This window comes from Plectropomus leopardus, chromosome 3 (assembly GCF_008729295.1).
Source record: "Plectropomus leopardus isolate mb chromosome 3, YSFRI_Pleo_2.0, whole genome shotgun sequence".
In the NCBI taxonomy this organism is placed as follows: Eukaryota; Metazoa; Chordata; class Actinopteri; order Perciformes; family Serranidae; genus Plectropomus; species Plectropomus leopardus.
The window spans coordinates 21,877,050-22,009,798 of record NC_056465.1 but is presented as its reverse complement, the minus strand read 5'-3'; the positions used below and the strand labels follow the sequence as shown (position 1 = coordinate 22,009,798).

Genomic DNA, 132,749 nt, shown 5'->3' with positions numbered 1-132,749 from the left:
TTGTCATCACCAGCTCATTTAATTGTACTCTTGTGTACTCTTGTGCCCTTAGGATACATTGGTATACAAAAAAACGTTACCGTTTTTTATGAGGAAGCATCATGTTTTCACTGTGCTGGGTGGATTTAGGAAGTCTCCCCATGGGGACATTTCCTGACTCTGATATCAGTTGTCAATCAACAGTCACGTTAACAAATCTGATAAGATTTAGAGCCGTGCCCACATGACGCTGCTTTTCATACCAATCATGCTCTAACAGTACATACAGGGAAGAGAAAATCCCAACCACCAGTTGTTTATGTAGAAACACTCATGTGATGGACATCAGGATCCAAATGTGTCGCATTTTAATCTGAAAATGGCCAATTCTGCTTTTTCTCAAACAGAGATTAAAGTTGTAGTTCATAACTTTTTATAAAAAATATATGTTTTTGTCATATTTGCTGCAACTGTCACTTCAGTCACACAGTATGGAATTTGACAGATAAGCTGTGCAAAAAAAATCATGTTCCTGTGCCTCCGCGTAGTGACTCTAATGGCGGTTTGAAGAATCCGGCACACTTACGGAAACAACCAATCAGAACCGAGGAGTCTCTAATACTGCCGATCATGTCAATCACAGCTTGTGTGCAGATAAACTGTCAAACTAATCAAACATGAATCAATATTTTATTACTGTGTTGCCTATTTCTCAACTTAAATGTTTTAGTGTACTCTTTAGCTGTATAATGAGAATGCTTGTGACCCTGACTTTGAAAAACGTCAGGCCAAAACAAAGCACCACTCACCGACCAACAGAAACTCAACTTAACAACTAATGAACTAAACAGGTTGACTGTTTCCAACATGGTGGCTGGATCACAAACGTTCTCATTTTACAGCTATACAGTACACTTAAATATGTTCCTAAAAACATTTGAGATGGGAAATGGGTAATGCAGTCACAGATTCCTGATTCATATTTGATCAGCACTGCCTAGTTTGACTGTTTGACCGCAGTGTATGAGCAGTGGTTGACATGATTGCGTCAAAGACTCCTCGGCTCTGATTGGTTGTTGTTCGTCAGCTGTGGTAGATTCTAGCAAATGCCATCAGAAGGTGTACCAGAAGGAAAGAGGAACATGACTTTTTTTTTCACCGACTCTATGTTTCATGTACTACTGTGTGGATATAGGGACAATTTCAGATAACATGACAAAACGTATTTGATATTATTATTATTATTATTATTATTATTATTATTATTATTATTATTATTATTATTATTATTTAAAGATTTCTAATGTGGGGGGAGGGGCAAAGGGCTGCACGTTGGCGTCAAACCTGTAGCTGCTGCAGCAAGGCCATAGCCTTTGTACATGGGGCACCTGCTCTACCAGGTGAGCTGCTGGGCAACCCACAAAAGTTATCTTAATAAATGTTACACACTTTAGCTTTAAGAAACCACCATTTACAGGTTAAGTCCTGGATTGATGTTGTCATAATGGTAACCATTTACCAGAGGGTGTGTATAGGTGTACATGCAGTTATAAAGAAGTTATTGCTCTTTGTCACATAATCTTTAACCTCTTTCAGTAACAAAGCCAGGAAGTAGAAGGTGTTATTTCAGGTATTTCCCCTCTTCAATGACTGACAGTTTCATCCCTGCCCAATTTGCCACTCTATCGAAAGCCTTGAGGGCAAAGCCTAAAGGTACATTGAATGCAGGATATTCACTTAAATCCCAGATCTGTGAGTACCGGCAAATTCCTAACACCACGACTTCCCGAGTTGTTCACTTTGTAGATGCCAGGTGGTAAATTTAATGTTCCGTGTAGGGCAATCTTACAAAGCAGACATCTCCAACTGTGCTCACAGGGTTACAATGTGCTATTTCATTTATAGCAAAAGAATTAAGAAGACTCTCTCTCTCTATCTCTCTCTGTGCATGCTCTAAACCAACACGTTTCTTGTTTCATGTTGTATGTTGCATGTGGACCTGAGCGACCTGAGAGTTGAGTGTGACTCAGACAAAACATGTGACGGATGAGGAAGCTCTGATGGAGAGATGAAGAGATTTTTCAACGGCTGTGGAATTCTTGAGATACATGTGACAGGTCCTGCAAAAGGTCACACACATATTACAACTTTTCAGGGACTGGTGAAAGTAAACTGAATACATACAAATACACACTATCTTCAGAGTCTTGATCATAAGTGTTACAATTAACTTGCATTGTGAGGCCTTCGCGTAGCAGAGTTGCACTGCAGATACCCTGTTAACACTTGACGTGTGTGTTGATAACATCTCTTCAGTGACAGCCGGGACACGACCCACAAACTGGGTGTGTTCTGTTATCGCTGCATGCTTGTTGTGTTGACCAGCTGTCGTATTTTTTACATGCCAGAGCTAATGTTTTTAATGCTTTCATACCTGTAAGATAACCCGTGTCGTTGATGCACACGAGCACACCTTACAGCACTAAGGTGAACTGGTTACATTAATGTGTATGTACATTTCACATACGGTTGTGCACACCTATAAAAATGCACACTCCCAGTTTTATTTTTTGTCATGAATCCAGCATTAAATTAATTTAATCAGCAAATCTATGATATGTAATTATGTTGTTTAAAATAGAGGTGGAATTTAGGCTGTCTGCACTAACAGCAGGTTACCTCCCTGAGTGAAACGGGCTGGTACACACACACAAATGTCAACATCACACTGGCAAAGGAGACAGACAAAGGCACCGATTGAATCAAATAATAATTCTGCAACATTTTAAAAGTGCAATTATGCATAAAAGTGACCTCATTGTTGGTTTTGAAATGACACCATGTGGTTTTATAGAGTGGTTTTTCCCATGGACGCTGGTGTTTGTGCCCGGACAAAGCCTGTGTGTGACTAGGTGTGTGTGCTGGATAGTAATTGGTATAATGAGCGGAACATTTGTGTCCAAACAAGTGTGACAACCACTGAGTTCATTTCCTGTTTCACAGCCAATCACAACAACAGATGCACAACACGCCACAGCGGGTAAGGTGGTAAATATTAATTAAATGCTGAACCTACAGAACGACACTTGAATTTCAAACCAAGTGTAAAAGTGGCCTAGTGTGTATAAATAATGTATTCATGTGCATGTTCAGAAATATTGAATGCCTGCTGCTTTTTCTTGTGTCCTTGTGACATTCACAGCTTTATTTGGTTACCTTTTCATCTATTTCTCTGCACTCTGCTGGATGAATGCAGTTATTATTGGCATGACCTGTAGCCACAAGGGGGCTACACCATGCCAAGCAATCTGGGTAAAAATACACCAAGTAGAAATATACACAATGTGATCTAAAAAGCACAGTGAAACAGGACAAAGTTACCACAGTGGTGGCTCAGCCAAATGTGAACATCAGTAAGCTAACTTGCTCACAATGACAAAATGCTAATGTTCAGAGGGTATAATGTTCACAGTATGCACTACTTTAACTCAGCATGTTAGCATGCTAAAATTTGCAAACTGCAAACATATTTTTTGCATATCTGTGCCCAAGGGCCAATAGTCTCAAATCCACCCCTGGTCATAAGCCAGAGTATTGGATTTATTGATGGCGCTTGATCACAACTAAGAGATCACCAAAGTTATTATAATTCCTGCTGATGGGAAGATAAATGTGTGTACCAAATGACTGAGGTTTTACTTAACCCTTTGAAATCTGAGCAAATTAGCTTGATTTCTTTCGAAAACATGGGAATAAGCTTAACCAGAAACTTAACAGAAATGACCCAAAAAAGAATTTACAAGAAAATGACCTGAAAATAAGCCATAAAAAGAAAAAAAAAGAAAAAAGAAACAAGAAAATTACACTCATAGATTACTAAAAAAATAAAATAATTTCTAATTATAAATTTAGCAATAAGAGGTATGAATATAGTTTCCTGGAAATTTCTTGTCACCTTTTACAATTTTTTTGCAATTTAGCCAATATTTCGTTCCAAGTTGCTCGTTGAATTTTTCCCATGTTTTAAAAAAGCAATCAAACCAATTTTCGCAGCATCCAGTGGTTTAAATGCTTGTAAAAGGTGTCTCAATGCAGCATAACAAAACTGATGCCAATCCAGGTTGTAAAGGTTTAAAAACACAAATGTGTATCTAGCAGTGCTAATGAAAAGTCAGGGGATCCCCAGAAGTCATTAGGATTCAGCATCTGGGACTCAAGAACATCTGCACAGAAAAAGCATAGCAATTCATCCAATAGTCACTGAGATATTTCAGTCTGGCCCAAAGCGCTGGACCAACCAACTGACCGACTAACATCGCCATACATAGAGCCGTGCTGCTACCATGGCTAAAAAGCACAACAGTCCTGAGGTCCACCATCCACATCAAGCCATGTTTGTCTAGACTCTGCAGACCTTGAGGAATAGGGACCCTGGAGGCCTCTGCAAGACCCCTGGTTTTTAGCTGTGCACCCCTCTCTCTGGGCCAAGAATAACACAGCCGAGGAGGTGGAGAATGTGCACAGGAAACCGGTGCAGAAACAGCAGCAGCAGTGGCGACTCTGAGCCTGGCTGAGCCGGGCTGCTGAGGGCCTGGCTGGATTCAAGCACAGTCACGTTTCTGCAAGGTCCAGAGAGGCTCCTCCAGGAAAAAGAAAAAAAACACACACACACGCACACACACACACACACACACACACACAAACACGCACACATGCACACACACACGCACACACACTGCTTTCCCAGGGGACCCTGTCTGGGGATTACAGTGTGCACAACAGCACACGTGCACATTGACTCATTAGCTGTTTGTCTAGACACAAAACAACATACATGAGCACATTTTATAGGTTACAGACACGATGATGTTTCTGTATTTCATCTGATTTTCTATTCATTTTGCTTTCATTAGCACACACAGAGTCTCCTCAGCACAAGCCCCCCTGATATTCATGTCCAATATCCCCCTGGTCTCTCTGAGCTCTGAAACTCCCTGTCATCTCCTTTTCTCTGCCAGGTGTTTTGTCGGCATCCTCTGGCCGCCAACACAACAGGGCCTCTGTTCTCAGCTCCCTGTGGGAAAGGCTCTCACGTGCCTGCCCTCTTTCTGTGTTTCCCCCTCTTTCTCCATTTCTCTCAGTTCCTTCCTCTATTAATTTCTCTCCCGGAGCATTCCTTGAGCACTCTTCTGTTGTTTCTCACTCCTTTGTCTGTTGATTTTGGCGTCAGTTCTCCTTCGGACCCCCAGAGTGAAGCCAGTTAACTCTGCAGCTCTAAGCTCTAAAGACAACAGTGCAGGGCCTCCTCTTCGCAACACACACTCCATCTGAGAGAAGGCTAACACAACAACTGGAGGCACACAGTAAACATGGTGGTGGTCCTAGGATAACTGGAAGTCTCCCACATAGACCAGTTGTGACCTCATTCCTGGAACAAGATGTAATACCACTTTATTCCTGACGAGGGCGCCAGATATTACAGGATCTGCAGATGTCTAACAGTCAGTTTACAGTGTATGGATGGTAACCACTGGTCTACACTAACTGTATATAAAGTAGCGGCTCTAAACACTGGCTCCATCCGAATTTTTAGGACAGGAAAAAAACGTTTAAACTTTTCTCAGTCCGACACTATTTTTTCTCCAGATGCACATTACACATAAAAGCAAGCATCTGTTCTCTCACAATGTAAAGATGTATGACACGGGAGTCACAATTTTAGATCTCTAACATGTGATTGAGGAAGACATCACCGTCAGACTGTCATACATTGCCATCGAACCTGCAGGCTTTATATATAATGACATGCTCTGCAGCTCACAGTGAAATGAAGCATCAGCTTTCACCAAAAGTGAACACACTCATATTTTCTTAAGAAGTTTAAATTTCTCTATTCTCTCATTGGGGGTTTACAGTAAAAACCCAGATAGGAATGGCTGTTAATTTTTTCCTCCAAATGAGAAATGCTATAATTATGTGTGATCACGGACAGATTACGAGACAACGGGCCCCTGGACACAGATATGTAAATGACCCCAACTCTCTGGAAACACACACAAAGACTGTGTGATGATTTTACATCTTTTTTGTTGTAGTCATAGTTATTTTGTGTCTTTTTTAGTAGTTTTGTGTCTCCTTGTAGTCATTTTGTGTCTCTTCTTGGTTGTTTTGTGGTAGGTTTTGGTTGTTGTCTGTCTTTTTTGGTTGTTTTGTGACTCCTTATAGTTAGTGTGAGGTTTTCTTTTAATTTGTGCCTTTTTGGTCATTTTATTTCTTTTTTGGTCATTTTGTGTCTCCTTGTATTCGTTTCCCCATTTGTAAATATGATGTGTCTGTTTGAATCTCATTGTGGTCTCTTTGAGTTTATTCCTGCTGGGTATGTTTTAATTTGAGTGAAATCTCTTTTGCAGGTGAAGACCTGACTCTTTGGGCCCCTAGGTCTGTGCCCGGTAGACCCGTTCAGTAATCCATCCGTGTGTGATCTTCAGTGTCATCACGAAATGCTATGGCTTTTGCTGCTAACAGAATACACCACATCCTCAAATTCATTTCCACATAATGAACGGGTGAAAAAAACACTAAAGTGGTCACTTAGTAACTCCACAATATGCAATATTATTTTCAGGTGCATTATGCGTGCCAAGAGAGTCATGAGGGTATTTTTGTTAATGAATTTCTGCTGTGGAGGCAATAAAGGAGCAAGAACACTTAACCTAAAACAACCAGCAGCTGTATGGGTATTCCTAACATTGTGTGTATTTGTGTGTCTGTGTACAGACGTGTGTTTGTGTGCTTGTACATTCTTCAAGGGAACCTGAAGAGGTAAACACCATTAAACTTCAAGTGAGGAAGTTTGATAGTCAAGTATAAAGCCGGCTACAAAGCCTCTCTCACCCACCTGTTTACAGCCTTAATTAACAGGCAAACTTCAAGTCAGATGGAGGCTATGTCATCAGTTGTGTCGGGCTGGGGGTCAGTCTCACTCTGGAAGTATTTAAGAGACCCTGAGGTCATAAGACATAACCTCCAGAAGAACAAACCAACGCTGAGAACTTGCGTCATCGTTTCTGTGGTTATTATTCTTATAAACAGAAAAATAGCAGCAGTATAAAATCAAAGAAACACAGCATACAAGTTTAATTTAGTTTAATTAAATCAGAAATCTATATAAAGGTCAAATTGCTCATTTTAATTGTGTGGGCAGGTGTGCTTTCATGCCAGAATAACAAGAAACAATGTCTACCACTGAAACAATGAACAATAGGAAAGTTAGTGGTTGAGAAAAACAAGCCTAAATCTGCAAAACAAAACCCCGACACAACAAAAGACTATTTCAGTTCATGAAACATTCAACCTGATCCAGAATGTTCTGTGTAATTTGGACCATATTTAAAAGATGGAAAACATGAAGTGAAATGGAAATGTCTTGTAAACATAACTATATTAAAATAATGGCAAAAGAAATGAACAAACCTGAGTCATGTATTGCATTTTCAAATCCTTAGTATTGTTTATATCCTGAACATAAAACACAGATGGGTGAGGTTTTAAAGGACAAGTTGAACAAATCCAGAGGACTGTAGATTTATGATGATTTCAGATGTTTTTCTTGTGATTCTATTATTTTTTTGTTTTTTTTACGTGATTTTCTTTGTGACAAATATGACCTCAAACAAATATTTCTTGACCCAGGCTTGTATTTATGATATTTGGATATTGGCTAACGACTCTGAGGAGACAACAGTTAACCTTCATGCTTAACGTTTACCTTCGCCTTTAACACAACGCCTTCAAAACGTCTGGAAAGAGAAACCAGGTGAAGCTCAGCAGTAAATATCATTGCTATCGGCCATCACCTCTTTTTCCAGCTAACGGAACACCTCTCAAATGACCTGCTATTATGTCCAGCTGGTGTTCAGCTACTTTTGTTCAGGGTAAAGGTCACAGGTATGGGACTGTTTCGTGGCATTCCTCAGCAATAAATTTTGTCCTACTTCCTCAGTTGCTCAGTTCTAACCTGGTTTTCTTGTAAAATTCTTAAATTCTGTGTATTTCAAGGACATATTATTCACACAAATATCATCTTCCCATCTTTCAGTGGAAGACTGATGTAGAAAAACCCAAACTCATAATGGGGAAAAGCCATGATTGACAGATTGAGAACATAACATTTGTAGTTTCCATAACAGAGTGAGTCAGACGCTGTCATTTTGACGTCCTCAAAGACTTTATTAGACAGTAGGGATGATAAATGGGGTCAAAAGCAGAGACCTCTATGAAAGGCAATAAGGGTGTACAGCTGTATGAAGTGAAGGAATGTCCCTGACTGGAGATAATTCAACTAGATTGTCCACTTATTCAAATCGTTTTAATTCAACGGTCTCTGCTCTGGTGTTTTTATGTAATTTTCTTGTTGTCTACAAACCCATGAAATCTAACAATGCATTTGTCATTCTATTATTTCTTTTGGACTACCCAAAAAGGCAATCCACAAGACTGAAAAATGAAGCCAATGCAGAAATGCCAAAAATTGCTATTCATCCAGTGGTCATTTGAGGCTGAGTATACCCCAAAATGCCAATTGTTACAGCAGAAATGTTTACAGCCTTGTACAAAAAAACAGTTTTCAAGACTAATGCAAATTCAAAAAACGCACAGCAGGAATCATATGCTATCAGCAGCAACATTGTAATTTCTAATTATTTCTATTCAAGACTAATCAATGTACCTTCTACCTTCTTCTACCTTCTACCTTATTAAGGCCCAAAGTTACACATATTTAAAGGCAGGGCTACTTGAGTGACAGGCTGCAACCATTTGGTAATGTTATGGTTACTACGTCCATTGTTTATGCAGTCTATGGGACTACCCTACCATGTCAACATATTCTCACTCCCAACGCGTCAAACACTGATTCAACGCTGATTTTTGTTCCCCACTGAACACAAACAGCAGTTACTGGGTGAAAGTCCCGTGTTTAACCCACCCATCCTCACCGACAACCTCCCTGTGTTGACTATATACAACGTCAGTAACTGGACGTTTCAAAATGACACAGCTGTTGTATCTCATTAGGATGCTAAAAGGTGCCTCAGTGCATTGGTATCAAAGCAAAGGGCCATTAACCAAACATCAGTGACGGATGAATTGAACTTAAGAATGGGTCGACTGCGTCTGGGACATTCAGGCACAAACCAATTTGTTTCTACTGAAGATGTAAATCTTTAAAAATTGATCACAGATATGTAATTTCACTGCCAAAGAAGTCTCAATGATTTTCTTAACAGCCAGGCACTGTAGCTTTTAGCAAGCATAGCTCAACATAAGTAAATTGTGAATTTGTTGGGGACTATTTTCAGGTGTGGATTAATACAAACTATTGAGCATTTTTGTCAGCAAAGTGGTGCATGTGCCATTTAGTCAAAATATTCCACGGTGCCTGTCATCGTGATGAACAAACATGTCACTCAGAGCCAAGATGTGGCTCATTGATGCGTTTTGAATTGTTTCTGGTTAACAGTTTGAGACAATGGTATAAGCCGTATGAGGCTTTGGCTACACAGGAAATACTTGTTAGTAGGATGAGTTCACTTTTGGCGTTGGTCTTCTCATGGGATTTGTTGTTAGTAAGTAAATATAGAATATATTGCCAGCCTTATCCTTTAACAATTGTTGTGCGCTCATGTGTTGTTCATATTGGTGAGGGCAATCAAGCTAATATTTGGAAACAAGAAAAACTCTCTGGAATCTGGAATCGAGAGAACTAAGGCTCCCAATCTAAATGGAAACCATCACTGCTTGCCATGGTACATTCGCACACATTGTTCCCTTTAGCTGTATTTCCCAGATGAGCCTGGGTTTGTTGTAGTTGAAAATAAAAATTGTGCCCTCATCCAAAGAAAACTTCCCCTGCTCTCCCAACAACCTTTACCTTTTTTACCCAGCCATTCTGTAACATGTCCTTCAACAGTAGACAAGACCTCATACTAATTACATTAGTGTCTGGATAAATATCTAAAGGACTGTCCCAGATCCTCCCTTTAATAAACTCTGTGGTTCCTGCCGCTCTGTCTCGTGAGTCCACTATCATCCCAGCTGCCCTAAACGTTGCATCCCTTCACTTTACAGGTCGGGACGCGCACAGCTGCCTCTCTCCACCTCAGCTTCTCATTGTCTTCCAGTGACATCATCGAATTACTCACAGCAACACATCTTTCATCATCATTTCAGTAATCATTATCATTATCATACCACCATTAAGGTCTGTCCAACTGCATCATATTTGGCTGACTTCCTTCCCGATCAAGAAAGAAAAAACTTCTATGAGGTTGACAGGCGGATAGACTGGCTTTGGGTGGTGATGAGGCATGAGGAGGATGATTGAAGAGTGGTGGATATTTTGGAGGCCAGTGGAAAAACATTGTAGCCCACCACTGCTGTTCCTCAACTCTAATCATGTTAGGAAAAGTTGTGACAGAATCTACCACCTGCAGACTGCGAACACTTACTATACCCTACCCTTATCATTATCACGTAAATAATAAGCAACTTTATCATCACCTTATTAGCATTATGTGTTTTCATCATCCTCACATCTTTGCCTCTCACCACCAACTGCCGCTTTGATTCCTCTCTCCACCACCCCACTTATTTGCCCTTTTGGTTTTGAAGTGGTTTGAGGCCATTACATACCAAGTCTTTTACATTATCTCACGTGTTACAAGCCCAGCCTTTGTTCAAGCAGATAATGACTGTTGTTTTCACAACATGCTGCGCTGACCACTTACAATGATAAGAATGGCCACTCCGCTACACCACTCTTATCTAGCATCAGCATGGCAGCCAGGAATGTGTTGTAGCAATTACAGACCTATTACATTGTTTCCATAGCCCCGCTCTACGTTAGCAGCAGGGCAGGGCCACTTTCTGTACATGCTAAAGAATGGTGTTAATCTATTTGTATGATTAACCATCTGTTTGGTATAAAACTAGCTACATGTGTTAATCTGTAAATGTGTACCTTGAATGGGGTTTGAAATTGCTTCCTATGGTGAAAATGTAGTCAACTGAAAGACATCTAGGATAACAGCCAACTGCATACATGAATGGCATATGTTACATTTCAATCTGATCACCGCCAACACACAGCGGAGGTGCTCGACTGGCTGTTTTTTCATGGGCTGGCCTGCGATCTCGTCTGAGGTCTTGTGTCAACAAGACTTAGGAGAGTTTAAACACTGTAAAACCTCACACCTCTTAGAGAAAACCCCTGGCCTTGGAAATGACTCTTGCTCTGGGTGGTTTTCCCCTGTTCTGTCTCATTCTGTTAATCTCAGTCTTTGCTCTTTCTTCCTCAATAGCATCTTTGATTTGTCCAAAAAAACTGTTCAAAAACTCCCTACATAAACCAGTTCCAGCTGTAGTGGGTAACTTCTATATTTATTTATTTTTTATTTTTTTGCTGAAACTATCTCTACATTCACATAGCACTAAATGAGATAGATAATCTGTAATATCTATCTGTCTGTCTGTCTATATTATCTCTATCCGGCAAATAGATCTATTGATCTCTCTCTCTCTATGTATGTATATGTATATGTATATATATATATATATATATATATATATATATATATATGCCTAGTCTATTTCATGTAGTGCATCTTATAGTCAAATTTCAGAATTTCTCTTCTCAGTAAGTCATTCGCCACTACGCAACCTTAACAACAATGAATGGGTCCCCACTACAAATGCTATATCCAGGTCTCTTAGTAAATCCATGGCTTGACACAGTTCACAAGCAATGATTGACATGGTTGACAGTTGCATTAGAGACTACTCAGCTCTTATTAGTTGTTTTCAGTACACTGTGGTTGGCTACTAGCAAAAGCCAAGGAGTATGAAGAGAATGAGGGACATGATTTTTTTCATAAACTGTCTGTCTCATGTACTTCTTTGAGAATATAGTGATAGTTACAACAAAAAGGTCAAATGAATGTTTTCATCAAAGTTACCAAATGTAGCTTTAAGATAAATCCTACTACATGTAATTCCAAATCCAAATCTAAGCTACGTCTTCCTTTCCTTTGTGTGCACCAATTCCAGCTTCTTATCTCCTTATCTACTTTCCCCTTCCCTTTCTCCATCCCTCCTCTCTTGTTGGCTCCTGACCCCCGCTGTGTGTATGAAACTTGACTGATCCCGGTCAGGAATTTGCCCTATATCACCAGAGTTGGGGCCCGTAGCTGTAAATAACATGACCAGTATGTGGGAACGGCCATAATGAAGATGGACGGGCTGGAGAGAGAGCTGACAGAGCTGACTACATTCCTCAGGCTAGTCCTACGATTATGGTGTTCACACACACACACACACACACACGCACACGCACACGCACACGCACACGCACACACACACAATCTACACATGGCTGTACCAGGTCATTTCAAACCGTAACCTTAACATAATTTAATAAAGCCCCATTTCTATGCCAATATGGGCCCTAAATTGAAGTCACACACCTCCTCCAATCTTGCCTATAAGCTTTCCTCCTCCACACATACACCTCGGTGTGTGTGCTTACCATGAATACATGCAGGCTTAGGAAGTGGAGAAAGAGGCTCAGGGTAGTGATACTCTTTTTTGCACTTAGTTGTTTCTGTCTGGAGTGACTAATCTTGTTTGAAAATCTAAAGGTGACTGCTGTTGACGTTCACTGCCTGCTACAGTGCTCTACAGTATCTCTGCACACATGTGGAGTCTTTATTTTATTTGGAGAGGCAAAACAGAGTGAAGTATGCTAATCAAGTCAAACTGTACACTGACGCAGCGCAGCGGCGAAGACTTTTAAACTACGCAGAGCACATTCAAACCACCAGCTTTCAACTAGTACCAGATGCGAGAGACCATGTTATAGAAAGGCTTAGACACACTTCCTGCGTGAGACCACACACCTCCACAGTCACATCTCGGCTCTTTTCACTTCCAAGTAACATTACAGGAAGTCTTGGAAAATTGATGGCCAAGTTTACTCTGTGTTAAGGATCATTTTAGAAGTATTTTTCACAGCTCTGGAACAGGAAGAATTCAAAGAACCACAAATATGATGAACTGGCAGCTCAGCGGCCTCACAAGCTCTCTCAAGAGTTCACTGAGTCTATCACCGACTCAACCAGACACTCAAAGCAACAAATATTGACTCTTCCAGATCCTGTGTCTTTTTCCTCGGTGTTGGGCTGGCAGAGCAAACAGCTGGACTGCTACAGCACCGCCTTTCATCCAGACAAACCTCCCTTCCACCCCCAGGCCTCTGTCTGCTGCTCGTACACCTACAATGCTGCTTTCTCCATGTGGGGGGCCTTCGACACTTCAAAGGGCCCCGTGTGGGAGCTCCAGTGGGGTGACAAGCAGCCAGAGCCCAGCTGAGCAGGATCGCACTTGTCAGTGCCAGGCAAACACATGTTGACTGAGTGTGAGAGACTTCTGGTGGAGTGTGAGTGAGTGAGTACATTTACATGCACAGTTATGTGGAGCTACAGGTAAAGCTCAATTAGGGCATTAATTGGACTCCTGTCCTTGTCCCAGTATACAAGCATGCATGTTTTTATGGATACGCTGTTCAACTTTCAAAAGCCCAGCGCAAAGACCTTGGAGCATGCACAGAACACCTGGGCCGATTCAGGTCCGGTTGAGACATATACATGAAAAAAAGTAAACTGACCTTCAACTACATTATCTAGGTATATTAGTGAGACCTTGAGTCCAGTATTAGTTGGACCAGTATTAGTTGGACTAACACAATAATGCGACTTTTTCTAACATCATGTATACAACTGAGTGAGTGAGTTGTGCTGTGTTGTGTTTATAGGGTTCCGACTAATTTTCATTAAAACTTTTCCATAACTTCTAAAGGAAGTTTCTAATATTTTTTTCTTGCCCCACTTGCCCAGCAGTTTTCAAACATATCAGATTCAAACTTTATTCAAACATAATTTCAGCTAGCTGGTATACATGAAGGGATAGAAGGAATGCAGGGGGAAAATTAAAAAAAACATGCGTGACGGTAAACAAAATGTCACAAATCGGCGTATATAACATCACGTTGACAGCTACAGAAAATAAATTTGCCATTGTTACACATGGAAGGTCAATCTCTGCTGATTACTGCAACAGTTTCATTATACACAACAAAATTCCATAACTTTTCCAAAACTTTCAATGATTTTTTTCAAATTTGATGACTTTCCCAGGCTTGGAAAACATGCTTGTGAAATTCCATGACCTCTCCAGGTTTTCCAAGACTGTGGGAACTCTGTGTTTATCGACTTCTCCAAGAAAATCATCTGTCATCATCTGCTTTTATGGGCGTTCTCTCCTCTCTTATAATCTCACATCTCCCAACTTAAGCATTACCTGTAGCCAAGAAAACCACATTACTCAGCTGGACAGACAGAACAAAATTATCTATCAACGATTGGCTAAATCTGCTAACAGACCACTCAAACCTTGAAAAGCACACAGAAACCCCAAAGGACAATCTGATCCCATTTCATAACACCTTGTCTCCTTTCTGGCAGTTTATCCAGTGCTGAATCCTCTCCACACCACCTCACTCACTCAGATCCTCTCAAACCAAAATGACAACTCATAAAAAACCACAATCTTCTTGCCCACCATGACTGGAACGCCCCTTTTTTCTTGTAATGTGTAAATGTTGTTTATGTATAATTTATTATTGCCAATGAAAATGCTGTAATGCATTCCTGTAGTGTCACGCTACTTCCCCAATCTGAGGTTTCTCTTTGACCAAGTGCACACTTAAAAATTCTCACTTGGCTCATTAGTCAGGCTTTGGCAGCAGAAATCCAGTCAGACTTTGGCATTGTAAGTTTTATTTTAATATCTGAAGAAAATAGAAAGAAATGTCCAAATGATATGGTTCCTTGTTGACAAAACTACAGAAAACAGTCTTAAAGGAATAGTTTTGGGAAATTTTGGGAAAAATACGCTTTCTTGCTGAGAAAAGATCCACGCTAGTTTTATTTCTGTCTATTACACATGGATCTACAGCCAGGAGACCGTTAACCTTGCATAAAGACTGCAAGCAGGCCAAGAAATATTCCCAGCTGGCAGATATGCCAATATGATGTCAGACAGACGCTGGACAAACATTAAATTCTAGTGTAAATGAAAACTGTGTTGGGGATATTTCAAAAGTTTATCGAGGTTAGAGTTTCATGTTGCGTGGACATTAGCATTATGATGTTTTGCAGACGATGGGTTTTGTTCCCTTTACCTTATGACTAAATCTTGTTAAGATGAAGTTTGGAAGACGTTGGATTTTGTCATCAGTCAGTGTTTCCCAATAACGTCCCGCCATGGAGCTGGACTGTTTATCAAGAGCAGTATTAAAACACCGCTGGGTTATTTACAGCACAGTAGCAGCAGAAATGCGCAGCAGAACGTCAAGCGCATAAACATGAGACTAAACCGTTCATTCTGCTGGGCCTAAAACTCTCTTTCACTTACAAAAATCTGCAAATACCTCCTCTCATGGAGCGATCTGATCAGCTGTGAATGTATCAACAGATCAATTATCCATCTCACAACTGACAGTCAGCTGTGCCACATTCACAGACCCGCAAAAATGTCGGATATTAGAGTTAGACCACAGATTAGCAGTCTAAGGGAGTATTGGAGACTTCCACTTGAGTAATACCAAGTGTCTGGCTAGGCCGAGTTTGTTAACCTTTGAACAGAGCCAGCCATTTTTCCTGCTAACCTAAGCTAATTGTCTCCTGGCTGTCATACTGAGACAGGTCTTGATCCTCTTGCCAAACTCTTGTTAAAAAAAGTGAATACATGTCGTTCCCAAATAATCAAATTGTTTCTTTAAAACATCACATGTAATCACAGTAATTAGCAAAACCTACTCTGTATTTTTCCAGGGGAAGCAAAACTAAAATAGGACTGTTAACAATCAGAATGAAGAAAGAAGCATGAAAACTGACAAGGCATTTTAGTAAACGTGGCTGTCGATGAGTGCATTTGTCTTTTGGTGCAACAAAATTACTGTGACTTAGACTGACTAAATTAGACAAATGAGCTTAAAAATAATGAGTGAGGGAGGGAAAGAGAAACAGAAACGGGTGGCAGTATCGTGATGTAGCAAACACAGCTGGCCACCTGATACTTTCAACCCAAACTGACCCTCAGAAAAACCACAAGGGTAAGTGACCATGCAGCCTTGTGTAAATGTGTGTGTGCATGCAAGTGTTGACCATTTGTATATATTAGCAGCTCAGTGCGTGAAAATTGACTCATCATCTCTTTAGATCTTTCCTCTTGTCACACCGTATGCTCTGCTCTGTGTTTCTAGACTAAAACCCCTCCTGCCCCCTCCTCTTTTTTGGTTTGTGTAAAACTCTTGGGTGGTCCATTGATACACAGCTTTAATAGGCCTCAGAGCATATGCGTGTCAAACAGCAATAGAGGTTTGACCCTAAACAAATGTGTCACAGACAGTCGCAGGGAACAACAGGATCTGTTTGTGTTGATAGAGGGACATGACTTCAGTTTCCCATGAGGTGGATAAGAAAGGCATTTTCGTGATTTGTTGTATTGGAGCACGCACAGATTATGATTTTGTTTTATAGAGAGTGACGATCTCTTCAAAGAATCCATCTTTTGACATATTTTTTCATCACTTCCTCTTTCCCTCTTGTTTTTGTTGTCTCTTCTTTCACATTACAGATCGGCCCCTCCTCTGCTTTCGTCGTCGCCTCTGTGAATCCCCGGGAAAAAACAGCTGCAGACGTACAAGAAGCGAGCGTGAGACATAGGACTGGAGGGAAGGATGAAAGGTGGAAAGAATGCTGATAGGCAGGTACCTTAAGAGGATGTTCCAAGTATCTTCGCATCTGTTGCCCAAACCTCTAATGATCACGGTGTTGGGCAGCAGAGCGGAGCAAGCAGCGGGCTGGCTGCTAGCTGGACGTCCTGTTCTCCCATTTGTCCCAAGTACACCTGCTTTACTAGAGTTTCACACTCATAAAAGTCTTTTTGTGGCTTTTTTCCTACCCCACACACTGACAACACAAGGACACACTTGTACCTCATGCATGTGCATAAACACATGCACAAGCTGATATACAAACACCCAAAAGTGGATGTGCAGATGCCTGGCGGTGTTTTTTTGTGCTCTGGCAACATGAGGCGAAGCAGGACTTTAAATGTTATTGGGCCTGATTATAAATTATTGGCTTAGTGGGGTTTTATTGATACTAAAAATGAGAACATGGTTCAGACTGCTTGAAGGAAATCATATTATGTTAAATCCTTTGGCTTTGATGATCAGATTCCCCGCCGCTATCTTCACCTGTTCTGCAGACGGCGAGCAAACATTTATGGGTAAACATTTATTCTTAGCTGACAGAGATGGAGAAGTGTTCGCAATGGGAGACGTCCAGTATCCAGATGGAGGAAATTGGACAATATTTCCTGAACTTATCGTACGGGTGATGTGTTTAGACTCAAATTTTACTTTGATGGAGTGTTTTCATTTTGGGTTGCAGACCTTTTGCGGACTTCCAAGAGCTGGCAGTTCCAGCTTTGATAGTGCTGAAGGTCTAATGTCACTGCAACATCTGTTTTATCTGTAAATCTATCAAAATGAAGAGATTCTGTTTGTAGATTGCATTACTACATGCTCCATTGTCTGTAAATCCACAAGGTTGGAAAATTACTAACTACATCCAATGAAGTACTACATTTGAGTAAAATTTTGAGATACTTGTACAAAATGAGTATTTTCAGTTCATGCAACTTCGTACTTCTACTCCATGACATGTCAGAGGGAAACATTGTACTTTTATTTCACTACACTTATTTAACAGCTGAAGGTACCAGTCACATAGGTTTCCATACAAAATGTTCTCATCAACTATATAATATGTGATCAATGATACAAAATATAACGCATTTTTATAGATCAAAAGCTAACAAACAAGAGACCCTTACGAATTTGTACTGCTGTGTTTTTAATCTACTTGCAAACGAAAATAACTAACTCATCTTTTGGGACCTCCATGTCTTAACAAGTTTTGGATAGTGGGCGCTATGCCTCTGTGCAGATGCCATCACAATATCAGCACTGTTTCTATGTATATCTATGAAAAGTTATGCACCAAAATTTTTATATATCCCATGTAATCTCAAGACAGTTATTTGTGTATAACCCACTTATATGGGAGGGTTGTGATCACATGATCAATGCACTGACAGCTGTAGAGAAGGCAATAATCTTTGCCATGAGGTAGGTGGTGGATGGGTCACAAAGCACAGGACTTTCTCCCAGGAGGCAGGTGTTCTGAACTGTGTGAAACGTTGTCATTATGTTTCTTTTCCTAAACATAATCTTTGTCACTTTACGTATGTAACTTCAATTTGAGAATGTAGTGTCATTTGTGGGATGCTGATCTGCAAGATATCATAGGAATCATTGTCTGAGCATACAGAGAACCTGGGATCACTATATCTTTACGTAGAAATATACTATGCTGTGCTGATGCTCTGAATATCATGTACAGAACCTTTACGTCAAGTATCTGAATACTTCTTCCTCAGCTAGTTTGGTGAGAAAAATGTAGTTACAATAAGTTAAACTTATGATCAAATGTAAGTTCAGGGGGTGCAGGTCAGGTGTGTCTATAAAAGTAAATAAGAAACACCTGAGAACATGTCCAGAAAACATCTGTTTGTGTTAACAATTTGGACACTACTACAATCCACCAAGAAGTTGCACTTCTGTTCCATTATGGTAACACATCTCAACAACTAAACATCCACTTTACGGTTCTAACAGCAGGGCATGACTCATTTTTTCACAACTGTAAATTTTAATCTTACTACTAATAATAATAATAATAATAATAATAATAATAATAATAATAATAATAACTATTAGTATTATTATTATTATTATTATCATTGATGTTATCACTATGTGTTCTTACACATAGTGATAACTGGGTCATGTTCTGGGTTATGGGTATCGTCAAAAGGCATTCTGGAAAATATAGGAAATCAGCACTTAGGGAGTACATGAGTTACATGGAGGTAAAATTCACAGCACTAAAAAGTTGAATTACAATATTTCATCACAAAATAACGTCATGGTTTGAGGATATTTAATGGTAATTGTGTTTAAGGTTTATCTCCAGTTCTTGTGGATACAGAATCCTTCAGTAAGTAATCCTTAAGTAAATCTTGCCTTTTGAAATGTCAACATAAATTCAAGTCTTTTAAAATCTGAGACTTCAGTAAATTTTAGTCCATACAGGTATATATGTAGTTTTGCACTGGGCAAATTACAGCTCCACTGGAATGGAGATGACAAGTTTATGGCAGGCTAAAGTGCAAACATTTTAAGAGGAGGGGGGTATATCAAAGTTGTTATATTCAGGTTCTGCTTGACAGATTGTTTCAAAATCCAGACGCCATTTCCTTCAGCGCTACAGCCCATCCCCCCATCTTCCACGAGTCAATGAGAGGGGGAGAAGGAGCATTAGGCTTCATTTTTCACCCTTTTCCTTTTAAACTCTGTGGCATAAGTCATTTTAAGAGGACCACACCTCAGTATGGACTGCATCAGACTCGCTAGAGGCTACAACTTGGGGAAATTCTTTTAGGTTTTTTTTTAAGAGCACATATACAGAGCTTAGTGGAATTTACAGGAAAGTAGGTTATACACTGTCCTGGTGTGATGCCAGTACAGTCACAGGTATCATATCAGGTCTAATACAGGGCTAATATGGGACTGTTTGTCCTCACTACAACAGTTATCTAGAGTATCGATGCCTAACTGGATTCCTAATAAAACCGACATGTCTGTCAGTGACTCTCCATCTATCTGGTCTTCTGTCAGTTTCTATCTGGTAAAGGGAACAGCTCAACATTTTAGAAATGTCCTTGTTCACTTTCCAGTGGAGGGTGAGATAAGATAGATATCACTTTCATCTCTGTCACTTTAATAAAGCTATGGATGTGTTCTCTATTTTCTATTTGAACCTTGGAGGAGACAACCCCACTAACGCCCATAAAAAAAGCATATTAATGTAGCTTTTACTGATATATTACCCATATATTATTATTAACCACACATGCATTTGCTAAACCAACCAGATAGTGATGTGTGAAAACACAAGGCAAATATCTCACCTTTGTGTCACTTGTCTAGGAAAGTTTTCTAGTGCTGCCTCTTTTTTTGCTCTATAGTTGTGTGCCAACTATTGGGGTCAGTAGTGTCACCTGAGGCCACAAGAGGGGAAAAAACATGGGTAGGCCTACCATTTGGTAAGAACTGCAGTTGTAGTGGGTGGTTTTTTTCCCCCCAGTGGCCACAAGTGGCAACAATGAGCCAACTCTACAATCAAAAACATACTTCAACAAGCGATGCAAAAGTAAGATTCATGCTTTATTAAAAGTATTTTGGTTTGCAGGAAACAGACTAAAAACATGACTATTGACTGGTTAGTTTGTTATGTGCACACTGGGTTTGGAGTGATTTACTCCGTCCATCCATCCATTGTCGTCAGCTTGTCTGAGACCAGGTCGTGGGGGCAGCAGGCTGAGCAAAGCACTCCAGACCTCTTTTTCCCCAGAAACGCTTTCCAGCTCCTCCTGGTGTACCCCAAGGTGTTGCCATGCCAGACAAGATATGTAATCCCTCCAGTATGTTCTGGGTCTGGCCTGAGGCCTCCTACCAGTTCAATGTGCCTGAGATGCTCCAGGAGGCATCCTGATCAGACGCCCGAACCGACTCAACTGGCCCCTTTCGATGCAAAAGAGCAGCTGCTCTAATACAAGCTCTCACTGGATGTCTGAGCTGAGTGATTTACTGTCCCATGCAAATAAGCTCACGTGTCTCAGGGTCTTGTAGCACCAGCCGTGATGCGGGTGTTGCACTGGGCAGTCATGGTAAAGAGAGAGCTGAGGTGACAGGCAAAGCTCTCAAGTAGCCGTCAATCAAAGTCCAAACCCTCACGTAAGGTCATGAGCTTTTGGCCGAGACTGACAGAATGAGATCGCAGATGAAAGCAGGGTGGGGTTGCTCGGCTCAGCCTTGGAGATAGGGTGATGAGCTCAGACATCTGGAGGGAGCTTGGAGTAGAGCTGCTGCTTCTTGATGTCGAAAGGGGCCAATCCAGGTCGTTTGGGCATCTGATCAGGATGCCTCCTGGGCGCCTTCTGTTGTAGGTTTTTCAGGCACATACAAATGATAGGAGGCCCTGGGGTAGACCAAGAACACACTGCAGAGATTATATACCTCATCTAGTCTGGCAACGCCTCAGGATACCCCAGGAGGAGCTTGAGAGCATTGCTGTGGAGAGGGACGTCTGGAGCACTTTGCTAAGCCCTGGTTGAAAATGGATGGATGGTTAACCACCTCAACAGCATAAAAGAGCAAGGCATCCCCGATATGCAGCATTTTTCTATGAGAGCTTCTAAGACTCAAGTCTCCCAAACAGTGTAATAGACAGTCCCAAATGGGGCCAGGGGGGAGCTCTGACTTGGACGACGTGAGGTTATTTTTCAGTTGTCAGTTGCTAGTTGTCTGGAAACCAGCAGAAATACCAGGAAGTCTGCTGGTAACGCCAAGAATATTCTAGCACATGAAGCGGCAAATTGTCAGTTTTCATATTTAGGTTTTTGTATGGTTTAAACAAATGACATGTAACCTGTTGGTTTGTGCTGGTAGGTGGATTTTGTTACTTTTGGATGGAGCAACAAGGTTTTTCCTGTTTCCAGTCTTGTTGAGCTAAGCTAAGCCATATGCATATTGGACAGATACAAGAGTGGTATCGACCCTCTCATTTTTTACTGTACATGTTACTGGCTGAAATGACAATATAATAGTGTTATAGACAGTCTGATAAATGGAGTCCTTGTCCATCACAGAGCAGCCATAACATACATGTGACTGAGAGTGCCCCCCAACCCCCCACGCTCTGCAGTCGACTTTACAGTTGGAGCGAAAAATTACCTCACCTCGTCCAAGTCTCAGCTCCCCCAAAGTTTGAACGGGAAGTAGGGAAAACACCACCCCCGCCCAGCCATTCGCACACATTACAGCACTCCCAGAGAAACATCAACATTATAGAAAAGTGGAAAACCCAAAAATGAAATCTGATTTTAGAATAAGAGCCCTGTCTGTGGATGTAAAACACATAATACTTGTAACACGAGGGAACATGAGATAAACATTCGGTCCTAACCACTGTTGTGAGTTTTCAGTCTGTGAATTCCAGCCGTTGTTTGGATTCCTCTGAGAGGGAATGTTTTATGCTCCTTTGAAAATACAAAAGACGTCGCGCACATCTGAAAGCCATTAGCCCCTCAAACTGTTAGCAAGCAGTCTGAGGATTCTTTCCGCTCTCTTGGAATCTCGCTACATTTCTCTCTTTGCCTCTTTTCATTTCTCTCTTTTCTCAGCGGCTCCGACCTCTGTCTTTTGCAGTTACAAGGGTTATGGAATTTCAAAACTCTTCTCCAGAAAGCCTCTCTCCATGGCCTACTAAAAACCAAAGTCCTCAGCCATATCATACACATCGACCTCTCTGCATCGCTCTCCCCACTGTATGTTTTAACAGTCATTTAAGCGTGGCCAAACGAGATGTGCAGAGTTACAGTGTGCTCTCCCTCTGGGGAACAACATCACGTGTATAACCGCCTTTTCCTCTTCTGATTCTCACAAAGCAGGCAGGGGACATGTGAGGCAAGTCCTCCTCGTCATCCTCTGCAGCCTAACCTTGCATAAATGGACCAATGTGTTTGTGTGCTGTTTTATGAGATCACATATTCTCATCCTTCCTTGAACACTGCCATTCTTTGTCTCCACTCGTGTTATACTTTGAAGTTCTGCATTCCTCTCTCACTGCATCACCGCGGCAGCACAGCTGCACAAGGCCAGGTCTTAACAGAGCCGAGCACAGCAGTGCTCCGGGTAAGGTGAGGCAAGAAATGCCTGCCTGGTAAGTAAATGATGGAAAGAAAGATGGAAGAAGGGGGGGGGGGGGGGGCAAGCATGAGAGACGGTGAAGAGTAGAGGTTAAAAAGAGGAAAATTGGAAAAGGAGGCCAAGAAAAAGAAGGAGGTTATGGGTTGTTTCTGCGACTGGCATGTCTGCCTGCCTGCCTACCTACCTACCTCTCTAACTATCTATCTTAAGCCCGTAATATACTGTGTGAATTTTGGTTGTCCCAGACAAAAGACCATTGTGAAAGAAATGTGGTGATATGTTTGGTCGTGGCTCTAAAACGGTGGTACTACATCTCACACTGAGAGATGTTCAAAGACGGCCGTTGTCACAGTCTTGCCATCAAAGACATCCTGAGATTAAATCCTGACGGTGTCAGAAATTTGGGATTAACATATCACTGCGTCACTGCTGTTACGACCTACGCATACTAACCAACCAATAGAAACGCAGCATAAAATTCTGCCCTGATCAGTGCAACACTGGCTAGTGAATGCTAAATGATCGTAGATGCCAATAAATAAATCGTTTGAGCTCTTGTTGCAAAATTGGCATGCCAAATTGGCCTCTTTCCCCAGCCATGACCGCGTCCACGTTCTCCTCCTCCTCTTCCTCAGGCTTTATTTGACACAAATAAATGTCATTATAGTGAGGGCTTGATTCATGTTTGTTTTCATTTTTGTTTTACTACTAAAGCAGCGTAGATGGATGATGCACACTGATGATGTTTTATTCTTGTGTTCTGGCGTCGCCAGATGTACGTCAGTGACAACGCCTGCTAGTCAGTGGGCGATGACAGCGCCTACTGAATAGGGAATTTAACAGTTAAAACAGTAGGCGTTGTCATCGTACAGCCAGCTACATCAAACCTGATGTAGCTGCGTTAACTTTTACAATCTGTCTATCAATGTGTTTGTCCACCCATTCATCCGTCCATCTTTATGTGGTCTTGCGTGCATTTGTTTGTGTCTGTGTGTGTCTTTGTGTGTCTTTATGTGTGCGGTGTAGTGACCATATTTTTATCCACCCTGGGGGAAAACCACCAGCAGACCACAGAATTCCCAGCTAGGATCATCTCTAGACACAGTCACACTCCACCCTGACCCTTCAGGCTCCGACCACAAACCCCAAGACCATGATGACACGATGAAACCAACCTCTAATCCCTAAACTCCACCTTACCACACACACACACACTGTGTATGCACGCACACACACCTCCATGCTCCCATGACCTTAAGGTTACCCTCTGCCAAAACATACTACGAGCGAGAGAGACGAAGATTGAGTAAATGCAGTGTGGAAAATTGGAACTGCGACAGGCAGTGATGTACACAAACAAGAGGATTTGGGTTTTTTTCCACTATTGGAGGGCTTTGAAGCTCCAGTGAGCCTCATCATCGTTGCCTCATTTGACTTGCTTAGCATACAAAGAATGTAAAGAAATCCTCAAAGCAATCCCCATTTTTCCTTCTTCTTTCCTTCTTTTTTTAACCCTGCAGATTCAAACAACCTTTTGCATAACTTTGGAGTTTTTCTTCGTTCCATACCTTACAGTAACATGTATGTATGCCTCACTTCTCTTTAAAGTTCTAGTGTGTAGGATTTAGAGGTTATACTGGCAGAAATGGAACATAATATACTAAGTATGTTTTCTTTAATGTATAAGTATCCGACAGTGACAATTGTGGTGTGTACCTTAAACTTACCATGAGCTGTTTATATCTACTTAGGCAGCAGGTCCTCATCTGAGTAGATCACCATGTTACCTCGCCATGTTTCTACAGTGGCCCAGAATAGACAAACCAAACATCGGCTCTACATAGGGCCATAGGGCCACTAGCATTTTTGCAGTGGCTACCATAGTTAGAGGCCTCTCTAAAACACTGAATTTAAGTCACTGCATTCATTTTGTTTTTGTGACTGAGGAAGAGACCTCTGTGGATAATATGGCTCCGGGTAAAACCCCCCGAGACGTCTGGATATTCAGTCATCAGAGAAAAAAGGTGAGCACACATTAGCAGATGCTGGACTCATGGCCAGACATGCCAAAGAGAGTCGCAGAAATTTGAGGATTTGTAATGTGAAACGGCATACTCAAGTGTTTTTACTGTTAAATTCACAGGGTCTGTTTGTTTAAGAGAGGAGGAGACCTCTGCAGATAATTTGGCTTCTGGTAAAAACCTCCTGAATGTCTGGATCAGAAAAAATAGGTGAGCACACCTTAACGGGTGCAGGGCTAGCAGCCCATCTGGGATGTACCAAACAGCGCAGCAGAAACACTGATTATTTTAACCTGAAACTGCTTTACTCAGTGTTTTACTGGTTTTAATCACCTGGTCTATTTGTTTTGTAGAGGAAAAGAACTCTGCAGATAACTCGGCTCACGTTTAAATCCTCCTGAACAATGAACACTGATGTAATTTTAACAGGGAGACGTTTCAGCTTGTTGAAATCTACAGTCCTCACCGCTAAACGCCACTAAATCCCCCTGAACACATCATTATATCTCCTCTTGGTGCAAATCTAGGAGATACAGAAGGTACATTGACAGACGATTTCCCACCGTCAAGTAAAACCACCAGCTAGCACTTGCCAAACTGAAGCATCATTTCCTTGGTGTGCATCCAGCTTCATCACTTGTGAAAAGACGTGTGATTTCCAAAAGAGTCAATATGGAATATCTTGCATCAGACCTGAGTAGAGCTATTTTAGTTAAAGCACATTTGAACACCTCATTAAAGTATTCTGAGCATTTGTATCACTTTACATCTTTTTAGAGTGGTCACTCTTGTGGTCAAATTGACCTTTTATATGTTAGTCAAAATCCTTTTTTTTTTTTTCAAGACAAGTACTTTGTGTTTATGTGCCAGTGGAAACCTATATATAGAATGAATAATGACCTTTAGCTGTGTTATATTTAACACTATGAGGAGAATATAGCATTGTGCATGGATTTCATATTTGTTGCCCTCTTAGGGATAACGTGGATATATAGGAAAAACAACTTATGGAGACAAATTAAATCCTTAAACATAAACTCCTCAGACTCAATTCTGCCTGCGATGACCCACGTATGCACCGGTTCACCCCTGAGGACGGCAGTACAGTATGACTAATTCTGGCCATGAATTTCTCCCCGCTGAGAGGCTGTCATGGAAGTGATTTGGCTCAGCAAAGGTTCTCCTGGCTGAGCTAAAGACAATCTGAAAGCCCCCATCAGGCTCTGGTGGTCTCTCCTGGTTCTCTTTCTTTCAGCGCTGGGAGAGATCCGGCACGGCTTCAAGAATTCAACGAATACACAAGTATAAGTGCAGAAAAAAGTACACATCTTAGTTTGCACACGCTTACACGCAAAGTCGAACAGACGCAGTTGCATCACGACATATCCTGAATGGTACTGCTAATCAACGTGACATATGGCATCTGAGTTAGGGGCGGGATTTAAAGGAGTAGGTGGGTTTTATGTGTGTTTTAAGAGTATAACTATGTGTTCATGTGAGGACAATGCTCATCTGGTTTCTGTACTGGCTTGTCATGTGAGCTACAAGAGGGACCCCAAGCTCGACCAAGCCCCCGCATTCCTGCCTCTGCTGGGCTGGGCACATGTAATAATGATGCAGTCTGGTCCGTGTAAAACAAATGACTTGCTTTCAGCAACGTGAGCTTGTGTAGCCACCACAGAGCTCACCACAAGTCTCACTAGGATCATTTTTCTTTCATGGAATAACAAGAATAAAACCTGACGTTATAGCTAGTTATCTTGAAAGCATGTGTTCTTGTTAGTGTAAACATGAATCCAGTGCACAAACAAAAACGTCCTCTCTTCTACTTTAATGACTACGATCGAATAAGTGACATTACAGGCACATATCGCTCTTGGGTCATTTAGGCAGCCTGCTCCTCAGGCCACATGTATTTACCTTGGGTTGACATATGGCGTGTCTGTGAGTGTGTGAGAGTTTACATACATGTATACAAATGTATGCACTGGAAAGAAAGAGACAAGTGAGTGAGGAGAAAGCGGAGAGGGGAGGGCAAGTAAAAGTATTTCCCTGGGCTCTGAAAGTACAATACACACCGACAGCAGTGTGTTTTCACTGTAGCCAGATCACTGCCTGGCGAAATGTGGTTCTATTTAGAGGGGAGAGGGAGGGACTGCTGCGAGAGAGAAGGAGGAAAGACAGAAAAAGGGGGGGACCCGTACACACACATAAGTGTGTTCGAAACTCCTTAAGGGTCTAATTCTTTGTTCCCATCTATCCCAGTCTTTCATGGTGTCAGTGTGAGACTGTGAGACTCCCTAAGAGCTTCGGCAGCACACCACAAATCATGCTGCAGGGCTCTGCTGCATGTTGAAGGCTGGTCCTATACAGCGCACTGCATGTTCCCTATTAGAACGAATCGCCATGTTCAATAGGATGAAGTGAGGAGGGGCTGCGAACTTGCAGTCTGTTGTGTTTTGACGTCTGATTGTGGAAGCGTGCAGGCCTGTGTCTATGCTCAAGAGTAGAATGCAGCAATGCTAAAATGTGATTTAATGAGAATTTCTCTGGGTAGTTTACTGTTGTGTAACCCTGGAAAACCTCAGCAAATTTGCTGGATCGCTTAAAAAAAAAAAAAAAAGCATGGGAAGAAGACAATGAGCAACATTAGGAGAAATTACAAAAAAATAGCAAGAAATTTGTATAAAAAAAAAAAAAAAGAAGAAGAATTATAATAACAAAATAACAATAATAATAATACCTGAAAATAAAATAAAAAAGGAAGGAAGGAGAAATACAAATAAGGAAATGACCTGAAGAAAGTTCTTAAAATTAAAATAATTTCCTGACATAATTTTAAACATGTAATTATGACAATTGTAACTATAGTATTCTAGACACTTTTCCCTTTCCTTTAAAAAAGAAAATTCGAAATGTACTAACTTTTTTTTCAATTTTTGGGATCTTCCTTGCCATGTTGCTCAATATCTTTTTCCCCATGTTTTCAAAAGAAATCAAACCAATTTGCTCAGACTTTAAAGGTTTTAATATTTGTAAAAGGCGTCTAGCACAAGAAAACTGGTGTTTTAGGTTTAGAAGGGTTAAATCATGTGGTTGCAACAAAACTGAACACTCATTTATCAGTGAACACAATGTGGAAATGTTCAGGTTTTCAAGTAAAATTTAAATGCATCCCCTGATGATTAAAAGTGGTTTAACATCACCTCATCTCCGGATATCTTCATCCTCCATGTTCTTTTTGATAGATTTAGATCACTCCAGGTCCTGCAGAGACAGAAAACATCATACACATGGTTGTCATTACCCACGTTTGTTAATTCTTGTCTTTAAAACTGAACAAAAACATTAAAACAAATCACAATAGCCTTTAGAGGATAATCAGAGGGCATTGGAGAAAAGTATTTCCAGGTAGCCTTCAGGTCTAAATAATGCCCTATTGTGTGAAAAAGTATTTATGACCCTTACGAAATCTGTGTGTGTGTCAACAAAGAGGAGACAATTCAAGTGTTGCTGGCTCTGACAAACAGCGACTCTGCTTGTTGTCCTCCAAAAAGGTTTCCAGTGACAAACAAGGTCTTTCCACTCTGATAACCAGAGGTTCTTCAGAGGTCCTTTAAGGGTTTAACAGTAGTCAATATTGTCTAAAGAAATACTTTAAGTGCTTCTTTAATTACACTGGAGGGATCATTACTTTTGATATCAATTTGTAATGTTTGTATTAACTTGCACAGTCTTTGAAAGCAACAAAAATGAATAAAAACTCACTCATCTTGTGGTGAGCACAACTGGGTGTAAAGCATTTTCATCGAGGATATAAAAAAGCGTGCGATTTTTTTAGGGACATTTCTTAGGGTTTCAAAAAGTAGCATCAAAACAGCCTCGTTAATACAGCGGTTCTTTATAGATCTCATTTTCAAAGGCTCAGTTGCAAAATGAAGTGGACAGATGTTGGACACTTCAGCAGGACAGATGTTGCAAGTCACGTTCTTGAACCTTTATCTTTTGTTTGTCAGATGTTTCTCTTCACGGTCTCTCATCAAATCCCACAGAAGGAAAAAACATGAATGTCCTGAAAATAAGTTCTTAACTTCTTTCTGGAAAGTAACACATTTGTTGATAGGTTTCACAATGAATATGCTTTTATAACAACTTAGTCATGGTCAGATTGAAGTTATTTTGATGTGAAATTTCAATCTATTTAAGTACCCATGACCTTCAATTGATTCATTAACCTACATTACCTTTTGTTACTGTAATATTGACTTTGCAACAACCTTCGCTGTTTGTTATCCAAGTCTAAAGAGTCTCCTTTGTAGAGCTACACTGAGCCGTTTTTGTTGAGAGTGGTGAAATCAGCGCAGTGGGAAGAAACATCTGAGATGTGCTCAGCTGTCCTCACCAATATACCACCCAGATGGCCTCTCTGTATGTTAACTTCCTATCAGCACTTGTGGCAACAAAGCACAAGGATGTGTCAATCACAAGCACCAGTGGGCCGAGGCAGTAAATAGCAGGGCTATTTGAATAGCAAGCGTAAATCTGACACACTGTGACAGAGAAACATGATTTACATATTTAACTTAACTTCATTTATAAATAGACTGTGATCTATTACTGTAGTGTATGACATAAATGCTTAGACTTTGCATTTAATTTCTAATAAATGACAACAAATATGGCAACTAATCAGGTGGGAGCCGACTAGAAACGCAGAAGAAAAGCAGTTTCATGCTAAAAAAAACAGTGTTTCTCCAATGCTGTTCGATGTGTCGAGCAGGCTGTTAGCCTAGCGCCTCCTAATGTGCGCTCACCTTTGTGCTCGAGATGTTCACAGAGTTTTTTCCTGCAGCTTAATTATCAGCAGCAGCCTCCTCCTCCGCTTCTAACCAAACAGACCAAGTGAGTTAAACCTGTAAAAACACAAAATAATGCAGTTTCACGTTAAAAATAAAGGTTTTTCCAATGCTGTTTGGCTTGTCACAGAATGGCTGCTATCTGTGGTGGCTGACCCGAGAACGCAAATGACCATATCTAGAGCTAGTGCTTGTTTTGTCCATTCTGGGCTACTGTAGCAACATGATGCTGCAAAATAGCAATATCTGTGGATTAGGACCTGCAGCTTTAAATGGCTCATTCTAGGGTAACAAAAACACAACAATTTCTTTTTTTCAGGTGATTTTTTCACTTAAAATAAACACATACAATATCTTAAAATCTGCTGATATATCCCCCTAAATCCTACTCACTGGACTATAATGACCTTTTCACCTCTCAGTGGATAATGTGAGTAATCCTATTGATCTGTCATTATTGGCTAATTTTCCACAGCTTTGATGTTAATGCAAATGCAGCCCAGCCACCAGCAAAGATCACCTATTCTGCTGAGATTTTTATCACAGCCTGAAGCAGTGTTTTTTTGCAAAGTGATGATAGTGCAGCCATGTTAGCCACAGTGTGAAGGTTTAGCTGCTTGGCCCCTGTTATAACAACTCTAGGAGTCTTGAGGAATGTGGGTTTGTCCTGCAGTCCGTTACTACCCCCTCTCTCTCTCTCTGTCTCTGCCTCACTCTTGTGTCCCCTCCCCTCTCCCAAACAGGGCATTTCCCTAACTTTTCTCTTTTTCTCACAAGGCTATAGTTCAATATTCCATTCAGGGGCACATATCCTGTCTCAAATTCCGACTCTGGGCTCCTCGACGCCAAGGCACTCCAATTGTTGCAAGGTATTGTGCGCATTAGTGATCTGTTGAGTGCAGTTCAATGAAGTTATCAATGGCTTTGATTGTGACTATTGTTTGAGAAGCCCGTTGTTTCACGGGGGATTATCTGTTTATGCATGTATGTTAGATAAATGGGGGACAAATGTCAGGATTAAGATGCAGGAGGGTGGATTAAAAGTTTAAGATTAGCATCAAAACGCGCTGAGCTTAACGTTTTACCGGCTTTTTGAGAAATTGCATGGAGAAAAAGAAAAGAAAAGAAAAAAAAAGTCCGACAGGAAAAGTCACGTTTTGGAGTTAAGTTGCTCATATTTTCTGTGTTTTTACACTTTCTGGATAAGTTGTCCTGGCAAGTTAAGTGGAATAAAAAAATATTTTCCCATCTGAGTTTAAACGAGGCGCTGATGTTGCGTTTTTCTCCATTCATAAAGTTGCGGTGACCTGCAGAGCTCGTTCACTGCTGCAATATTGTGGAAAAAGTATATTTGTCTTTCTGTCAACTTGCATCTGTGTCAATGGCAGTTTTATATTTTATTACAAATGTGACAAATAGAGCCTGCAGTTCTGTGTACTTTATGGACTTTAAGATTATTTCTCACTCGCGAATTCGCAGTAACTGTATGATTTTGGATTTCTTAATATTTGTACTGGAATGTGAAGTTATGCAGTGAAGTTTTATTTCTCAATTTACTGTGCGATTACAATACAGTTTTTCATACTTAATCAGATTGAAGGACACATTTCGCACCAACGATGAGTTCATTATTTGATCATGCATGATGGATGCTTTACCTGCGTTATTTTGACAGCACGCTTTGAGAAGTGCTCAGCCGAGCTCCCACTCGGTAATTGATCGGGCATTTCTTTTGTTCGGCATTGATCCCGCCTCCATTCACTTCTCTCTCTGCAAGCAGCTAAAGCCAACTTTTTTTGTCGTGTTTGAGCGGAAAATCTATTGTTTTTGTAATAACTAGGGCCATAATGCGCCTGCGTATGGAGTGTCCGACTGAAAGTTTACAATTAGTTATAATAGGCCACCACAAAGTAGCATGTATGCACACATTTTAATACTTTTGTATTTGTCTTAGAGGAAAAGAAAAAAGTGAAATATAGGATAATAATATGCAATTATGTTAACATTTGTACCTCTCAATTTCCATGCTTTCCTGTCTAGTTCCTGTCCTGCCATCACTTTTCCTTTTTGCATGCTTGACTGAGTTCACTGCCCATCCATCTCTCATCTTCCATTAAAATTAATCTGAGTCAGTGGGGCCATATTAATTTTCTTTTCTTTGTCTAGCCCAGATATATAATGTGGTTGGACCCATGGCTGGGTCTGCTGAGGTTATATATCATCAGGGGGGCCCACAGTTCACTCTTAAACCTGTGGTCTATAATGAGGTGGAGAAGAGAAAATAAACCCCATGGCTGTCCAGTTCAGTTGAACTCTGGATGTTTTTAAACTTAATATACGCTAATGCAGTTAGGACATAATTGTAAGACTACATTAGTGATGCATGGGATGAGCAAATAATTAGATTTAGAGAGGTAGACTGCATAAATCACATAATGAACAATAATGGGGATAATTTAATTTTGTGGCTTCATATGGATGATTTATTGGTCTTTGTTATCAACGAAATATCTGTACTCTTCTCTGCGATTGTGGTATGTGTGATGGAGAGAGATTTTGAGTTGATTGATCATCTTTTCCTCAGCATAAGCTCACTCTCTGGCTCCCTCTAGGCACAAGGCTTTGATTATCGGGCAGTGAATTGCAACCCTTTCTGATCCTTAAAACTGAAGCAATGTCTTTTTATGACCCTGTCACTGTTTGCATAAAAAGATGAGAGTGATGTCCACCTTTTTTTCCACGCAAAACATATTTCAGAGGCCTAGAAAGGACCAAATATAATCTCATCACTTAGACATGCTTGAATTTTTTAACAGCTTCTTTGATTTTCTATGATTAGAATCCTTATTAACATCTCTTTTAATGACAATAAACATTTAATATTCAACAGCACTGGATCTTACACTATGAGCATGTCTCTTTAATCAGTTTATTACTTCTCCGTCTGTAGTGTGCAGTCACTACATACAGTATTTGGTGTCTGTGGAGTGATAAACCACTCACGAGCCTGCTTTGAAGCGCAGTATAGTGAAAACAGATTGCTGGAAGTCAGGATTTAAGTGTCTCTTCTATTTCCTTGCATGCTCTTCTTTTTTTCACCCTCCCAACTCATATGTTTTCTCTTTTCTCAATGTAACCACCAAGCATGTCACAAACAAAAAAATGCCATGAGTGGATAATTTTGTTGCAGATCATTTCACAAGAGAATTTAACTGTGTCTTGTTCACAAATTTTAAAGGCTGGAAAATGTATGAGAATGATTTTAGCTGTATTGATTTGGTTTCTTAGATCAGTGTCCTAACCTGGGGTACATCCACAGTTGTAAGGAGGTATTTGGTAAACTCAACTAATTAACTAGGCCTAATTTCATTAAAATGACCAATAATAAGTCTATCAAAGTTCAACACATAAAAACCTTGTCCTGTAAATTGAGAATGCTTGAAAACTAACATTAGTTACCAAGCAAACGGATAAGTTGAGATGGTTAGCTTAAAGCAATGAACACATGGTTGAAGTAACTAGCTAGCCTTAGCTAAAAGTAATGGATAAATGGTTGACAGAGCTTGCTAGCTAAAACTAATAAACAGTTGAAATAGGAAGCTTGGTAAAAGGTAATGAATACATGGTTGAATAGCTAGCTAGCCTTGGCTAAAAGTAATGGATAAATGGCTGTAATAGCTAACTACCCTTGTCAAAAAGAAATGAATACATTTTTTAAGTAGTTAGCTAGCTCATAATTAAATATTCATTTCGAAACAGGTTTAATTTCCAGATTATAACTCACCACAGTCATGATGTTACACACTCCGGTACAGTAGGTGGCGTCAATCATGCACTTGTAACGTTGGTTTGTAGTTCTTCGATAAACTAAGAGAAGAAGAATAGCGTGTTGTACGGATGACGTATTTTTGTAGGCCAACCAGGAAGTAAACATCGCACTGGTTCCGTCGTCAAAAACCGTACGGGATTTTCGGTTATCGCCAAAAATAAACTCTGTGGCGTAAACAAGTTTATTATGATTACATGTTTGGTACAGCATGATAATCTTCACAGACGAACACTTTTTTTGTGTGTTTTGAAGTGTAAATTAAATCGCCAGAAGCAAAAAGCTACTGACAGGCTATGCACAAACTACACCGTGGTCGCACGAGTTAAACGTCACAAGTAAAAACGCTGTAAAAACACGATTGAAAAGTATCATAAACAGATAAATATACAAGTTCGAGTGAGAGTCTGTAAATGTGTAAAAGTGAACAAGTGGGTTTAATAAGTTTCTGGGTCAGGTCTGATGACGTCTAACGTCCCCGACAAACACTGTAGTCCCATTTAGCCACATGTTAGCAACCGCCTTTTTTAAGACGAGTAAAACCTTAAATGTTCAAAGATCGGGTTTAAGCGGACGTATTTCATGTTGCAGAACAAAACGTCTAAATATCTTTAGCTTGTGTTTGCCACAGACCTTATTTAAGGCATTTTACCTAAAACCCATTCAGAAAGCCATAAGATAAGACGGACGTGCTTTCGGTTCTGAACCGGAAGTCGATGTTTCGAAATCGTCGCAGTATCAAACAGCTTTTTAATCTTTCCCAGAGCGATTTTAAAATAAAAAATGAGAAAAAGTACAACTGTTCCGCCTCAGACGGCATAATGTGATCATACATTTACTGTTTAAATTTTTAAATGACCTTGTACTGATTCTATTTTATAAAAAGTTAATAAAGGTTATGTTGTTACAGCTAATGCTCCTCATCTGTCTTTATGACAGTCTACACAGTTTTACAACCTGTGATTTATTAAATTTGAGTTTTACTGAGTGCAACATAATGCAGATGACCTCAGTGATATCAGCAATTTAATGCAATAAATAACTTCAGTCCAGTTGAGAAAAAGTAACAGCAATTGGTAAATAGTGGCCAAAAATAATGAATAAGCGAATTAAATAATGAGCTTGCCTTGGCTTAAAATAATGGATATGTTGTGGAAATAGATAACTAACTAAAAATATTGGAGAAACAGTTCAAGTAGATGGCCAGCCTTGATTAAAGTAATAGATAATGGCTGAAATAGACAGCTAGCTAAATGAATGGATAAACAATTAAAGTAGTGAGCTAGCCTTTGCTAAAAGTAATGGATGACTGAAACATCCAGCCTCTGTCACCAAGCAGTAATTTGAGACCGAAAGAACCTACACACTAATGATTAAATTATATGAAAAATTGTAAAAAGACCTAATTTTATGTCATCAACAGTGATCAACAACATCAAGTTTATAGTGAATTCAAACTGACACATTTGTAACAATGAGTGATGGTGCTGATGATGCACATGATGAGCTCATCTGATGGGGTTTTGGGGGTATGGCAGCCAAAAACGGTTGGGTCTCGTTGTGTCAGGTGAGCTGAACTTTTCACCCTCAGCGTGAGTTTGATAAGTCACTGTGTTTTTAAGTTGTTTATAGCTTTCATCTTCTTTCTTCCCCGTCTAGCCCCGACTCTGGAGTGCACACCAGGACTTGGTTTGGATCCAGGTCTCTCCGCTCAGCCTGGGTCCATAGGGTGAACAGAGAGTCAGAGAGAGTGAGAGGTAACACGGAGGTACTACGATTGGAGGGATAGCCAGGCCAACCAATGGGATCAGGCAAACTGGCCCAGGTGCTGCTGGGATGGGCGGCCATGTGTCTTGCGGTGGTTCATGTGGCCTTGGGTGAAACTGGAAATGGACCGTACCAAGCAAGCCGCTTCACTGGTACCGTGGACCAGAGAGAGGTGCAGCGGGTTCGACGCCGTGGCCAGGAGACACTGAGAGGGTAAGGATGAGACTCTGTGTGCATCACTAAGTTTGGTAAATCCTAAATGAGCCGCATAATACAATTTGCTATTGATTTTATTCATATTAGAAGCACTCAAACGAGTGCTGAAAAAAGAAAAGTGCATTAAGTTTAGTTTTGCATGCAGAACTCAGAGCATATCTAGTTGTATCTGGAGAAAGTTTAAAATATAAATGGCTTTCCCCCTCTCTGCTTTCCTGGCAGCTTTCTTTCAACTGCTGTGCTTTCTGGGCTTAGGCCAAGCTCGCCTTATACCAAATTATGCTGCTGAATACTACCACATTGTTTTCTCAAAAACAGCACATGTTCGACCCTAACAGGCTGCCTGCCACACTGAAATCTCCCAGTGTATTTACAGCAAATCAACATTTTCATGGGAAAGGGAGGAAAAAGCAGCTTTCTATACATCTCATGAGGGGATGATGAGTGAAAAGCTTGACCCAAATTCCATCCAGTGTATTAGTAAAGCCGGAGAAAGTAGTTCAGGACTGCTGTGGGGAGATTGCTGGCTCTGGTGTGTTAAGTTGAGGCAGGAAAATGGTGTGTGTGGATACATATGAACATACATGAGTATGTTTTTAAAGGTGTTGTTCATTTGTATGTGGGGAGTATCCAGTGAAATGAACTTCAAGGATCACCTCTAACCAGCTGCAACCCTCCTCCCCCTCCTCCCCCTCCTCCATCTATACTTTCTCTCTCTTGCAGTCCAACTCCTTCATTTTGTTACCTTAACACCATGAATCTGGGTGTGGGATGTATGTCAGTGCGGCAAAGAGTTTTCACTGTATATTTCGCCACTTCTTGAAAAACAAAGATTGTTTTGTCGGGGCCCGTTTTCAGTGTCTGCATCAGTTATTCCAATCAGACTCCCATCTGTCCCAGCTTATGGTTCCCCCAGTGCCAAGCCACAGGAAATGAGGTATTCGTATCACCCGAGGGGGGTATGAAAAGGGGCATTTGTTTCACCGCTGTAGGTGACAAAGCGGCAGAGAGAATAACCGAGGGCAGGAAAAGTATAAAAGAAAGAGAGCACATGAGTAAATGAGAGATGAGAAGAAATAGAGAGATAGAGAGAAAGACCTAAACTCCGTGAATAATATTCAGTTATGGCTTATTAGTAGTGCAGGGTAAAGCCCACATAGAGTCCTAAAACTGATGTTTTCTCTAAAAACATATCCAGTGGCGACCCCCACTGCATAATAGAAAAAAAAATGTCTGCCTTGTCAGTCATTTTTGGTTAATATGGAAGGCATTTGTCCATGTTAAATAAAGAAAAATTGTCCCTCTGTATTTAGACACATTTCAAAGGACATGTTTTATACCAAAGTTTGAGCGAGCATGGCAGTCCTTTTACATTTCATTATACTGTCTGCAGCCACTGTAAGCACAAGTTTAAAATTAAAATAAAAATTCAAATTTAGAACATGTGCATTTGTACACATCAAAGTAGCAGAGGACTTATACTCTGACAAAATAAAAGACATTTACTACATCAAATGCTGCAGAAAAGGCACACATTTGAGCGTTAAAAAGATCACTAGAATGCTGGAAATTATGTGTTTTAGTCTCAAAAATTTTTGTGCATTTTCATCCAGTTCATAATATAACTGACCATCCACAGAAAGATAAGCATCAATGGCCTGCACCATTTCCAAAAAAAAGTCAGCAAACGCGTCACATCTCAGAGCTACAAGAACATTTCTACTTACGAGAAATAAGACATGAGAGGGGTGTTCATATGGACACAGTAAACACAACCCCGAACAAATGCACCAATCAAATCATACCTATCAAGTGTGCATTGAACCACAGCTGAGGTTATTGGCATTGAACCTAGAACATAAATTATGTGATCTGACTATGTAGTAATTCACATTCACAGCTTGTCTTTGAGCCCGCAGAGGAGAGAGAGTACAGGGGACCTTGCACAATAGCATATTATTCCCATCAAGTTGTGTGTGATTTCATGAGAACATGTTAGAAAAGCCTGCAGACTTTTTCCATTACATTGTTAAGTTCTGGAAACACTGCTGTGTTGGGAATGAAATGCTCATGTAGCGATAGTTTTGTGTATCGAAGTAAATAGGTGATGAGATTACCCAGCATCTCTGAAACTCAGGGTATGTTAAGGCTAAAGAGATCTGTTTGCATGCTGGGCTCCAGGCCAGCATGAGTACCACAAACCAGAGTTATTTGACAAAGCGTTTGAGATCTTTTGGATTATTTTCATTGGATTTCTAGGTGTTGCCTGGTAACTGTCACTTGAGTTATTCCAAAATTTGAAAGCAACTGCCATGTGCCGCGGCGGGCTAGCCAAAGCAAATAGGTCTAATATGTTGAATTTGTTTGTAGTTACTGTTCGAGTGTTGTTGGCTGAAAAAGATCACAGTTAATATTGAATTGGGTAAAATTAGTCATCTACTTGTGTGCATGTTTTGTCTAAAATCTGGACAGAAGCTGTAGGGTGAAGAAATAACATGATGAGTATTTTGGCTTGGTATACTGAATTTTACTACAACTGATTCACACCGACAAACTTGTGTCCTACTACAATGTTTTCATCCAGAAGTTGCAACAATCACAGTGGACTGTCAGTAACTCAGTATGGGTTTCCCAGATTCCCTGTGTGGGAGATGGAGGGAGGTTAGGTTAATGATGGTCATTATGCTGGCCTTGGGCTGGGGTGCTGTGTTTATTTGCTGGCTAGAGCTCCATATCCCCTGGTCTGTCTCTGGTAGCGCTGTGTCTGACGCTGACTGACTCTGATTTATTGGCTCCCACCACACACTACAGCCTGGCATCAGTCCACTCAAGGGCGGTGGTATCTGATCAGACTTTAGGCTGGCTGGCTGGTCCGCGTTGCTTTGGTGATTGACTGCCTGGTTGGTAGAATGAGAGAAGGAAAGTGCGAAGCAGAAACAGGGAGTTTTGGCTCTTCATTTCTATCTTGCTTTCAATGCCCAACCAAAAGAGTTGAGTATTTATAGTTTAATAAGATTTCTTGTATGCTGGAGTTGGAGAATCCAGCCAAGTTTTTTTTGCAGCCACCCTCCTTATTAACTTAGCCCCAGCTTGGCCCAGCTTTACCCAGCTCTGCTGAGGAGAGACGCCTTGGATGCTGGCTAACTTGGCAGACAATCAGCCCCAAAGCAGAGACTTACTTTCAGCTACTCAAGTCCCTTCCAGGATAATGTCAATACCACCCTGATGGCCTGGATGGTGCCCTCTGTTTACAGTCTGCCTTGGCATATCCCTGATTTGAAAGAGAATGGATGTTACAGGACGAACCGCTTTACCTCAGACCTTCAGTATGTACAGTTTTGAGTACAGAGAAAGGAAAAAGACCTACAAAAAAGCTTGAGAAGAATTTATATTTGGGATGAGTGAACAATTGCCAGTTTCTGTTTTATGTGCATTCGGTTCCATTTTAGGATTTTATGTGTCTGCATTTTATGCTTCGTGTATTGTACGTGCAGACTAAGACTGAGCTGTAAAGACTGGATTATCTGGGACAGCTGATTGGCATGTGGTCTGTTAATAAAGCGCTTTATACTTAATGTCGGACTGTATGAAAAGATTTAGCCATTAGTTTACTTCCCACATTTGACGTCTCTACCCACACTGACACGCACACAATAAAAACAGCATTTTAAATTTGTGATTTATAATTACTCCTGCTTAACAACCCATTATAACACAGAACAATAAGCAGATATCATCTCTGGGGTTTGCGAGGTTGACCACAGTCTAAATTATTGTGCTGTTTGACTGTATCTCGTTTTGTCTGTCAACCAGGAGGCTCATCACTACACACACACCACCATAGTGATTTACTGCAAGTTTATAAAGTGTCCGCTTCTTCTACGCTGCCAGCAATCTCTCACTCATTCCTTCTTTATCTCTGTTTCCCAGTTCAATTCAATTTAAATTCTTTAACGGCATACATTTAGCAAGATTACTTCCAAAGTTATCAAGCTATCTGTTCCTCTTGTCGCTCACCCTTTTTCCACTGGAGCACACTGACAGCACCGTTTTTGCTCACAATTGCCTTTTTTCACTTTAACTTAACTATATTTCAAACTGAAATATTTCACTCAACTGAATTCATTTATCTGACGGGTGCAGTTACCCTGCAGATCAGGACTTTACAATAAGTACTCTTACATTTTTTCATTTTACAGTTTACAGTTGTTTCGAGTAAATCTCCCACCACTGATTGATATCTATTCGCCTTATCACCATCTGTAGGTCATTTTCTGTACACTACATTCCTTAACATCCCCACTCCTAGATCTGATAGGAGAGCACCAGGTCCAGGTGTCGCTAGCGGCAGCAATATGTAGAGATTCCTCAAGGAGGGTCAGATACCAGGCAGATGACCTTTGACCTTTGACCAAAACACAGACACACACAGACACCTGACCTGGGGCCTGAGCAACTGTGAACTTCTTGTCTGGAAACAGACTGTCTGTACTCATTTTCCATGCCTGCCTAGTGCTGCCCTTCCTTGCCGGTCAGCAGAGGCCGGCTGCTCTGAACTGCCTTAACCTTTTGACCCCGTGGATTCCTGCATGCGAGAGGACCCTCAGGCTACAGCTGCGTAACTTGTTGATTTGACTGTTGCTAATTTTATAACTCTGCAGAAAATCCCAACAAAACCACAAACATTTCAATACTTTACAAGAGAATAAGAGCTCAAATGGCCTATTATTTTTAATAATTGATTCATATGCAGTTTATTTTCAAGATTAGTTGATTAATCTAGCAAATGACGAAATTGCGAAAACATGCCCTAGCAGAATTTCCCAGTGGCCAACATGACTTCTCGTATTGCTTGTTTTTTCTCACAAACAGTCCAGAAGCCAAAGATATTCAGTTTATGTGACAAAGGAGAACAACGAATTCTCACATTTGGAAAGCTGAAGTCAGAATATTTAACACATTTACCTACAAAAATGACTCACGAGATTAATTCAAAATAGTTTCTCTCAGCTTCATTTTCTATAGATGGTTTAATCAACTCATATTCTATAAATTAAAAAGAACTCTTATTTGCAAAGACTGATTCATGTGTAATGCATTTCACTTTGCGATTTCTACATTTTTATCAACTTTGCATTTCTGCTTAGTCTTGAAATTTTGAACAGTTATGTTCTATTTGTTTTTTTTTCTTTTTATGTATGATTATTGTTATTTAATACTGGAGGTATCTCCATCAGCAATTTTTGGCTTCTAACCTCTCCTACAAAACTAAACTTTTCAATTATTATTATTAATGTTAATTTGTCTTTTGTATACATATGTATTTGGATATAAAACGAACTCCATAACTCCCAAATAATTGTTTAAACTCTAAAAACTAATGAAATTAATTGAGTGTCTTTAACTTCCAGTAAATGCTTATTCTGATACTGTGTGTACTTATTTGACCCGTCTGAAAATCTGCCTCCCCCTTTTACTTTGAAGTCAGACTGAAGTATCCTTTTCGCTTTCATTCTTCATATTTCCTCTTGGATGAGGTGGCAGCCATGTTCCTTTTATTACTATTAATGGCAGTTAACGAGCGATCCACGGGCCAGGAGGCGACTTCAAAGGCGGCAACATGGCCACAGAAGAGTTAATCTCCTTTAGATTGAGCCCTGAGAACAGTGGGACATTTCAATATTGAGGAAAACCCCTGGGGCTTAAAGTCCGTTTTTTATGGCTGTCTTTCATTCTGTTTTACTTCAGTTCATCCTCTAAAGCCTCCTCTTTGCGATAGGAGAGCAGGCATTGACCTGAAGGAAAGAGAGAGCGAGAGAGAGAGGGAGGGAGAGAGAAAGAGAGAGGGAGAGTGGGGAAGAATAACAAACCAGAGCACCTCAGGGTCAAACCCGTATAATCCTTCATATATTGACATCCCCTCGGTCTGCAACAGTGGAAAATCTTCGACGCTTTGTGGGGAAATAGATCAGGGAAGACATTTGGTTCACTGCTCATTAAGTGTTGGAATGCTGATGTCTCGCTCCATGCATTTCTGAAGGGTTTTTTTCAGAGCTCAGTTTGGTTTTTGTGTTTGCCCCAGAAATTCAACCCCCGCCAAGAGTTGGGCCTCTTCTTGCTTATGCTGCTCTCTCCTTCGTTTCCATATCTCTGTTTTCCGCTGCCCGCTCCTCCTCCTGCTTCCTGCTCTTCTCAACATAAACTTGTTTTGCTTTCCCTCCTACTGATCCCCTGTTCCTTTCCCACCGTCCTGTCTTCCCTTCTCCGAACCACCACTCGTCTCAATCCCCTCACACTTTCTCTCTAAAACCGAAGAATCCCCTTCTCCTGTTTTCTTCCTGTTTTGTTTTTATGCTCTGTCTTTGCCTGACTGCAATTTCTACCTAAATACCTCTTGTCTGCCTGCCCACCTGTTTTCTCTGTCCCTCTGTCTCTTTGTGCCATCTGGTAATGTGGTTGGAGGTGTGCTCTGCTCTCCATCCATCAGAGAGTCAAACGGCAGCTGTCATCTCCCTGGTGACAGCTCGGGGTTACCACGGATACCGTCTGGTGAGGAGGAGAGGAAGGTCATTGGTTTCACGCAGGAGGAACTTGAGACACTCATCAAACATAACACTTAATTTCACACTTTTGCTCCGGTCTTCTATCTCCTGCATATCCAACTAAAAGCATCTTTGTGGGATATTTATTCACTTACACATAAGGGTCAGTTTACTTGTCACAAGGCGCAGATTCATCCAGGTCATCTTGAGTTGACTTGAGGCAATATCTGAACCATTCAGCTATCGGTCTGATGAAGACGTAGCCTCTCGGGGCAACAGCCAATATTTCAGGGGTTGTAGCTAGCTCGATATTTGGGCCAAGACTTCCTCTTCCCAGCTTCAGTTAGTGTTTACAGTTCGATTAGTTGAGATACTTTACATAGAATCATGATGCTTCAAAAACAAATATGTGCATATAAATAAAAAACCCACATAAAGCTAACTTGTTGTCAGACAATAGCCAGTGGGTTCTGAAATTGCATTTTGGCCATTTTGTTCCATCGCTTTTGCCCTCCACATGGACTGTTTACGTGAAGGCAACCATTCCCCTCTTAAATGTCAATACTACTCGGACTACAAACAGAAACCAGAACATTGCTAATAACAAAATCTTGTCCCATTTCTTACAGTTTCTACATACATATGAAGATATCTGTTCATAGAGAGATTCAAATGTTTAGTAGACAACCGGCGTTATAAAACATGAACATGGAGTTTGAACGATGAGGGCATTTAACAGGCAGGGAAGTTCTAATGAAAGATGCTGCTGAGTTGCATCATGGGAAATGTCATTCTTAAATTAAGGGCCCTGACACATCAAGCCGACAGGCGGCCGTTGGTCGGTGTCATGCTGTCGCTGAGGCTAATACAGCATACTGAAAGAGCGTCGTAGATGGTGCAGACCGTCAGTGAATTAAATCACTGATTAGCAGTTCAGCCTTGGCACACGAGGAGAAATGCAAGCAAACAAAAGTCTTGGAGGTATAAGATAAAAAAAAAACTTGTCATATTAGGTAAGATTATTTCTTTTTAGCCACTGAGCTCTTCAGCAGAAATAGTTCATTGTTGTTTGTGTTATTGTTTGCAAATGCATGATCAACATAATTTGCTTTTTCATAGTCGATTTGTGTGGTTAATATGCTAACTGGCTAATCTTGAATCAGTCCTGTCAGTCTTCTGGTTTCCCTTTTTAATGATGAATACAGACCACAGCTGCCCGCTGCTATGAAGAGCTATTTCCGCTCATGCAGGCGCAGAACGTAGATGCTAGATGGCTGTTTACTGTTGTCCCTGTGGTGTGTTCATGTGCAACTTTTTGGCCGAGACACAGTCGACTGGAGGCAACCCAATAGTCGTCCTTCGTTGCCACCAGCTCTTTCTGTTTGGTGTGTCAAAGCCTTAAAAGTCAGAATATTTCTTTTGCTCAGCTCAAAGGCAGTGCAACACAAAATCCCTGGTGTGTCCTTTTAAAAGCTTAATAAGTTGTTGTACTTTACTAGTCCTTGGTCATCTTAAATAAACACTGGGTAATCTAGCGTTACTTTAAACAGCCATAAATTATGTCCTGGGGGCAGAAATGGCCCAGACTAAAGAGATGCGATCCCTGTGGCAAATGACTTTACCATGAGCATCTGGATCAGACTTTATCCCGATTTACCAAGCTGTGGTCCGTCAATTCTTAGTCATGCCATCAGCAAATGCAAACAACTAACCACAGACACAGATGACCACAGATATACCCGTCATTATACGCTTTGAGAGGTCACTAAGGATATCATTAGTACCACCGCACAGTTGGAATCCCTTCAGCTTGTTAAACAGCTTTACGCAGCTTCTCGGGGTATTTCACTGGGGTGCACACACTGACTCACGCACATTTCCTTAGAATATATAGATTTTGGTTTTGACATTGATGCAGCTTGGGACTTTCACTCCGTTTCTAAATAAACTGAGTTAAAAGAAGGTTTGTAATTATTCACGGAAGATAAAAACTGAAGCGTTATTCGCATTAGTTTGTGAGGGAGCTGCGGACCTCAGTCCCCGCTGCATGTTTATGTGTGTTTTGTGCGTGTGTGAGCAGAGGCCAGTCATCTCTAGATGTGGTTAAGCCATCTCCTCAGAGGAAATCTTTGTGGTTAACCTGTCAGGCCAATCAACTGCTCCATAAGCTGTGATGGCTCCTACATCTGTCAGACAGGGTCAGAGTTCACCGCGGGCTCTCCACCAGTAAGAATCCAAGCTGAATGAAAGGGGTGGGCAGCGCTGGGGAGCAGCGCTGGATATTTGCCAGAGAACAGGACAGCCAGGCATGGAATTTGGGAGAAAGGAGGACTTTATACATCCTGTCCTTCTAAGTATAAATTCAGCCTTGAATGAAAACAAAATGCTGCTCCTCTAGTAGTAGGCCCCTCGCATTTCCTTCCCCTCCTACCCTCTCTGAAAATACCTCCATCCATCACCGGAGGAGGCTTTGTATCAAAGTTTGTTTTATTTACTCTAAAAGCCTAAGCCATGCAGGTCTCGGGCAGCTCAGAAAATAACTCTCAACTGTGTGTATTTGTTTGGGAGTTATACTAAAATGTATTTGGGAGGTCTGGGTAAATAGTAAGTTTGTTTGTTCTTTCTTTTTGTCTCTATCAGGCCCAATGTGTGTGGCTCTCGCTTCCATTCATACTGCTGTCCAGGCTGGAAGACTCTGCCGGGAGGGAACCAGTGTATTGTTCGTAAGTTCTTCTATCCCTAAATCCTCTTAAATATAATACCACAAAGCCAAGTGGAGAAGATAACAAATAGGCGAATAGGATAATTCAGTTTATTAGTGTCTATTAATGTAATCCACTCTCTTTTTCCTCTGTCTCTCTCCAGCTATTTGCAGGAATTCATGTGGCGATGGCTTCTGTTCCAGACCCAACATGTGTACCTGTTCAAATGGCCAGCTCTCTCCCAGCTGTGGAGCAGGAGGAGGAGGTCAGTACTGCTCATCACACACACTTACAGTAACTAAAGTTTCATCAGCCGTCAAACCCCATCATATGGGTGTAAGACAAATGGAATTAAAGCAGGAGAAAAGTTGTTATGCCACATCCAATCCAATATGTTACATTCATCTGACAGCTTTATCCACAGTGACTTACATCTCTCCCCCAACATGCACAATTTAGAAGCATTTTGGGTTCAGTGTCACACTAGAGGACACATTTTTGGGCTCAAACCACCAACTCTGTGAGCGCTAAAACAATTAGTTGATTATTTGGTCAGTCGATTGAAAACAGCTATCTAGATCATAGATTTATAATTGAAGCAACCAGTTCCCAGTTCCACCTTTGTATGTCATTACCAGTGTAATATTCTCAAGTTTTTGAGTGTGCGTTAAACAAAACGAGACACTTGATGGTATCAGCGATGTTCTCTGGTGGAGTGTTAGATCAGAAGATCGTTAATACTGTCCATTAAATGTTAGGTTGCAGCTAGCTGCCTGTTAGCTTGGGTTAGTGTAAAGACAGACAGCAGGGGAAAACAGCTGTCCTGGCTTAATCCATAGTGAGTAAAATTACGTACTAGTACATCAAAATTGCCGGCAACAGTAACTGTCTGGAGTCTCCACTTGTTGCCTGGCAACTGCTCCAAGCTAAGACATAGTCCAGCACGAAACCCCCTTGTAAAATGCAGAATTATGGTTTTTACACAGTTTTTCGTACAGATTAAAACAAATGGCATGAAAAGGGTTAATTGGTGTGTATCAAAGGTCCAGTTTGTAGGATTTAGGAGAATCTGTTGGTAGAAGTAGGCATTGGTAATTACGTTTTCTTTAGAGTATAATCACCTGGTACGAAGGAGCATTGTGTTTTTGTTTGCTTGGAAAGAGCCGTTTATATCTACATAGCAAGCAGGTCCTCATCCACGGGGCCTGACATCTTACACAACCGTGTTTCTACAACAGCCCTGAGCAGACAAAAATAAAACACTTGTTCTAGAGAGAGCCATTCGCATTGTTATATTGATGTGAAGGCCACCATAAACTCACGCTTGGAAAGGAAGGGGTGGGGGCGCTCAGTTGGTTGCAGTTTGTAGCCTCACAGCTAGATACTACTATAGCTTACACACTGGTCCTTTTAAGGTGCCGATTGGCAGACTTTGTTACTCATCATAAGGAGTCAGTCTAGTTGTTTCCCTGCATCCAGTCATTATGCTAAGCTAACTGGCTTCTGGCTTTAGTTTAATTTTTACTGGACAGATATGAGAGTGGTATTTATCTTCTCTTAACTCTCCACCAGAAAGCAAATAAGTATACCCCCCCCCCCAAAAAAAAGATACTTTAAAAGCCAACCCTTCTCTAACATCTGAGCTGCAGCACATATTCATCAATCTTGTGTAGGTCAGACAAAAAATACAAAACATAGGACTCCTTTTTCCATCAATACAAGTCCATTTTTTGATACTTGTAGACAATTCAAGCAGCAGGATTGCACAGCGGTTAGAGAGGCTTTTCCTTTAACTGTGTTCCCAGATTGAAGTATTTTGCTGAAGAGCATGTGGCCTATTACTCATCTTATCCCATTATTGATATATAATGGATATAAGAATAATCTAGTAGATCATTGTTACAATGGTAAGTATAGAAATTGTATATTCCTATTATTCTTCTAAATGGCCTCACGCCTGACTTCACTTTACTGTGCAATAAGTGGCCCCAACTACTGATGAAATGATACAGCCTGTTGCTGAGCAGTTTCAGTTCCTACTCCTCGAATTGCTCGGCTTTTTTCCAAGTGTAATGGTTCCACCCTTCTCTCATGGGGGCTACAATCATACTGTAGCCAGTGTAATATTAGTGTATGGAGTCCTAGGCCTGCAGGTCATAGGGTTTGTCAGGATTAAAGTAGAGAGTCTGGCTGCCCCAACTCAGTCTGCTGGGCTTAGTTACAGACCACTCAGGATGTGTGTGTGCGTGTGTGTTTGGAGCAGAGCGAGGTGTTTCACTGCACATGCAGAGTGTGTGAAATCAGGTTTGTCCTAGTGAGATTAGTGCAGTGTGTGCAGGGTTTAACTATGAAGTTAATATGTGCTGGACATGCAGAAAACATTGTTGTTAAGCACCACTTTGGGAGCATGCAAAGTATGTGTCGATGTGTGTATTAAGTAGCGTGCAATGTGTTCAGCTTCACTGCTTTAGTCGGCCAAAGTCAGCTCGTCAGTCACGCCTGGGCCCTGCCAGACCCTTTACACATGCTCACATTCCACGAAGCCCGCTAACACACGCATTTTCACTCACACAACTGCACACACAGATATACAGACACTCTTATAGTAACAGACAGACAAAAAAATGAACTGGCACACATAAGCTTACACAGTGAGCATCAGCTGGCTGTGACCCAGAGGTGTAAAACAGGATCTGTTCCAGCCATAAGTAAGGACGGCCCTCACAGGAAGGGCATGGAGGGTGGGGTGGAGGAAAAACAGCCTCTGACCTGTATGGCAGGATACGCACAGATCTCCTGCAGAGTCAGTGCTTTGGCAAGACCTATGAAGTCATGTTCCTCAGGGGCAGCAATGGCGCTCAAAAGTGAAGTGATAAATTAGAGTGAGAGCTTAGCAGAGCTGGACCGAACTGATCGTCACACTCTGTGATTCTCAGCTTTCCTCAGCAGGGATTTATGGGGGCTTTTTTTACAGGTTTACGGGCAGAGGGGAGGCAAAGAAGGAAGCCACTGACATACTGCATGATCTGAATAATCAGAGACAGCTTTATTGGTCTATGATTAGTATACTGGAAATGTGCTTAAATGCACCCTAAGGAGTGTATCAATGCATTATTTTTCATCTGGCCTTTCTGGCAGCTTCCATGAAGGTCAGAGGTCAAACAGCTTTATGGCCTGAGACAAACATACATCCATCAGTGAACACCAAATGCTGTGGAATGACCCCGAGAAACCGAGAAACATGCCTTAAGTGATAAAAGTTGGCCTTCTCTTCTGTAAGTGATTGGTAGAAGCTGTTATAATATATCTAATAAAAGTAATGGTTAATTTCCTCACTGCCCTGCATATAACTACTCTGTTTAAATCTTTGTTATATCTGGGTAAGATGTTTTCACTTGTCTTTGCTCCGTTGATATTTAATATATAAGCTTGAAGGCTGTTTTCACAACATCATTTGTCTCTGAGGCTTTAGACCAAGAGAAGGCGAATACTCCCCATCATAGATCTTGTCTTCCTGAACGTGCCGACTCCCAAATTCAGCTTTTGGAGAGAGTCCACCGTTCAACAGGATAATTCAGTGCAGTTGGAAACAAATTGCAGTTCTATGAAGATCCGTTTGGAAACGCCAATTTCCCCTCCCTTAATTATACAGCCTGATTCTAGCACCCTGGTTCGCTGGGTTATAGATAGCCTCTTTATGTCTCATTTCTTGCCTGTGGCATGCAGAGGTTTGAATAAATCAGCAACACATTACATGTAATCCACGTGTCTGTGATTATTGTTGTGTCCACACAGATGGTTGTCTATGATTTCTTTTATGGCTCTTCCTGGAATTTTTGTTGTTTGCCAAAGAACAATACAAGCGCCTGTTTCTGTGGATAGCCTGGCAGACCTTTCAAAATGTTGCACATTTCCAGAAATAGAAAAGTAAATCTTTGTGAACCCTAGGCGGCTTTGCAGGAGTGGGTCCAGGTTACCGTTTAGAAAGATACAAGTATGTCTCAAGTCTATGCACTCAAGTCCCAAGTCTAGTTCCATTTATAAAATTTGAGTTATTCGTCTTAAACAAGTCTTAACGCGCTTTTTACCAATGTAATGCCTTTTAAACAGACAATGATAAAAATCATTTTTGAAATCCCTAATTTTTGACTTGCATGTTTTGCATATGGCATTTTGTTTTTGTTAAACTCTGCACAGTTTTTGAGCACAAACAAAATTACATGATGTGACGTTACGTTCGTTGCAATCATACTTAAGATGTTGTATTCTAAACCTAGCCACCTACTATTGTTGCCTAAACCTAACCAGGGACCTTTGTTCCCAAAACTCAAAGAAGTAATCTTAAAAACGGAGTGTTTTATCTACGTTTTAAGTTTATTTCAAAAGAGACTGTATGCATGTGACAACAAAAATTGTCCTAATAAAATGGATGTGTAATTTGAAAAGTTACAAAGCATCTAACAAGCATAAATTGACACGCTGTCCCTGAACATCCAAAACTGACGCAGAAGGATAGTCTACCTAGCGTGTCATATATAACATGTATGTCGACGGACAAGGTGGTGTTGTTTGATAAGTTGGGATGAGAACATGTTGCACATATTTTTGGTATCATCTTTTTCAATGGACGCTCAGTAACATAATGTTCATTCATCACGGTTCTCTCCTGCAACTTGACTGGATGCTGTCAGTTTGATTTAAAAGAGTAATGATCTGATTTAATGCACACTTTTTAAATAACACACTTTTTAATTTTTGTCCTTGGGGGGGAAAATATCAAGTGGTCACAAGTCTCTGGTGTTTAAGTCCAAGTCGAGTCTAAAGTCAGCTTCTAAGTGCATGAGTCACATTTACTGATAACCTGGAGTTACATGTCAGTTCCCAGACAACAGGGATTCACACCGTCAGCCTTGTAATAAACACACTGACAGTTTCGGGCAGAGCAGCTGTGCTGAGGATTGTATAGGGTCATCTTTATAACCTTGTCCTCCCTGTAACCATAATTACAAAATCATTACCACGGGCGTTCTTGCCCTAATGCTGAGAAACAGCTGTCTTTAGACTGACAGGCATCCATTCACAAGGAGCACCAGTGAATCCTGGGAATGCGGAGAAACGCCTTTTTTTAATTAGAAGCCACTTCATTTTAGTCCATCTTGGCCACAAAGTAATGCTGTTTAGTATGAGGTCTGCCAGCAAATAAATTGGTCTAATTTACCCAGAAAATTGATTATGTGTGAGGTACTAAGTTGGAGGACTGTGAGTTTCCCAGAATGGAAAGAAATCTTTTTATTTGTCTCTCAACCTGCTCTGACAGCAACTCATGCAGCTTTCTGTTTCACTACGTCGCCCATCCATGCCTGAAACTGAGGCTGACTTGTCACCGGTCCCTGGGGTGTGTGTAAATCAGGACAAAACACAGCTATAAAGCTCCTCAGTTTTCCATCAGACACACACACATGTGCCCGCACAGCCACACTCGCACTCACTCAACACACAAGCCTGGACTTCCTGTGTTTCGCAGGCTCTCGTAAAAAACACCCAGATGTGAGCGGCTCACCGACGACACTACCAGAGTACAGAGGTGCATTGTGGTGCCGCAAACTACTTTTGCTCAACATCTAGAACACACACACACACACACACACACACACACACACACAAACACACACACATATGCACATCCCCCTACTGTGTTGCACTGCACGTGCAGCTCTCCAGGCACGGGTCATTGGAGCAAACCATCTCTCTCCACCTGTGGGGGATGAAATGCCACGAAGAGGGGGAGTGAGAGGCGAAGTTAACCAGTGAGATCATCTCCTCCTGTCTCCAAATGTGCTTGTTTGCTTCCCTCTCCTCCTCCTCCTCCTCCGTCTGCAGAAAAAACATATGACACACGGTACACATGGCACCTCCAATATCTCTCCGTCTCTCCAGCACCTGTCCCGTCATCCTCTGTTCCTGAGGGCACAGAGTTCAGTGTCTATAAGACTCTTGCAATGTCTTCTATCCCACTAGCCCCAGCCAAAACCCTCCCCCATATGTTCTTGACCTATTTAGAAATGCTATTTGCGGGGGATTTGTTAGAAAATCAAAGAGTTTACCCAAGTTGCAGCTTTGGGGGAGTTTGTATTGCAGCATGCTGGAATGGTTTTCTCCATGGTTTGTTCCGTGGTAGGGAAAACTGAAATCACTCACTGCAATCATTATTCAGGTTTCACATCACTGCTCCTATTGTTGGCCTTGAGTGAAGACAGAGAATCAGTAGGGTGTATAGCATTAACTTTATGTCTTGAGATGAAGTTGAAACCTGAGAGCAAGACCTGACCCATGTCCCCTGAGACAGACTGGGGAGAGTAGGAGAGAGACAGCACACTAGTACGCTGACCGATAAACCCAGCCTGCCCCAGAGTCCCAAACTATTTGCTTTAATTTATCACCATATGTTGCCATGAGACACAATCCAGACAAAAAGCGGTTTCTGCCAAATCTGTACATAGAGTCTGCCAAGTGCTGCACATGAGAAAGTTAACTGGAATTCCTTCTAGACTTAAGTTGCATTAAATATTCCGAGCGAATGAAAGCCCTGTTGAAAATTTCAGTGAATTACACCTCTGCCCTGCATTTACTGAAACTATACAGCGTCCAAGATTCGTGCTATTGTGCTTTGACTCATGTAACTGAAGTCTGCTGTGTAATCTGCCAGTAAAACAGGCGTGGGTGATCACAATGAAAAGCTACCTAAACATGTATTCACTCATCATGACTCACACAAGTCATATTTAGTGTGTTTGGGTACAGTCAGAATAAGTGGGTGGATTACAGTGGCTGAAAAAGCCTCCTGTTGGCAAGTGTGCAAACTCAAAGTCTCATTAGACAAAGTCAGCTACGAGGAAGCTCAGTCATTTCCCCTCTGCTGCGCAGCTCCGCATGCCAGAAATGTTGGGGAGAGAAAGAGACATAAACAGACAGATGGAGAGGGAGAGAGAGTGAGAGGAAATTAATGTTGAACTTGCGATTAAGATATAGACAGAGGAGCATGAAAGCCGCTGAGGGAATAGTGGAGGAAGGAAGAAAAGTGAAGACACAGGGAGACTAAAGGACAAGAAAAATCCCCTTGAGCCAGGATGAAAGAAAAAAGAGGATGCAAGGAAACATTAAGGGAATACCGTTCTCTAGCATCTAGCACTGTAAGTGTCTTCTCTCATCCTGTGATCGGTAAACGGCTGGCTCAGCAGAAAGCTGCCTGTCTGCCAGGAAGACCAATTAGTTTCCCTTAAAGAAAGCTGCTACATGTTTGAGACTGTCAGATTGGCTCTCTCACAGTCTGGTGTAGCAGTCTGCTTCACATCATTATACCTGTACCACCACATCACTGCTGGTTTGTTTATAAGTGACTCTCCTTTCTTTCTCCTGCAGTCTCTCCTCTGTGCATCCTGTTTGGATCTTTCTGCACCATTGTAACTTACTTCTGTTACCCCCTCACCCAGTTTCCATCTCCTCTCAGCAAATTCCTGACTGACAGACTGACTGTAGCATACAGCTGGCTCGACTTATTGCCTACCCCCAGTCTGCTTGATTAGCTTTGGTTTTGTGGCCTGGGGGCTTTTGAGCCTTGTCTGTTCATCTAAAGCTGCTAAAGAAACACCAGCATTGTGCAAACCCAACTGACGTGGAAAAAAGCCTCTTAATGTGTTAAAGTGACCGTGGGTATTTAACTCACTGGTGTTTGGAAACGGATCTTAATGTGTTTCTTTATTGGGTAATAATATAATGAAGCAATCTCACCACTCGATCGTGTAATTCTTTTAATTTCCTAAAAGTTGGGGCTTGGTTGATAACACCAGTAAAACTTCAAAGAAACATTTGTAATAAAGTTTTTACTGACTCAGAGCGAAAGTTTAAAGTCCTTGCTTTAAACTTGAGACTTGAGACTTATTGCTATGCAATTTGCGTTCTTTTGTAAAAACAGTGGATGTGAAGGCCTGATCCTTTTGGAAGTTTGCCTGTTTACACTTGTGTTTCTTTGTGCCATTCCCACGCATCATCCCATCCTCTTCTCTTTTTTCTTTATCGCTCTCCTACAGTTCATTCCTGCAACGTCAGGTGTATGAATGGAGGCAGCTGCTCAGAGGACTCTTGCTCCTGCACCAAGGGCTACACAGGCAGCCACTGTGGACAGCGTGAGTAAAATCTGTTGCACAGTCAGCACACTGAGAGAATGTGTGTGTGGGGGTAGTTGCATTGTCACCTGCTGAAGTATAGTTATAAAGACCAAATGTCCTCAGAGAGATAAAGATGATGAAAATCTTGCAAATCATTCTCACTTTGAAAATCCATTCGTAAGCTCAGTACTCCCAAAACAGACAGCCGTTTTTGACGGGGAACTTAAATGTAACTTAAACTTAATACTCCAAAGTAAACTTGCTATGCTCTCTATGAAGCCAGACTCAGCTGGTCTACCACTGTTGGGATCTGTAGTTTATGTTTTTGTGTTACTTTGGTTAATACAAACTAACCCTTTAAAACACAAAGTCATGCAATAATGCAAACAAGCTGATTGAGGCAGCAGCTGATTGAGGCAGCAGCTGACCAGCAGCGTGTTCAGCGAGGTAAAATTGTATAGTTTTGTGCGTTCCCCATCAGAAAGGGCTGTCTATTTGGAAAAGTATTAAGCATATATGTGCATGGGTTGCGTGAGAGTAAAATGGATGTTTTGATATACAGTTGTTGTGCTGACTTCAATTCCTCAAGAATTTTCTATGTTTTTGGATTCTGTGTTCACTAGAGGCATGTGAGAAAAACAAGATTTTCTTCGTAGATTCTGGCACAAGGGTTGATTTGGGGGTTAGAGTGCAGAGAGTTGGTGTTATTGGTCAAAGAATTGATGTCATCACTGAAAATGCTCACGTGTTTGTAATACAAATATACAATTCAGTATGTGTTTATGTGTTGGTGATGCAAGTGATTAAAAGGTGAAGTCATCTAAACCTTCATGAAAAAAATGTGTTTGTGTGTCTGTGAGCAAGAGTGTGTGACTCTCTGTGATTCACTCTCTTTTCCTCTGTCTCCTGTAGCTGTGTGTGAGAATGGCTGCCAGAACGGTGGGCGCTGCATCGGGCCCAACAGATGTGCATGTGTCTACGGTTTCACTGGCCCGCAGTGCGAGAGAGGTGAGTGCTCATCCTCATTTCTGTGTTGATACAGTGTGTTGTGATTTTCCACTGTCTTCCTTCAGCTCAGTTTTTGTGATGTCAACTTTTGCGATATGAAAGACTGCGGTAATACACTTTAAATACAGTAACAAGAGCATAAATTAAATTCTATCTGTAGGTTAAATTTTGTCAGATACATGTCATGCTGTTAATTCTCTGGCTAATAACCGAGAAACCTTGCCTTTAGGCATCATCTGATTGGTCACCCCCCCCCCCCCCCCCCCCCCCACGCCCACACCCACACTCAGAAGAGGTGATGTGGCACAAACACAAGTATTGTGCAGTCTGTGTCAACAACTGAGTATACATATACATATCTGTTAATATATCACATGTAATATGTTTGCAATGTAATTACAAACATATTACATGTAATTGCACATATTCCAAAAAAGTTATTGCATATTTCTCATATTGTGCAGCCCTAACTTTGACCTACTACTCTTAACATAGTTGGCACACACACAGTTTTCATCTGCAGCGACAGACTATTACTGCAATTTTCTGTGAGCTCACTGTTTTTACCTCTGAGCATGAGATTTATACTGATGTCACTATCAGCATTAACTTGGTATGTAAAGCATTCATCATAACTGATTAATAATAAAAAATAAGGTTGTAAAAAGTTGTTTTTTCTTTAAATTAAACCGCGTCTGAATGAATGAACCTTTATCAAGGTTGGGAGTCAACTACTCAAAGATACCAAACAGGAAGGCTTTGAAGTGGCTGTGCAGTCGTGAGTGTTGCTCCTATCAGTCCAGACATACTCTGTTAGTTCATTACTTCAGTGCTCAGGCTCCTCTAACGTGGATGACTTCATAAGGTTAGCTCAGACAGACAGTGGGTGTTCGTCTCCTGAGCTTTGAACAGGAGACTGAGGTATGTGTGTGGTGGGAAGTGATGGCAGGGTGTTGGGAGGAGGTGGTACGGTCCCACGGCAAATGGAAAAAATACCTGAACTGACGGCTGTGCTTAATTTCCGTTTACCTCAGTTCACCTTTTCAGTAAAGGAGGGGAACCTTTGCACCTTCAGACAATCTCTGTCATCAAACTCACCTTTCTGTGACCCTCACCTTCCACCTCCTCCCTCTCCCCCTTCTTTTGAGGAGGAGGAAGGTTCTTGGCCTGTAATTTCACTCACCTCATTTATCTCAACCCTTCTAATGCATTCCTTTTCCCCACCTAGCTATATATAAATCCTGTGCATGTATGCTTGTGGGAAAACAGCCATAAACACTCATCTTTTACTCATCTAGTCATCAAATGCTATCCTCCCCACTCTCCTAATTCAACATTTTTGTGTTTTTAAATTTTTTTTTTTATCATGTTTGCTTGTTTTCTTTCCTACATTTTTAACTGAAGCTACTACTTTGTCAAATTTTATAACATTTCTAACCTTCATCTTACCCTCTATCCCTCAACAAATGTCTCCATGGAAATCTGGGGTCTTGTTTTCTGGTAAAATACAACAATTTGGGGGATGAGTTTGTCAGAGAGATCCTGAAAAGACATCTGGCAATAAATACCCCCTCTGACATCCCCGCAGGACCGACAGAATAGACTTTCTTTGTAGAGTGATCGTGGACATTTCCTGATGAGGAGTGGAGCAAGGTAGAGAAGCAGAGAGGAGGGGGTGGAGGGAAGAAGAAGGGAGGGACAGATTGAAAATGAAAATGGACTCCCCAGCTGTGTACACAAAGCCTGGTGGAGGGGAGTGCAAACACTCTCCATGTTGCAGGAAAGGGGAGACTGCTGGACCTGCAGGTAGTCGCAGGGGAAACACTTATAAATCTTTGTTTGTGTGTGTGTTTTTGGTGCCAGACATCCTTCAGCGGGAAAAGAGCTGGGCTAAATTTGTCTGCATAAGTCATAAGAAGTCATATTTATGACAGCAGACGTAAAAATGATCCCAGTTACCGCGCGCTGGATATGAAAATCGAAAGTTGGACCGCAACAATTTGAATTTAATAAGATGCAATATTTTTTTTTTTTTTACTTAGCTTGTCAATGCATCTTTAGCAAACAGGTCACTAAGGAAACGTTGTCCTTCAGCATGCCAGAAAAGAATTGTTACCACACTGATGAAAAAAGTTGTTCTCAAATTTGGAGACTAATTACTGTCTGAGATATTTGATAATTTTGATAAATGACTAGTGTATTTTTCAATATTGGGTTTGGCCTGAAATGTATGGAGTGTCCCTGGTGTGGCCTTCGGTGTTGTTACGGCTCTCTTGAGTATTGTGGTTTGAGAGTTTGTGCAACTGCGTCCATGAGTCAGTGGATTTACTGTGTGATTCAGTGTGAAGACTGACGATGAACTGCGATTATGAGGCAGTGAAAGTCAACCAGTATGGGTGAACGGGGTGAGAGGGATGGAGTCATGGGAACTCATCCGTGTTCGTGTGTTTGTGGTGTTTGTGCACATGCAGCTTGTGTGTGCCTGAGGCTCGCTGAGTATACTGAGTTTGAATTGGAGTTAGTAATTTCTCCTTAAATGAAAATAAAAAATCTCCACAGTCTCCACCATGAGTACCCTATCATTATTCAGCAGCTTCATGTGTGTCACTGCGTTGCTCTGCATGTGTGGATGCTATGTCCATACCTTTAACTGAGTTTCATTCTCTCAGAGCTGCTAGCATGGCAGCACTCTTATAGAGCCCGGTTCTGCCAAAAGTACAGATGAAATATCATCTGTACTTTTGTGCCAAAAGTACAGATGAAATATCATCTGTACTTTTGGCAGAACCGGGTGAAATCAGGTCAAGCTGATTTGCATTTCCAGGGATGGATCATCTTTGCAATGGGGTTAAGTCGCCCAAGTGCGCTCAAGTGCACCCAACCGCCCCCAACCGAGTACATTATTTGGGCTTCAACATCATTTAGTGAAGTGGTAGATGCCAAACAAATTGTAACAACATTGTAACACTAAAAAAAATGATGATAAGCAGCCGGCTGCCAACAACTGCTGCACAGTGCAACAGTAAACGGCACTAAAGAGGTTATGCTTTTCAAGAGAAGCTCGTCATCAAGACACACCTTCAAGCGAATCGCTCTGCTGTATCAAGATGCAAATCCCTGCTGCGCTGGGATGACAAGCTAAGTCAAACCAAGTCAAGCCAAGCCAGCAGATGTGTATGATAAAGGGCCATTAATCTTAGGGTGCTTTCACACCTAACCCGTTTGGTTTAGTTTAAATGAACTCAGGTCCGTTTGCCCAGTTAGTCCGGTTCATTAGGACTTTTGTGAAAGCTGTCAATTAAACCCTGGTGAGGACCAAACAAGTAAACTGAGACACTTGAAAAGGTGGGTCTTGGTCTGCTTCTAAACGGACTCTGGTGCAGTTTGTTTGTGGTGTGACAGTAAACAAACCAACCACGTGATTTTATGATAGCAGATTTGTGACTTTAGCATGACTTCAAATGCTTAATTACTCATTAATCCACTGATTGTGAAATCAGTCTGTGATCTTGTAATTGATCTATAGCCAGTAAGGAAATAGAAAGCCTGCAATTCAAGTTAATCATTTAGTAACCATGGAAACACATATGCGCGTCAGCATGATTGTTGCCCCTGATGAAATGGCTGTTAAAGATGCCATAACTGTATCTGACAGTGTTTTTTTGTCGGTTAATTAAGTCCATTACAAAGTTTTTGACAGAGATCCCACAGCAATAAGTGCTGAATCATTATTGTATAAGACGCCTCCTTTTTGTCCTGTTTCTGTGTTAGTCACTATTCAAATTGCAGACTAATTATAGCCCACTAGTAATGCTTATCTATAATCCCTTATATCTTTGTAAGAAGCATTAAAATGCTGTATAAACTTCTCTTAGTCGCCGTAATTTGATTTATCCTTACGGGGTCCAGATGATGCAGGATGACAATCGCCAAAACTGTGTGATCAATACGTTACCTGTCAGTTTAACTTCATGTGTATTAATCTTTTAATCGTTTTTTTTGTAAAAAGCCAATAAAAGTGAGAGCATGAACCGGACCAGAACTGAAATGCAGCAATGCATAATTGTTTTTACCTGTTCTGGACCAAATGAACCAAACTACAGGTGTGAAAGCACCTTAAGTTGTACGATCTGCAACATTAACTGTGTGCTTCACACGTCAGTCTGTGCTAATGTATGTTTGTCACGTCATTTCACCTGCATGTACTTTAAGAGGGAGTGGTGCTGATGTGTGTCTGGAGAGCTTTGGCTCATTCATCAGTCTCTGCTCCAGTGCTGCTCAGTCCAGTCTGTCTCAGCGGACCTAGACAGGCTCTGTGGTCAGTCCTGATCCCAGCCAGCAGTCCAGTCCAGAGCAAATAAAACGATAATCGCGGAGGAGCAATTTAGCCCCCTAGCAGGCGGTGACGTCAAAAGCATTTTGAGGTGCTGGAAGAACAGGAAGCTGAGTTATTTCTGCTCTATTGACTCTGGATAAGAGTGGACAGAACATGGCTGGACATGATGGCAGCGCCAGTGGATGGGCGGGACTCTGGGCCATGCACAGGTCACTGTGGAAAATATTTCCAATGACAATTTAGTTTGAGTCAGCCAGTTTGGAGCCGTGCTAAATTTGATTTACAGAAAGTCTATGAATTATATACTAATGCAGCATGACGTTGCCCCTTAATGTAGACCCCATATGTGTGCTTTCCATGTGCCAGAATTTCTGCTGCAAGACGCAAAATGAACCCTATCAAGTCACAAAGGCGCAAATAAGAACTTGAAGAGAGTTTTTTATAATTCTGCGATACTATGTGTTAATCCAGGTCTGGAAATGTGTCTCACTGGGCTAACATAATGAGTCCTGTGCAACTCCCAGATATTATTTAGAATAATACGCTCTGAATCAAATCATCATGTAATGTATAAAGTGTAATAAGGAACGTCATATTTCACAGGCGTTTTAGTGTCTGCTTTCCACGGGGGCACTAAATTTTGATGATCTGTCTTATAAACAAAAAGAGGGGGAAATTATTCACCAGTGTTCAGGCCAAATTCAGAGGCTCTGGTTTGTTCAAATCAATACTTGTGCAGCCTCATGGGATGGCGATGAAGGCCGTCTTTGATCTGGCCTGATGAAAAACGGGCCGACTGAGAAAGCACTACAAAGACTTTCCCGGACTGAATAACTAACATGTCCCATGAGTGGTAGTTGTTGATGGAGCCTGGAGCCCACTTGCCTGACTGTATTTTTGCCTGGCGGTGTCTGCGTTCAATAGAGTCTACATTATTGTTCCGCTGCTGGTCAGTATTGTGATGGGAAGTTTCCCAAAACAGACAAAAATAGCTGCAGATTTCATGATAGATCTGACAGTACAATGGGTGAGATTTAGCAACACTTACAGAGGAACGACTTGATGCCTCAAGATGTCAATGACGTTACATTTCCAAAAATATGAGCAAAGTTATTGTTCAAATTTTTCGATAATTTTGCTGATTATTTCATGTGTATTTTTCCATGTAGTCATGTGTGTCCTGTACAGTGTAAACACCCTCACACACAGCAGTTACACTACAGGCTTCAGACTCTCAGATCTCAGTAGATTACTGAGGACTTATCGCTCCCATTTCCATTCTCCCACAGTTCTTGTACCCTGTGTGTGTGTGTGTGTGTGTGTGTGTGTGTGTGTGTGTGTGTGTGTGTGTGTGTGTGTGTGTATGTTAAACATTTACTTACATATGAGTGACTGCTTTTGGTGTGGATGAAATGAAAGGAGCAGACTCCTTGAGGAATGATAAGGAGTAAAGGAAAAGAGTGATTTCAAGCTTGTTGATAATGGCGCAGATAAGACTAACAGAGACCGCTATGGTCGGCTTTTATGAGGATAAACCTCCAAAAACACACAGGCGCACATGCACACACACACACACACACACACACACACACACACACACACATACACACACACACATATACACACACACATAAACAAGCCCACACATTTGAATCATATATTTATATCCACATTAGCCGAGGATACACGGACACAAACAATGCGATGCAATCAGAAATTCCACAAGACCCGCCAGACATGTGCTCAGTCTGCACACACACATACACACACACACACACACACACACACACACACACACACACACACACATGCAAGAGGATACTTAGAAATTTCTCTATTTTTCAACAGGTGAGTAACAGCATGACGTACAGGCTCAGAGTAAATCTTCCAGCTGTATAAAGTCTAGAGAGGACATCCGGTTTGAAAACACATGCATACTTACACACACACACACACACACACACACACACACACACACACACACAAGAGGACAACAGGACAAAGAAATTACACACAGAGGCACACACACACACATATTTCTTTCCTTAATTTCTTTGACCTGTTGACCTCTTGTCACAGGAAAGTTTGTATAAATGATAATAGCTTCATTTCCATGTGATCAACTCATATTTCAAGTTTCTTATCTTCCCAGACCTCTTCTCTTGGGAGTTTTATAAATACTTCAGCAGTTATTAATGAGTCTGAAACGTGATTTTTCCTCTTCTCTCAGCCATTTCTTCTTCCCTCTCTTTCCCTTCTAGTGCTCAGGTCAGTACCCCTGTCCCATCTCCCCGATCCCACAGCTGGACGGGGTTGATGGGAAAATGTTTTGCCAGAAGGGTTTCATGCCAGACGGGATTAAATATTTTCTCACCTCAGCCTTCACTGTATTTTATCTTCCTCTAATCCAACTTTCATCAGCGCAAAGAGGAACAGGCTTTGATGTGTGATCACGTTTTTTCTCTGCAATATTAGATTATTATGTGGTTGGCTTCACTACAAAAACATCATTTTAATTGAAGGGTCAGATCCCGTTAACGTCGTCGGATATGGCTGTCTGGCTGATCTATGCGTGGACTAATTTAGGTGAAAGGTTACAAGTGCTTTAAACAAACTCAGGGCTGAGTTACAACTGGCAGCAATTCCTGGAAACTTTTATCAGAAGTGCTGATGTTTATGAAATAAAAGCATTAAAAACTTGAAAGAATGAGAAAATTCCATTGAGTTGAACACAAAGTGTCTCATTATTGGAGGAAAAGGGCTTTATTCGCAGTGATGTATGCTGGTTATGAATGAAACCGGAGACGTCTGGATGAGAGACAGAGGTTGCTAACAGTGGATTTAGGGGCGACGGGTGGATGGGAGAGGATCTGGTGAATGTTTTTGATCTATTGTGCAATTTGACCACTAATTAGGCAAAATTACTTCCGAATGTTGTCAGCAGGGCCGAGCCAGGATGTTGGATTGCTCCCTTGTCCTAACCTGCCCGAGTCCATGCTTGCACGTGTCCACTGACTTTGCATGCATATCGAACAGATGTGAATACCACCACACACACGTTTAAGGCAGACAAAAGCCTGTGGAGTACACACATTGATTAGGGCAGTGCGAAATAGGCAGCATTTCTTCGCTAAGTGTTATTTGTGCTTTTAAAGAAAGCTGTGTTTCTGCTCCAGTCTTTTGTTTGGCTCGGCGCTGCAGCTCAGAATGATGCTGTGTTTTTCTTTAGGCGTGTGTATTTACACAGACGTGTGTGTGTTAGAGAGAAGGAAGAGTGTGGTAGTGTTTGAAAAAGCATGTGTATGCATATATATTTAATTTAGTGCACATGCATATGCTGCAGAACTTGGCTGCTGTTTGCGACTGTCTAGCGATGCTGGATGATCAGAGTTCGGGAGAGTCCCGTCTCCTCCAAGAGAGGACACTGTTGATTTTTTCTAAAGATCAAAGACTGCAGAGTTTTGACTTTTGGTTTTTCTTCTTATGTTTTCTCTTTCTTATTTTCTGTCTATTTGGACTGTTTTCAGTTTAATTGCTTAGTCCCAAAACGAGACCAGAACCACTAGAAACACATCAATGGGCCTCATCGTTGCACTGGCTGACATGTTACTTCATTCTTGTGAACTTGAGCACCGTAGTTTACTTTTAGATGATTGCACAATACTCTATCCTGTCATTGTTAGTGCTCACTACAGCTGCACAGTTGTATCACTTTGCAGCTGAAAATAGTCCCCAGAAAGTTTACTTCTGTTAGAGTAACATCTGCCAAGAACTACAGTATCTAGCTGTGTTAACACATTACTGAGCCTTTCTAAAAAAAAAAGTATTGAAGTTAAAAAAGTATAAAGAGATGGACTTTGAACATTGAACAAAAAAAAAAAAACATAGTAATGGTGTAAAAACACCTTCATCTGGTTTGATGTATTGATTAAATGATCAACGAACCAATATTACCAATGCAACGTGAAAACATTAATACATATCATCTTTATGATATGGCTTTATTGTGAAATTCCCATAGCAAGTTTGTGTCACCATTTCCACCCAAGTGCACCTCCTTCCTAAACATTAAGCAGTAATAAGCAGCCTAGCGCCAGGCAGATAATGGTAAGCAGCCAAGAAAAAGAGAATAAGGACATTTACTGATATGGTCTCATTATCGACTGCAGGCCGCTTAACTGAATTAAATCAAAATCATATCGTGGCAGACATTTTTTATGAGCAAAAATCATATCATGTCCAAATAATTGATATGTGATATCGTGGTGAAAATAGTGAATTAAACCCCTGAACAGCAGCTTCATACTTAAGCGTAGTCCTGTATTGAATATAAATTAGGCTGATTAAACATGGAGCATTTGGCTTCTTTGTGTATTTGTGCACAGATGTGTACGCAGATCATTTTTGCATTATTTTCACGGATGTATAGTAGGTCGCCTTTCCACTGTGCCCAACAGGCCACATGCAGATGGAAGATCAAATAGCGGCTGATAGGCAAGGGGAGAGTAAAAGACAGACAGACAGGAAGACCTAAAGCGGGCAAAGAGAAATAAAGACAGATGGAGGAGAGGGAGAACTGGCGTGAGCCCCAACCTGCACTCTGCATGCTCAGTTTGACCTACTTTACTTTCCTCTCTCTTTCTCTTTTTTTTCCCTTTTCTTTCTGCGTCTCCTACTCTTCGCCCCCATTCTCTGTGATCCCCTTTCATGTAGCACAAGGAACCAATAACTCTGAAGACGGTCTCCCACCAGACACCACCACTGATTCCTATCTCTCCATGTCACTCTGTCCTTCAGAGCTGAGCGCGCCGCTCTCTTTCTCCACATCTCGCTGTCACAGCCTTGGCTAGCCAACCGTGCACTTTGTCTTTCATCTCCTCTGTGACAATCTAACAATTCACTTTTTTAATGAAGGCTATATTAAGTTTGGCGCCACTGCAGAGAACTTAATAAGGGTTTCTCCCACAAAGGAAGCCATCATTAGGCTGCGTGTGATTGGAAAGACCAACATCGTATTGCTAAAATGCCTTCAGCATGAGGTCAGTGTGCCTGATTTGTGAAGGGCATTTAATGGGATTATGCCACAATTCCACTTGCAAACAACAGTGCAGCATGAAGCTAGGTGATCGCTGGAGACACCGTGTTCGCAAAGTGTTTACTTCCAACATCTGTTTGAATGATTGTGTGTATTTACTTATCCTCACAGTGTTACCATCCTATCCCGAAAGATAGGATCTGCAGTTTCAACACATCTGTCTGACTTCTCATGAGATATTTGTGTTACTTTTGTGTTATTGACAACATGTGTGTTTATGGACACACAAAAGTGCATTGTTTTAGAGATGACATACAGATGTGTTAAAATGTCATTTTTAGTGTGAATGATTGTCACGGGGTGATTGTTACCGATGACCACATTAGCTGCTTGTACTGGAAACAGAAACACCTACTGTTCAGCCAACCACCAACTCCTAGTTAAAGTACTGGAATGTGCTTCAGTACGTCAGTCCAGCGTGTTACCTTATTATCACAGAGACTAAATACATAGCAGTCATACAAATCCTATTGCTGAATTCCTGCGGAAGAACAATCTGGATGTGTTTTGCAGTTTAATCTGAGCAGGTTTAATAAGAAAATGCCTGAAATCACGTGCTCTGATGTGAGCCGTAATGGCGCTACCGACTCTCATATTGTTCTTCTTAAGTGCTGGTAAAACCTGCTACTTGTAAATGCTCCTCTTTGTGAGCTGAATGTTGATTCAAAGACTAAACACTTGAAACAATTAAACTGCGGAGACGTGTTTAAAAGTCCAGTGAGTCATCTCTGTAAAATCATCCTCCAATGCTGCGCCAGTTTTTTTCCACATCCATTCCTTTATTTGTTGTTTGAGTGAAATTAAGTCAGAAAGAAAGAAAGGATCATTGATTCAGTTAGTTGGATATTGCAGGAAATATGCCTTCCCCGTAAAGAAGAAAATCCTCAACTGTATACTTAATCTGGTTCCATTTAAAAGCGCACCAGATGTGTTCGAGGAAATGAATCACTGTTTTATCATTTAATCAATCAAAAGTTAGATCAGCCACTAACTAACAAAGAATTCTCGCCTCTTTCCCTCCACAGACTACAGGACTGGGCCGTGTTTCACCCAAGTGAACAACCAGATGTGCCAGGGCCAGCTCAGTGGAATCGTCTGCACCAAAACCCTCTGCTGCGCCACCATTGGACGAGCGTGGGGCCACCCTTGCGAGCAGTGCCCCGCCCAGCCACACCCCTGCAGGCGAGGCTTCATTCCCAACATCCGTACCGGAGCATGCCAAGGTCAGACCGGAGCACATACGTCTTTCTCTCTTTCTCGCATACACACCTGGCAATTCTTCTTTTCAGCTGCGGTGAAGGAAGACGTAACACACACACACGATCACCACTATAAACAGTGCAACCATTACTTCATCTGTCATCATCTCAGCTGCAATTCCTGCCCGCAATATCCTCGAGGAAGTGTTAACAACACCGAGGGTGTTTACATGCACACATGTAAATGTAGGCCGGATACTACCTTGTATATTCCTGTTAAGGTCTTATTCAGTAGAAGCTGCTTACATGCATCTCCATGTGCCTGAGTAATCTGCAAAAACTGTAAACGGTGCAGTGGACAGCTTTCAGAGTTATTTAATTACGTGTCAGTCTCTCAGTGAATATGAGCAGGTCTCAGTTGTCACGTCAGTCTTTCTTCAAGACAGAATGGGAGCTTGTCCTCACTTTGCTTAAACCGATGTGGTGCACACACAGAGCAATCTGTGACCGAATGATATCAGAGTAACAGCAGGATATTAATATGTATGTATTAGACAAAGCAAAGATACTTTAAGCATTCATTTTATAGACTTGTTCACTTATAAAAACACTTGAGTCCACCTCCAGACATATTTTAAAGTATGTAATATATGTATACTAATACTGATATTTCGTGCAATGTGGTTTTACCACGTAAACAAATACAAAGTTAAAAAAAAAAACTTTGAAAAGGAGCAGGAAGCAGATCTACTTTTTCTCCCTCATTGAGAAATTCTAGGTCTTGCCTTGCGCCTCCCACCACTGCTGCTTGCACTATGGACCAGTGAAAGAGCAGTTTGCATCAAGATGGACAGCGTTAGCGTCAGAGCACACATTGCAGTGATTCAGCCACACGTGTTCGAGCCTCAGTCAGATCCAGACTCAGACGAGGAGTCTGCTGTGAATCAAAATCGTCGACCAGCAGACAAATCAGAATGATAAGTACAGTTAGCATCATTTATTTGTTTATGTTGCTTGTTAACTTGTAGGCTAATTGGCAGTGGCTGACGCAGCTTTAAAGGTTGGGAAACAATATTTGCTATGGTGGGGTTATTGGTAGATAGCAGAAGGATACTCCAGGGTCGGGTTTGCAAAACTTTTACTATGCTACTGCTGCCTGTGCTGATAATTCTGCTCTGCGCTGGCGGTTTAAGATTTCTTTGCCAGTGTTTTGTTGAAGTTCCCCTGCTGATATGTGTTTCCAGTATCAGGTAGCGACTGATTTGTCTTTCAGTGACATACCAGATTTCGTTTGTGACCTTTAAATCTTATATTTTAGGGATGTGCGCAGACATCGCCCCCTACAGTAGAGAAATATCGCTCCAGTGACAACCTTTGCTCTGATACAAGTTAGTGTAGTCAAGGTCAAACATTTTAGGGGACAAATATATAAAAAAAAACGACACATTTTTCAGTCAAAGGGGACTCCAATCACAACATATATGGTACAGAGGTAACAGAATCAAACCACAACAGCTAAATGGATCTAAAAGAGTGAGATACGGAGATTATAATAAGGAAAGTTTGGGAAATATGAACTGAGATTCACCTTCTTTCACCAACATTCCTGCTGCTGGTGTCCCAGCACCCCCTCAGACCAGCGTCTCTTCGCATGCCTCTCTAATGACCTGTGGCCCTGACCAGACTAAGCAATAAGACTGCATCAATATATGACACATGTGGAGGTCGTGTCCCCTGTTAAATGAGCGCAGTTAGGCTCTTTGTTGCCTCAGCCCGGCTCCTCTCACATGGACACACCCAGCACCACCCTGGGCAGACTGTGATGGTTGATGTCTAGCTGGAGCCGTCACAGAGGGAGACTGTGTTTGTACTGGTGCTCATAGCACCTGGCCACGCTTCAACAGTATCACAGCTGAGGACACTGAGTTCATTTATTTGTGCTGGGAAGCTGGGGATTATAGCGAACTCAAGTGTTGTTTACATTTATAATAGAAAGCTACACGTGCTGTAAAGAGATGGTTTCAGGCATCTGAATTTTGGCCTACATCTCCTGTTTGTCCAAAGAGTCAAATGATGAACGAATAAAGAGATCCAAAATGGCCATACAGTCTGTTTATCAGTTGAGGTATCTGGCTTTTTTTTTGTTTTGTTTTTTTGTTGCCAGGCGCAAATCCATATTTGCACCAAACTCTCTTGTGCAGAACTGGGTGGAGTGAGTCAATTTTGTTTATGCAGATCAAGTGGTGCAATCCAGTGCTGGTCCTTATTTTGGCGTGAAATTGCAAAAGCCAGTAATTTTCATGGCTCTAGTTACAGCAAGGCGAAGTGACAGACCTGTCAAAAAAAAATCACATTTACCTTTTAATCAACTGCTTCTAAATGCTCATTTGGGGCCTTATTTACTGTATGTTTGCACTTCATGCTTTGAAAGTATGTAAATTGATTTAGATGGCCAAAATATTAGATTTCAGTGTCATGCATTTCAACGTGAAAAGGTCTCTGAGTGCTTTTTCAAAAGTTTTACAAATTCTGTTTATTCCTAACTTTTGTTCTTGAAGGGAGTAGTTAGGTATAATAGCTAGTAGCTGAAAAACATATACTCTGTGTGCCCAACAATTACTGATGCAAGTACATACGCCTGGCAAATGGAAAGACATGTGTTAAACATTTCACTGTGATATAACACAGCCTTCCATGAGATATAGTAATACCAGAATCCACCCAGCTATATGTATGAGTCTGTATGCATTATTTATGAGTGATTCAAAAAGGTAACACATCTGGGATCAGTAACCGGTTTGTATGTAGCTCCACAACTTCCTCTCTTTTTGACGTGGCTGCCAGGTTGCTCATATGTTAGAGGTATGCCAGTGTGAAACAATCACTCATCCCTCTGTGATTCACACGCCTCCTCTCTTATTCTCTTTTTCGCCGTCTCTCTCTCTGAATCTTTTTCTCTATACTTCCTCCACTCTCTCCAAGTCTTTCTCTCTCACACACACACCAAAGACACCTATTTCCAGAGCGCCTAGAGCAATGTCTCTCTGGCAGCAGTACAAAGCACACCTGACCATGAATCTAAATGTAAGGATTGCACTTTAGGCTCCACATCAGGATGTTGGCTGGTAGATGCTTTCTCTCTTTCTCTCTCTCAGCCTTTTGGCAGAGAGAGTTCCTCAACACGAGACAGTATTTTCCGCCTTTCTTAACAAAGAGGCTGAGATTGAATGTCTACAAAATAATGGAAACAGGCTGTTTATATATTTGCGTGTGGTTGTGTGTGCAAGCATGCAGGTGTGTACATATGTTCAGGCTTTTTTTTTTTTTTTTTTTAATAGCCACACATTTACAACGCCTGGGCCTTGCTGTACTGTGTGTGTGTCCGTGTGTGTGTGTGTGTGTGTGTGTGTGTGTGTGTGTGTGTGTGTGTGTGTGTGTGTGTGTGTGTGTGTGTGTGTGTCCCAGGGTAGACTGGATCAGAGGTACCCACAGTTTCTTACAGGAACCCGCCCTCTGACATAGCCTATCCCCAATACTGGGGAAAGTGACTCACATTGAATGCTGGGAAAATCCTACATTTAAAAAGCCATTTCCTGTTCAAACAAGAGCTGGAGTGGGTCTTTCTGGAAGTGGTCTTACACATCACAGGCGGCGCCAAGTTACTACACGCTTTTACCTCATCCCCGTTGCAAAGATGTGGAACAGAAAAATGAAGTGTGCCCGACACATGCTCTAAAATGTGTTTTGAACCATAGTTAACTAATATAAACTTTGCATTTTTGTGACATTCACATTGTTTGAAGTCCTATTTTTAGTGTAGTACAAACACACTGTAGGGTGCTGCATGTCTGCTCTCGAATCAATGCTCTGCAGATGCCAATAATTATTAGAACATTTGTTCCTCTCTGCTCTTGCCTCTTCTCTCAGATGTCTATCTTTTCTGCCTTCTCTTAGATGTGGACGAGTGTCAGGCGGTGCCAGGCCTTTGTGCCGGAGGTAACTGCATCAACACCGTGGGATCCTACGAGTGTAAATGTCCCGCCGGCCACCGACAGAGTGAAATCAACCACAAATGTGAAGGTGAGGCTGATCTAATAAAACAGACATGTTCAAAAATTAAGAAAGAAACCTTCATAATGAAGACCAAAGGTAGTGAAAATCTATTAATAAATACATGGCCTCAGGCCTGCATAATCCTGATCAATAAACAGACCGTGATTACTAGCAACCATCTTTGATGTGCAGCCATTATAATCTAATTTGCCAGGTGATGAGTGGCAGAGGCGATATTACATCTCGATAAAGCACCGCAGCAGAAACTGGGTCTTAAACACATAACGTTTTGTAAGTTTTGTTTCAACACTGGAAGGGGACACATATGGAGCAGGAGGTTTGAGGTCCTCTGTCTGGAAATTTACAGCATCAAACACTTCACTTTCTGCATCAAGGTGAATTTTTATGCACCAACTTATTCTTGAAATTTCTTTATATTTGTCCGTTTTTTTGCACATGCTCTAAATCTACACCAATTCAAACACACTGCCTACAAGAAACAGGCATTAGAGCTTTGAAGTGTGCAGGGAAACAATCCTGTTGTAGTTCTCATTGGGAAGAGCTGATGTGTCCTTGAGCAACATCTGTAAAAATACTGTGAAACATAAAAACAAAAGGAAACCTTTTTTTATAAAAAAAAAAAAAAAAAAAAGTAATGGTATTTTTTTGTAGTCTTAGTGCCCCTGAAATCATTCGTATCAAGCAAAGAAAAGCAAATTTATGATATAAAGTCACAGACATTATTATTATTATAACTGAAACAATAAATATGAGATGTTTTGCAAAAAGGGTTACAAAATATATCAACTTGCAGAGTACGTGAGTTTGTAAACTAATCACCAATCCAAAAGAATCAAGTGGAATTTAAATACGATTTTGTTGAATTATTTGTGAGACACACGGACGGTGCAGTGGGTTTGCTGGGATCAGTTAACAAATCTCTACGTGCGTTTAAAAAGTGACGACATGCTCGGAGTTAAAGAAGTCTGGACGTGTGCACAAAAGACACACACAGAGTGGATTCACATTACAATGTGTTGATTGGGTGGAATTTAAACAATGTCCAGGCTAAACAGTCTGATAGTTAGCCAGGCAGGGGTTGTGTCTGTTGGACTGAAGCCGATGTGTTCTTAGTCTTGAGGGAGGATTACAGAGAGCTCTTAAACTGTTTCAGCCAGATGACATCTATTCTACTGAACAAGAGCAAGGCCAAACTGGCTATCCTAGTGTATGAGTTTATGAATTATTATCTAAATTCTCCTTTTATTAAGTTGTTGCACGGCTGAGAGTCGCCGCAGATACAGAAAGAAAACTAACATCTCCACCTTCAGATTCAGGGGAAGCAATACCCATGATTCACACAAAAAGGTGATTTATGTCACAGGAGGAAATGGGGAGGATGACTTCACTAAATTCACCAGAGTCCCAGTTTCAGTTGTGGTTTTGGGTGAACGCCACCAACGGTTCAGGACTTACAGTAAGGATACAATGAGTGCTTCCAGAGGGATGCTGAGCACGGCTTAAAGAGATTTGGGTGTGGATGTTGTTGCCACATTCCAGCACAGAGACAAGTGAGCAGTTATTCCACAAGGACACTCTGAGACAAGGTAGAAATAAAGCAAGAGTTTGCAAGAGGATTAGAAATAAATAAAGAAAGAGTTAGCGAGAGGATTAGGTCGTTAAATTCTCATTTTGTCCTTAAAAACAACATTATTAACCAGACAAAAGCAGCAGTGAACATTCACGCAGTTATATAAATGGTTGTTGAATGGCTAATAGACTGAACTTGACAGCATCAAACTGGACAGCATGACTCTTTAGCTGAAACAGGAAGTTCGTCAAAAGCGGGGGGGGGGGCAAAAAACTGTGATACAAAACATTGACGAACAAACAAAAAAAATGGGAAAAGAGGCCCTGAATGGCCACTCATATTGGCACATTTTGCATTGTCAACCATAGACCTCCTCAAGCCTTTCATAAAGGCACTATAATGGGCATCGCCGGTCCCCAAAAATCTCCCTAGTGGGGCCCTTCTAGCTCCTGTATGATAGCTTGATACTATAATTTCAAACAGTCTGCTAGCTACCTTTTCACAAATGTGTTGAGTATAAGCATCAGCGCAATCGATAGGACCTCAATGGGCTTCTTTGCCGGGCTCCCCACAGGGTCTGGGATCGCCACTGGTTTAAAGTTAAATATGACGTAATTAAAAAAGCATCAGCATACATAAAAAAAACTGTTCAGGTACAACAAAGAAAGACCATTTGAGTAGTTTATCTTTGACTTTTATACGTTTGAAGGTCCACATATGACGGCCTGAAATTTATCGATCCCAGTGACGCGAAATAGGATCAGCAAACCGCTTTTTAACAAAGCACTTAAGCAAATGGATTTTTTGAAATTATGTGAACAGTTTGCATGAAAAAGTCTGTTACATCGGGAAGCACTGGTATTTTGTTTTCAGCTGAAGGATGAACCGAAGTGAATGGGACTTTTTTTTCAGCTCTGGTTTTGTTTGTGTGTTTATTTGAGGATTTATCTGGCAACCTCATGTGACCCGTGCAGAATGAGCAGGGAAACAGCTCAGAGTTTGTAAATCTCGTAAAAACAAAAGAGCAGTTGTGACGTGTATTTTAAATCATAGATCAGCAGGAAACCCATGTTTAGCGAAATCTCGGAAACAATCAGAGCAGGTCCTTTGGGGAGGTTTTATTGAAATGCCCTTCTAGCTAATGCACAAACAAGCCTCACTTAGAGCTTTCACAGTGAAATTACTGAGGTTTTGGAGCAGTTAAGATAAAGTGCAGTTAAGATGTCATGGGTGTCTGATAGTTTTGGGCACAACAAGGCACCTGGTTTTATGGCCAGCTTTTAGCTCAGACTGTGCTCAACAGCCTCTCCTTTTTCCTCGCCTTCTCTTCTTTCTACTTTTTCTGCTTCTCTTTCCATAAATACAGTCTTTGGCTCTAAACCAGCTGTTAGTGCCGAACAAAGACACACTTACAGCATCTGGGAGACTTTCTCATTACAGACAGGGACCTCCCCGTTGCTCTGACACCCGAGGATTCTCACGCACTCGTGCTGTAAAAACACACACACACACACACACACACACACACACACACACACAGTTTCATACATCAAAGTTTAGATAAAACAATGGAAAATGGCTAATTTTACTCTATATAATCATAGATATGCATCGTACACACAGCTCCACACGGCAGACTTGATGGCTCAGACATATATTCAGGTGACACACATTTCCCTCCACACACACTTTCAGTCCCTCAGCGCTCCGTCTGTGGAGCGTAATGTCTGGCGTGTTGTTGTTGCTGCTGACACAAGGTTTATTTGGCTGGGCTTTTACAGCCTCACCTAGGCCCTCTGCCACTGCTGTCAGACAGGAGTCAGCAGGGGCACAACAGCCTCTTAGCTTCCCACGGCAGGCGTTACTACACACACTGACACACAGAAAAAACACACACAGACATAAGTCACACACTCGTAGAAAGACAAACACTAACACACCCCTCACTTTTCCAACTAAGCACACAGGGACACACACACACATTACCACACGCACCACGTCTGCACCCTTTCTGTAATTATGCCCCGCAGTGGTGCAGTAATTACGTATGCGTATATATAAGCGTGACACATCATAAAAACCCAATACCTTCTGGAACTTCACTTTGGGTTCCCCCGTCATGGAGCAATGAGGCCCCCTCCCACTGAATAATACAACTTAATGCCATCATAAAGTGTAGCACACCGAGGTGGGCCCTGCCAAGCAGCGTGCAGGTACTCCCAGACATCATCTCTGAGTCAAACCATGGCATGTTTAAATAAGGTCACTGCAACCTTGAGGAGTTTTGTTTCTTACGTACATTTCTTTCACTTTAGTTGCCATTTGTAGATTGTAAAGCAATTGTAGATACCACAATTGCACATATAATCAAGCCCATTGCTGAGTGGCATACATACATATGTTTTGACTTATAATATGGCAGCATTCCTTGTGACTGGGATCATTTCCCTGCACATTCAGTGTATTTGGTTTCTGTTCGCATATGACGTCTTTTATGCAACAGGTTGTGTGTTGTCAGTATTGCTGTCATTGATTATTGTCTCTTAATGTCTTCCATTGATAGGGCTGGTATAATTTATTTAATTTTATTCAACAATTATAAACTTAAGAAGCCAAACTTCTTTTATGTTAAGCCCCAGACACACCAAACCAACATAAGAGAACTTACGGGAAAAAAAGTCCCCTGCTGTGTCACCACATAGTGCCGTGTCTCGGCCAAAAATTTGCTCATGAACACACCAAACTGGCAACCAACCAGCATGCTCTGGGTCTGTGTGAGCAGCCTTGACGCCAGTTAGCCAGTTAGCACATTAACAACACAGTCTAACGTTGAAAGAACAAAGCATATTTACTGTGTGCCAGTGAACAGCAACACGAACCATCAGGAAACATTTCTGCCAAAGAGCTCAATGGCTATAGAATGAGGATCTTGCCTCATACGTAAGTTTGTTTCGACCTCACTCCCTCATGACTTCATCCGTTTTGTTTACATTCCTCACTTCTGTTTCTCTTCTCGTGCCTTGAGCTGAACTGCCAATCAGCGTGATTTAATTCAATGCTGCTGCCGCTGCCGATTCAGCACGCTGAATCCTCAGCCAAAAAAGGTGACGAGGGCCACAGATGCTCACCAACAGCCTAACTCTGACCAATGGCTGACCGTCGTCTTGGTGTGTGAGGGCTTTTAAATGCTGCCCGCAAGCAGTAGACCAAAAAGTTGGGTTTCCAACACCATCATCAAGTTTGCTGATGACGCAGCAGTAAAAAAGGCCTACCTTAAGGAAGCAGAGGACCTGACTCAGCGGTGTCAGAACCTGCACCTGAATGTCACCAAAACTAAGGAGATGATAGATGACTTTGGGAATAAGCAGCAAAGGAACTACATCCCTTTCAATATCAAGGTGTCCCTTGGTGTCCATACCACCAAAGGCCTGAAGCTGGACGCTGCACACTGACTCAGTGGTGAGAAAACCAAGGCAGGGACTGTTTAAACTCAGACGTTTGAGGAAATTCCCAATCACAGCCTGATAAGGAAACAGCACCAAACAGGAGTGAGAGGCCCTGTAAAGACAGATTCATTCGCCTGAACATATAGGCGCTACTTTTCCCTGCCTAAAGGATGTTTACAGCAGGTGGTGCGAGAATCATTAAAGAGCCAAACCAGATAACAGCCTTGAGGTCGGGAAGAAGGTTCCAGATACACCAGGACCGCACTGAGAGAGAGAGACAGGCTCAGGAAGAGCTTCTGCCCTCAGGCCACTAGGATCCTGAAGGAGGTTACTGTTTAAGACTGACTACCCCCAAGACATACATATATTATTATTATTATTAGCAGACTATTGGAACTCTTTTAATGCACAAATTGAAGAAACTGGTAGTATTACATTTTTACTGGAATTGGAATTGAATAAAATACAGTCCAAAAGTCAGTAGATTACTGTAGTTTCAGTATTTGACAGTTCACCTAGGAACTACAGACACATTTCGGTAAAACTACTATATAGAAGTAGACTTTTTTGTTTGTTTTATATAAACTTTGATTGGTTATTGTGCTGTGAGTCAGGTGTGCCAAATACCTAATAAATCATGCTAAGTCTGTTGGATTGTTCCCGTCATTCACGTCATGGCTCATGTGTTTGAGTATTAGTCTGAGCAGAACAAACAGAATTGAATTAATAAAGTTTATTTGACTGCCGTTCCATTTGCTTTGCTTCATTTTCCCTCAGGGAGAATCTGTTGCTCCAGTGCAATAAACTTTTACAGCAGCGTGCTACTGCATCTTTCCAAACAAAGACATTTCGAACATTGCAAAAGTGTTCTGAGCTGACGTTAGACATACTATACAGATGTGTACCATGATGTGATGAGGTATTTACGATGTAACTATATGTTTCTGTGTATGTTTCAGACATTGATGAATGCAGCACCATCCCTGGTGTGTGTGATGGAGGAGAATGCACGAACACCGCTGGTAGCTACGTCTGCACCTGCCCACGAGGCTACGTCTCCAGCACAGATGGCTCCAGATGTGTGGGTGAGTCTCACACATTTCTAACATTTCTTTCTCTCGTTTGTGCATTTCCTCACCCCCTGGCTAGCTAGAAGCTTCACATCTGGTGGCTAACTTCCCTCCCTCCATCACTGCTTCCTGTGAGAGTTTCTGATGAGTCGCGCCGGCCTGTGGTCGCCATGTGCAGACAAACACACTTGCACGCACTGTTTGGCCTTGACAGCCTTAATCTGCTCCAATTCTAGTGCCCCTCTGACTCATTCACACACACACGCTGACACATACAGCGCATACCTTACTGACATGTCCCGTGAAACACTACCAGGTGTTAATATATTCCTGCAATCCTCACCAATCATTGCGGCCGCAGTGAAACACAACCAGGTGTTAATACATTATTTCAAGATTCAGCCCCAAAACGTACAGTTCAGGGTCTGTCTGTTTCACAGCCCCTCCACTAAAAGCTCCTGCAGCAAAGTAAAACCTCTGGATCGCTCTAATTGGAAATACATGTGTCCTCCCGGCTGTTTTCTACTTTTAATGCAATCCGTCCACTATTAGACGTGGAGGTTTTGTGTTTATATTTTTGGATAAAGTTAGAGAGGAAATGGGTCAAGAATACCTAGAAGAGCAGTGTCCACGTGTGCCCACACGTGTGCATAATTACTAGGGCTGCAGCTATCGAATATTTTAGTAATCGAGTATTCTACTGAAAATTCCATCGATTAATCGAGTAATCGGATAAAACATATTTTTGTTTAGTTAAAGAGCAATTATAAATATACATGAGACAATAAGACATTTCACCTAATAATGAACCATTGGTTTCCTTTTTTAACTACCCAGTTAGCTTTATTATGTTTTTATTTTTCACCCTCATCACTCTGCAGCGCTGTGTTTTTACAGATTAAATAAAGCCTTTATGAAAGGTCGACAGTAGTCATAATTAATAGAAACCTAGCCCTCCGCAGGGCTAACGTTATGTTAGCAAGGTACAGTAACGTTAATCTCATTAATTAGCGCTTAACGTTGCTTAATTTGCCTCGTCTCGGGTGACGGTCCTCCGCTCTCGGAGTAAACAGGGGGCCTTCGGTGGAGATGCTGCAGCATTGAAGACGTACTGTTGTGGTATGCAAGCGCTGTCTTACAGTGAATACACGCAGCAGTGTTCGCCTTGGTGTCCAGCTTGAAATGCTCCCACACTTTTGACATTTTCTGCCTTTTCTTTGTGCCTTTCTCTTCGCTTTCGTTGCCTTCTTCGTCGTTACCTCTTCATCCATGGTTAAAACCAAACATATCCGCCGCCTCTTTTTTATTCCTTTACGTTCGTGACGTCCGCGCGTTGTGCCGCATTAGAAGCAGTCCGGGCGAAATACCATGCTTTGAGCTGGCAAAATTAAACGATTCCTCGAGGCAGAGAAAATTCCTCGATCATTTTTTGTAATCGAGTTACTCGAATTATTCGAGGAATCGTTTCAGCCCTAATAATTACATAAACATGGTGGGAGGTGATCTCACAGGTAGTGTGTGAGCTTGCCTGTCATGTGGTGGGTTGTTTAGCTTCAATCTTTAGTTCAGTTTGGTAATTTTACAAAGTTACACAACCTAAATACACATTTAGGAAAAATACAAAAACAAAAATAAGTCATTATTTTTGCAGCAATGAAACCAAATCACATTCATGCTGACCTTAAAGGTGCAGCCCGCAGCCTTAGTTTCCCTTAACGCTACATTCCCCTCTACACATCAGTTTTTAGTACAGTTAGACAGCAGATTTATACACTGACAGTAACAAGATGTAGTACATCTATATTCTATGTTCCAAAAATCCCAAACAAAAACTTCCACACAAGTGTTCATACTTAGTTTTATATTTGTTCAATATGTTTCTTAAATCTTGTTTTAAAAATAGTTTAGGTTTTTCAAGTATTACTCATTGTCATTTCCTTTTCTAAACTATTCCACAAATGAACTCCTTGGACGATTATAAATCTTTGTTAGGAATTTATTCTAATCTAATGTAACACACATATGGTCACGTTTAAGGGAAAACAAAGAGCAAAAATGAGGAAAGAGGAAAAAGATGGCACAACTAACCTCAACATTGTGGAACCAATTCACTTCATAAAGCCAAAATATTAATCCATTATGGAGTTGTGAAACTACTCATTTCATAATCACAAACATGCTGCGGTAAAGCCTTTTCTGATCTGTGAATTTATTTTATTTTGTAAAAAGAGGAAAAGGACCAAATTTCTATCCATAGCCAAAATGTGGAAGGAGATCGTGAAAAAAAAGGATTAAGAGTTGACAGATGATAGGTTGTGTTTTTTCTTGACCAACAGGTCAAGGTTGGAGAGAGGAGTGAAACACACTGCAAATGGGATCATTAAATATATCGTACTAACTGTGTGTGTGTGTGTGTGTGTGTGTGTGTGTGTGTGTCTGTGTGTGTGTGTGTGTATGTGTCTGTGTGTTGCTGAGTCCAAAGGTTCTCCATCTGTCTGACGTTATGCGTGTCCATATTTTTCTTTTTTCCCTCTTTTCCCCCGTCCTCCCTTGCGTTCTTCCTCGCCCTGAAGAAATATATTCCTTTCTTGCTATGTACGTCTCCCTTTTTTCTGAGTATGTTGTAGATCACACCAAACCTCCTCCTCTCAGTAACACTTTAGTGAAATGCAGTCGAAAGTCTCTGTTTACTCTGGAACTGTGAATGTTTCCCTCTCCGTTTGGACCTTTTCTCTTGTTCTGTCTCCTCTGTCTATTGTTTTTTATTTTTTTAATAACTCTTTATCATTAAAACTGAAGCATTCTCTCATTCTCATCCTCCCTATCAATCTTACCGTTTCCTTTTGGACCTTTTTTTCTCCTCCGTCCTCTGACATCTGGATCCTGCACCTCGTTTCCTTCAGTTGTGGTTTCCAGTTGCTCTTCTGCAGCCTGCTGAAGGGAGAGAGCAAAAACAAAAAGCAAATAAAACAGGTGCCAGACACAACCCCCATATATCCTTCTTCCGTCTCTGTCCCACTTCCAAAATGGACAAGACTAGCTTGGGAGGCAGAGATAAGTGAACCCAAACAAAACCAGACTAGACCGGGTCAGGTCCAAATATATTTTGGATATTCCAAATCAGTGATGCAAAATCACACTCAGACAGAAATGCCATAAATTCAGTTTATTTCCTCTTCATAAGACTGACACACTTTGATGCAGTTTCCCTTACTGTCTGATCTTTCTCTCTCTAAACTCTCTGAGCTTTTTTTGTGGTCAGAACATAAAGTGGATTAAAGAGAATAAATTGTTTTTTATAGTGTTGATCTCTCGTCATCATGCTGTAGAAGCAGGATGTATAGCTCTGGGCCTGGAGACTCTTCTGTTTGTCTATTGGCTTGTGTTTTGTGGGATGTACTGTACCGTGGTAAAGTAGGCCAGTGGGAGCTGTTGGGGGCCTGACAGTAATCAGAGCCTAATGCCCTGTCACACGGTGGAAGCTTGAAAAAAAAAAAAAAAAGACCTGTCCAGTCAGTCAGTCTGTAAAAACACCTCAACAAATGAAAGCATATGCTCGTGTAGTGGAGCAACACTAGCGAGTAAACCACAGTCTGGATCCAATTTAAGTCATCATCATCCTCATCAGCAACCCCCACCACCACCACCACCACCACCACCACCCTCACCCGCCTTCTCCTCCACCCGGCCTCCAGCTCAGCCATTCCTATGGGATGTTTTTTAGGTTGTGTTTGTGTGTATTTGTGCACAGTTATGCATGCATGTACAAGCATATGTGTGTGCTTTTATTCATGATTTGTGTACGTGCCCCTGGATATGTAGGGGAATGCCTATCTGTGTGTGTAATTGCATATAAATGTGTGTGCACTGTACAATATGTGCTCCCAGACACAGCGCAGCCCCTCATGTTCTATCTAATTGGCAAGAATTGCTCCACATGGAACTGATTAATTCCAGACTGCTGGCTCATTAGTGAGTTAATCGACTTGTGCTCCTCCCTCCGCTCCCTCCTCAGCTCTACTTTCCCCCTTCTCTCCCCCCTTTTTTCTGTAGATGCACTTAAAATCCTTTTTCACATATGTTGCTCACTTTCTAAAATAATACACATGCATTTTCCCCCTTTCCTTTTCTTGTTTTTTTCCCTAAATTCACAGAACCCCCCCGTTTTCCTCCTCTCCATTTACTCCTCACACACGCTCTTTGAACCTCATTCCCCTCTCCTGCCCCATTGACCCTGACCTGGAAAACTGTAACAAATAAGACCCCTTTTTGGAGGCCCTTCAGATGCCTGTAGTTAGTCAAGACCCCAGGCAACCTTTCCCACTGCCAGTTCATAAAGAAGCTTCCTCCCCAGCCACCACAGAAGGACCAGGCCAGCCCTCTGAGCAGTTATCACCTGTGACCTTTTCCCACATGGACGATGAATGTTGGTGCTGTCACAGTGATGTCACAGAGTACTGACACACCCTAGAGTACACTGTCACATCACAACTCCGAGATAAGAGTTAAAACCACCGGAGGTCATCAAAAACGAGAAATGTGCAAATAAAAAATGGAGATGATTCACTTTAAAAAATGTACTTTATCAGTAAACTGAATTATTTTGCATTACCGGTCAGATGCCTTTTCAGTCTAATGACTTAACATCAGGGCCCTGAGACGGATGCCAGGTTTTGAAACCAATTTCTGTGGTGGCCAAACATTATTAACATCATGTGATCCCCCGTGGCCCAAAAAGACTTTTTTTTCTATTCACTTACATAGCAAAAGACATCTGTAAATCAGTGATACTTCTTTTTTTAGCATCACAACCACTTCAAAATGACTTGATTTCGGCCGATAACATTTAGAAAGTTTAGAGGAGACACATGATTGAATCATTTTATACCCATGCAAGTTAGCTGAGTGCTAAACCGGATTAGCCAGAGATCCCTATTTCACCTGCTCTATGGGCCAAACAGAGCAGGAGATTTCCAAAGATAAGGGAAAAACGATTCATATAAGGATCTCGATTATCGTTTTTAACGATTCAGAAATGATTAAAAAATCCTAAACATCGATTATTCTTAGCCCTCTAAAATTGTTATCATTTAGAAAAGTCTTGATAACTTTGAGACCGTTTGTCGGGTCGCCTTACTTTTTTCTCCGGTGAAAGCTGCCGGCTGTGCCGCTCAGAGGGATGACTCCGATGTATTATAGCTCTTTCTGAAGCCTCAGTATCCAGTCTGGGAATTCCGGTGTTTGTACGGGATCTTTTTCAATATATTCATGATGATAATTCCGATATTAGGTGTCTTCCGTCCATATTTTATCCATATTTCGATGATAAAAGTACATTAGCATCGATGCTAAACGCCATATTGGATTCCCGTGGTTCCATGAAGAGGTCAGAGGTTTGTATCGGTCTTGTCCACCAATCGGAAGACGAGCTGACCCTTTGTATCCGCCTATGTATGCCATACGTCATCTGGAGCAATCTGCACTGTGATTGGTCTAATCCTGCTGTATCTATCGCTCTGTGTTATTGGTAGCGCGTCGTGCACTAGAATAAACCCCTATAATAATAATGAGACAAGGGTAAATCAGGAGACAGTCTAACAAGCAGCAGGGCCTCATATGAATTTAAACTCTGTGTTCACTGCAGGCAGAGCAGGCAGGAGAATCAGGCCCCTCTATGAAGTGTCAGGGGTGTGATGTGGCCCTCTGCAGCTGCAGAGAGGAGCTGCTTTGCAGAATGGCACAGATAATCGGATGCACAAACAACTGCAAAAAAACCCCAATGTTTTTATTTTTTATTTTTTATAGAGTGTCCATTTTTTTAACTATAATAATTACGATGTTTATTTTTTCACTTTCTGGTTCCCAACACTTAGGAGAAAGGTTTTCTACAACAAAAAAGCTTGTACATAATAAAACCTCCATAATTCCATACACACTTTACTTTCAAAACATAATATGCCACTGACAAAACAGACTGGAGTAGATCCTGAAATTACACCTCCTATATTTTGAATCAGTAATGGATTTTGAATCGGAAATCGTTTTGAATTGAGAATCGATTCTGAATCGAATCGTGACACCAAGAATCAAAATCGAATCGAATTGCGAGATACTGAAAGATTCACTCCCCTAATAACCCACCTTACCCTTCCTCTAATTGGCTTACCCCGACATTCTTACTATAAACCTAACCAATCCATCCAACGAAGGCAACCATTATGATCCAATCATAGGAACAGTAAGGCAGGTCATTCTCTTACAAGCCTTAGAAACACAAATCTGTGTGCCAGTTATCCCGGTAATTCTTAAATGCCACAGTTGAACCTTTTTGGCTTCATGTGCCACACAGCAACTTTCATAGGAATGAATGGGCCTCCACCTCCAATGCTTTATCTAGTTCTCTTGATCTCTTTATTCATCCATGTGTCATATACACAACCTGTTTGTGAGTTTTAGCAACTTTAGATACACTGTTTGTGTTATGGATATAGTACCTTATTGTAAAATCATCACTGACAGTTATCATCTTAATCTCTGAAATGAAAATACTTAACTATCAATATCTCAAAATGTACTGAAGATCATAAGACAATGGACTGTTGTTTTCAAGCTCTGCATATTAATTTTTGTCTTCATATGTCCGTACAACAGAAGCTTACATATTAAATAATTGAACGTACTTTTAGCTTTAACTTAAACTTAAAATTTGTGTCTCACATCCAGGAGAGATATATAACATAAGATACATAAAAAATAATAAAACACCTAAAAAACATATCAGCCATGTGTGTCTTTTATATGATGCTTTGAATTTTAATATTTGTTGTTGCCTTCTCAGTCATCTAATTCTGTCAATGCATCTCCTCGTCTTTCAGATCAGCGTGTAGGCACCTGTTTCTCCGCTCTGGCTAATGGCCGCTGTGCTGCCGAGCAGAGCGGTCAGTACACCAAGATGCAGTGTTGCTGTGACACAGGACGCTGCTGGGCTTTGGGACAAATCCCTGAGATGTGTCCTGTCAGAGGTTCTGGTGAGTACAAGCAACAAGATACACAGAACAGAGGATACACTTTTTTATTTGCGAGCTGATCCCCAAACAAAGTGATGGATATGAGCTTGAAATCAGGACAAAAGATCCATCACTGCTGACAAAAACCTGGCTGTGTCTATGACAAATTGTCAATGACTTGGCATGAGCACAGGCGGTAAATAATGCCATGGCAATGTCAACATTTCACAAGCCAAATTGGTTTAACGAAGTAATGTTGAACTAGACAAGAGAGCTTTGAGACTGTGACAGGGAGGGAAGAGCATCGAGTCAAACTGATGAGCATGATGTCATGAGTACAAACTAAACAGAGAAAGATGGAAAAGATTTGTGAGAAGATAATGACCCATCATCTCTCCAGTCGAGCTGGAATTCAGAAAAGTCTTCCTCTGCGTGAGAGCGTGTGATCCAAAACTGATCTGTTACAGAATGTTCTGCTGCTTTCACTGGCACCCCCAAAATGAGATGTGTGTGTTTGATTTGTTGTGACTCAAACTAAGTGAAAAACATGCAAACACTGTCTATGTTTGTGCATTTTACAAACATAGACATACTGTGTGTAGTCAGAAATACATGCAAAAAAACCTGCATACATACGAATGTACACTTAAACAATACACCAGACTTACTGTAACAACATGCCAAAGCAGAGCAGATTATTATGCACGCACACTTGTCTTTGGTCCAGTCACAACATAGCTGAAATCAATAAAACTTTCACAGTTAGTTAGTTCATTTTACAACAGACTTCAACAAAATAACCCAAAAATTGATTGCACGGAGCAACGGCCTTTGTGAATTCCGCTATTCCAGGAAACAGTGAGCACATTTCAAATGTATGCACTGTAAGAGCCTGATTGACCCTAAGTGCTTTTGAGTTTGAATTAGTTATAATCCACATAAACTGTTTAAAAACTAAATCTCTGTTGGCACAACTTGAGAGCTAATGAATATGTTCTTCCTCATCCGACTGGAAACAAATGAAATGTAACCGACGGTAGACTGTATCCGCTGACTTGTTCCCTGTGATCTCTGGTCCTCTTGTAGACGAGTTCAGGCGTCTGTGTATTGTGGGTGTTCCACAAGGACTCCCTCATGTCTACCCCAACGGACACTTCCCCAACAGCAACGGAAACGGGTTCAACTATGGATTCAAGTTTCCCAGCGTCCCTAATGGTAACGGTAACGGAGGCATCGGTGGCAATGGTGGAGGAGGCTTTGGAGGGAATGGTGGCAGCTTTGGAGGGAACGGTGGGAGCTTTGGGGGAAACGGAGGAAGCTTCGGAGGCAATGGAGGAGGACTTATGAACCACCATATAGGTGAGTCTGGATATTGGCACTAGATAAAGGGGCTCATTAGTGGAGTTGGGAAATGTTTCTGTGTTGGGTTTTTTTTGTGTCTCTGCTGTGTTTTGCTAATGTGTCTGTTGTTTATTCTCAGGCACTGTTTCTGTGAACGACTCCATCGACGTGTGCAAACATTTCACCAACCTGTGTCTGAATGGAAGATGCATTCCCACGCCCACGAGCTACCGCTGCGAGTGCAACATGGGCTACAGACAGGACGTCCGTGGGGAGTGTATCGGTAAAAAATACGCTCTCACACACTGTACACAATATCAGTGCGCATGAAATGTTATTCACTGAGCTCTCTATAACCTCCCAAAGCCATGAAGTGACTCAGTGACTATGTGACAGCCTCAGTCTATTACATGCACTGCACTGCCATCTTCTGCCTATTTGAGGAACTTAAGACTAGTTCAGATTGAGTCTTGCAGGGGAAATCTTCTAAAATATGAGTTCTTTTTTTGTTAGATATATAAATCCATTCACTCTGAAAGTCAGGACAGTTTTTTGTTTGCTTGATTTTGCTCTTCCCAGATGTGGATGAGTGTGTGAGTAACCCGTGTATCAATGGAGACTGTGTCAACATACCTGGAGGCTACCACTGCAAGTGCCATGAGGGCTACCAGGGAACCCCTACCAAACAAGCCTGCAATGGTATGTCTGCCTGCAGACTATATTACTGTAACAATTCTCTGAGATGCTGCTTTAATATTACTTGTACACATATGTTTTACTAAAGTAGTTGAAGCACATTTCCTTGAAGCTGTGGTGCACAGTTTTTGTATGACTGCTGGTTTAAATTCTTTAAATAAAGCCACACTGATCTCCCCTCTTCCTGCTCTCTCTAGATATTGACGAGTGTATTGTCAATGGAGTGATGTGTCGCAATGGCCGTTGTGTCAACACAGAGGGAAGCTTTCAGTGTATCTGTAACGCTGGCTTCGAGCTCACCTCTGATGGAAAGAACTGCATTGGTAAGGAGCCAAAACAGAAACAAATCGAACTTCACATGAACTTTCACCGCTGTGAACTGAGTTCTCTTCTCATCTCCCTCCAGATCACGATGAGTGTGCCACCACCAACATGTGTCTCAATGGCATGTGTATCAATGAGGACGGCAGCTTCAAGTGTATCTGCAAGCCTGGCTTTGCTTTAGCTCCTAATGGACGCTACTGCACTGGTACGAATGATTTACAAAACGCAGACATCAAGTTTTGAGCCAAACAGACTGCTACATGGACAGATTTGGTGTTATTAGAAATCCTGCAGATGCATTTTTGAAACCACTTGTGCATTTTTTAAGGAGTCCAACTTTTTGAAACTATCCAGAAAGTCTAGGAATAGATAAATACATTATGAGTTAATGAGTCTCTGTTGAATAGGAAGCTCCAAGCATAGCTGCTGTTCTATTGCAGTCATACCAAAACACAGAGCGAACAGGTGCATATCCCAAAAATGACACATACTGAATCAGTCTGGATAATACTCCCCATGACCAGATGCTTCATAAAGTTCTCTCTGATTTCTGTTCATAAATGTGAGTCGTGTGTAAGCATTCAAAAATAATTAAATAGAAAATTTGCAGACATACTCAAAGGGACTCTGTCTATTCTGAAATTTTCTTTCCTATTTCTACTTAAATTGTATGAAAACAGTAACATGCATAATCCAAAATGGTCAAAATGTGGTTTTAGTCTTATACCAACTATATGTTGTGTATCTGAAATGTTAAAATACAAACTCACAATTAGATAGATTTTTGTAGGAAGCTCATATCCTTTGCATATTTGCTGTCTTAAGTTATTTTTGGAGGAATTCTCCTTAAATATACTAATTGAAACTGTATACACACTCAAGCTTATTAACTGGAGCCGACATGTGACATATACATTATGTGCCTTCTCTTCATCAGACATCGATGAGTGTCAGACTCCAGGCATTTGTATGAACGGCCGCTGCATCAACACCGAGGGCTCCTTCCGCTGTGAGTGCCCTCCAGGCCTGGCTATCGGTGTTGATGGGAGAGTGTGTGTGGACACTCACATGAGGACCACCTGCTATGGTGCCATAAAGATGGGTACATGCTCGCGGCCGTTCCCTGGTGCAGTGACAAAGTCAGAGTGCTGCTGTGCCAATCCTGAACATGGCTTTGGAGAGCCGTGCCAACCCTGCCCCTCCAGAAACTCAGGTAACATCTTAAATTTGCATTATACTGTTTCACTTCTTTGAAATCTTTGTTCCTTTTGGTTAAAATTGCAAATAAAGGAAAAGAAAAATAAACATCCAGCTCATCTAATGTTTTTTTTCACCATGTGTTTTTCAGCTGAGTTCCAGGCTGTATGCAGCAGTGGTATTGGTATTACAGCTGATGGCAGAGGTGAGTATGTTTAGAAATGTAAATGTCCCCACAGTGCTTTTTAAAACAACACTCTGTATTTATTTACATCATACCTGTCCTCTCCTAGACATCAATGAGTGTGCCCTGGACCCGGACATTTGTCACAACGGCATATGTGAGAACCTGAGAGGAAGTTATCGCTGCATCTGTAACATCGGATATGAGTCTGACACCAGTGGCAAGAACTGTGTTGGTAAGTCAGAGTGGAGTGGATTCAATCCCTATTCATAATGAGGAGGAACAATACATCTCTAGCTAAAAAAGTCTGCCCAGTTTTTGTCTTAAAGTCAAACTGGCAATGCACTTTCTGTGGATAGTTGCCTCTGCGGCCTCAAGTAATAAATACCAACACACAGTTTAACAGCAACCACAAGCTGCTAGTCAAACCAAACTTAGTGAGGCTGTTGCAGCAGCAATGAGTGCATTAAATTAAGAATCTGTGTTATATTGCTTATTAATTTAACTTTTCTTATGTGAGAGAATGTTATTTCTTTTGTGAGTAGTGCATAGTCTTGTTTTAAAGGTACAGTGTGAAGGATTTAGTGGTTAGGATTCCTTCAGTGTTCATTGTCCAGGAGGTTTTTACTGAGAGCGTAACTATCCACAGAAGTCTCTTCCTTTCCAAAACAAACAAACCCAGTGAAACCTGTAAAAATACCAAACTGAGCAGTTTCACCTTAAAAGTAAGTGTTTTTCCGACACCGTTTTGCTGGTCTCAGACGAGCTCCCAGCCCAGCACTTGCTAATGTGTGCCTCTATAGTAACTTAATGTATTTCCTCCAGTTTTCTCTGATAATTTAAGATCCAGGCATTCAAGATGTTTTTACTGTGAGCCGATTCATCTGCAGAAGTCTCTTTCTGTCCAAACCAAATCGATCCAGTGATTTTAGCCATGAAAAACACAGAATTAAGCAGTGAAACATAACAAAATCAGCATTTTTTCCTACCCTGTTTGGCTTATTGTCCTGCTAACCACAGTGGCTGATAAAAACACAAATGACCCTATATAGAGCCAGTGTTTGGTTTGTCCATTTTAAACTACTGTAGAAACATGGCAATCTCCGTAGATGAGGACCCGCTCCCTATATAGATATAAGCGGCTCTTTCTAAGGCATCAAATACACAAAGATTATTGTTTTCAGTTGACTATACACTGAAGAAATCATACTTATTATGTGAAATTACATTTTTCCAGTATATCCCCCTATATTGTAAACACTGGACCTATAATGGACAATACTGCTGGTTTCCATGATATTGGCTCCCTAATTGGAAATGTCATAAACCTTATACAGGCTTCTCTCCTCAATTTTCTAACTGTTGTCATTGATTTACTTTCCCTGCAGACATCAATGAGTGTCTGGTGAACCGCCTGCTATGTGACAACGGTCTGTGCAGAAACACTCCCGGTTCCTACACCTGCTCCTGTCCCAAAGGATATGTCTTCAAACCCGAATCAGAGACCTGCGAAGGTGAAACCTCACACACAAACACATTCTCTGTGATACACAAATACTCATGTGTTCGTGTTGCCTCATATCCACATGTGTTTTGTTGTTGTTTTTTTTGTTTTTTTTTTTACCAACAATCAAGGTCATTAAGAGGTGACATTATTACCAGATGTGTTGCATTTAGTTTCCTGTAAACATGTGCCTCATGGAAAGAAGACACACACATTGTGTTTCTAACTGCCAAGTGGTGATGATGATCCACTTGAATCCACCTCTCAGCCTTGACCTCAGGTGTGTTTTTGCACATGTTTCAGATATCAACGAATGCGATTCCAGCCCGTGCATCAATGGAGCGTGTCGCAACGTGGTCGGGTCCTTCAACTGCGAGTGCACCCACGGCAGCAAGCTGGACTCCACCAACACCATCTGCGTGGGTAAGACATCCATCCCCCCAAATGCCTGACGTAAATTGGAGCAGCACCGCAGGGTCCTAGAAACTGCTTGTGCGAGATGATGATTACACACTGAGACATGAGTGTCAACGTGCAATAATTGGTGCAAGAGCCTTTTTGTCTAATCACCCTAATCGAGGTTTACTCTCCGCCTTTGTAAACAAGCACTGAGGTGGTTCAGGTTTCCAGGAGCCATCCAGAGACATTATCATCTTCAGATGTTGGGCAAAATGGCACGCACAGATGATTTATTAGATAAATACTTGCATGCATGGCCTTGGTTCACATGGAGATTGCTTTTCTTCTTAGAGATCTGCCGAAGATTCATAATGACATGTGGTATGTAAGGCTCTCTGCTGAGGTTAAATATTCCACTTGTTTGGAGGTTTGTTACTTTTGGGAAATCACTGAGAAAGCTACATGCTAATACAGACTACAGATGTTATTATAACTGGAAGGGAGAATGAGTCATTAAATAAATACTCATACATATTGCATGAGCTGGCCCTGTCAGAGGTCTACAAATTCCTCTGGTTGGGTTCAGTTCTGTTTTATGTTTTAGAGGCCATCACTCAGCAGGGGAAAAGAGGGAAAGTAAATTGTGGTTTTGTGTTCGGGTGGCCTCGCGGTTTTGGAGAAAAGGTGTCACTGTTATGACTGCACACTCTTTCAGTTCATTAGGAATGGAATAGCATGGGATTAAATGTAATAATGCATGTGCTTCACTCAGCTCAGCAAGAAGCCAAAGACACAGGTTTTATGGCAGGGAGAAAAGTTGAAGGTGACGTTTTGATTGTTTTTGTGGTGTTTTTTGTTGCCATAGTTAAAGGTATCCTGTGGAGATTTTGACATCTTGACCACTAGTGGTGCTGTGGAGTAATGTTTTAATGAGTAGGTAGATGTTAAGTTTGTGGCTTATGCTTTGCAAATGTTTAATGGTCTAAGAACTGGACTCAACACCCTATTAAGGCCTGAAGGATGTACACAGGTTACGTTTAATGTAAAGAAAACCCCATAAGGTATCTATAATCAATTCTTCTCTTTTTGAAACCACAGATAGTATGAAGAGTACGTGCTGGCTGACGAAACAAGATAACCGCTGTGAGGTCAACATCAACGGAGCCACACTGAAGTCAGAGTGCTGCTCCACACTGGGAGCCGCCTGGGGCAGCCCCTGTGAACCCTGCGAGATCGGTCAGTTTGCACACACACTGATGCTGCTAAGTTTTTGTGCCAGTGTTTGTAACAGTGACCATTTTATGCTAAAACTTAAAAAGACTTAAGAATGGATTGATTATTGAATGGGCCGACTAGCCCAAAGTGTCAAGGTCCCCCATGGCGCTCAACTGCAAAATGTCACTCAAATGAACACATGCGGACTAGAGATTCAAAATGACCACAAAGAGAAAACAGTTAGACTTGTTTGTTATATTAGATTTATTTCTAACATGCCAAATAAATAAACATGAAAGTATAAGTAAGAAAACAAAAGCAGAATACCCAGCAGACACAGTGAACAGTTTAAGTCTTTCATGTTTAAAAGGAACAAAGTGAGAAATGAGAGGAACTGAATACTTCCTACTTCAAATCCTACTTCTTTTTTTTATATTTCATTAATAAACTTAATATTAAAAATGAAAGGGAAAACAAAAAAAGTACAAAAATGGGTGAAACAACCTAAAAATGACTACAAAGAGACAAAAAAAATGACCAAAAACAGACACAAACTGACCTCAAAGAGACTCAAAATTACTAAAGAGTTAGAAAACAACAACAAATACACACAAAATTGCCCAAAATAACTACCATACAAAGAGACACAAGGCAACCATAAGGTTAAAATCACTTCAAAAAGACACAAAATCACAAAACCACAATAAGATGCATAATGACTACAAAGAGACGCAAAACTGACGTAAAGTCCGTGTGTCTTGCTGCTGTGTAGGAGAGGTGGTGGGGCCTTCTGCATGTCATAAACCAGGGGCCCATTGTCTCATGATCCACCCATGGGTTTCAGCAGTCCTCCACAATGTCTTTGATTTGTAGAAAAGCTGAAATTCCTTCACATTTGCCAAGAACATTGTGAATACAGGAGCAAATTAAATACAGGTTTTACTCATTTTTTAAATTTTTGGTCAAGTATAAAGTACCATTATATTGTGGACATCATAACTGGACCAACATCAAATTTAAACTTAAGGCCAATATTCACCTGACATTTTAGCAAACCAATGTATGTGTTCATTCAGTGCTCATAAATGAAATGTCTTTATTGCATCTCTCAATCTTCTCCTGTCCCCTCAGACACCGCCTGCTCTCGAGGGTTTGCTCGCATGAAGGGCCTCATTTGTGAAGGTAAGAACATTTGATAACTTAATGAACGGTGACAAAGCTGCAGTGCTCCGTCATCCAACATCGACGTCCATGAAATCATCCTTTTGTCCTTGTAATGTGCCTCAATGTTCTCCCTTTAGATTTCTTTTGAGGAAAAACAACAACTTTTTCCTGTGTTTGTGTTTCACCTTGTAATCATGGTTCTTAAAATGTCCCGCTCCCTGCAGACATTAATGAGTGCGAGGTGTTCCCTGGAGTGTGCACAAATGGCCACTGTGTGAACACGCAGGGCTCGTTCCGCTGCGATTGTGCCGAGGGTCTCACCTTGGACAGCACTGGACGCACGTGTGTAGGTAAGAGGAGTGCACAACAAACAAACCCAACGCAGTTATTTCCAGAGGTTATCACGTCACAAAACTTAGACACAGAGGTGACTTTGTTTGTTTGTTTTGTTTCTTATAACCAACTTTTCTAGATACACGTAGTGAGCAGTGCTACATGAAGTGGCAAGAGGATGAGTGTGGCGAGCCGCTGCCAGGGAGATACCGCGTGGACATGTGCTGCTGTTCAGTGGGTGCTGCCTGGGGTATCGACTGTGAGGAGTGTCCCAAACCATCCACACCCGAATACAATGCCATCTGTCCCAGAGGGACTGGCTTCGCCAACAGAGGCGAAATTCTGACTGGCAGGCCGTTTTACAAAGGTACCAAGATTTTTCAATTTTGCCTTGTGCTCCCTCAAGTGTGTAGATGTGTGCTGGAAGAACCCCGTATCACCAAAGAGACCACAGCAGAAGCTCTCAGAAAACATGCACAACTATGGACGAAATGAATGCAGAGTATGGACAGAAGACTCCATCTCTGTCTCTGTCTTAGTATGTAACAAGCCAAAATGAGCTCTTACTCACTTTGGGTTTCCCTACATTGTGAATTAAATCAGAAAAATAAACTATTCTCCATTTGTCTGTGGGAATCCCCCAAGGACCCCTGGTTTGGAATCACTGCCCTAACCTTAGCCTCGCCCATGTCATAATTAGCAAATGCAGATTTCGTTTTTAGGTTCCCATTATGTGCTACATAGAGCTAAGGGACTTAAGTTCCTGTGAACATAGGAATCACCCCCTGCTGTGGGATTCAACGTGAAAAACTGGTCAGAGAATGAAGTGTAACCAGCAACAGTCATAATCATGTTCAATATTCCTCCTGTAAATTGTTTTATTTTGACCAAATGCCAGGTTTTTGTAGCCCAGACCTTTTTAACTGTATGTCCTTATCTCCAGATGTAAATGAGTGTAAGGTGTTCCAGGGTCTGTGCACTCATGGAACCTGCCGCAACACCATCGGAAGTTTCAAGTGTCGCTGCAACAGCGGCTTTGCTCTGAACGCAGAAGAGAGGAACTGCACAGGTATGAGAGAGAGAGGGGGGGGAGTCAGACTTCTTCGGTTTAAATGAAACATTTACGTCACAATCTTTAAGCAGATAGTGAATGTTCCTTTTTTAATGTCTTTGTGTGTCAGACATTGACGAGTGCCACATCTCACCGGACTTGTGTGGTCATGGCGCCTGCGTCAACACACCAGGCAGCTTTGAGTGTGAATGTTTCGAGGGCTACGAGAGCGGCTTCATGATGATGAAGAACTGCATGGGTAAACAACAAACCAATTCACATACACAATTACACAATTTCAAAAGAAAAGTGGGCCTTTTTTTATCTCTTCGCTCTTCATCCTTCTTTCCCTCTCTCCCTCTCTGCTGACAGACATTGACGAGTGTGAGAGAAACCCCCTGTTGTGTCGTGGAGGAACCTGCCTGAACACAGAAGGGAGTTATGAGTGTGAATGTCCCACCGGACACTCGCTCAGCAACGATGGATCTGCCTGTGAAGGTGGATTATACATCATGCAGCACACACACATGCATTCACACACACTTGCTCACTCGGTGTATATCATACTCAGCACATCCACATTCACTTTAAAAGCTAGGAGACTTGGAGGCTCGGTCAAGTCCTGAAAAACTCCTTTCACACAGTAAAACTCAAAGATAATATCATTATTATTCATCAGCTTCGATACACTACATTGCACTGTATATGATGCCTAATTCTTTTTGTTTGCTTGTCCTCTCAGATGTGAATGAGTGCCAGCTGAGTGACAACTTGTGCAAAAATGGCCAGTGTGTCAACATGCCAGGAACCTACCAGTGCTCTTGTGACACTGGTTACCAGGCCACACCAGACCGACAGGGCTGCGTTGGTGAGTGGAACAAACTTCGTCCAAAAAATCAACACCAATGTTGGATAATTAGGGAAATTATGTTTTCATGCACAATTGTATTTGGTGTACAATAAAAAAAAGATAATCTCTAAATAGAGAGAAGAACAGTGATGGCATTTCTGAAAACATTGGAAATCTGTTTTATGATGAAAAAACACAACATTTAATTAAGGTGAAATGATAACAGAGAACAGATATTTAATGCTAACTTTTTCCAATCAGAAGGACTTTAAAATATAATGTTTTGTTGTTTTTTTAACCAACTTCTTTAGACACGAAGGGACTATGAAGAGGATCTGATCAGAATGTCTCAGTGAATAATTTAACGTAAAAGCAACAAAAAATTGTTTTAGACAGTAAGGATGGTTATAGTGAATGTATTTAAAAAGAAATTAAAGCCACTAAAATTAATGTCTTATATTAAAGGGAATCATCTGAGAGTGTCTAACATTTTCAATAATAAAAAAAGAACAACCTAAGATAAATCTGCAGTCTGTTATACACAACATTACGGAGATGAAGATAAGCTTCTGGAGCATTCTGGTAAACAATGTCGGCGTAGTCCACTATTGTTAGTACAAGTTGTGAACTAAGTTTCTTTAGCGATGCCTAAACTGTAAATGTGACATTTCTTTGCAGATATTGATGAATGCACCATTATGAACGGAGGCTGTGAAACCCACTGTACTAACTCAGAGGGCAGCTATGAGTGCAGCTGCAGTGAGGGTTACGCTCTCATGCCCGACCTCAGGACCTGTGCAGGTAAAAATCTCAGGAGATGTTCAGTATATCTGTATTTCAATAAACTTTTTTCCCAGAAACTAAAAAAGTCATAATGTGTTTCCATCATGCCCCATAGTTTTCCCATTAAGAGTAGAATACTTGTCTTCTACGATCTATAGCACATTGAAATATATTTTTGCTCCTATTAGATATTGATGAGTGTGAGGAGACTCCAGACATCTGTGATGGAGGCCAGTGCACCAATATTCCCGGGGAATACCGCTGTCTGTGTTACGATGGCTTTATGGCCTCTATGGACATGAGGACGTGTATCGGTGAGAAGAAAAACAATACTTTAAATATAAAAACAACTTATCCTGCCCTGTATTTTTTGTTTTTTTTTGTTAACTTTTTCGGTCTGCCACATTAATTTACTCTGTCTCTCTGAGCTGATCTATGGGACCTCCTCTGTCAGTCTCATTTTCTGTCACTCTCATCTCTAAAGGCCAGAACATTCACCTGTTATCTGTGTCTGTCCATCTCTGTCTGCCCAGATGTGAACGAGTGTGACTTGAACCCAAACATCTGTCTCCACGGCGACTGTGAGAACACCAAAGGCTCCTTCATCTGCCACTGTCAGCTGGGATACTTTGTCAAGAAGGGATCCACGGGCTGCACAGGTACACGCACGCACGCACGCACGCACGCACGCACGCACACACACACACACACACACACACACCAACACACCAGGGCATGAGCGGTCTGGACCTCTGTGTGTCCATATCTGAGTCGGCTGTTGAGACAGTTCACCCATGCATACCGTAGTTCCAGGTCTACAGTTTTTGAAGTTATCATTTATTCATGACTCACTACTTATAGAATTAAAAACTATCTGCTCAGCAAAAAGCAACATTTTTAACATCTCTTTGCATGCCATTAAAGCTACAGTTTGAACAAAAACTTTGTCATATTTACTGAAACTGTCATTATATTCTGTTATAAAAACCATGTCACTCCTTCTACTCCTCAAATGGCATTAGCCTGAATCTACTGCGGCACACCAAAACAACCAATCGGAGCTAAGGAGTCTCTAACGCAGCTGTCAGTCATGTCAATCACTTCTAACGTGCACTCCAACTGTCAAACTCGGCAGCACTTATCAAATATAAATCAAGATTTTGTCTCGTCTTAAGATTTTTTCAGGAACATAGTTTAATGTACTGTAAAGCTGTAAAATGAGAAAGTTCATGACCAGGTCGCCAAAGTGGAAACAGTCAACCAAAGTAACTAAGGACAGCCCACCAGTTGGACCAACTGTCTGCAAATACGTTTTTTTCTGTTATTGTTGGGGTTTTTTTAATACAAAAGTTACCAGCTTAGTTTTAACACAGGAACGGATAACTGAAAAAAAGTGGCTGCAATATTCTTTATATTCTTTTCTGTTAATTTATTTAGTGTTCAACGGGAAACAGCTGGCATAAGAATGTGTATTACAGCCTGTCAATTAATTCATTCATTGCTATACCTCTCCAGATGTGGATGAGTGTGAGATTGGGGCTCACAACTGCGACATGCATGCGGCCTGTATCAATGTGCCTGGAAGCTTTAAATGTCGCTGTCGAGACGGCTGGGTGGGAGACGGCATCAAGTGTGTAGGTGAGTACACGTAGTATTATATTAGCTGTGATGCGACTATTTTTGTTGCAAAAGAGTTTTAAAGACAAATAAAAGGACCAAAATTGTCCCCTTTTAGCTTTTTTGTTCTAGTTCTGGAATCCAGATTTATATATTTTTTTTTTCCTCTTCCTGCAGATCAGGATGAGTGCTCTGCAGAGGACCACAACTGCAACCCCAATGCAGACTGTGTCAACACACCGGGATCCTACAGGTGTACATGCAAGGAGGGCTTCAACGGAGACGGCTTTTCCTGCTCTGGTAAGACTGCTGAAACTTTCTGAATGATTCCTAACTGAATATTAGCTACAGCAGTGAGCTTCATGCACAGGAAATTTCTAACGCTTTGTCTGTTCTGTTTTAGACATGGATGAGTGTGCAGACAATGTGAATCTGTGTGAGAACGGCCAGTGTCTGAATGCTCCAGGTGGCTACCGCTGCGAGTGCGAGATGGGCTTCACTCCTACAGAAGACAGCAAGGCCTGTCAAGGTGCTGCACTCATTCTGTCACATTTTATTCTCTTTACTGTGCTTTTTTCATCCAGGTAGTGTAACTAACGGTCTCTCTGTCTGTCTGTCTTTTGCCACAGACATTGATGAGTGTAATTTCCAGAACATCTGCGTGTTTGGAACGTGCCAGAACCTTCCAGGGATGTTCCGTTGCGTGTGTGATGATGGTTACGAGCTGGACCGCAGTGGAGGAAACTGCACTGGTTGGTGTTTCACTTCTGTAACTTTAGCTTTAAAATCACTTTGCTCAAACACAGAACAGACTCAAATAGCTTGGCTGAGTATCCTTGACAATAATAACCTTAATTAATGCATCCTATTACCGTTCACATCGAAATATGGCCAAGAAATGTGAAGACCAAGGATGCGTCTGCTTTAGCCATCTGTTAATTCCTTTCATTTCTCAGTCTTTATGCAGCGTGACCACAAATCACTGTTAGTTTGTGACATAAGCAAGATTTTTAGTAATTAAAAGTAGTATAATATACCATATAAACGGTTAGCTGGTGTGTGTTGCTGAACTTTACATGTTTTGTTTTGTGCTGCAGACATCAACGAGTGTGCAGACCCTGTGAACTGCATCAACGGGCTGTGTGTGAACACACCAGGGAGCTACCTGTGTAACTGCCCCGCTGACTTTGAGCTCAACCCCACCGGAGTCGGCTGCGTGGGTGAGTCTCTCTTAAAGCTGGCAGGGCTGAAATAAGGGACATTCTTTGAAATTCAGCAGGTTTTAATGACGAAAACCATAATAGGCAATCCTTTGTGATGGACTAAATGAAATATATCCAGAAAAAGAGAAACATTCATGATGAAAAAATAAGAAAATTAATAAAGATGTACAGAAATTAAGCACAGCATGGAGAAGGTTCTGCATCATTCATTATTTACCAGAAGTGCAAATGTGCAAATTAGGTCTTTTTAAATTTTTTTTTTTTTTTTACAGTTGCGTGACTTCAAAAATGTATCCTTTACTTAAAGCCCCCTCTTTAACATTTTAATTATCAAATAGAGACTACATGCATTATATATGTTTAGAATCAGGTCAGTTGTGCTGCAATTATGGTCTTTAAATTTTTTAAAATATGAGAGCACAGTAGCAAGATGCTGCATCCCTCCAAAACTGTACCAGCAATGACAGATGGCAGGCACCTTATTCTGTTAAAACTCACACATAACCCTGTGTGATGAAAGAGAAACACCTCACGTATTGATAATATAATCTGTCTTTTTAGATACCCGTGTTGGCAACTGCTTCCTGGACATCCTTGCACGTGGTGATGGAGGAATCTCCTGCAGCGCGGAGATCGGAGTGGGCGTGACCCGTGCTTCCTGTTGCTGCTCCCTGGGAGGAGCCTGGGGAAACCCCTGTGAACTGTGCCCCACCCCCAACTCCAGTATGTACCGCAAGTCCTCAACCGATTGATTACCTACAGCCTAATATATACTGTAAAATGCACGTCATACTTAGTCATATTTGTTGGTCATCGTATGTTTTAGAAAACGTTTTTGCTGTTTTTTTTTTTTTTTTTACTCTAACTTGCTGTATGTCTCCCTCTTGTCTGTAGCGGAGTATAAGACTCTCTGTCCAGGAGGAGAGGGATTCAGGCCCAACCCCATCACTGTTATCTTGGAAGGTAAACCAAACAGCTCTGTCTGTTTTACAGTGTTGTGGCAAAAAAATAAACTTTGGCATCTATTTCACAATTTTGAAAATGCATTTTGACATAAAATCAATACATGAGTGACTTCTTTGTATCTTACAATTTGATGTATTCTCCAGATATTGATGAGTGTCAGGAGCTGCCGGGTCTCTGCCAGGGTGGAAACTGTGTCAACACCTTTGGTAGCTTCCAGTGTGAGTGTCCAGCAGGCTATTATCTCAATGAGGAGACTCGCATCTGTGAGGGTAAGAATCAAACGTAATATAAATACCATTGAATTAGTTTACTGGCTGAAGTTTAGCCCTGCATTTATGTTACGTAGATTAAATATAAAGGGACAATTAACTGTGCTCACATCAGATGTTGTAATATCTGTCATCATGTCTTTATGTGCAGATATTGATGAGTGCACGACCCATATCGGGATCTGTGGACCTGGTACCTGCTACAACACTTTGGGCAACTACACCTGTGTGTGTCCCCCTGAGTACATGCAAGTCAATGGAGGAAACAACTGCATGGGTGAGAAAACATTTATTCTTATCATTTTTTTCTAAAAATGAACTTAAGAAAGTCATTGCAGTTCAAAAGGCAAATATTTTAAGTCAGTTTTTGGACATAAAGGACTGCCTTCCTCTTTGCAATGCAGACATGAGGAAGAGTGTTTGTTATCGCAACTTCAACGACACGTGCGAGAACGAGCTGTCCTTCAACATGACCAAGAAGATGTGCTGCTGCGCCTACAACGTGGGCAAAGCCTGGAACAAGCCGTGTGAGGCCTGTCCAACTCCTGCAACCAGTGAGTCTCAATAAACACACTTAAACACACTCTGAAGCAGCTGTTAAAACACTGCTGTATGAGTAGGTTTTATTGCCGTCACTGAGTGTTTCCTGTCCTGTCTGTTCCAGACGAGTACCAGATACTGTGTGGTAACCAGGCTCCCGGATTCATCATTGACATCCACACCGGCAAGCCAATCGGTAAGGTCACTGCAAGGTGACACAGTGCTGCACAAAACTGACACTGGTACCGCTAGCATTGTAACATCCTGTGGTTTTGTGTCGTGCAGATATCGATGAGTGCAGGGAGATCCCTGGAATCTGTGCCAATGGAGTGTGTATCAACCAGATCGGCAGCTTCCGCTGTGAATGTCCAATGGGCTTCAGCTATAACAACATACTGCTGATTTGTGAAGGTAAAACTTGCATAATGTTTTCATCTGTTTCGTCCTAACTGTGTCTATTGCAAGGTACTTGTGATTTATAAAACACACTCATTTATTTTGTGATACAATGGTCCTCTAGTAGCGACATCTCTGTAAAAATCTTCTAGATCTTCTCAGAATTTTCTGTGAAGAGAAAAAATATTAGAAGTCAACTACAAATGTAGAAAACGCGCTTAGCCATCTAATTCTACTCTTACCCTAGTGCGCTTAATGATGTCTCCCAATGCACATGACTGCTGGTTGTTATTAGCATTGGTACAGCTGCTAAATACTATATGAGGGCAGGTTTTATGCTGTGTGCAGATATTCTGGCACATGCCCAAGAAAAGGCCTTTTCACAAAAGCATTTTGAGATTTTGCAGTTGGAACAACACAGTGTGGAAGATGAAATTAATAATGGCTGAATTCCATTTAGTTGTTTTGATTTCAGAATTCAGTATTCTGCGAGCTGGCTCATTGTCACTCTCACTGAAGCACTTGAATATAACAGAGCCATCGTTAATGGTTATAGTAAAACCAGCGCTTTTCCTACTATGACAAGTCAAAATGTCTGCTGTTAAAAAGGCCTGTCGAGGAGATGCAACCAAACAAGGCCATAATAAGAAAAATAACTTCTGCAGCAGGGAAAAATAGATTTGTAGGAAATACAAATACATCTGTTTTACTCAACCTTTACTGTGTCCATTTCAAAATAAAAGCCCTCCAACAATGTTTCTATCAACAGAATCCCATCAGTTGTTGACACAGGGCGTTTTATTGTGAAATATTTGCAGGACCGTGTTGTTGACAATGCAGTAGCTTGCAGGGCTTCATACATGAATAGTATATGTGCTCATAATTTTGGAATTACAGTACTCATAACAGCAGGCACCCCTGCAGAAGCGTCGCAGCAACAATGCTGCCAGTGTGAATACCGAGAGCGTGCAAGATTCAGCAGTTCGGCAAGGTTGACGTCACACACTGCTCAAGCATGCAGTGTGTTCCAGGCGTAAGAAAAGAGCTAAAATAAGAAAACTTTGGTGAATCACTGAAATCAGTGGGTACTAACAAAATAGGAACAGGTCTAGAAACAAAAATAAGAGGAAATTCATTTTATATATCACCTCCATGAGGCCCAATGGGCATGATGGTGTTATATAATTCTAAGTGCGCTCTGAGTTTCAGAGTTGTTAGGGTCACATGTGAGTCGTTGACCCACCTGGCCATCATGTGGGTCGTGAGGGTGTGATGGGTCCGGGTGTGAAATTAAAGCAAGTCCAGTTGCCTGCGTTTTAGCACTATGACCTGGATGACCCAGAATCTTTACCAACATGGCCTTGCATAGATTTCCTGCTCTTTTCCTGCTACTTTAGTTTCCTGTCTCTCACTTTCACGCACAAACAAGCTCACACACATTTACACACTTTTACCTCCTCACGTATCTCCTCTTCTGACCCTGCTGCTGAATCATTGCATGCTTATGCGTCTTTTATACAGTATTGAGTACATACTTACTGCTGCTGGCACAAACACTTTCCACACTAAATCACAGCAACACACCCTACAGACAGACACACACACACACATACACACATAAATAGAGTTACACTTGCTCTCTGGCAGCGAGGCACTTTTACAAGCAGTCCACTCAGTAGAGTTAATGCTGCCTTTTCCCTCATGAGTTATGCCCTTGTAAAGACAAGAGAGCACCTGCCTGGACCTTCAATCATCCAGAACCTGCCAGTGACTGTCTGAACCGTACCAGAGCCAAAATGGAGCCGTTGTGTTTTCTCTCCTGCTGCCCACAAGCTGACTGCCTGCTCCGACCAGACAGTTATGGAGCCTGTGATTGATGTCCACTGTGTCTCTCTTTCTTCCCCCTGCGTAGATATTGATGAGTGTAACAGCGGGGACAACCTGTGCCAACGCAACGCCAACTGTATCAACATTCCAGGCAGCTACCGCTGCGAGTGCTCGCCAGGCTTCAAACTGTCCCCCAGTGGGGCCTGTGTGGGTGAGTCCAGCCTGTCTGACCTTACCGGGGTTTCCATCGTAAAATACAAAGGAAGGTGGACTGATGGAAAATATGAAACATGGTTATCCCTTGTTATTGTAATCTGCATATACAGGAAACCTGCTGATGTATGGTAATGTACATCAGCCTTTGACTGAAACTAAACACAAACAAGGTCAAATCAAAGCATGAAGGATTTGTGCAAGTAAAATGCAATGAATGATGTTAGTAATGCAACAAAGAGTTGATTAGTCGATTAACAAAAAAATAGTTAAGTCAAGTAATTAGGTCATTAATCAAAGATGATGGACCAGTTTCTAAAATGTTAGCATTCGTTACTACTGTGTATTTCATATCACTGTGAATTGAATATCTTTTGATTCTGGATAAAAGAAGCTATTTGAGGACATCACATTGGACTCTTGGACATATCATAGGCTAAATCACTAACTAAAATAATTACTAGTTGCAGACCCTGATAATACGTAAGTAATTTTACTTCTGTCTCTCTCAGACCGTAATGAGTGCCAGGAGATTCCTAATGTGTGCAGCCATGGAGAGTGCATCGACACGCAGGGAAGCTATCGCTGTCTCTGCCACAACGGCTTCAAGGCAACTGCTGACCAAACCATGTGCATGGGTGAGAAGCACAACCTAAAACTGCAACACACAAAACACTGTGTCAAAACAGACTTTTTTATTTGTTTAAACCCACTATAAATGATGTTACTTTTGTGTGTATTTTAGACATCGATGAGTGTGACAGACAGCCGTGTGGTAACGGTACCTGTAAAAACACGGTGGGATCCTATAACTGCCTCTGCTTCCCCGGCTTCGAGCTCACGCACAACAACGACTGCATGGGTATGAATCATATCATCATAAAATGAACTGTTCTGCTTTACAAAGGCCCACAGCATTTTAAAGGTCAAAGTTGTCTATGTAAAATATGACAGGTTGATCTGAACAAAAAAGTCTAGAAACATGCCTTGAAAAAAGTACGTAAATATATTAGTCTAAAGTTATGTTTACTTTATATCTAATTTTTAAGTCAATTAAAAACTTGGTTGGATTTACTGAAGTTTGTGAAGTTGTTAGAACTTTAAAACCAGTACGTTTCACTTGTTCTTTGTAAATGTAAGTTTTTTAAGTAGACCCAGTTAGGTTGATGTCACTGAACACTCATTTGTTTGCTCATTTAGGAAACTAAAGGAAAATAAAGTATTTATAGTATAAAGTGAGCACAACAATTATTAATATGCTTGCTTGTTTTTTTTTCCCACAATATGCCATTTTGAGCATCTTAAGAAGAGGCCAGTGTTTGTGAAAATTAAACAGTTAAAACAAAAACTTTTAAGCCTTGGGAAATATGTTCAACAAAAACTAGAAATATTAAAATTACATGTCTCTTTGATTTTACTTCAGATCTCAACACGGCTCCATGACACTGTTTTATCAAAAATACCAATACTTAAAAAAGCCTCAGCCACCTCACAAGCTAAAGAAACATTCCATCAAACTATACATGTTATGACTATGCTTTTAACTGTAATAAACTAAACAACACCGTAGGTGTCAGAATTGTACTATATGTATTCTGCTTCTTGCAAACTAGTCAGTCACATTTGTAAATTCTTAAACATGGTAACAACACAGAACTTGCAGATATCCAAACTTCACCACATGCAAAAAATCCTCTTTGTTATGATCCAGGTATATCAAACTAACTTAGTTTCATTGAGTTGCTACCACTTACTTGTCATTTTTAAATTACAACAACTTAACAATATTAAGTAAATACAACAAAATATTAAGTAAACTTAAATATTGTAAGTACACATAACTCTGCACGAGCAGATTTATTTACGTACCTTTTCCAAGGCGATCAGTTTCTTAAATTTTTTAAGTAAGATCAGTGTTGACACAGGTTAAGATGTCATATCAAAGATTACATCTATAAACACAAATTATATTTAGACATTAATTATTTAATGTGTTTTTCTTTCCTTGTGTAACAAAGAAAATTATGCCCAAACTTTTATGTTTTTTTTTTTTCCAAAACAAAAGATGCCAGAAAAAAACATTTTGTTCTGTCTCTGGTTGTGTTTGTTGATGGATATCCAAAGTCAGAGAAATGTTTAGTCCTAAACTTCTCAATGTTTACCTTACAGATATAGATGAGTGCAGCGCTCTACAAGGCCAGGTGTGCAGGAACGGACAGTGTATCAATGCACTCGGTTCCTTCCAGTGTCTCTGCCATGAGGGTTACGAGACTACTCAAGATGGGAAAAACTGCGTCGGTAAGTCAGAGATTAAATTTACAAGGAAGCAACATGGCAGCACAGTTTGCCTGACATGCACAGGCATTAACAAACATTCTCTGAATGATTTGTACTTTTCACCATTTCTCCACAGATATCAATGAGTGTGCGAGTCTGCCCGGCACTTGCTCTCCAGGAACTTGTCAGAATCTGGATGGATCTTTCAGATGTATCTGCCCTCCTGGCTATGAGGTGCAGAACGACCAGTGCATAGGTAAGTCACACACATTTTTAGAGACAGACACGCTTCAGTACAGACTGAATGCTCCCCATGCACGCAGACCAGAGACTGAGGGTGACCGAGCCATCTGCTGCAACGCACACTCACAAATGCAACACAATCATCTTCTCACCTTCCTGCCTTCTTATACACTCCCTTACCAGATATCAACGAGTGTGAGGTGGAGCCCAACATCTGCCAGTTTGGCACCTGCACCAACACCCCCGGCAGTTTCCAGTGCACCTGCCAGCCAGGCTTCGTACTGTCTGACAACAAACGCCGCTGCTACGGTGAGCAAAGCTGTTAGTTAGAAGCAGGCCACAGCGGACAGGGTAGATGACAGGAATGTTGTGATCTGACATATCTTATCCCCCTTACTAAGATGGTTTGAGGAGGTTTGTCTTTGTGTGTCGTATGAATAACAGACCAGTTACTGTTCTTTTTTTTCTCTAATGGCAGACACCAGAGAAAGCTTCTGTTTCACCAAATTCGAGGCAGGAAAATGCTCAGTCCCTAAAGCTTTAAACACCACCAAGGCCAAATGCTGCTGCAGCAAAATGCCTGGAGAGGGCTGGGGACTCCCCTGTGAGCTGTGTCCACGAGAGACCGAAGGTGTGTAACACACACACAGAACCTTAATTAAGACATACACATTCACACAAAGACATATGCAAAACAATGAAGCTGACCTTTTTTTTGGTGCATCTCCAGCTGCTTTTGACACCCTGTGTCCCTTCGGCCACGGAGCCTATCCTGGAAAAGGTGATGCTCGTGAAGGTGAGTTCTACAACGTAGATCTACTCCGTAGAATTTAGTGACCAATTGTGGAGCTTTGGTATGTGCTCAAAAATACGCTAATACTCACTTTCTCTCTTTAGATACGAATGAGTGTCTGGATAACCCAGGAATCTGCCAGAACGGTATCTGCATCAACACAGATGGTTCGTTCCGCTGTGAATGCCCCTTTGGATACAACTTGGATTACACCGGAGTCAACTGCATTGGTGAGATGGTTTCTGGAATTACAGTTACTTATTGTAAATATACTTTTTATGTATACTTTATGTAATCAGGGAGTCACATTGAGATCAGGATCTTATTTACAAGTCAGACTTGACTACTGAGTAAAGAAATGAAACAATTAAGATAATGACCTTCAGATCTTCATTCATAACAATGACATTCAAATTCTAAATCAACACGTGAATGACTTTTCTATCAGTTTTTTCCAACTTTTTTTTTTTTTTTACTTATTCATACTCATTCTGTTTAAACCTGGTATTTATGAAAAGTTGCAGACAAAAAGCAGAGTCAAAAGGTGATAAAGCAGTGGTTTGATTAAGTGATTAATAACTTGCAAACACTGCATGCAATAGTCCACCTTCCACCCTTTTTTCTCTCTATCTCTCTGCGTCAGAACCACACAGTTGTGCTGCAGCGCTCAGTCCTTGTATTGTCACAACAGTTGAGCAGCAATTCAACAGCATCAGAAATGATGTTTATTTATAAGAAAGCTGATTGAATTATAATAGGATAACTCATTTAATCTTAATCTTATAAATCTTTTATTTGAATTGAGAATTTTGTTTGAAAATGTTATTTTTTTTAAGGGTGATGTCATAAAATATGATGGCAGAGATTTAAGGCTTCATTCAAAATTCTTAAGAAAAGCTTTAAATGTAAAACAATGACATTTGGTACAGCCCTACATAGGAATTACAGAGGGAGAACAGGGTATTTTTAGTATTTATCATAAAACAGCCGCAATAAGGCACATAAGGAAAAATCAATGGCTGCAGGACTTCTTTGTAGGTACTTTACTGCCTTTTATTGTGTCTCTGAATATATCGCTGACATTAGTACTATCACCAAGTATTCTTTTTATTGCCAGTAGCACCAGAGTTCAGCTTTTTCCTGCATTACAGCCTCATCTATTTTTAGACTAACATTTAAGCTGCTAATGAGTGCTTTTGAAGTCTCAGGTACTGTATAAATGTTTCATTGGTTTTAATTGCCTCTTCTGTCCCTGCTCTGCGTTCTCCCCAGACACTGATGAGTGCTCTATAGGAAACCCATGTGGAAATGGAACCTGCACCAATGTGGTGGGAGGTTTTGAGTGTTCATGCCAGGAAGGCTTCGAACCCGGACCCATGATGACCTGCGAAGGTCAGTCATTCACGCATTAACACTCACATTCACACAGGCATTTTCCATTTAAAATGACAGCAAATGAAACAAACCTGTCTCTCTTTTTGACTTCAGACATCAACGAGTGCTCCCAGAATCCTCTGCTGTGTGCCTTCCGCTGTGTGAACACGTTTGGCTCCTATGAGTGTATGTGTCCTGCTGGCTATGTGCTGCGAGACGACCAACGCATGTGCAGAGGTGAGAGGGCGCAGCACAATTCCTTTTTGTGTCACTTTTATCTCAAGTCTCATCATCTTTGTTTTTTTTACTCCTTTTCTGTGTGCAGTACTCATTCTTTGACAACACTGAAACAGGATGTAACAGTTTTCATTTTAGCTATCTGTTGTAGTTTTACCCATTGGCCATCTCTCCTTCTTCCTTAACAGACCAGGACGAGTGCTCCGAGGGTCTGGACGACTGTGACTCCAAGGGTATGACCTGTAAGAACCTGATCGGTACCTTCATGTGTATCTGCCCTCCTGGCATGCAGCGCAGACCCGATGGAGAGGGATGTATGGGTGAGTAAAACCGTTTCAGCTGATGTGAAAGGTTCTCGTCAAATATCTGCTGTTGTTCCTGGATGTATCTGCCTCTTCACTTTCTTCATCCTCCCTCTTTTTGCTTTGTACAGACCTCAACGAGTGTCGCGCCAAGCCTGGCATCTGTAAAAACGGACGCTGCGTCAACACAGTGGGAAGCTACCGCTGCGAGTGCAATGACGGCTTTGAGCCCAGCTCCACTGGAACCGAATGTATTGGTAAGATAATTGAACTTGTCTTTATATATAAAATTCAGATGAAGTTTAGGAACCAAAACATCTCTTTTTTTTTTTTTCTTCCATCTCTAACCTCACACACTCCTCACATCCTATAATCCTTTCCTTTAGACAACCGAAAGGGCTACTGTTACACCGAGGTTCTGCAGACGATGTGCCAGCAGACCTCCACCAACAGGAACAGCGTGACCAAGTCTGAGTGCTGCTGCAACACGGGCCGAGGCTGGGGGTCACAGTGTGAGCTCTGCCCGCTGCCTGGCACCGTACAGTACAAGAAGATGTGCCCACTCGGACCGGGATACACCACAGACGGTAGAGGTGAGTCGCACAGTGATACTACCGATTGATTTTATCACATATAATAAACAAAACTTGTATTTCTTAATTTAATTTGATTTATTCAACGCAATCTTTTAAAGTATCACAATAACTAAAGAGAAAGCATTATAATATGAATATGGGAAGGAAATCAAGCAAGTTGAGGCACATCAAGTTGCTTCGAGAAGAAGAGCTCACACTGTTATAAAAGAACTTAATGAGACTGGGAGCTCTCTCTTGAATTATGGGTTTGGCAGCGTGAGTCTAATCCAGATAGCTTTCTAAAACGTCTCTGTACTTCCAGACATCAACGAGTGCCAGGTGATGCCAGATCTGTGTCAGAACGGTCAATGCATCAACACCATCGGATCCTTCCGCTGTCACTGTAACGTGGGCTACAAAACCGACTACACTGCAACCTCCTGTGTTGGTACGGCTGATCTCTGTCCTGTTAATACTCTCCACTTATCAGTTTAGTCTCAAAGGCATTTGGTTTTACAGATTGTGAATGTGCTGTGGGTCACTGCACTTGGGTCAGTCTACAGACATTTTCCCTTGCATTTATATTCCTTATTTTCCTTGTCTACTAATTCCAGATATGGATGAGTGCGCTCTGTCTCCAAAACCCTGCAACTTCCTGTGCAAAAACACAGAGGGCAGCTACCTCTGCTCGTGCCCCAGAGGATACAGCCTGCAGCCAGATGGAAAGACTTGCAAAGGTAGGTGGACTTAGATTTGTTTGGCTATTTCAGAGCTTCATAAAAGCCATAAGATGTTCTTTAATGATCTTTTTGATATTTAACAATATTAATAGTATTGCTGTCCTCAATACAACATCAACTTGAATGTATTTGTTATTATTACTGTGTGCTACAAATTAATAAATTTCTGTCATGTAATTTTTATAAATAAGCTTTGTAGCTTTGAAGCTTCATCCCTGCATACACTTTTGATGGGCGTTAAATTCTTTCTTCTTTCCCTCTAAGATCTGGATGAATGTTCGACCAAACAGCATAACTGCCAGTTCCTCTGTGTCAACACCATCGGAGGCTTTACCTGCAAGTGTCCTCCCGGCTTCACCCAGCACCAGACTGCCTGCATCGGTGAGTGCAAGACAGGAGAAGATCAGTGTTACCCTGCAGCACAAACAAGAAGAATAAAACAAACACAAAAATGCATCTTGAATTCTAATCAAATGTGTTTCTCTCTGTTTGCAGACAACAATGAGTGCTCCGCTCAGAACAGCGTGTGTGGTGTCCGGGCCGCTTGTGTCAACACGCCTGGTAGCTTTAACTGTGAATGCTCCAAGGGTTTCTCTTTGGACAGCACAGGCTTGGAGTGTGAAGGTGAGCAGACACAAAAACATTCACATTTAGTTATATATAGTTCAGAGAGAAGAGTCTCTCAAACAAGGTCCTTTAATTCCAAAATCAACGGAATATGAAAGACAAGTTTCAGCAACAGTGCTTTTGATAAAACAACAAACAGTGCAAAAGAAACATTTTATAAAAAGACACTTAAGGAGTCAAGAGAATAGCAATCAAAGACAACCTGGAGAGTAAAAAACAGCATGGAGAGGGTTCTGCTGAGGTGTTTGTGAGGCGCATTAGCATCACCGCTGAAAATGAGACACTAAAACTGTTTCTTTTCCTCAGATGTGGATGAGTGTGGCAGTAACCACCGCTGTCAGCACGGCTGTCAAAACATGATGGGAGGTTTCCGCTGTGGCTGTCCTCAGGGCTACGTGCAGCACTACCAGTGGAACCAGTGTGTGGGTGAGTTACTCTGACTCAGTCTGGGAGTTTGTCATGTTAACAGCAGAGGCACCAGTCGTGTAGAGGACCTGGGGAATCTGGGTCTTTTAAGGATTTTTATAGGACTGCAACATGATGTTTATCTCTAAAAATATATATATATATATTACATTAAAAAAATTAGGTAGGGATTACTTCAAAAACTTTGTAATCGAGTTTCCCCTTAAATTATTAGTGTTAAGTGCCTTGGGAAAATTCCTTTTCATTGTGGAATAAAGCAATGAAAAATGAAAATTAGAATGATAAAATTATTAGAATAATGATGTTTTTCTTCATTTATCTGATTTTATTTGACACAAAAATAGCCATATAAATAATTTTCTGACAGAATGTGACATTTCTACGTTCATCCTCCATCACAATATAAAACATTTTTTAGTCATTTGTAAAAATAAATTGAAACTCTATTGAAAAATTGTGCATAACAACACAAAACAGGACAGAATTATTAATAACACAGTTGTCTCAAAAGTAATTTGAAAGTGTTATTTTCTTGAAGTATTGATGTTAGAATTGGCTTCAAAGGTAACGATCTCATGACCATAAAGGCAGTAATGCAGAACTGTTATCCATCGACATCATAAACATGCAGATGAAATGTCATTAGGCATTTATCGTCTCTCTAACACATCCATCTTCTAATTTTCTATCTATTCATTTTTCTCTCTTTTCACTCCACAGATGAAAACGAGTGTCAGGGAGGATCAGTGTGTGGCTCTGCTTCCTGCTACAACACCCTGGGCAGCTTCAAGTGTGTGTGTCCCTCCGGCTTCGACTTTGAGCAGACTGCTGGTGGCTGCCAAGATGTGAACGAATGTACCACGGGCAGTAACCCCTGTATCTACGGCTGCTCCAATACAGACGGAGGCTACCTGTGTGGCTGTCCTGGAGGTTTCTACAGAGCCGGGCAGGGGTGAGCGAACACAGATTATGAAAATCACTTCAAGCAGCTATCACCAGACATTTTCACCATCTCATTATAACACAACATCTGACCCCGTTTCACGTGCTGGTATCGTTGCTTATGAATTTGAAATGAATTTCCGTCCGTCTAACTCTCTTTGTTTCCATCCAGTCACTGTATGACAGGCTCAGGTTTCCCAGGCCAGTTTTTGGAGGGTGATGACGATGACAGTCTGTCTCCTGAGGCCTGCTACGAGTGTAAGATTAACGGAGGAGGAAAGAGCGCACGACACAAACGCAACGCTGATGAAAATGACATCGACCAGGTACCTGTTTTGACAAACGCTTTCTCAATGCTTGCCATATTGAGTCAATAATTCAAAGTGAGCATCTTCTCATGTAAGACATTAGTCTGTTGAGGTCTATATTTCAGTTTGAGATGTTTCTGCGACCTTAGGTTTGGCGTTGTCAAGAATATCAATTTAGCTGTACATATCAATTGTAGAGATGGGCAATATATAGATATTATATCGACATCATGGGACAAAATGTCCTTATATATGCTGCTGTGACGACAGCAGGGCATGTAGATGCAGCAGCCTGTAGCTCCTCAAATCCTTGCAATCTTTTTTGCTATATTTTGCTGCTGCATTTAGTCCAAACCCTACACAACTTTCCCCGATGTTGATAAGTGCTTCTCTATCGTAGAAAAGTCGTGCTTTAGCAGCTATTTTAGGAGCTACTGGATGCTGCATCTACATGCGCTGCCGTCCTTGTAAAAGTACTCATGTTTCACCTCTTTCACTCATCCTCACTACAGGAGCCAGCAGTGAGCATGGCCAGCATAGACACCCTGAACTCCATCCCTATGAATATTTCTCGGTCCTCGCTGCTGAACAAGGAGCCTCTCCTGGAGCTCCTGCCTGCCCTGCAGCCCTTGGAGCACCATGTGCGCTATGTCATCACCCACGGGAATGCTAATGAGCATTTCCGCCTGCTGGAACGACGCGACGGAAAGACTGTGCTCCGGCTTGGCAAGAGGCCGCCCCCAGCGGGATCCTACCGACTAGAGATCGCCAGCCTGCGACTGTTTGGACCCCGAAGACTACACCAGCTGGAGGATCTGCACGACAGTGACTACCTACAAGGGGAGATAGGCGATGCCCTGCGCATCAAGCTCCACATCCACCTGCACTGAGCTCAGAGTGCGCTCACAATCCTGTCCTGGACTGACTCCTAAAGCCTTCGAGTTTTACCTTTTATCCAATAACTCCTCCAGCTCCCCCCTGCAGGACCATCCCCACTAACAGGGGTGATCGAGGGCTACAAAAGACTGAGTCAATCAGCCCAACTCTGCCACCACTTTGTTACTGTTATGTTATTATATGTTCATGTTTTGTGTTTTTTTTTTTTTTTTTTTTTTACCCTGACTACACTTCCCCTTGTACCCGACCCAGCACTCATTCTCCACTGAGAGAGCCAGCGGAGGAGATGGCAGAGAGGTGCCCTGGTGCTCGGACCATAGACCCCAGATAAAGACCAGATGGCAGACAGATGGTTCACAAGTCCATGAAGCACTTCTGTAGATGAGCAAAACCAAAAAAAAACCCAGAAATGATGTGCTGAGAGTGGCCAAAACTGTCTTAATGCAACATGTGTGGTAATATTTAAATCACATACAGGAGCTAAAGTGATGTCTTTTTGAGTAGTGTTCAGAAGAAGTGAGCTGAATATAAGTGTGACGTCATTGTGGTCCTAGGACTTTCTCACCTCTCTGTGATCTTAAAAAAATCACAACACTGGGGAACAAGGTTGGTCCTGTCCACCCCTTTCAGTATTGTAGTGTGTCATTTAATGTGTTTGTGCTGTTTGAAAAATGTTAACACGAAGGACTGCAACATTTAGACAGCATTTCAGGTTCTTATAGCCCATAGCGGTCTGTTTTAGAGCTGGGTGACATCCAATTTGCAGACAAGAACTCGGCAAGCTGTGCTCTACTCTGATGTAACTGACTTTTGTCCTGCCTGCGGGCAGTGGCGAGCAGGGATTAGCGTGTTTGCGTGTGTGTGCTGTCATGTTTGGTTACCTCAGTACTTTCACCGAGTATGGACACCATGCTGTGATGCTGACTTTGATACAAAAAAAGGGTGCTAGTGTCGCTCAGCATCAATCATGAGCAGGGAATACACCAGCTAGTAGCTCATAGACTTAAAAGAAGATAGATCAGGTCATGTTTGTATGTATCCTTTTAGGGATTAAGACTTCAGGTGCACTGATTCTGGAGCTGAGAGCTTTTTCATTAAGTCCAAAGTCTTTTTCCCTTGTCGGCTGTCAGAAGCATGTTGCTCCCCCTGCTTCTGCATTTTTCCAAATAAATCCTTAACAAAAATGCTACAAGAGAGTAGAGCTGCAGCTGACAGCCGGCGTCGGGAGGCTAAACTTGACTATGACTGTATCTGACTTCTTTGACTTTACCGTAAGCCTGATGTCTGAGGTCTGACGCCTCGTTTACAACACAGAAACCAACAGCTGACTCCAGTAGCAGTCTCAAAGGTACATGACGTGAAGCTGTAACTAAAGACAGTGCTTTAAAGTGTAAGGACACGCACAGGTGAACACGAAACCTCACAAAAAAAAACAAGTATCCGTCAGGTATCATCTTTAATTTCTCATGATTTTTTTTTCTCTCAAAGAGAAAAAAGGTGCTAGATAAAACCATCTCTTAACGCTGTACAAAGAAAGTGCAGTCTTGAATCTGGATTGCAAAAATGACTTTTTTTTTTTTTTTTTTGCTAGGATTTATTGTTGTGTATGTCTGTCTTTTGTATTGTCTCAGTGCTGAAAAAAACAATATTATCAAACTTGCTTCTTGAAAATTAAATTGTATATTTTTAAGTGAAATGTAGATTTTTTTTTTTTTTTTTTTTGTTTAAATGTCAAGGCTGCCAAAACAAATACTCACAGTAAACCCAAGATTGAAGGCCTTTAAGTGCTGTTGACTTTGTTTTGTTGAGAAAAAAAGCAGCAAATCCAACAAAAAGCAAGCATTGTGTTGTATTTGTTGATCACTGACTGTATTATTGGAAACCACTGTTGCCAGTCAAATCAGCCATCAGCAAAAAGAAATCAAATCATAAAGATAATTAACATTCCCATCATTGATTATCTCATACAAGCTTACACTGTCTGTACAATGCCATACGTATCAATGACCATCTGCAGCTACAATCTATGGTGCTAAACGATAAACTTTTTCTCCTAACAGTCAAGGTTGCTGCACTGTCCCACAGCCTAATCATTGTTTATAACACATAACCATTTTCTAACCTGGGAACCTTTGTATACTTTGTATCTTTATTGTCAGTTTTTCTTTTTTTGCCACTATGTTTTTAAAAATTGCAGTGTGTTGCGTATGCTTACTGTATCTCAGCTTCAGTGTCAAACTTGAAACAATACTGTCATCATCATCTGCTTGCATTGAAACGTGTGCCTTTTGATACCAAAGTCCAGCTGAAAGCTGACATGACAATTATCCAGTTACACCACATCTACCAGCTGACGATCAATAAATCAATCAGCCATCCTGGAACATCTTTTGAATGATCATCATTTTGGTGCAAAGACAAAAACCAAAGATTTATAACACCAAATGGCAGTCTGTAAAATTAGAGTGATTCACATAATATTGTAAACTTGTGTCCAGTGATTTTAACGGCAATAAAGTATTGTGGGTTATATTTTTAAGTCCTGTGTCCAGAGTAATTTTTTGGCAACTGTCATTTCTTTCCAAAATGGCCAAAATGTAGCCTGTTAAAAAATGGCCAAAAAGGCAATAGTATAGTATGTCGAAAAAATGTCAAATTTCGGCCTGTCCAATCAATGGCTGAAAACTGCACGTTATAAGTTGTAGAGACATGTTATAGTATTAAAAAAAGCAGAAATAAAGGCCAAAAAGGCCAAAACGTCATAGTATAGTATGTCGAAAAATGTCAAATTTTGACATGTCCAAAATTGGTTGAAAACCGCATATTATAGTTCGTAGAGACGCGTCATAGTATACATAGTGGAAATAAAGTCCAAAAAGGGCCCCAAACCTCCAAATTTAGCATGAGGAAAAAATAACCAAAGACGCTGTAGTATAGTATAGGGGTGAAGGAAAAATACACATTCACATAAGAATCTCAATTATCGTTTTTAACAATTCAGAATAAACATCGATTATTCTTAGCCCTCTAAAATTGTTATCATTTAGAAAAGTCTTGATAACTTTGAGACCGTTTGTCGGGTCGCCTTACTTTTTTCTCCGGTGAAAGCTGCCGGCTGTGCCGCTCAGAGGGATGAGTCCGATGTATTATAGCTCTTTCTGAAGCCTCAGTATCCAGTCTGGGAATTCCGGTGTTTGTACGGGACCTTTTTCAATATATTCATGATGATAATTCCGATATTAGGTGTCTTCCGTCCATATTTTATCCATATTTCGATGATAAAAGTACATTAGCATCGATGCTAAACGCCATATTGGATTCCCGTGGTGCCATGAAGAGGTCAGAGGTTTGTATCGGTCTTGTCCACCAATCGGAAGACGAGCTGACGCTTTGTATCCGCCCACGTATGCCACACGTCATCCGGAGCAAACTGCACTGTGATTGGTCTAATCCTGCTGTATCTATCGCTCTGTGTTATTGGTAGCGCGTCGTGCACTAGAATAAACCCCTATAATAATAATGAGACAAGGGTAAATCAGGAGACAGTCTAACAAGCAGCAGGGCCTCATATGAATTCAAACTCTGTGTTCACTGCAGGCAGAGCAGGCAGGAGAATCAGGCCCCTCTCTGAAGTGTCAGGGGTGTGATCTGCAGCATCGCAGAGAGGAGCTGCTTTGCAGAATGGCACACATAATGGGTTGTACAAACAATTGCAAAAAAATGATGGGAGGTTATTTTGGAAAAGTGTGTCCATTTTTTGAACTATAATAATTACAGTGTTAATTATTTCACTTTCTGATTCCCAACACTTGGGAGAAAGGTTTTCTACAACAAAAAAGCTTGTACATAATAAAATCCTCCATAATTTTGTACAAACTTTGCTTTCATAACATAATATGCCACTGGCAAAAGTGACTGGAGTAGATCCTGAAATAACACCTCTGAGAATCGATTCTGAATCGAATTGTGACCCCAAGAATTGAAATTGAATGAAATTGTATAGTATAGTATAGTATGTCGAAAATGTCAAATTTTGACATGTCCAGAAAATGGCTGAAAACCACATATTATAGCTTGTAGAGACACGTCATAGTAAAACAACAAATGTTGACTGCTCCTAAAAATGGTTGAAAACGACATAGAAATGATTTCTGAGACGCATCATAGTATACAAAGTGGAAACAAAGGCCAAAGAAGGCCCAAAACATCATCATTTAGCATGTCAAAAAAATGGCAGACATACTATACTATGACATTTTTTGGTGATTTTTGAAGACATATCGTAGCTTCTCTGCAGTCCACTGTAGATGGTGTGCAACATACTGATTTGCTTGTAGACATTTCATCATATAGGTCTGTGCACTTGGGAGAAGTCAGATGACAGTAATCATAGATCTGGACGTCCTAGAAAATTAATGTTAATTAAATTGTATGGGGGATCTCAGTGGGTTAAACATGTGTCTAACTGTCCACAGATAACAAAAGTGACACAATATGACAAACAAGCAGTAGTCATTATATTTTATTTCCAACATGAACATTGTGGACCTTCCACACTGTCCAACTATCAGTGGAAATTAAGAAGCAGAAGAAAATCCTGTTTTATTTTCACCAAATCAACCCAGTGTATCAAAAACAAAGCAGATAGTCAGAAAAATATGCACTTACAAAACACAAGAAAAGCAAAGCTACCTGCTTTGCCTCCTTCTACGACGTGGCTGCATGACTACTTCAAAAATCCACAGTCTAAAGACTAGAGTAAGAGGAAAAGGACAGAAAGATAGCAAAAAGGAGACTCCCAAACTCGAGTCAGGAATAGAAAAATAAAGCTTTGTTTTGCCTAAAGGTTGCTGTTTGCTTCATCACCACACTTGGCAGGCTGACTACAGCAGGACACAACCAGTGAACAGAAACTCTACTCGCAGTAATAAGAGATTATAGTTTCAGTATGGCTTCTCAGTTATAGACACAGTAACACACAAAACATACACAGACAAAACTGTATGGAGACACAAACTACCTGCTCGAAAAGCATCTGAAACTGCAGTGCTGCTCCAGGATCAGTGTCCAAAAATTAAATACAAAGGTGAGGATTTGTGCTCCTTGATCAGCACTTAACACTTTGATCCTTTACAATGGACGTTTGTACATTAAAGGGGCGTCTGCTCAAGTGTAAACTCCTTCATTTAAGCTCAGCGTGTGTTCTGCATGTTGTGTGTTCTCATTTGAGGCTATAAACTATGCCATGAGTGAAGGTGATCTTGCGCAAAATTATAGTGTTTAATACTGACGAGCTCTGGAGTTTGGAAAACCGAGCCCTACAGTGATGTGATGTTATAGCATGTTTGACAGGTACAGTAGATTAAGGCAGCTGTGCAGCTCATTATTTCTGTCCTCCATGGTCCAACATCTGGGTGTTTTGGCTTCCATTGGTCTATATGCCTGTTGTTGAAGTTCTGTAGTGTCCTGTAGCCTCATATTTACACCAGTACACAGGCTGCAGTACAGTGATACAAACGGAGCATACACAAACATCAGGTAAACCTCCCGTTAAGAGTGCATTCACAATATTATGCATTGGTACAATCCATTTCCACGTCTAAATTTATCTTAAAGATTCTATGTGCAATAAAATATTCCTCTTTCCCCCTTTTCTTCATGAATCACTCTACACCAGTGCATAATCAAACTGGCCCCTCTCCAGCCCCTCCTTGTGGTCAGTCCAGGATGATGCAGGCATGCGGCTGTAGGGGTCCAGCAGGATCCTGAAGCACCTGACCAGCAGGAAGACCAGGAAGAGCATGAGGAGGCCTACAAAGGCCAAGGCGGTGCGCTGCTCAGTGTCCACCCCGACCAAGGCCAGAGGGGGGCTGCTGCTGCCACCGCCAGGACTGCCGGCGAGGGAGGAGCTGGCCGGGGACAGCAGCAACTCGTAGTCAAGTGTGGGCACATCGTTCATCCTCCAAGGGGCCCGTAGGCAGGGCTTACACACTGACTGGATGGTTGGTGTATTGGGAGGAGGAGCGGAAAAGGACGGGAAGGTGTTCATGAGGGGTGGCGTAGAAGGAAAAGCGAAACTGGAGATTGAGAGTGTGATTATGAGGCCTAATAAAAGGGGCGGTTTAATCGTTGTACAGTTTTTACCCTGTTTGTTCGGTGAAGTGCATGTGGCTTAAATAGAAAGTTAAGTAGCGAAAGTTAGCAGGTAGACTTCAGAGCGGTCCTCAAGGTCAGAGAGTGTGATGTATTTGTCACGGCAGGTCTCACACACACATCCTCTTCTGCTGGCCAGTTTATGTAGTCAAATCTAGGTCAGTCAAAGTGACATGACCCAGAAAGGCCTGGTCCTAATCTACTCTGACAATGTGACAGACATACATGCATACACACCCACTTCCTTTTCAATTAATATGGACTACTTTTTGGTATGACGCATTTTGAGGAACTGGCTGAACAGTGTAATGAAGCTCTTATTCGAGAAAGAGAGCCTCAGGTGATAATTAATATTTTTAGGGTATTTATCAGGGCCGCTCCGCCACGTTAGCTCTCATTCTCACTCTCAATCAGAGCAGGCAGGACGTGTCATCGCCTCCTGCTAATACAGACACACCAACACTTGTCCGATCACAGTCAAGGTCAGTGTTCTCAATGGGAGTTAATAGTGTGCAGATGGACTTCTAACACCCAACTGGGTGTAGCTGTTGAAGTGTGCGTCTGGGTGTTGTGTTGCTGAGCTGAGAGCCAGACACTATTTAAAGCATCTGCAGAGGCCAGCAGCAGCAGGTGTGAGTGAGTGCGTGCATGTGTGTGTGTGGCTAATTAGATCAGGAGGTCAGTGGATCAATGGCCCTGAATATAAAACAGTGCATCACCTTTGCTGATGTTGCCTGCTAAATGCAACTCTCTCCGCTTTTTTGTGGTTGGCCCGTTGGAGCGTGATAAAAGGGTTGGAGCTGTCAAGTGTTCCAACAAGTCTTCAAACGCTGCGTCTCTTGACAAGAGGAGCAGCAACAAGAGGTAGGAAATGAAGGTTCTGAGAAGGTGAGTTTGTTAAATTGTCAGTCATGAATGAAAATCACCTTCATCCAGTTTGATCTTCAGTCTGTTGAATACAGATTCTGTTTATGAGGCTCTTCAGCAGACCTGACAGAAGATCGTTACCGGACGTTGTGTCATCGGATGTTCCTGGTTAAGTCTTGGGGCTTTTAACTCACCACCTGAAAGAAGAGAGAGACGCCTGCTTAGAAAAGCATTGAGGTAATTGTCCAAACATGTCACTAATAAAACTTTGAGGACATTTAAAGGGCGGGCCCACCTATGTTCTTTTGTGTGATTTTTAGACGGAAACTCCCACTCAACTGTGATCAAAAAGCGGTGACATAGATTAAAGATCTCAACACAGCCGTGTGGCGAAGCAGACAGGATTACAGAACAACTATTGCTGTGGACACCACGTTTCTTTGGCTCCCAAAGTCACAAAATCACAACAACTAACCCATCACAAGCAGTGGGAATTAGTGACTTCTTATGTTCTGCAAAGTTAAATTATCCTTTCTGTCAAAGGAGTTTGGTGGCTTTGGACAGGAGCAGCAAGAAAATATATTTTAGCCTGCTAAAAAAAGAACCACCCCTTCTCACTCCCAATCCAGCTTTTTCAGAGCTGTCAGCATCAGAGACACAGAGGCACCTTTCGCAACGGTATGACGCACACCAGTCACAACTCACCAACTAACCCAACTCACCAAACACCATCGGTTTGTCAGTGGACGTCAGCATCAGACATAGACGCAATAAGGCATCCGTAACGTAACAAGCAGAAACAATAATGTAAAGAGCAAGAACGTCTGTATAGTGAGACCGGGAGGGTTGGTGGATGGCTCAAAAAAAAAACAAACAAAAAAAACTCTTGACCTTCACCCAGGAGCTCATTGTTTGTTTCCCATGTGAATTTAAGCCAATCGATGATGATTTTTCAAAACCTAATCCTGACCTTTTGTTGTCCATTTTTAAAAGACACAATGCATGTAACTACCGTAAATTGATACACCATCCCTAAACATCCAAAAGTGATGCGGGAGGATACCTGCCGCATCATACTCAGATGTCTACATTGACTCACAAAGCAGCAGGATTTGACAAGTTGGGAAGAGAGAGTGAAATCAACATCAGTTTAAGAATACACCATATTAAGATTATTTTACCGCTATACCTTTACTGTAAGACAGCCTTCCCAACGGGTAACTTCAGCCCCTATCTATACTCTCTTCAAAGCCAACGGACTGCATTGAAAGAAACATTAATTTTACCTACATAATTACTGTTGGTCAACTACTAAACCTTGAGAAAACAATGCAGCATCTACAACAGTATGTGGGTTTATATGTAGCAACGGTATCATGGAGAAACCTATTTCACATCTCATAGAAAAAATGTTTTTAGAAAGGGATGAGAAAATAGCATTTTGAGGCTAAAACAGACTTCAACCAAAATTTACATTTTTGGATGTTAAGATCAGGACCATTACTATAAAGAAAGCTACAGAATTACATTAAAACCTCAAAATAAATACATAATTATTGAGCCATCCTTTAGTTTGCACAATATTACATCAGTATGCAGTCAGATCCCTTAAAACACAACTTTTTCACTGCGCACCATAAGGAGACGATTAAGTAATTCCTTCCTCATTTCATCATATGATGTGATTATTCCCACCCTTTGCTGAATAAGTAACAGTGACAGTGACATTAGCCATCCGCAGGGAGAACACAGCACCAGCATCCCCTGTAATGACACTCAATTAGCAAGCTGATTATGGTGTCATTACGGCCACATTAGCAGTAATGAATGCACGATTATAAACACTGATACCGCATTACATCATCCCTCATTTGTCAATGCAATGTTACAGCGGGCCGTTTGTTCACTTGTTGACCCCCTTCATTCATTTGCTCACATGATGGAGAGAAAGACAAAGTGCTGTGGAGCCTCATTAATAATCTAAAATCACATCTCCCGGGGCGGACTGGGTTTCAAATCATTGAGGGAATGCGATATGCAAACCATTTTTACCTGCTCACCCGTCTGAATAGCACGGTGACTGGGCTATTTGCTTAGACAAACGTGATACCGAGAGATATGCGGAGCACCGAGCGTGTGTGTGGGAGAGATGCTTGAGAGAGACAAAGGGAAGGGGATGTAGAGGGAGAGAGAGGTGCTTAGAAACAGAGGAGACATTAATGGAAAGTGCTTTTAATTTTAAGATTAACAGCGAGAGGGGACATAGGTGCTGAGATAAGGTTAGATTTAAATTTATAATATATCAACAGTGACTTAGTAAGTGTGGAGAAGATGCTATTGGACAGCGAGAGATAAACAGAAAGACAAGTGACTCAATATATCGAGATAAAAACAGTATTGTAGCATGGACCGAAACCAGATGCAGATGAAATTGAGATTATGAAGATGGATAGAGGAGGAAAAGATGGATGAATAAAGCAACAGTTTCTTTGTTGAATGGGCAGCAGTACAGAGGAGAGGTTTGCTGGCACAAACTGGACCGACTCTCCTCTGCGTGACCATGGCAAAATGCCTTTTCATATACCCCTTCTCTCTCAGTCGCCTTCAGTTCAAAGGTTTTCTATCTACTACTTCATCAGCCGGTGTCTCCAAGGTAGATGGTGCACCAGACTCAGGCTGGCAGTGGCATGACACACCTGGGAGGTGGCACTCACACTGTGAATGAATGTGCACTTCTGTGTAAACAGCCCTGCTGTGTTTGTGTGTGTGTGTGTGTGTGTCTCAGCTTGTCGCTACCTCTGACTGATGCGACTTGCAGAGTCCAAAAATAGGTCCGAAAACCTTGAAACAGTTCTCAAGGACGCTGTTACGACTGACGCTGTCACACATCTGCAGCTCCAGATCAGAAAAGCTTTCCAACTGTTTTCAGCTGCTGTGGGACTTTTGTATTGATCGCTTTAAACCACTCTTATGGCTTATACCAAATGTTTCACTTATTGTTTACAGTTGTTTAACAGTTACTTTACACATTCTTTTGAGCTCTTTTGTATTCTATTATTTTACCTTTTTTAGTGCATCAATGTTTAATGTCGCTACTAATACAAGCAACCATACAAATCCTTTACTTAGATCCAATGTTTAGGATTTAGGGGGATATATTTGCAGAAATGGAGTATAATATAATAAGTATGTTTTCTTCAGTGTATCATAACCTGAAAATAAGAATCATGTTTGTTACCTACGAATGAGCCGTTTATATCTACATATGGAGCGGGACATCTTCCATGGAGTCTACCATGTTTCTACAGTAGCCCTGACTGGACAAACCAAAGAATGGCTCTAGATAAGGCCATTTGCGTTTTTTCGTTGGCCACCATCATTCTCCTACATGCTAGAAAAACAGTTTTGATTCTGCAACCACACCGCTAGATGCCACTAAATCCTACACGATGAACCTTTAAATCATATGCAGCCTTAAACCACCATATTTCATCAGCCAATAAGAATGATTAGGGTGTAGCTTCCATCACTAACAGGTGCAATTAAACTGGAAGGTCAGAGAAATGCCAGTCAAACACAGTCTGTACAAGAAGATGTATAATCATTTAAATAAGCTTCAGGTAAATCATGGATATGCAGAACCTTCAAAATTAAAGAAGTCAGAATTTGAATCAGCGGGTATTTGTCAAAATATGTTTGCAACACCAAGAGTCTGCTTTAAAATGTAATACCTGACCTGTAAATGGACTTACATTTATATACAGCTACTCAAAGTGCTTTCAGACCCAGTGCCTGATGGCCGAGGCTACCATACACCTGCTCATCAGTTAAACATTCACACACATTCACTCAGCAACGGCGTAACGGGGGTGATTTGGGGTTCGGTATTTTGATGTGCGGACTGGAGGAGCCAGGGACTGAAACGATTAGTGGACAACTTGCTATACCTCCAGAGCCACAGCCGCCCTGCTTTTGATACTCAGTGCTAAAGATGCATCCTACAGCAATCAGTGCACAAAGTACAGAGGTTCAAACCAAATGCAGGGAACAGATGGTCACTGCACAGGAAGAACTGTACTGTGACATGTAAACACACAGTGATGCAGACAGACCAGTCTAATCCAGCCACGAAACTGTCAACTACCCACTCATAAACACACACACTTGAAATAACAAGTGGGCAAAAAAGAACATTGCTGACGAAACCCCACACACTGGGATAATTTCCATTTTGAATGTGGGACGAGCGACTAAAAGCTACACACATGACCTCCTCATCTGATCCCATAAACCCTGCAATTATTTAGTGGCTGCGTTTCTCCATTATCTGTCATCACTGAGAGAGAGAGGATGATAAATACACTGAGGGAGAGGAGAGATGGACTTAAAGATGAGAGAATTTATCATATTATACAGTAACAGCTACACAATTACTTCTACATATTGTGTATTGATTTATTTAAGGAGTGAACTGTAGTCATGAACAGCTGAGTGTACAACACGCAGAATAAGTTTTTAAAAAAAGGAACTTAAATGGCAAATATACTGTATTTCCTGCCTTTGCAACAAGATTTTGTAGAGTCAGTGGTTAGATAGTTCAGACATGGGCTACCAAGGTGTGTGTGTGTGTGTGTGTGTGTGTGTGTGTGCGTGTGTGTGTGAATAAGTCATTGGGAGGTAGAGGGAGGACAGACAGAGATTGCTCAGCTTATTTTCCTCCTCGTTAAGTCTCGCTCCCACCATCACCCTCCATCAGCCTCACACGCACACTCTCATACACACAACCACTCACGCACACGCGCACACTGTCGTCCATCAGCCTTCGTCTCGCTCGACTCGCATTAGTTCTCGCCCACTCCATTTCTCCTCCAGGACACTTCCTCAAAGCACCGACGAGACCCCTAAGGTGAAGGGAAGCGAAGCGGACACTCGTCAGTCTTCATCGAAAAGCCCTTAAATGGACACCTCTCACAGACACACACAGACACACAGACACACACACACACAGACACACACACACACACACACACACAGGCAAGTGCACCGGTGGGAATTCATTCATATTCAAAAACACACACAAGCACACACAAACGATGGAAGCACACACTTAAAAGTTGCCATAACTAAGCTCACTTTTGAACATATAGAACATTAGATTTGTACATAGAGATTCACTTACACACACACACACACACACACACACACACTGCAGCACCACTGTCATCACTTTCTCACAGAGCTGTTGGTCAAGCTAATGTTGACAGAACTCATCAGGGTAAATGAAATGAAGAGAGCTGAAAATAATTTAGTTACCTCTCAGGTGACCAGGGTGTCACCTTTTCCCTCTTCTATTTCACACACACACACACACACACACACACACACACACACACACACACACACACACACACACTCATGGATAAGTTACTGTACAGCTTTGGCGCAGGGTTGCAAACCTTGCTAACACTTTATTTTAAACCATTTATTGCACGTTTACACACTGTTTATGAATGCTAAATATGAACTTAAAATGAGGTGTCACCAAAACTTTCTTGTGAAGTTTCCAAATGGTGGTGAGATGCAAATGCTTTCATGCTTAATTTTGAGGTCAAGTAAAAGGTTATGAATTTAGGCTCACTGAAATTGAAATTCACTAGACATTAATTTATGTGGAATTGATTTTGTAGTATCAGATGAAGAAATACCTCAGCCCAATATATTCTGTGCTGGTAGCCTTAAGCCTCTTTTTCTGGTTTCATGTGGCATCTGGTTATCAGAATTTGTTCCTTTTTTTGTAAAAAATTAATCTTTTTATATTTCAACAGCATTATGTTGAAATGTTTCAACAACCAACTTCATCAGGGGGCAAACAAAATTGCTGGGTTGCTAACTATTTTTTATTAATTTCATAAGACATCCTTTGGGATAATCACATTTTTGGTCATCAAGTCGTAATCTGTATCACCTGAATTTGATTATCCTATAGGATGTCTTGTTATGCTTCATAATAGAAAGTGGTTTGCAGCCCAGCATTTTGTTTGACCCCAGATTAAGACATGTCAAAATGTGCTTTTGGCTTAAAAACAATTAATTGTTGACGTTCCAAGTTATGATGTCATAAGACATATATAAGATTTGAGGACATTTCCACAAACATATGATATTGTCTTTGCCACATGGTTTCACTACTTTATTGCTAGCTGTTTGTGTGCTTATGCTCCATCTCTCATGCACCCACACAGACACCCAGAGCTGCGCAAATTTCACATTAAAACAGATACAAGCACAATCTTTTTAACAAGGAGACCACAGACCACCACTGTCCTTCCTCCCTCAAGCACACAGATAGCCGACCAAGCAAGCCTTGACTGGGTTCAGTGCAGAGACAGCCTTGATTTGTCATTATTTATAGTCTGAGTAAAGCCACTCTCTAAAAGTAATTAGACTTTAGAAACAAAGGGAAAGGGAGAAGAGAGAGAAAGCAAGTGGCAAAAGCAAAAGAGAGAGAAACAGAGTGAGAGAGAGAGAGAGACAGTAAATGTTCCCAGTCTCTGCCACAGCCTGCTGGGAATTGAATTAACCCTTTCCAATTTGCTGCTTATAAAGATAAAGTGGACCTACGGAGAAAGCAAAGGGCAGCTGCATGAGATCCACAAGCTCAGGTGGGAATCCCCCTTCGATCACGGAGAGAGTAACGCTGTTCAGAGGAACACATAAACTGCACATATTGTCAAAGGGTTGGAGGGGCCACAGTGAGGGTGTATTGAAACCATCCATCATTAAGCCTCATTGATATGTATGATTCTGTTTTCACTCTGAATTGAGGGTGTTTGTCTCCGTGGGTGAGTTTGTCTGGTTTCATTTGTCACCTCAGGGAGCTGACGGCTGCTGTGGCTAACGAGGACCGGGGACCGGGTCACCTTGAGCTGAGCACAACAACAAAGGCTCTCCAGATACCGACTTTATCTAACTTTAACATGTGTGGCTTAACCTCGGCTGCTCAGCTATTTCTTAATACCTCTTTTAAAAGGGGCGGATTCACACATTTTCACACTCAAATTTACAGACCAAAACATGCCCGTCTTACAAGTATTTTTAGCACCTGAGAGAGACAAAGTGTCTGAGGAGTCGTTTCTTTTTCCACTTGGCTAGCGGCTCAGCTCAGGACCAACCAGCTCCTCAGATAGCCCCCGTCATAATTAGGCTGGCAGACACTCAGTAGCTACAGTAATGGTGATAAAGTTGGGCAATTAAATATTCTGCTGTTCCAACACAGCCAGCCATTCAGCGCCACACACTCACTTATGTACAAAAAAGGTGTGTATTTGTGTGTGGGAGACAGATATAAAGACACATTGAGAGAGGGAGAGAGCACCCTGTTCTTTCTGAGTCTACATGCAAATGAGAAGGGAGTGCTGCGAGAGTGGAAAGTACTAAAGACTGCTGACCTTTTAAAACAAAAAAGGGTACAGCGACACAACCAGAGAGGGCCATGCACTTTATATTGATGTATTCTTCAGGAGCCTGTCCATTGTCATAAAAACATGTTCTTTCTCACTGCTCACTCCTCATCAGTTTGAAGTATGGGACTCACTGCCGGGCGTCTCTGAGGGGAAAAAGTGGCCCACGACTGCTGCAAACCGCTCACATCAGCTCACAGAGAAACTTAGATTGTAGTGAACTGGGAGGAATGAACAAGGGACGCAGATATAGAGAGAAAGACAAATGCAGTTGTACACAGATGAAGGAGCAAACAGAAAAAAACAAGCCCTTTGTGATTCTCAATGCAGCTGAGCAATTCCATCTTCCAAGCTGCCGACAATCTATCATTTTATCACCAGCCCAGATGAACACGCAGTCTATTTTCTTTATCAGCATATTTAGGGTGTTCAAGGTCACTCCTGCATCAATATTCAAATTATTCAAGATTCTAGATCCATTTTGTACAAGCTCTCTGTTTTACCTAAATACAATGAGGCCTGATTAAGGGACAGTGTCCCCTGATAGGGTCCCCTGCTGCGAGGCCGAGTGCCACGGGTCTCCCCAAAAGCTGGATCACATCTCCAGACATCAGAATGGTGGTGGTGGTGGGGGGGTTACTGTTTTGTAAATGCTAATGCATGCATGTTTTCATAAGTTTATAGTCACCTGAAACTTAGAATCTCTGTGTTTTCATTACCGTAGAATGTTTTATATCCATATACGGAGCTGATCCTCTTTCGCCATTTTGTTCTACAGTAGCCCAAAACGGACAAACTAAACACTGTCTCAAGTTAGGGCCATTTGCATTTTTGCATGGGCTTCTGCAGTTACCCTGCATCAAGCAGCAACCTCAGAGGCTGAAAAATGATGCCAATGCAGAAGTGCCAAGAACTGCAGCCACTTGAGGCTGGCTCCCCATAGACCCCCATGTTAAAATGCCCAACTTCACAGCAGAAATAAAAATGTTTACAGCCTGGTATAAAAATCTGTTTTGGTCTCTATAGATAATTTTAACATTCATGACAACTGTAGGAGGGTAATATTTTAATTTTTTTTTATATCTCACCCATTTACATTTTATTGAAGCTCTACATATTTATGAGCAGGGCCACTTGAGTAACAGACTGTCTGTGAGACCGCGCTGCAGTCTACGAGTCAGTCCCACCCATAACTTATCCACAGCACCGGACTCTCATCCAAATATGGTCCCTTGTGGCTCCAAAAAGACAAGATGGTGATGGCCGAAATGTCGAACTTGAGGCTTCAAACCGGCAGTCTACAGACCAATGAGTGACATGACAGCAACTATGTCTACTATTTACACAGTCTGCGTTTTCCATGCTTGGTACTGGGGTTTCAGTTCTGCAACCTTACCACTAGATGTCACTCAGTCCTACACACAGGGCCTTTAAACTGCATCCTCTGAGGTATCTAACAGATACAGGATGCAGTACGTTCTACAGATTTTGGATAAGTGGAGGTCTGTTTTTACTTCTGTAATCTGTGTATTTCTATTATTTACATGTTCACATAACTGGATGTAAAAAGCCAACGAAATTCTTTCTGGGCATTATTTTTATGAGCTCAAAGACCTTTATTTGACACCTAAGAATACCACATCTAGTATTCACTGGGTCTGCTGCGCCCTGTGCAATAAAGTCAGCATGTCACAAAAATAATAATGGCAATAAAAAAGACTAAATGCACACAGTCACAGAGCGGAACTATTTGTGAATTTTATTTCACCAAGTCACGACTCTCTAAATGTGATTTTTTTTCTTCCTGTTATGAAGCACCTTGGGGGCTAACTCGAAGCGAAGGAGAGTCCTGAAACATATTTGTCGCTTCCAGCCATCGAGCTGCCCGACGCTGGCATGCTGACAGACAGCAAAAGAAACCACCTTTCTCTCCTTCACCTCCACCACCATCACCTCAATCAGCTCTGTCATATCTGACCATCATTTCCATCACTCCCTTGCAACACTCGCCCCCCTGCTGTCAAATGGTTCCCCTTTTGGAAATTGACCCCCCTCCTTCTTTCTAAAAAAAAAAAATCCCCAGTGCCCCACTAGTGGGATGAATAAAAGTCGGTCCAATCCTATCCACCTACATTCTGCATTTAACTCACAAATCACAGGCATGAAATATTCACACAATGACGAAGACGAAGTGGTGAGCAGGTCAGGAGTGAGTGGATGCATATGTAGATGAGTAAGGCAGTGTTAAAGGGGCAGTGTGTAGGGGGATTACATGGTGTTTTGCAGTGAAGACTGCAGATTGTAACCAGTTTACACTCCTCCCTGTTTTTACCAGGAGCCAAATTATCCGCAGAGATCTCTTCCTCCCCCCAAAAATGGACCGGGTGACATAAAGTATAAAAACACTGAATAAAGAAGTTTCATGTTACAAATCAGTGTTTCCCAAATGTTGTTTGAAATGTCAGAGACAGCTGCTAGTCCATCAAGTGCTAATGTGTGCTCACCTTTTTTCTCTGACGACTTAAGAACTTACAAGAAAATTATCTGAAAGTTATCAAAAAATAGAAAAGTAAAACAAAAAACAAAAAAAGAAAATGACAAAAAAGTGTCAAAAACTGAACTTTTTTTTTTAACATACACATTTTTAATGCATAATTCTGATACTCATAAATACATTGTGGTAATTTTCTCTATTTTTTTAAAACATGAATTTTCAGGTTGTTTTCTTGTCACCTTTTACCAATTTCTTGTAATTTGCTCATTGTCTTTTTCCTTTTCTTTTTTCTTTTTCTGTTTTTGAAGAGATATAAACCTTTTTTGCTCAGGTTTCAAAGGTTTAAATACTTATGGAAGGCATCTGAATGACGCACAAGAACTGATGTCCATCCAGGTTTCAGAAGATGAAACTGGTAAAAACACTCCATTTCTTCCACTAAATCCCCCCTAAATCCTACACACTGGACCTTTAAATAGGAAAAGGAAAAGTTCTATGTCAAGGATTATTCTGTGTTATTTCACAAAAATGTGAGGACAGAAAGGTGTGAGTGAGCACAAGAGCAGCTGACATGGCCAATCCAACCCTATAATTCACCTTGAAAGACACCCCGCTGCTGTCACGATGGCTAACAGCGCACACTACCGGGAAAGACCTGGTGGTGAGGTTGGATGTTGGATGCCAGATGAGAGGACTGAGAGGGGGAGCGGAGGATAGGAGCCGGTTGGGGAGAACAGAATGGTAATCCCTATGATTCACGTTTGCATTCAGAGAGCAGAGGTCTGCGGCTACCTGGGGAGCAAAGGGAATCGGGTGGCATCAATCAGACACATCTGGAGAAAAGAGGAAGAGGGAAAAAAAAGAGATGGAGGTGAGAGGGAAAAAAGATGAGATTCGGGGAGGGAGGAAGTGGGAGGTGGGGGCAATATGGAAATGTCAGCACTCTTAAAGTCAGAAGACAGCACTTTCCTTCCATCAAGCAGCCATTCTGTCAAGTCCACTGGGACACAGAGCAGAGCCGGTGCCAGCCAGTCAACCGGCCCACGATGAAGGCCATATATATTACATGCCCTGCCCACACAACACTTGCTCAAATCCAAGGCGGCAGAGCTTTGAGTCAGCATTAAAAAAAGTCTGACACTCTTGCAGACGGTGAAAGGAAATGACCTGAGACGTCAGAGCAAGCATGAGCCAGGATGTAAAACAATGCTTCTCAATCAGTGATGCAAAAACACTCGCAATCAAGAATGTGAACATATCAGGGCGTGATATAAAAAAATAAAGATTGAAATACTCAACAGTGGCAAAGTGCTGATTCAAACAGCGAAGCTGAAATAACTTTGCTCAGCAGGGTGCTGCTGACTGCTCTGATCCCCACTGACAATTGGAGCCACCAGTCGGACTCCTAAGCACAGATTAAACACAGAAGAAAAGTCATCACAAAGACGCGGACATATCACCTTGCTGAAGCAAAGGTAGTGTGTTCAGCTGATTTGATTACAGAGCTTACAGCGAGGTGGAGAGAGAGGAAGACTAAAGCCTCGCAGAGCAGAAAAGGGAAGGCCAAACACATCTAGGCCAGAAGAAAGGAGAGCTTATCTGCACACTTTTACTTCATGGTCCATCAGCAGATTTCATTCCAATAAGTGAAGTGGTGCTCTTCTAGCATTTCTAGGTGGGTTAATAGACTCATACTGGGAGCTGCTTTGGGGTCCAGAGGGGGCTATCTGGAGCAAAGACAATACATCCATGTGTCAGTAATCAAAGGGCTATAGATGATGGGGTTGATGAATATTTGATGTCCGATCTTCACCAGGAAATCAAAACATCCTGGAGGATCGCCTCGCTCTTATTTGTCAGGCTTGAAGAGACCCACGATGACTCCACTCCGTCATTTTCCACAGCTCCACCTTCCTGCTGGTTCATGTGAGCAGATGGGGACAGCAAACAGGAGGTTTATGACCCCGGCGTGTGCTGTTGCCACATTATATACAGCCAAATTGAATCACGCTCAGTGTGGCATTGCTATTATTTCAGGGGTAATACACTGAAGTGCCACAAAGTGTGCAGGTGATTTCTTGTTCTGCGCGTCAACGTGAAAAAGTCATTTCAGAACTGAACCGTGCTGCAGCGTGAAGTTTAAATTACAGCACTCAGAAAGAGTTCTTCACTCAGCTTCCCTCAAACGAGGCCCGAACAATTTAATAAAGTAACTACTTTAGTGAGCTATAGAGAGAAAGATATGGAACCTAATAACAGGGAGAGACACTGTGAGTGTGCTGTGAGGACGAGAACCTGATTCACTAATGTGCTCCATGTAATACTGTATATCCTGACAGGAGTGTGAGGAGGGCTTTGTGGGTAAACCCTACCGGGTTTTCTCTTTCCTCGCCATCGCTCCTCTCATTACAGGTCATTACATGATGACACAGATGATGAGCTTCCTGCTGATCAGTGCTACCTTAGCATGGTGTTTGTTTGTTTTTAAAGTGTTAAACTGAGTGTGGTCAATAAAGTAAAGTAGCTGCAGACTATTGTATGCTTTCATTTCAAAAATGTTTGTTTCTCAAAACGGGGGGCGAAGGAGGGGGGGTCAGCATACCAGGACAAATTTTTAGAAATGTAATCATTTTAAAGCATTTTGACACAAAAATATTAGTTAAGGTGTTGTTAAAGTTTTAATCACTGAGGGCTATTTTAGGGAGCCAGCAAATGATTGAGGGCCACATTGGAAAGTTGCACATACTGTGACTTTTTATGATATTTTAAAATGACATATGCTACTATACTATGAATTCTTTAATTATTTTTTAATGACAATTTTATAACATACTAACATTCCAAAAACTACAGCAATTGACAGCGATTGATGGCCTTTGATAGCATAGCAGATTCTTTGTTTAATACTTTTTTCATCAATACTGGGGGTGAAATTATACGTATATTTGAATATTGTGATGGATGTGCCCCCCTCACTATACAATTACTGCCTTGTTTTTGATGTTTACATGAACTGAGATAAAACCCAAGATCATTCCGTTAACTGGCAGATGTCTTACTTTGTTTTGCACATTTCTTTAAAAACAGATGTATTTAGAAACTCTGGGATTATTAAACTGTAAAGTGCTGTGGGTTTGAACAATGTTACATGTTATACAGCATGTTTTTGTAATGAGAAGCCCAACAGAGGACCACTTCTTGTTATAAGGTCTTACAGTAAGACACCAATAATAGAATATGTGTGAAATTTTATTTCAGTTATCAGCCTTAATTAGGTCAAAATAAAGGCTAGTGAAGCCTATCTTCTGCTGTGCTTTTTTAATAGAAACCTGGGAAAATGAGAACGTGTGCAGCCACTTGACCTTATTGAAATGGAGCCTTCAGCAGCATACTGTATGCACTTATGTGAGCTGATACTTTTCATGTAAGATGAAAGAGTTCTTGGTTTCTCTTACATTTTAATCTGAAACTGGTCCAAGAACAGCAGCGGACCTCTGCCCTCCAATCAACAACCTCAATCTAAATCCTATAGATATCAAAAACTCAGCTTACTCATTACTGTTCACAAGACACAGTTAATTATTCAGCAGTTGTCACTGTAATACGAGACGATACGGATGGAAGAAGGAAGTCTGAGGTGCATCCAATGCCTGGCACAGATTTCCTGGTGGGTGAATGATAAGGTGCAGGACGGGCCAAAGCCCACACCTCCGTGACCAGGAGCCAGATCACATTACAATGACTGATAGCAGTCGATCACAGATAGTGTCAACACAGTGCTTATAGAGTTTTTTTTTCCCTATCAGCATAATTTACAAATGTGAAAGAGCGAGGCAGATTCAAAATACATTATGTGGGAAAATTAGATTTTTACTCTGAGTGACAGTTTTAAATTAAATTCACGTGTGTACTGCCAGCTGTTCAGGATGTGTGCATCTGTGCTATCCTAATGACCTATGGGGGAGTTCATACACCCCGTCTCAGCGGGGTAATTCAATCCACATCTCCTGAAGGTGCCTCGCTCAGTCGGGGCTAAAGGGGGAGAAAGAATTCTGTCTTGCCACACAAGCATTGTAGTAATTTCATGGCACATTGGTCCATGATGTGGTAACCTGGTGGTTTCAAATAAATCAAAGTCAGCAGGTTTGGTGTGATGCCTCCCAGGAGCCCTGTCACCCATTTCTGACTTCATATCATAAATCCAGACACAACAAAAACACCATTTATATCATAGACTATAACATTTGCAACAGGTAATTAAATACAGTTAATCAGCTGCCTATTTTTACTAGTCATCATTTGTCTTCTTGCAGTTTTATTTGGACTTTAAGTCTCTAGCTGTTTATTTCCAAACCAACAGAGACATTTACTGCAGTTTTTTTGGCAGTATGACTCTTGTGATCAGCTAATTGGGGTTTGCAATTTAGTTGCAAACTGACACGGTAGACTGGACTGACGTTACAGGAGGAAAAAATATCACCGATTGGATAACTTCGAAAGTTTGGACACAAATAACACGCCTGTATCGATCTTGAGAGACATGCAAGTCATTCTCGACAGTATTTCGCATCGCAATCTCATAAATCCGGAAGCGATATTGATTTATCTCGCTTTAATTGTGCTGATATTTTGAAAACACAGCCTCTGTCAGGGACGTGATTGCAAATATGCGGTGAATTGTTGCACAGACCTGATCAGGTGTCCCGTGTTGTGTCCGCGGCGTCCAAACAGCTGCAGCCTCAAACTTTGGGATGCGCTCGTCTCTCCTCCTCTTCCTCCTCCTCCTGCTGCTGCTGCTGAGCTCTGAGAGGAGACACGACGGGAGGCAGGCGGAGGCTCTTAAAGCTCCCCACCCACTCTGGCCTCCTACAGGACGCACAGCCAATCACAAAGGTAGCTTCAACTCAATGATCCATAAATAAATCATATATCAAACACCTGCCTGTAGTCATCCAAACATCTGCACTTGCTCATATGTGTTCCGATGACAAACGGAAATCGTTTTGAAGGATATGTGACAAATATTTGTCTCTCACTGGGAAATAAAATTCCCAGAGGAATGCAACTTTACTTTCTTGTTTGGGCGAGTTTTCGAGTCCTTGTGGCTAATGGGTAATACGCTGACTACATTTTTCTCCCCTTACCTTGTTAAATTCACACCAAAAATACGGCAAATCCGTGTACATGCACTTTCTAACTTTAACTCAACTGTAGCATGTTTACCTATCTATGTTACACTAACACCTGTCCCCGGCAAGACAATGGCAGGTAGGAACTATAGTTCCAGAGGCGTAGGGGGCATGCAATAGGAATTTAAAGGCGACGTGTTTAAAATTAACCCTTTGAAACCTGAACAAATTGGTTTAAATGTCTTCAATAACATGGATAGAGTGACAAGCAACTCGATAAGAAATGGCTCAAAAATTAGCAAGACATTAATAAAGGGTTGCCAGAAAGTTACCTGAAAATAAGCACACAAAAAACAACAAATAAAAAGATGAAACTAAACAGGAAAATGGTCAAGAAAGTGCTGAAAAATATTTGTTCTGTAACATAATGTAACATAATATTAAATAATTATAATATAATATTTTTATATCCAGAACCTTCTGGAGGTTAGCTAGGCAGCCATTAACTTTCTGGAACCTTCTGGAAGTTAGCTAGGCAACCATTAACTTTCTAGAACTTTCTTAAGATTAACTAGGCAACCATTAACTTTCTGGAACCTTCTGGAAGTTAGCTAGACAACCATTAACTTTCTAGAACTTTCTTGAGGTTAGCTAGGCAACCATTAACTTTCTAGAACCTTCTGGAAGTTAGCTAGGCAGCCATTAACTTTCTAGAACTTTCTGGAGGTTAGCTAGGCAACCATTAACTTTCTAGAACTTTCTGGAGGTTAGCTAGGCAACCATTAACTTTCTAGAACTTTCTGGAGGTTAGCTAGGCAACCATTAACTTTCTAGAACTTTCTGGAGGTTAGCTAGGCAACCATTAACTTTCTAGAACTTTCTAGCTAGGTGGACCTAGTGCACTAGAATAAACAAAT

The 132,749-nt window shown here is 41.4% G+C and overlaps 2 protein-coding genes across 3 annotated transcripts; one reads left to right on the top strand and one right to left on the bottom strand.

Annotated features, from left to right (window-relative positions):
- Positions 1–30,667: 30,667 nt before the first annotated feature.
- Positions 30,668–112,268, top strand: fbn2b (fibrillin 2b). Of its 2 annotated transcripts, XM_042516665.1 has the most exons (65): positions 30,668–30,742; positions 35,359–35,679; positions 44,865–44,947; positions 45,090–45,191; positions 53,014–53,109; positions 54,004–54,099; positions 64,556–64,753; positions 68,684–68,809; positions 74,779–74,904; positions 81,765–81,917; positions 82,983–83,255; positions 83,377–83,520; positions 83,817–83,936; positions 84,131–84,256; positions 84,340–84,462; positions 85,195–85,470; positions 85,606–85,659; positions 85,748–85,873; positions 87,027–87,152; positions 87,446–87,565; positions 88,640–88,777; positions 89,888–89,938; positions 90,145–90,270; positions 90,393–90,620; positions 91,197–91,322; positions 91,435–91,563; positions 91,677–91,802; positions 92,047–92,172; positions 92,833–92,955; positions 93,126–93,251; positions 93,471–93,596; positions 94,453–94,575; positions 94,732–94,854; positions 94,958–95,083; positions 95,184–95,306; positions 95,652–95,774; positions 96,339–96,500; positions 96,672–96,740; positions 96,887–97,012; positions 97,164–97,289; positions 97,417–97,566; positions 97,677–97,748; positions 97,838–97,963; positions 99,861–99,986; positions 100,501–100,626; positions 100,734–100,850; positions 102,158–102,286; positions 102,402–102,521; positions 102,692–102,817; positions 102,987–103,139; positions 103,239–103,304; positions 103,406–103,531; positions 104,574–104,693; positions 104,790–104,912; positions 105,101–105,232; positions 105,346–105,471; positions 105,601–105,807; positions 106,112–106,237; positions 106,404–106,526; positions 106,794–106,910; positions 107,025–107,153; positions 107,463–107,582; positions 108,303–108,534; positions 108,697–108,850; positions 109,345–112,268. In XM_042516665.1, exons 2-65 carry the CDS (start codon positions 35,501–35,503, stop codon positions 109,720–109,722), a joined length of 8,697 nt encoding a protein of 2,898 aa, XP_042372599.1. In that variant the 5' UTR covers positions 30,668–30,742; positions 35,359–35,500; the 3' UTR covers positions 109,723–112,268. The 2 variants fall into 2 exon arrangements, with proteins under 2 accessions (XP_042372599.1, XP_042372605.1); XM_042516671.1 differs by lacking the exons at positions 30,668–30,742; positions 35,359–35,679; positions 44,865–44,947; positions 45,090–45,191 and adding an exon at positions 52,057–52,116.
- A 2,557-nt stretch (positions 112,269–114,825) lies between these two features.
- On the bottom strand, positions 114,826–116,138 carry LOC121941232 (cortexin-1-like). Its single transcript, XM_042483983.1, has one exon. It carries the CDS (start codon positions 115,776–115,778, stop codon positions 115,398–115,400), a length of 381 nt encoding a protein of 126 aa, XP_042339917.1. The 5' UTR covers positions 115,779–116,138; the 3' UTR covers positions 114,826–115,397.
- Between the last annotated feature and the right edge of the window lie 16,611 nt (positions 116,139–132,749).

Bases quoted from the DNA above. Each gene is read 5' to 3' on its own strand.
- LOC121941232 (XM_042483983.1), bottom strand. From the start codon at position 115,778: ATGAACACCTTCCCGTCCTTTTCCGCTCCTCCTCCCAATACACCAACC.
- fbn2b (XM_042516665.1), top strand. From the start codon at position 35,501: ATGGGATCAGGCAAACTGGCCCAGGTGCTGCTGGGATGGGCGGCCATG. The intron at 54,100-64,555 runs GTGAGTGCTCAT...TTCCCTCCACAG, and splicing joins TGGCCCGCAGTGCGAGAGAG to ACTACAGGACTGGGCCGTGT. The intron at 107,154-107,462 runs GTGAGCAGACAC...TCTTTTCCTCAG, and splicing joins CACAGGCTTGGAGTGTGAAG to ATGTGGATGAGTGTGGCAGT.